Source organism: Pollicipes pollicipes, unplaced genomic scaffold, assembly GCF_011947565.3.
Source record: "Pollicipes pollicipes isolate AB1234 unplaced genomic scaffold, Ppol_2.1 Scaffold_5724;HRSCAF=6776_pilon_pilon_pilon, whole genome shotgun sequence".
NCBI classification, from domain to species: domain Eukaryota; kingdom Metazoa; phylum Arthropoda; class Thecostraca; order Pollicipedomorpha; family Pollicipedidae; genus Pollicipes; species Pollicipes pollicipes.
In genome coordinates, this window is record NW_023596746.1 from 53,627,864 (window position 1) to 53,754,149 (window position 126,286).

General features: G+C 49.6%; 7 protein-coding genes across 9 annotated transcripts; 1 reads left to right on the forward strand and 6 right to left on the reverse strand.

Annotated features, from left to right (window-relative positions):
- Nucleotides 1-89: 89 nt before the first annotated feature.
- LOC119103396 (uncharacterized) lies at nt 90-10,658 on the reverse strand. The gene is made up of 5 exons (XM_037226921.1): nt 10,569-10,658; nt 7,917-8,504; nt 5,270-5,857; nt 2,684-3,271; nt 90-640 (listed from the first exon to the last, which is right to left on the reverse strand). The coding sequence occupies exons 1-5, from the start codon at nt 10,656-10,658 to the stop codon at nt 269-271; spliced, it is 2,226 nt and encodes a 741-aa protein (XP_037082816.1). The 3' UTR covers nt 90-268.
- Nucleotides 10,659-18,421: 7,763 nt separating this feature from the next.
- On the reverse strand, nt 18,422-27,772 carry LOC119103367 (uncharacterized). Its single transcript, XM_037226878.1, has 6 exons — nt 27,691-27,772; nt 26,903-27,120; nt 24,872-25,459; nt 22,548-23,135; nt 20,216-20,803; nt 18,422-18,992 (listed from the first exon to the last, which is right to left on the reverse strand). Exons 1-6 carry the CDS (start codon nt 27,761-27,763, stop codon nt 18,621-18,623), a joined length of 2,427 nt encoding a protein of 808 aa, XP_037082773.1. The 5' UTR covers nt 27,764-27,772; the 3' UTR covers nt 18,422-18,620.
- A 6,022-nt stretch (nt 27,773-33,794) lies between these two features.
- escl (embryonic ectoderm development protein escl) lies at nt 33,795-40,341 on the reverse strand. 2 transcript variants are annotated; one of them, XM_037226803.1, is made up of 7 exons: nt 40,327-40,341; nt 37,829-38,166; nt 36,832-37,008; nt 36,319-36,482; nt 35,724-35,954; nt 34,801-34,953; nt 33,795-34,421 (listed from the first exon to the last, which is right to left on the reverse strand). In XM_037226803.1, the coding sequence occupies exons 2-7, from the start codon at nt 38,154-38,156 to the stop codon at nt 34,224-34,226; spliced, it is 1,251 nt and encodes a 416-aa protein (XP_037082698.1). In that variant the 5' UTR covers nt 38,157-38,166; nt 40,327-40,341; the 3' UTR covers nt 33,795-34,223. The 2 variants fall into 2 exon arrangements, with proteins under 2 accessions (XP_037082698.1, XP_037082697.1); XM_037226802.1 differs by lacking the exon at nt 40,327-40,341 and adding an exon at nt 40,161-40,283.
- Nucleotides 40,342-50,313: 9,972 nt separating this feature from the next.
- Nucleotides 50,314-51,544, forward strand: LOC119103760 (abscisic acid and environmental stress-inducible protein). Its single transcript, XM_037227403.1, has 2 exons — nt 50,314-50,371; nt 50,664-51,544. The coding sequence occupies exons 1-2, from the start codon at nt 50,354-50,356 to the stop codon at nt 51,177-51,179; spliced, it is 534 nt and encodes a 177-aa protein (XP_037083298.1). The 5' UTR covers nt 50,314-50,353; the 3' UTR covers nt 51,180-51,544.
- Nucleotides 51,545-55,941: 4,397 nt separating this feature from the next.
- On the reverse strand, nt 55,942-57,182 carry LOC119103202 (larval cuticle protein 1). Its single transcript, XM_037226647.1, has 3 exons — nt 57,112-57,182; nt 56,224-56,625; nt 55,942-56,031 (listed from the first exon to the last, which is right to left on the reverse strand). Exons 1-3 carry the CDS (start codon nt 57,124-57,126, stop codon nt 55,942-55,944), a joined length of 507 nt encoding a protein of 168 aa, XP_037082542.1. The 5' UTR covers nt 57,127-57,182.
- A 7,601-nt stretch (nt 57,183-64,783) lies between these two features.
- LOC119102644 (lambda-crystallin homolog) lies at nt 64,784-82,463 on the reverse strand. 2 transcript variants are annotated; one of them, XM_037226103.1, is made up of 8 exons: nt 82,309-82,463; nt 81,395-81,476; nt 69,964-70,069; nt 69,236-69,444; nt 68,099-68,256; nt 66,000-66,142; nt 65,607-65,749; nt 64,786-65,231 (listed from the first exon to the last, which is right to left on the reverse strand). In XM_037226103.1, the coding sequence occupies exons 1-8, from the start codon at nt 82,344-82,346 to the stop codon at nt 65,157-65,159; spliced, it is 954 nt and encodes a 317-aa protein (XP_037081998.1). In that variant the 5' UTR covers nt 82,347-82,463; the 3' UTR covers nt 64,786-65,156. The 2 variants fall into 2 exon arrangements, with proteins under 2 accessions (XP_037081999.1, XP_037081998.1); XM_037226104.1 differs by lacking the exons at nt 81,395-81,476; nt 82,309-82,463 and adding an exon at nt 78,911-79,008 and having other exon boundaries at nt 64,784-65,231.
- An 11,644-nt stretch (nt 82,464-94,107) lies between these two features.
- LOC119102645 (lambda-crystallin homolog) lies at nt 94,108-102,962 on the reverse strand. The gene is made up of 8 exons (XM_037226105.1): nt 102,826-102,962; nt 101,347-101,428; nt 99,336-99,441; nt 98,608-98,816; nt 97,456-97,613; nt 95,347-95,489; nt 94,872-95,014; nt 94,108-94,580 (listed from the first exon to the last, which is right to left on the reverse strand). Exons 1-8 carry the CDS (start codon nt 102,852-102,854, stop codon nt 94,506-94,508), a joined length of 945 nt encoding a protein of 314 aa, XP_037082000.1. The 5' UTR covers nt 102,855-102,962; the 3' UTR covers nt 94,108-94,505.
- Nucleotides 102,963-126,286: the final 23,324 nt, after the last annotated feature.

Consider the following 126,286-nt stretch of genomic DNA (forward strand, 5'->3'; position numbering starts at 1 on the left):
CAAAAGTCTTGCACGCGGTATGAGGCTTCGTTCGCATTTGACGTAAATTGATAATGGAGGTGTGGCGATGAGGTGAAAGAAAGGTACAGTTTAACGTTGAATGTGTTTTATTGTACTCCAGCCGCATTTTGGCGTGACCATCATAGCCCACTCACGGGTGAAGAGCTTTACAGTAAATAACAGTCCGTCGCCGATTGATTTCCCCTAACTAAAATAAAGCAGCGGCTTTGATATCCAAGCCATTCAACGCCGCGCCAGCCGCAGTCAGCTAATTCCAGCCGAGGGCGGCCTTGATGGCATCGATGATGGCGTCGATGTCGATGTTGTCGTCGCGCATAAATTGCAACAGCTCCTGGTACTCGGGAGATGTCTCCAGGTAAGCGAAGGTGGCGGCCGCCTCGGGCTTCTCCAGTTCGGCGACCAGGCCCTGCATGTCTGGGTTGCTGGCCAGCTGCTGCAGCGCCCACGCGATCAGACTCTCCTGGTCGACCAGTGCCAGGAACTCGTCCACCAGCGACTTGAAGTCGCCCAGCTGGCGGCCATGCCGGCCGGCCGGCGCCGAGTTCCAGCCCAGCTCTTCGGCCAGCCATTTCTCGAACCCGTCGACGTCCAGACCGCCGGCGCGCAGGTAGTCCAGAAACTGTAACGCAAATACACATGCTTACACATGAGCCAAAACAACAATCACATAACAGCGCGTTCAGCAGAGTCGCAAGTTGCAACCAGTGTCGTGAAATGGCATGCCCACAATGCCTGGTTGGTGACATTTTCCAACAACTCAGCTGTGGGGTGTCCTTGAACCCCAAAAATGAGGCGGGCAGGGAAGCGTTTAGCTGATTTAGCTACTTGCGACCATTTTGCCATCAAGTTGATGGTACGGCAAGGTGAGGTATATATCGATTGAGTATATAATGCAATGGAACACCACATACAACATGCTATGGATCACAGACATCAAGTCTCTGAATAGTGTTTCACAGATGAGGAAGGCCATTTTCGCTATATGTGAGATTATTGGACAATAGTGAATTTCTAATTGTGCTGATTATCTCAAACGCATAAGACTACCTCAACGTAGTTGGGCATACTGTTTAAATGACACCTGTTCCCACTCCATTGACACCTTTGCCGCCCATGCTTTGTCATAATGTATCGCTGATTGTTGGTTTTTGTTCTGTCGGGTGCAATAGCTTGCCTGCAGATCAAATGACTGTGCAGCCTCATTGAAAACACACTACTCAAAGTCAAATATCACGTTTGTCCTGGTAGCTGGGAAAACGGATCCATCAGATTAGTGTTCCGTACACGGTGCTGATGCTACAGCGTTACATTTCCTTAGGTCAGATGTTTACGGCATTATGAGTTATGCAAATCAGTGTAATATCCACAATAATTTTGTTGCAGACTGTGTACCCAGTTTGCATAACCACTTGATGGAATCGCGGACTACATGTCGTTCTAAAAGAAGTTAATTCCAAACTGTTTAGTGAGCACAGTCTCTTACCTTAGTTAAATGGAAGGCACCTGAATGCACTGAAATGATCCAGTGAAAAATAGAATCACGGGTGCAGGTGTAAACCAAAGTGATCCTAACTTGGGTTATGATGCAGCATTGAGCCTGGCCGATCCTCCCGTCCGGCAGTCAAGCATTCTAGGGGATTACAGGTGTGAGTGCTAGTCACAAGCTGGAACAGCTTTCAGCAAATCAGACGCAATGCTTTGGAATTCGTTCTGGCGAATGGCTGTAATGTGCATAGGCGCATTGGTGTATATTTGTATTCTATTTATTTTATTTGATGCATTGGTAATGGTGCATTGGAAGATAAGCTCTGATACGATGCATATTGAAATATCGCCATGGTTTTATCTCACCCACTCGATTGGCATGGAAATGGGAGATTACAAAGGAGCCGAAGGACATGCCTCGCGAGCTGCTCAAAAATATTGCTGGCTTGAACTCCCGGCAGCATGCGGCTGACTCATTTTAGAGGGGAAAATCAGACCATCGTGCTGGAAAAATTGTGCTCACCGACCAGCATTTGCCAGTGTGCACAAACCATGAAACGGGCCGTTCCGAAGTCTTTGAAGGAATGGCGTCAAATTCTCCATTTACAGCAGATAAAAAGGTAATACGAACTGCATTGCGTAAATAAATATATCGTATACACGCATAAGTGCACTAGTTATCAGCCGAAAAGAGGCCTCACTTGTCCTCTCCTAAGCCCTCACCAAATACAAGACACTAGAATCCTAAATGATGGTAAACGCAACCTGCGGAAGGGTATGGTGCCATGCATTGTGACCGATATCCACACAAATATTTGACGACGTGTTGTTTACCATCATGAAAACGTACATCATTGCATACTTACTTTGATTGCTCATTGAACCTACCAACCCCAAACGGCTTTCCCAACCGGACAGTTTTGAAGCCATGTTTTTTTTTTTGTAAATTAGCACACAATTTGCTGTATTAGGGAGCCTCCGGTTTTTTAAGTAACATGCAGGATAGATGGTAAGGCACCATTCAAACCTGTCGACACCCGCTGCCAAAAGGGCTTCTCTTCACGAACTTCTCATCTCTGGCATCATCGACAACATAGCAAGCAACAACTCGCGGTTGTTGAAGCCTCGTTCGAATTCCGACAGCAGTGCAACAGATATTGTCAGCAAGGTATCTTACCACGGGGAAGCTGTTGCGATCGTCGCTGTCATGCAGGAGGTCGTACATGGCCTTGAACTTGTCCGACTTCAGGTAGTCGATGACCTGCATCAGGTCAGCGTCGGCGGCAGCCTCCTTCTCCTTCCACAACGCCACCATGGCGTCAAAGTTGACCTGCACCAGGAAGTCCTGCAGCAGCGACTCCAGGTCACCCAGACCAGTCCGGGCCGCCGACACCGAGTCCCAGCCGAGGAAGGCCTTGATGGCGTCGATGATGGCGTCGATGTCGATGTTGTCGTCGCGCATAAACTGCAGCAGCTCCTGGTACTCGGGAGATGTCTCCAGGTAAGCGAAGGTGGCGGCCGCCTCGGGCTTCTCCAGCTCAGCGACCAGGCCCTGCATGTCCGGGTTGCTGGCCAGCTGCTGCAGCGCCCACGCGATCAGACTCTCCTGGTCGACCAGTGCCAGGAACTCGTCCACCAGCGACTTGAAGTCGCCCAGCTGGCGGCCATGCCGGCCGGCCGGTGCCGAGTTCCAGCCCAGCTCTTCGGCCAGCCATTTCTCGAACCCGTCGACGTCCAGACCACCGGCGCGCAAGTAGTCCAGAAACTGTAACGCAAACACACATGCTCACACATGAGCCAAAACAACAATCACATAACAGCGCGTTCAGCAGAGTCAAAAGTTGCAATCAGTGTCGTGAAATGGTATGCCCACAATGCCTGGTTGGTGACATTTTCCAACAACTAAGCTGTGGGGAGTCCTTGAACCCCAAAAATGAGGCGGGCAGGGAAGCGTTTAGCTGATGTAGCTATTTGCGACCGTTTTGCCATCAAGTTGATGGTACGGCAAGGCGAGGTATATATCGATTGAGTATATAATGCAATGGAACACCACATGCGACATGCTATGGATCACAGACATTATGCCTCTGAACATTGCTTCACAAATGAGGAAGGCCATTTGCGCAATATGTGGGGCTTTTGGACGGATGTGAATTTCTTATCATGCTGATCATCTCAAATGCAAATGACTACCTCAACGCAGTTAGGCATGTTGTTGAAATGACACCTGTAATCACTCCATTGACACCTGTTCCCACTCCAACGACACCTTTGCCGCCCATACTTTGTCATAATGTATCGCTGATTGTAGGTTTTTGTCCTGTCGAGTGCAACAGCTTGCCTGCAGGTCAAATGAAGGTGGAGCCTCATTGATAACATGTTATTCAAAGTCAAATGTCACGTTTATCCTGGTAGCTGGGAAAACGGATCCATCAGATTGTTCTTACGTACACGGTGCTGATGCCACAACGTTACATTTCCTTAGGTCAGATGTTTACGGCATTACCAGTTATGCAAATCAGTGCAATGCCCACAAAAATTTTGCTGCAGGCTGTGTACCCAGTTTGCAAGACCACTCGATGGAAACGCAGGCTACATGTCGTTCTAAAAGAAGTTAATTCCAAACTGTTTAGTGAGCACAGTCTCTTACCTTAGTTAAATGGAAGGCACCTGAATACACTGAAATGGTCCAGTGTAAAATATAATGACGGGTGCAGGTGTAAACCAAAGTGATCCTAACTTGGGTTATGATGCAGCATTGAGCCTGGCCGATCCTCCCGTCCGGCAGTCAAGCATTCTAGAGGATTACAGGTGTGAGTGCTAGTCTCACGCTGGAACAGCTTTCAGCAAAAACAGACGCAATGCTTTGGAAATCGTTCTGTGCAGATGGCTGCTGTTTGGAATATAACCTGTTTGATACAATGCATATTGCAAAATCGCCATGGTTTTATTTCACCTCACTCGATTGGCATGGAAATGGGAGCTTACAGAGGAGCCGAAGGACATATCTCGCGGGCTGCCCAACAATACCGCTGTCTTGAACTCCCGGCAGCACGCGCCTGACTCATTTTAGAGCAGAAAAGGGGACCATCGTGCTGGAAGAACTGTGCTCACCGACCAGCATTTGCCAGCGTGCACAAACCATGAAACGGGCCGTTCCGAAGTCTTTACAAGAATGGCGTCAAATTCTCTATTTATAGCAGATACAAAGGTAACACCAACTGCACAGTGTAGGTGAATATATCGTCTATACGAATATGTGCACTCCAAATTAGCTGAAAAGCGACCTCACTTGTCTTCTCATAAGCCCTCACCAAAAAAAAACAACAATAAAACCCCAAGTGATGGCAATGCAACCTACGGAAGTGTACAGTGCCTTACTTTGTGACCGATATCCACACAAATATTTGACGTCGGGTTGTTCACCATCATGAAAGCGTGCATCATTGCATACTTATTTTGATCGCTTATCGAACCAACCAACCCCAAATGGCTTTCACAGCCGGACAGTTTTGAAGGTATGTTCTTTGTAAATTAGCACACAATCTGCTGTGTTAGAGAGCCCCCGGCATTTCAAGAATCATGCAGGATAGATTGTAAGGGACCATTCAAACCTGTTTACACCCGTTGCCAAAAGGGCTTCTCTTCACGAACTTTTCATTTTTGGCATCACCCACACCATAACAAGCAGTACTCGCGTTTGTTGAAGCCCCGTTCGAATTCCGACAGCAGTGCAACAGATACTGTCAGCAAGGTATCTCACCACGGGGAAGCTGTTGCGATCGTCGCTGTCGTGCAGGAGGTCGTACATGGCCTTGAACTTGTCCGACTTCAGGTAGTCGATGACCTGCATCAGGTCAGCGTCGGCGGCAGCCTCCTTCTCCTTCCACAACGCCACCATGGCGTCAAAGTTGACCTGCACCAGGAAGTCCTGCAGCAGCGACTCCAGGTCACCCAGACCAGTCCGGGCCGCCGACACCGAGTCCCAGCCGAGGAAGGCCTTGATGGCGTCGATGATGGCGTCGATGTCGATGTTGTCGTCGCGCATAAACTGCAGCAGCTCCTGGTACTCGGGAGATGTCTCCAGGTAAGCGAAGGTGGCGGCCGCCTCGGGCTTCTCCAGTTCGGCGACCAGGCCCTGCATGTCCGGGTTGCTGGCCAGCTGCTGCAGCGCCCACGCGATCAGACTCTCCTGGTCGACCAGTGCCAGGAACTCGTCCACCAGCGACTTGAAGTCGCCCAGCTGGCGGCCATGCCGGCCGGCCGGTGCCGAGTTCCATCCCAGCTCTTCGGCCAGCCATTTCTCGAACCCGTCGACGTCCAGACCACCGGCGCGCAAGTAGTCCAGAAACTGTAACGCAAACACACATGCTCACACATGAGCCAAAACAACAATCACATAACAGCGCGTTCAGCAGAGTCAAAAGTTGCAACCAGTGTCGTGAAATGGTATGCCCACAATGCCTGGTTGGTGACATTTTCCAACAACTAAGCTGTGGGGAGTCCTTGGACCCGAAAAATGAGGCAGGCAAGGAAGCGTTTAGCTGATGTAGCTATTTGCGACCGGTTTGCCATCAAGTTGATGGTACGACAAGGTGAGGTATATATCGATTGAGTTTATAATGCAATGGAACACCACATGCAACATGCTATGGATCACAGACATCAAGCCTCTGAATAGTGCTTCACAGATGAGGAAGACCATTTGCGCAATATGTGGGGCTAGTGGACAAATGTGAATTTCGAATTATGCTGATTATCTCAAATGAATATGACTACCACAACGCAGCTAGGCATGTTGTTGAAATGACACCTGTTCTCACTCCATTGACACCTGTTCCCACTCCGTCGACACCTTTGCCGCCCATACTTTGTCATAATGTATCGCTGATTGTGGATTTTTGTCCTGTCGGGTGTAATAGCTTGCCTGCAGGTCAAATGACTGTTGAGCCTCATTGATGACATTCTATTCAAAGTCAAATGTTACGTTTGTCCTGGTAGCTGGGAAAACGGATCCATAAGATTGTTTTTACGTACACGGTGCTGATACTACAGCGTTACATTTCCTTAGGTGAGATGTTTACAGCATTACCAGTTATGCAAGTCAGTGTAATATCTACAATAATTTTTCTGCAGGCTGTGTAACCAGTTTGCAAGACCACTTGATGGAATCGCAGGCTACATGTCGTTCTAAAAGAAGTTAATTCGAAATTGTTTAGTGAGCACAGTCTCTTACCTTAGTTATATGGAAGGCACCTGAATACACTGAAATGGTCCAGTATAAAATATAATGACGGGTGCAGGTGTAAACCAAAGTGATCCTATCTTGGGTTATGATGCAGCATTGAGCCTGGCCGATCCTCCCGTCCGGCAGTCAAGCATTCTAGAGGATTACAGGTGTGAGTGCTAGTTACAGGCTGGAGCAGCTTTCAACAAATACAGGCGTAATTCTTTGAAAGTCCTTCTGGCGAATGGCTATAATGTGCATAGGCGCATTGGTGTATATTTGTATTATATTTATTTTATTTGGTATATTGGTAATGGTGCATTGGAAGATAACCTGTTTGATACAATGCATATTGAAACATGGCCATGGTTTTATCTCACCCACTCGATTGGCATGGCAATGGGAGCTTACAAAGGAGCCGAAGGACATGCCTCGCGAGCTGCCCAAAAATACCGCTGGCTTGAACTCCCGGCAGCATGCGGCTGACTCATTTTAGAGGAGAAAAGGGGACCATCGTGCTGGAAAAACTGTGCTCATCGACCAGAACTTGCCAATGTGCACAAACCATGAAACGGGTCGTTCCGAAGTCTTTAAAGGAATGGCGTCAAATTCTCTATTTATAGCAGATACAAAGGTAATACCAACTGCACAGCGTAGATAAATGTATCGTCTACACGCATAAGTGTACTAATAATCAACCGAAAAAAAGCCTCATTTGTCCTCCTCTCAGCCCTCACGAAATGCAAGACACTAGAATCCTAAGTGATGGCAATGCAACCTACGGAAGTGTACAGTGCCTTACTTTGTGACCGATATCCACACAAATATTTAACGACGGGTTGTTCACCATCATGAAATCTACAACACTGCATACTTACTTTGATTGCTCATTGAACCTACCAACCCCAAACGGCTTTCACAGCCGGACAGTTTTGAAGGTATGGTCTTTGTAAATTAGCACACAATCTGCTGTGTTAGAGAGCCCCCGGCATTTCAAGAATCATGCAGGATAGATTGTAAGGGACCATTCAAACCTGTTAACACCCGTTGCCAAACGGGCTTCTCTTCACGAACTTTCATCTTTGACATCACCCACACCATAACAAGCAGTAACTCGCGTTTGTTGAAGCCTCGTTCGAATTCCGACAGCAGTGCAACAGATATTGTCAGCAAGGTATCTTACCACGGGGAAGCTGTTGCGATCGTCGCTGTCGTGCAGGAGGTCGTACATGGCCTTGAACTTGTCCGACTTCAGGTAGTCGATGACCTGCATCAGGTCAGCGTCGGCGGCAGCCTCCTTCTCCTTCCACAACGCCACCATGGCGTCAAAGTTGACCTGCACCAGGAAGTCCTGCAGCAGCGACTCCAGGTCACCCAGACCAGTCCGGGCCGCCGACACCGAGTCCCAGCCGAAGAAGGCCTTGATGGCGTCGATGATGGCGTCGATGTCGATGTTGTCGTCGCGCATAAACTGCAGCAGCTCCTGGTACTCGGGAGATGTCTCCAGGTAAGCGAAGGTGGCGGCCGCCTCGGGCTTCTCCAGTTCGGCGACCAGGCCCTGCATGTCCGGGTTGCTGGCCAGCTGCTGCAGCGCCCACGCGATCAGACTCTCCTGGTCGACCAGTGCCAGGAACTCGTCCACCAGCGACTTGAAGTCGCCCAGCTGGCGGCCATGCCGGCCGGCCGGTGCCGAGTTCCATCCCAGCTCTTCGGCCAGCCATTTCTCGAACCCGTCGACGTCCAGACCACCGGCGCGCAAGTAGTCCAGAAACTGTAACGCAAACACACATGCTCACACATGAGCCAAAACAACAATCACATAACAGCGCGTTCAGCAGAGTCAAAAGTTGCAACCAGTGTCGTGAAATGGCATGCCCACAATGCCTGGTTGGTGACATTTTCCAACAACTCAGCTGTGGGGTGTCCTTGAACCCCAAAAATGAGGCGGGCAGGGAAGCGTTAAGCTGATGTAGCTATTTGCGACCGGTTGGCCATCAAGTTGATGGTACGGCAAGGTGAGGTATATATTGATTGAGTTTATAATGCAATGGAACACCACATACAACATGCTATGGATCACAGACATCAAGCCTCAGAAACATTGCTTCACAAATGAGGAAGGCCATTTGCGCAATATGTGGGGCTTTTGGACAAACGTGAATTTCGAATTATGCTGATTATCTCAAATGAATGTGATTACCACAACGCAGTTAGGCATGTTGTTTAAATGACACCTGTTCTGACTCCATTTACAGCTGTTCCCACTCCGTCGACACCTTTGCCGCCCATACTTTGTCATAATGTATCGCTGATTGTGGATTTTTGTCCTGTCGGGTGTAATAGCTTGCCTGCAGGTCAAATGAATGTGGAGCATCATTGATGACATGCTATTCAAAGTCAAATGTCACGTTTGTTCTGGTAGCTGGGAAAACGGATCCATCAGATTGTTCTTACGTACACGGTGCTGATGCTACAGCGTTACATTTCCGTAGGTCAGGTAGTTACGGCATTACCAGTTATGCAAATCAGTGTAATATCCACAATAATTTTGCTGCAGACTGTTTACCCAGTTTGCAAAACCACTTGATGGAATCGCAGACTACATGTCGTTCTAAAAGAAGTTAATTCCAAACTGTGTAGTGAGCGCAGTCTCTTACCTTAGTTAAATGGAAGGCACATGAATACACCGAAATCATCCAGTGTAAAATATAATGACGGGTGCAGGTGTAAACCAAAGTGATCCTAACTTGGGTTATGATGCAGCATTGAGCCTGGCCGATTCCTCCCGTCCGGCAGTCAAGCATTCTAGGGGATTACAGCTGTAAGTGCTAGTCACAGGCTGGAGCAGCTTTCAGCAAATACAGGCGTAATTCTTTGGAAGTCCTTCTGGCGAATGGCTAGAATGTGCAAAGGCGCGTTGGTGTATATTTGTATTATATTTATCTTATTTGGTGTATTGGTAATGGTGTATTGGAAAATAACCTGTTTGATACAACGCATATTGAAACATGGCCATGGTTTTATCTCACCCACTCGATTGGCATGGAAATGGCAGCTTGCAAAGGAGCCGAAGTACATACCTCGCGATCTGCCCAAAAATACCGCTGACTGGAACTCCCGTCAGCATGAAGCTGGCTCATTTTAGAAGAGAAAAGGGGACCATCGTGCTGGAAAAATTGTGCTCACCGACCAGCATTTTCCAGTGTTATCAAAGCATGAAACGGGTCGTTTCGAACTCTTTAAAGGAATGGCGTCAAATCCTCCATTTATAGCAGATACAAAGGTAAAACCAATTGCACAGCGTAGATAAATATATCGTCTACGCGCATGAGTGTACTAATAATCAGCCGAAAAAAAGCCTCAGTTGTCCTCCTCTCAGCCCTCATGGAATACAAGACACTAGAATCCTGGGTGATGGCGAATGCAAACTACGGAGGTGTATAGTGCCATGCATTGTGACCGATATCCACACAAGTATTTGACGACGGGTTGTTCGCAATGAAGAAAGAGTACATCATTGCATACTTATTTTGATCGCTCATCGAACCTAGCAAACCCAAACGGCTTTCACATCCGGGCAGTTTTGAGGCGAGGTTTGTTTGTAAACTCGCACACAATTTGCTGTATTGGAGAGCCTCCGGCTTTTCAAGTATCATGCAGGATAGATTGTAAGGGACCATTCAAACCTGTTTACACCCGTTGCCAAAAGGGCTTCTCTTCACGAACTTTTCATTTTTGGCATCACCCACACCATAACAAGCAGTACTCGCGTTTGTTGAAGCCCCGTTCGAATTCCGACAGCAGTGCAACAGATACTGTCAGCAAGGTATCTCACCACGGGGAAGCTGTTGCGATCGTCGCTGTCGTGCAGGAGGTCGTACATGGCCTTGAACTTGTCCGACTTCAGGTAGTCGATGACCTGCATCAAGGTCAGCGTCGGCGGCAGCCTCCTTCTCCTTCCACAACGCCACCATGGCGTCAAAGTTGACCTGCACCAGGAAGTCCTGCAGCAGTGACTCCAGGTCGCCAAGGCTTGGGATGGCATTCTTGCTATCTGCGAAAGGTTCACGCTTTGTAAATACCGCACATTGCCAGCCGTAACATTCCACAAGTCCCGAAGCAGTTAATGGGTGTAATGAGATTCAGACTCGTCACGACTTTTGGCCTCCAGCCTCGGCTACCCAAATCTTCCGAGTAAAATATTTGATTACATTGATAGAAATGAGGAGATGGTGATAGATTTTTCAATCTTTTAAGGCAGCGAAAATGAATCACCCTAGCCAACACCATCGACTGACCACCATTCCGACACATCTCTTCAAGACCGATAAACACGACGATGCCCCGAGGCGGTCCGGACTGGCGATGGCCGCGGCCGGACCCGTCATCGCGGGCCGGGTCGGTGGGGACTCACTGGCTGCCTCCTGGTCGACAGGCAGCGCCTGAGCGGCACTGAGCAGCGCCAGCAGTGCCAGGACAGCGCGCATCTTGACGATGCAGGTGGACCGAGCGTCGAATGAGGCGGGGGTGAATTGGCATGCACTATTTATGCCGCCGGCAGCTGGAGGCTTTTGCAGCTGGGTGAGTCTCCGATACGGGATATCGTGGGGGTTGGTGGAAGCGGCCAACCCGCTGCCTTCCTGTCCCGATGGCGACGGTGCACACCGTGGGACACTGCTCCGCTGCAGTTGTTGAGCATGATGAAAACTGCACCAATCGTGCCCTTAATCTCGGTGGATGAGTCGTGATGGACTCCTGAATCATGCTCATTGTGGACACCTACATTAGTAAAGGGTTAAGAGCCACCAATTCTATGTAGGACGCACTGAAGAAAAACTCTGAGAATGGATGTGATTTGGGTTAGCAGTCTAATACACATAATTTCACCAAGTGAAGAGGCTTTTTGCTTTGGCATTTACCGATGCAGCATGTGTCAAATCACAAGCCTGACTATGTCTGGGTCGTTTTGAATTGACTCAATGTCGTTTGATGTTGGTTTCAAATCACGCTGATACTGCCGTGTGAAATGATACTGATGTGTGATGAAATGACACCACTGATGCGCCGATGTACTTGACGGGCCACGGGTCCATCGTGGATAGTCCAGATATACGTCTATGTCAATGCCTATTATATACTGCATGCTTCCGTATGACTGACGGTGTCAAATCAGACTGCAGCATGACATTATAATGATGATGTAACCTGCGTTTACTATTAAAATGTCAGGCTGGCTTTGATGGGCAATGCTTCTAACAAGATAGGGCCATTTCTATTGCTGCGGGGGAGAGGTGACTCCTAGGAGTGCTGACTCCTAAAAAATCACATAAACACCTACGGACAATCTATAGTTTGTGTGTCATGCATGAACCACATACAGACCATAGGAAGCAGGCGCCACCTGGAAGTCACTTTTTCGTGGAACGACATGAGATACATCGCTTACAACCCTGGCGGAAATCGCTTACAACCTTGGCGGAAATCTGTTACTGGCCGCACGCCCCTCTCCCTACCTCCGGCTGACGCCACTTGGACTTGTCCACGCTGCTGCGATGTATCTATGTTGTCACACTCGGCAGGGATAGCAGTGACGCCAAAATACAGACCGCCAAGCCGCTGGGAATACCGTTTTAACGTGCAAGCTAGCCTCCCGGAACAATAGTTGCATTGCACGAGTCCTTTCGTCGCACCCTTTGGAAATTATTTTCGCGCGATATGTGGGGTTTCTATAACATCTCTCAAGACAAGGGAGTCACGCAATGCACTCGATCGTCACTATGACACCTTCTTCGACGCAACGAGTGAAAAGGACGAAGATCAATGCTAAAATAAATGGGTGATAATTAAAGGCAACAAATAGGTACGTGTGAAATTAAAAGCTTTGCCACTACCCTTGCTCTAGTTTCAAAGGCGCGCTGTACTAGACACCGTTTTTTCCTAAATGACGACGTTGCCAGCTTGTCTTACAGTTACTGGCGCATCCAACAATTACTGGCGCATCCATGCGTCGCACAAATTCGTGTTACTTTTATGAATTGAAGACGGTGCGTTAGTTCACGTTTTGAAACTGGGTTCACCGCTCCACCTCCTTTGGCTGTCGAGATGTGGTGTAAAACTTAAAAAAAACGTCTTAAGTGGACAAACGTATCTTAACTGCCTCTGTGCGCGTGACATGTGGCACGTGCGACCACACGCCTAAAGCCACGTGTTTCCCCGTTGAATTATGCAACAATAGATGCTAATGTTTTGTCGCTGCGACCCTTGGTTAGCGCAATGCGAGCGCGTCTTGCGAGCGGCCGCTTGAACCTTTTCTGCGGCTCACATTTTTACGCCGCCGGTGGAAAACCAAAAGGCCAGAATTCCATCTTGCAACACGTGCCACGCCCTGCACGCCGACCGCACCCCGCGAATCTTGACACTGCGCGTTGTCCCGCACGTGTGCGTATCTTGTCCAAATTTCGCCTTTGCTCGCCTCGCTTTTTGGCCTGTGTAGGACACGAGACACAAAAAAGCAGCCAAACATACGCACCCTAAGTAAATAGTGCATAGATTTAGATACTTCTGAAAGCTAGGCGCAAAATTTCATCGAAGTTCAATGTCATCATGTTCTGCAGACAGGCCGCACAGTGATTTTTATTTGCCATATCTAGGATAGTGAACGCCATGCCGCGAACACCATTCAGCACGCTAGCTGCCACGTTTGCTCAGGCTGGGAACTCCACAGGTGCGCAGGAGTTACCAGAAGTTTCACAATCATGACCCTACCGTGCTGCCACAGTACCAGGAACCGAACAACGTGCAGCGCATCTATCTGATGGAAGGATGGTATGAAATAGGACGGCGCCACCGGGAGATGTCAGGCTTCTGATATCGTGTCGGATGAGTCAATTGCAGGGCGTCGGCAGCTTTTGTGTACTTTTCAGTTTAAGTTAGACCAGACGCATTTTATTCCGTCGGTGACGTCAGTTTCTCGAAATGCTTCTGAGTGAGTCAGATTTTTATTTGAAGCAGCCGGTTCGTTGGGAGAAATGTCATTGAAGTCACTGCTTGCTCAAATGAAATAAAATGATATTTTGCTTTGCATTTTAAGCATGCATGTCATATCATCTTTACTTTACACTATTCGGTCAAAATATGTGCACAATAAAGCCTTTATGACCTCAAAACACCTCACCCAGGGAACAGCATTTACAAATACGGAGCAGTTATCACCAAAACCCAACCAAACTACGCGTCTCAGTGCCGTACATGTTAAGACTTCCATTAACACGCGCTCGGGGGGGGAGTGAAATTGACCCCAAAGGTTTTTTCCGGAATGGTTTCCGAACCGCGCGGCGACCGAAGGGCTAACATCCTCTCGCGTGCTAAGGCTGAGAAATTTTAGGAGCCTTCTGGGAGTGCTTTTGAATATTGGGGCAAAACGTCACTGAAGACAGATGCTTGCATAAAACTTTGATTGTGCACGGGAGCTTAAATGTTGCTCTACACATACGCACATAGTATTGTGCAATATTTTCCAGTGGTTTAAGATGTTCAGACAGGTCAGCGGTTGGCCAGCTCGAATCCCCTCGAGTTAAGACGTTCAGACAGGTCAGCGCTTGGCCAGCTCGAATCCCCTCGAGTTAAGACGTTCAGACAGATCAGCGCTTGGCCAGCTCGAACCCCCTCGAGTTAAGACGTTCAGACAGGTCAGCGGTTGGCCACCTCGAAGAACAGCATGCATGCCCTGCAGCCGTTGGCACGGCGGATGCGGGTGGAGAGGACTCTGGAGTCGCTATGCTCATACCAGACTGCAAAAAGGGATGGCTGCAGTGGGCTGTGGAGTGGCTCGAGTGTACCACGCCAGAATGCCTGGCCACGGTGCACAGTTGCATTTGCAGCCTCCCATTGCAGCAGTATATGGCAACAGCTCCAAACAAATGGCGGAGAAGTCCAGCAGCGGTATTAAGCTTGCCTTTGTATTGATCCTGCTGCAGCGAAAACCGTTTCCAGCGGACACAAAAATGCGTGGGAGCCTCTGATTCAGGAATTTCCTGGAGCACATTTAACGCTTCTGGTGCATTGAGCACGCCGGCGTTTCTTCTCCGTTAAGCATTTCTACCTTTGTAGAAGAGGTCAAAGCAGTCCTACAATCTTGCCTGACCCATCACAGACCGGATCAAACGTGGAAGCGCGGTCACACACCATACAACGCAGCGTGGACTAGAGCTGTTGGATAAACAGGTCAGCGAACTTGAAGCTCCTCAGAAACAGCAAACCCTTCCAGGCCTTCAGCAGCCTTTGCACTGCGTTGGTTGTTGTTGTGGTTCACGTCCTCGTGCAAACCCTCCAGCAGGTATATCAAAAACTCCTATGCGGCTCGTTGCTGGCAGCACGCCAATAGGGGCGCAAACCGCTGGAACCGTATTTTCAATTTAGAGGTGGCCAGCGTCCGGTCCGCCTCATCCGAGGTCATCCATAGGTCTCCCTGCGCCCTACCGTCAGTCTTATCTTAGGCAGAAGTTTGGAGTTCGCGACCTCTCCGTTTGGCAACGCGGCTGGCTGTCGCGACACGCCGTCTTTGTGACGTATGAACTGCGCAGCTTCGCGCGGCTTCTCGTTTTACTTGAGCGACACCACCTCGTTGCAATTAAAGTACCAGACAGTTCGGCCCTCGGCGCTTTTGGCAGGCGCGTGGGTGTGACGCAGTGGTGCGAGGTGTGCTCGCGCACCCCCGATGGCCGCACTGCAGCCACAGTCCATACGCTGTTCGTCAGCTGATCAGGACCCGCCTTCCCTCCGTCTGAAGCGACCGTACAAGCAGACGCATCCTTGTTGGCGCATACACCCATCGGCCAGTCTGCCTTCATCGGGCATGTAATGTCCCCAGATTGACATTCTTGTCCACTTGTTGGTATACTGTTGTATTCTGTAGTATAGGCCGTGCACCGGTGCTTCTTTTTCAGAAATATATAAAATGATAGTCACTGAGACCGCGCTCCTGCGTTCAAGTCGTTTTATGCGCTCGCTAGTTGCCCTGGCTGTCATGGACTGCGGACGGTATCAGCCGGCACGGTAAGGCCCGTTGAAGTGAGGGGTCAGGACGGATAGTGCCGATTGTCGCGGCACGCTAATCCTTTCCCATAATACTCACCGCTGACCCAGAATTTCACGATCAGATGGTGGTGTCAGGGCTCACACAACAACCCCCGAAGCAACATGGGCGCTGCTACCAAAAACCGATGAAACAGAAAGGTGGGGATAAAACGTTCTTTAAACAATCAAGTGTCAAAATCGGTTCCTTGGTTTTCATTTCGTATATCTTGCTGAATTAGTGTTGAATGGCGACGAATGTCTTCCTCCCACTCGCCTGACATGCGAAGAAAACCGAACACGCAGCAGCTTCTTCAGCTTACTTCTGTTCTAGTCAAGGTTCACTAATGCACCGTCGAACGAACGAATTTACATCGGTTCGGCTCCCGTATCGTTCAGGGGCCCACAGTGCCTATCAGGGTATTCTGTGTCAACAAGGGGCCTCGAATCGGTCAGGGGAAGATTTGTTCAACAGGGACGGAGACGAAAGCCCGAATGACGAAGGGTCTCTCGCGTTGGTCGGGGCCCTCTGGCGATTGAAGGAAACAAGAACTTATGATGAGTGCTCACATTGAGGTAGTAGAACAGTCCTGTGCCAGTCAGGGCCCCAGCGCCGAACGGTGGGCCCTCCATCCCCTTTTCAGCCTGGGCCCGTTATGCCCAACTGGAGTCTATGTGCCAATTATTTTATCACCTGCGAAGAGCAGGGATGCTGTTGCGTTAATGACCGCTCATGCGTCAATTCGGGGTCAGGTGCGCGGGTCAGAAGGCCTCCCGCATCAGGGAACGGACCAGTGTAATATGATGTACCCCTCTCAGGGCCTCGACATCGGCTAGAGGATGCCACCCCGTGTCAGCAGAATGACGGCTGGAAAGCACACCGCAGTAGGACAGAATGACCCCTCAGGTCTTGACCGGGAACAACAATGTGCCCCGTAGTGTTGTACTCAAGGGGCTTCTTTACGGGAAACAAGGGGTCTCATTAGTGCCGAATGGAGTGGGTTTACCTAAGTTTAAAACGCACAAGGCCATGCCATCTTTCCCTGAAAACGTACATTACTTTGCAGCTTCGACTAGGAAAACAAATGCCATCAAAATGACTGGGCCTGCGCGCCGGGTGCCGATGGTGCAGTGGTTCACGCGCCTGCGTCAACCGCTGCGCGTCTGGGAAACCAGAGGTACGGGGTTCGATTCGCCGCGGCGCCCGCCCTTCCCGCCAGGGCGAGAGGCTGGCGGCGCCATATAGCCCCAGCAGCTGAGTGCGTCATAAAGCCCCGATGACACGGACGTAATATCGGGTAGCAAGGACAGCAATGGCTTGGGTCGTAGCTTTCGTAAAAACCGAACGGCGTTGGCCACTGCAAGTAACGCCACGTGGCGGGTGCCGAGCGCGCAGCAGCGAGCGTAGTAAAATAATGTTTCCGAATGTCTTTCGAAGTGAATTCGTAAAATTAATATATTTCACTGGGTGACCCTTTTTATTGCTTTGAAGATGACCTCTGAACGGCTGAACAGTTACAACAATATTGCAGATAGGAATGTTAATTTTTTTTCTTCCAGCTCCACAACCAGATTTCAGCACCATTCCGCAGTGCTGTAAAGACCAGTACGTTATTGTTATCAATCGAAAAACCGCACATGTGAAATATACGCCCGGAATGTCTCTGAACGTACGATTCGGAGTCCAAAAGTGTTCAAGATTACTTTTCCAGATCCGTCAGTATTTTCGTCCGCCACTACATTTGGCCATGATCTATTGTAAACTGCGGGGTAGACGCTGCGCGGCCTAATAAGGTTGCAACGCCTGACGTCTAGTTTTTGTTTCTGAGATATGCTAGCGCGCATGCTAAAAATTTCGTTACATAATTTGTACCACTAGTTAATTTTACCTGAATGTTGAAGATGTCCAGGCAAACCATGTTAGTGGTAACATGCTAACCATGCTAGCCATGTTAATACAAATTGTAGAACCATTTTGATCCTCAACCTACATTCGTGGAATCTTTGCTATTTCTGCACAACCCAGATAGAAATTCTGACAAAGTGTTTGAGTTCTGCCGGTTTAAAACAACAATCTACTGGACCATTGTAAAATGAAGAGCGCCGGAAATTATTCACGTGATCATCTAACGCGTATTTTTTCAGTTCATTTACTATAAACATAAAGCAGAATTGATCTTGCGTTGGCCTCTGGCCTCTATTCCAGTTCTACCAGGTTTAATGTGTAATATATATATATATATATATATATATATATATATATATAAAACATGCCCTGAACAACGAACGGGCCATATGCTGCGATTTCTGGGGGACTCCTCTACTTTCAGGGGGCCCTTTGTCAACCCTGTGTCCCACTTGCCAAGGCCCTGGGTACGCCCCTGCACGGACCAGTTATACTTTTGTTGTATAGGATGGTGTAGATCGCTGGGTTAAATGATTGGTATATGCAGTGGGACCTCTGTCGTTTTACCAGTTTGAATTACGCCATTGCCGTGCCCAGAGACTACGGTATACTAGCATCAACAAGCCCTGCAAACAGCATCATATTTCATTCATACTTGGCACAAATTCAACGCAGACATATTGCCATGCTGGCATAAAGTAACTGCAACGTAACACCGACCAGGATTTATTGCATTCATGCCGCACTTCAGTAGGGTCCTCGTAACTTACTCTTACAAGTCGAGGTAGGGGGGATGGAAGTATAGGGATGTTTCATCACGCCAAATAACAGCGTGCTCCAGAGTACTATCCATTAATGAGTAACCTCATCGACATCAAAGACATTCAGCGCCCTGGCAGCTGTAGTCAGCTAATTCCAGCCGAGGGCAGCCCTGATGGCGGCGATGATGGAGTCGATGTCGATGTTGTCGTCGCGCATAAACTGCAGCAGCGCCTGGTACTCGGGAGACTTCTCCAGGTAGTCTGCAGTGGCGGCCGCCTCGGGCTTCTCCAGCTCGGCGACCAGGCCCTGCATGTCCGGGTTGCTGGCCAGCTGCTGCAGCGCCCACGCGATCACACTCTGCTGGTCGACCAGCGCCAGGAACTCGTCCGCCAGCGACTTGAAGTCGCCCAGCTGGCGGCCATGCCGGCCGGCCGGTGCCGAGTTCCAGCCCAGCTCTTCGGCCAGCCATTTCTCGAACCCGTCGATGTCCAGACCGCCGGCGCGCAGGTAGTCCAGAAACTGTAGCGCAAACGCACGTGGGTACACATAAGCGAGCACACATCACATAGGCACATTAGACCTCTTGCACATCAGCGAGCAAAAGTCCAGGAACTGTAGCGCAAACACGCATAGGTACCCATCAGCCAAGCTGACGACAGAGCATCAGAAGATGGTCAGTGGTTTCCCACAACATGACACGGCTGGTGAACGGGGTGTAGAGAGCTACGGACGCATTTTCTTGAGGCATGCAGATTTTTATCCGGGTGGGTTTTTTTGCGCCGGAATGTTTCAGCACCTCAGCACAAAATGAGTGCGACACAAGCACCAGCCGGTGGGCCTTGGCTTAGGATGTGACTTGCATTGCCAGGAATAAGGCAGAAGACATACTCAAACGTGGAAATACACCAGGTGCTCGGTATTTTGTTTTGGGCTAAAAACGCGCATTTTGGCATCAAAATGCCCTGTTTGTTTAATCAACGCCGTAGGCAAAACTACATCTAGTTTTAAGCACGTTTATTTGAGTGCTCAGGCTAGCCAAATACACTTTGCAGAAATGAGATATTGATGCGGATCTTGGCCACCAAAATCTCTCCGTTGATGTTAAAATGGAAAAAAGCTTCAACTTTTTTCGTCGACTAAAAATTACATTCCTCTGGAAAAATGACTTCGCTTTTCAAGTTAATGAGAACTGTCTTTCGCAAAAACCTTCGAATGGATTGTGACTCATAGGAAAACATCTTAGTAAATCTTAGTAAGGGATAACTGAAAATCATTGATGACTACTTCTCTGTGGCGGGTCCTGTCTAACAATTCTTCTAGAGTTCATGGAGTGCGTTACTAGTGAGACAGATGAAGGTAATAGTGAAGATGTTGTTTATCTAGATTGTAGTAAGGCGTTTGGTAATGTCCCACACCAATGTCTGCAAAAACAGTTAAAATTGCATGGCAATGAGAGTTTTTTTTTGGCTGGGTAAGGGTCTGGGCGGTAGACAGGAAGCAAAAAATAACTCTCTATGGTACAAAATCTCAGTGAGGACTAGTAGAGAGTGGTGTTCCACAACGGTCGGTATTGTCCCCTTGCTCTTCATTATTTTAAAAGAAGTCAGGTTCAAAGCCTGTCATTGGGACAGGTCCTTCGGTAAGTTAGACAAAGGCTCGTAGTGCTTTGAATGGCAGCAATATTATCGCCAATGCATACTAATACAGCAGAGATAACGTATTTTGTCATCAGCGTGTCTTACGTCGGGGAAGTTGTTGCCATCGGCGGTGGCGTGCATGTAGTCGTAGAGAGCCTTAAAGTCGTCCGACTTGAGGTAGTCAATGACCTCCATCAGGTCAGCGTCGGCGGCAGCCTCCTTCTGCTTCCACAGCGCCACCATGGCGTCAAAGTTGACCTGCTTCAGGAAGTCCTGCAGCAGCGACTCCAAGTCACCCAGACCAGCCCGGACCGCCGACACCGAGTCCCAGCCGAGGGCGGCCTTGATGGCGGCGATGATGGAGTCGATGTCGATGTTGTCGTCGCGCATAAACTGCAGCAGCGCCTGGTACTCGGGAGACTTCTCCAGGTAGTCTGCAGTGGCGGCCGCCTCGGGCTTCTCCAGCTCGGCGACCAGGCCCTGCATGTCCGGGTTGCTGGCCAGCTGCTGCAGCGCCCACGCGATCACACTCTGCTGGTCGACCAGCGCCAGGAACTCGTCCGCCAGCGACTTGAAGTCGCCCAGCTGGCGGCCATGCCGGCCGGCCGGTGCCGAGTTCCAGCCCAGCTCTTCGGCCAGCCATTTCTCGAACGCGTCGATGTCCAGACCGCCGGCGCGCAGGTAGTCCAGAAACTGTAGCGCAAAAACGCGTGGGTACACATGAGCGAGCCCACACTACCTCATAGACACATTAGACCTCTTGCACATCAGCGAGCAGGAAGTCCAGGGACTGTAGCGCAAACTTACATAGGTACCCATCAGCCAAGCTGACGACAAGCGCATCAGAGCATGGTCAGAGGTGTCCAACAACAGAATGGGCTGTTGAATGGAGCGTGGAGAGCTACGAACACATTGTCTTGAGTCATGCAGTTTTTTTTTTGTCGAGGGGGGCGTTTGCGCTGTAACATTTCATCTCCTCAGCAGAGACCGAAGCAACACAAACACCAGCTGGTGGCCGTTTGATTATGAGATGATTTATATCATCAGCGATACAGCTGAAGACATATTCAAAAATGAAAACTCATCACGTGTTCGGCATTGGGGGGGGGGGGGGCAAAAAAGATATATTTTGAGATCAAAGTGCTTTGCTTTTTCAATCAACACTGTAAGCAAAAATATATCTAGGTCTGAGCACGTTCATTTGAAAGTATAGGCCAACCAAAGCAATTTTGCAGGAAAAAAAACACATTGGAGCAGCATATGCAGTATTCCATCGGTAAGAAATATGAACACATTATCTCTTACGCTAAAAATAGTGTACGAGTGAATAAATGCCAAATATTCGAGCATTTAACTAGCGAGTTCAGATGTATGCAATTCTCTTAGCGCTGCTCAGCATACTTCTACAACCACATCAGTTTAGATAGCAGCGAAGTACATTCAGTGGAGTTTTGGAAGCGCATGTCTTGCCTGGTTGGTTCCTATGCAAAGCCATACATCTGACGACAAATTTGGCCGAAAGCTGGTGCGGAACGACAGCCGTCCCGGGTGGACATAATGCATGTCTAATTGCAAGGTGGCCAGCGATTTAAAGTTAAAGATGTAAAAAGTGATATACCTTACAACTAACTCGTTGAAGAAACACAATCCGAGCTTACGTTACATGCGGGTCGCAATGCTTTGAAAAGAAGGAGCTCACACTTTTCGTGATTCATCAACAATGCCTTCATCCTATGTAAATAAGACAGTAGCAAAAACCCTATTTCTTGGATAAAATGGCCTATTTCGGCACCATGCCTTTATCGAAACGGGTAGCAAAGTAGGGCATTCACTTGCGTTATTCGTTTCGATAAAGGCACGTTGCCAAAATACCATCGCATCTATATCTCCATTTGTCTGGTTTTCTCCGGGGAATAATGCTATTACTACTTCATGCGTAGTAATATATCTACTACATGTTCCATATATGTACTGCATGGAACTGTCTCATCTTAACACATAATGTTCTTCTCAACTGCACCGAACAACTTATATCTGAATTCTCACGAGTGCTACAATATTATGTGTGGTAGCAGTTTGCTCCAGCTACCGCAACGTTCTCCCCATAGCCTAAATTTCGCCCAACGGATGGTGGTAACCCGGCATTAGAACAGCAAGTTCACGGGATTTGCTCCGTTTAAAACATTCCTTCGCCAGCAGGGGAAAAATAGCATGGTGTGCACAATAACACTGTAGTTGTGTATGCCAAGGGTTTGAATGATTTCGTTTCCTACCGATGACAACTGATTCTTCAAGACCCTCAGCTCAAAGCTCGCCATTAGGACAGGTTCTTTTGTAAGTTAGCCAAGGGCTCGTAGTGCTTTGAATGACAGCAATATTATCGCTGATACATATTCATACAGCAGAGATAACGTATTCTGTCATCAGCGTGTCTTACGTCGGGGAAGTTGTTGCCATCGGCGGTGGCGTGCATGTAGTCGTAGAGGGCCTTAAAATCGTCCGACTTGAGATAGTCGATGACCTGCATCAGGTCAGCGTCGGCGGCAGCCTCCTTCTGCTTCCACAGCGCCACCATGGCGTCAAAGTTGACCTGCTTCAGGAAGTCCTGCAGCAGCGACTCCAAGTCACCCAGACCAGCCCGGACCGCCGACACCGAGTCCCAGCCGAGGGCGGCCTTGATGGCGGCGATGATGGAGTCGATGTCGATGTTGTCGTCGCGCATAAACTGCAGCAGCGCCTGGTACTCGGGAGACTTCTCCAGGTAGTCTGCAGTGGCGGCCGCCTCGGGCTTCTCCAGCTCGGCGACCAGGCCCTGCATGTCCGGGTTGCTGGCCAGCTGCTGCAGCGCCCACGCGATCACGCTCTGCTGGTCGACCAGCGCCAGGAACTCGTCCACCAGCGACTTGAAGTCGCCCAGCTGGCGGCCATGCCGGCCGGCCGGTGCCGAGTTCCAGCCCAGCTCTTCGGCCAGCCATTTCTCGAACCCGTCGATGTCCAGACCGCCGGCGCGCAGATAGTCCAGAAACTGTAGCGCAAAAACGCGTGGGTACACATGAGCGAGCCCACACTACCTCATAGACACATTAGACCTCTTGCACATCAGCGAGCAGGAAGTCCAGGGACTGTAGCGCAAACTTACATAGGTACCCATCAGCCAAGCTGACGACAAGCGCATCAGAGCATGGTCAGAGGTGTCCAACAACAGAATGGGCTGTTGAATGGAGCGTGGAGAGCTACGAACACATTGTCTTGAGTCACGCAGTTTTTTTTGTCGAGGGGGGCGTTTGCGCTGGAACATTTTATCCCCTCAGCAGAGACCGAAGCGACACAAACACCAGCTGGTGGCCGTTTGATTATGAGATGATTTATATCACCAGCGGCACAGCTGAAGACATTCAAAAATGAAAACTCATCACGTGTTCGGCATTTGGGGGGGGGGCTAAAAATATATATTTTGCGATCAAAGTGCTTTGCCTGTTCAATCAACACTGTAAGCAAAAATATCTCTAGGTCTGAGCACGTTCATTTGAGGGTATAGGCCAACCAAAGCAATTTTGCAGGAAAAAAACACATTGGAGCAGCATATGCAGTATTCCATCGGTAAGAAATATGAGCACATTATCGCTTACGCCAAAAATAGCGTACGAGTGAATAAATGCCAAATATTCAAGCATTTAACCAGCGAGTTCAGATGTATGCAATTCCCTTAGCGCTGCTCAGCATACTTCTACAACCACATCAGTTTAGACAGCAGCGAAGTACATTCAGTGGAGTTTTGGAAGCGCATGTCTTGCCTGGTTGGTTCCTATGCAAAGCCATACATCTGACGACAAATTTGGCCGAAAGCTGGTGCGGAACGACAGCCGTCCCGGGTGGACATAATGCATGTCTAATTGCAAGGCGGCCAGCGATTTAAAGTTAAAGATGTAAAAAGTGATATACCTTACAACTAACTCGTTGAAGAAACACAATCCGAGCTTACGTTACATGCGGGTCGCAATGCTTTGAAAAGAAGGAGCTCACACTTTTCGTGATTCATCAACAATGTCTTCATCCTATGTAAATAAGACAGTAGCAAAAACCCTATTTCTTGGATAAAATGGCCTATTTCGGCAACATGTCTTTATCGAAATGGGTAGCAAAGTAGGGCATTCACTTGCGTTATTCGTTTCGATAAAGGCACGTTGCCAAAATACCATCGCATCTATATCTCCATTTGTCTGGTTTTCTCCGGGGAATAATGTTATTACTACTACATGCGTAGTAATATATCTACTACATGTTCCATATATGTACTGCATGGAACTGTCTCATCTTAACACATAATGTTCTTCTCAACTGCACCGAACAATTTATATCTGAATTCTCACGAGTGCTACAATATTATGTGTGGTAGCAGTTTGCTCCAGCTACCGCAACGTTCTCCCCATAGCCTAAATTTCGCCCAACGGATGGTGGTAACCCGGCATTAGAACAGCAAGTTCACGGGATTTGCTCCGTTTAAAACATTCCTTCGCCAGCAGGGGAAAAATAGCATGGTGTGCACAATAACACTGTGGTTGTGTATGTCAAGGGTTTGAACGATTTCGTTTCCTACCGATGACAACTGATTCTTCAAGAACCTCAGCTCAAAGCTCGCCATTAGGACAGGTTCTTGGGTAAGTTAGACAAGGGCTCGTGGTGCTTTGAATGACAGCAATATTATCGCTGATACATATTCATACAGCAGAGATAACGTATTCTGTCATCAGCGTGTCTTACGTCGGGGAAGTTGTTGCCATCGGCGGTGGCGTGCATGTAGTCGTAGAGGGCCTTAAAATCGTCCGACTTGAGATAGTCGATGACCTGCATCAGGTCAGCGTCGGCGGCAGCCTCCTTCTGCTTCCACAGCGCCACCATGGCGTCAAAGTTGACCTGCTTCAGGAAGTCCTGCAGCAGCGACTCCAAGTCACCCAGACCAGCCCGGACCGCCGACACCGAGTCCCAGCCGAGGGCGGCCCTGATGGCGGCGATGATGGAGTCGATGTCGATGTTGTCGTCGCGCATAAACTGCAGCAGCGCCTGGTACTCGGGAGACTTCTCCAGGTAGTCTGCAGTGGCGGCCGCCTCGGGCTTCTCCAGCTCGGCGACCAGCGCCTGCATGTCCGGGTTGCTGGCCAGCTGCTGCAGCGCCCACGCGATCACACTCTGCTGGTCGACCAGCGCCAGGAACTCGTCCACCAGCGACTTGAAGTCGCCCAGCTGGCGGCCATGCCGGCCGGCCGGTGCCGAGTTCCAGCCCAGCTCTTCGGCCAGCCATTTCTCGAACGCGTCGATGTCCAGACCGCCGGCGCGCAGATAGTCCAGAAACTGAACGCAAATGCACATGCTTACACATTAGTGAAGCTGGCTACAAATGCGTTATAAGGCGTTCAGTGGTGTCGCACAACATAGCGAAAATTGTGAAAGAATACGCTGGAAAAATATCGTTGCTGGCATTTCATAACAATTCTGGCGTACTGCAAGTCACATGGACCAGATACAAATGCATTTTAATCGCTCATCTGGTGTCATCCGTTTCTCTGGGCGATTTTGCCTTGCAACGGTTCGGCCTAAGACAGATATGGTATTTAAGAGGGAATGTGAAGAAAACTGGAGTAACATTTTCTGGAGTCATGTAACAACTTTGTATTTGACGGAATTTTATATTTTTATGCTGTAATGTTCTAGGACGAACTCACTGTGAAGCTAGCAACTTTTGACATTTTTTTAGTTATTGCATTGTTTGCACTTCCATGGGTACAGGCAAAGCCTATGCGGAGGTGGCAATATGCCAGATGCTGGAGATTTGCGCGGACCAATAACTGCCCAAAGATGAAAACATTCCGGCTTTTTCATGAAATTACGTGGTTATGTGGAGGCACTTTGATTTAATGGAACAGCCCGGGCAGTGCATTTTTTATCAGATGTTATGAAATACTCGATATTTGCAGCATGCATTTTTTAGTGAATATTCCATGATGGCATCACAACCTAGCTATAATATACCCTGGTTTATGTGTTATATTACAACAAACAAGAGATAATTGTAACTGAGATGTAACTATACATCAACACTGCCGTTGATGCTGCCGAAATGAAAACATCATAGATGAAAACGGTGTAATTTCAGTTGGGTCCAATGAATGCCTCGTTATAGCTTGCTTATTTCCCCGCAAGTTTACTGTAGCCAAGTTTGGAACAACCACCAGCCCCGCCGCGTCATTGTGCACATTCTATTCTAAACTGTGAGCATCTTCTAAAGGCAATGATGTGAAACCTATACCTTACTATGGTGCTATGTCGTCGTACTGCAGCTCAAGACTTAAGCACGCCAAAGACGCAACACCTTCAGGGGAGTAATGTGTTCACGTCTCGGTAGCGTGCACTAGATGTTTCATGGTCTTCTGGGTGATTTCATGCCATATTTGGCAACGGTTTTCTCATGGTGGGCTAATCTTTCTTTAAAGTACGCGATAGTTGGCACTACAGCTTTATGAGATCTCCGTTCAAAAAGCTGCGTCCTTGTCATCTACACAGGCAGGCATGAAATGCATAGCAATTCCGTCAATGCGATGTATCGGGTATGAAAGGTTCCCTTTTGGATCATTAATGACAACTCGCCCTAGAAGCAGCCATGTTCAAAACTACCGCTACGTGTAATCACACCAGTACATACATCTTATCACTGATGCATCGCGCATAGCAGGAGTAACTGGCATGATTTTACCACCTGACATACGGCTCGGTGATTTTGTCAGCAGCGTGTCTTACGTCGGGGAAGTTGTTGCCATCGGCGGTGGCGTGCATGTAGTCGTAGAGAGCCTTAAAGTCGTCCGACTTGAGGTAGTCAATGACCTGCATCAGGTCAGCGTCGGCGGCAGCCTCCTTCTGCTTCCACAGCGCCACCATGGCGTCAAAGTTCACCTGCTTCAGGAAGTCCTGCAGCAGCGACTCCAGATCGCCCAAGCTTGATACGACATTTTTGCTCTCTGTGAAAGGTTAACGAAATGTGAAGTTACTCATGGCTAACCAAATTTTTCGACAAGTTTGTGGGCAGTTCAAGGCCACGATAGGACGTAGATTGGAAGCCAAAGCTGTTGGCTTCCAGTTCCGGGTGCTTGAATATTCCAAAATAAAAAAAAACGGTAAAGATCACAACATAAAGCCTGGAGACGTCGAAGCATTTTTGCAGGTTAAGTGCATGCTCTTTTGAGAGCTTTGTTCCTCGTGAATCAAAGGACGGTTTCCACGTAAGTCGCACATATCCATTGCCTTAGGCTCCGTTGGCATGCAGCACTACGAGTTTTCGGAGCAAGCATGCGCATGAATCATCAGCTGCGAGCAAGAACTGAATGATGTTTACCACATTGCGAGTCCCTTGAACTCCGCAGCTGGCCATTTTCACCCAAACTACACCAGCAACTGGCCACTGTGCACACCCTCCCCCAAAGCCGATGAGTCTCATAATGTCCGGAGTCGGCTTGGTCTGGCCGTGACTGCAGCCATAGCCATGGCCGCAGCCGGGCCCGCCATCGCCGGCCGGGTCGGTGGGGACTCACTGGCTGCCTCCTGGTCGACGGGCAGCGCCTCAGCGGCACAGAGCAGCGCCAGCAGTCCCAGCACAGCGCGCATCTTGACGATGCAGATGGACCGAGGGTAGAGTGAGGCGAGGTGCGTTGGCGCACGCTATATACGCCGCAGACAGCTGGCGGCATTCCCACCGCGGCGGACCGTGCGCAGCTGATGGGTGGTACCGAGGGGCCAGAGCGCGTGCGCCCGGCCTTCTAACCTCCTGTTCCTGTGACGACGGTCTGACGCGAGGCGACACTCCTCTGGGCACCGTGAAAACCACGCCACATCTTCATCAAAGGAGATTGGCTGTTTCTGGGCCCCTAAATCATACCCTTTCGCGCGCACTTACCGCAGCGGAAGTACGCGCGAAGGCAGACTAGACGAAGACTACAAGACGCGAAGCATGCCTTTTACTTTGGTATACGCCGGCTGAAAAGCGCGCATGAAAGTGAGGCAGGGTTCATGCAGAAATGCAAAGCAATCAGCCTGCCAACTAACATAGCATGGATTCACTGTAAGTGTCCACCACGCAGCAATTTGTGGAGCATTGACGACACCACCCTATCGAGCAGAGAAAAGGGCGAGGCTACTGTTGGTACCAACGCACAGGTCAACGGTAAGTGGGCTAACACTAATTTCGAGTATACAGCGTGATCTGACTCCCCAAGTGAGAGTTCTGGTACGCTATAAAAAAGCTACCTCTCACAGGAATGGTGTGCGGATAAGGATGACACTTCTACACACTCCTCAAAGGTAAGTAGGCTTAGGTGAGTCAGGAAGCAGCGGACCCGCTTTTTTGGTTTAGTTTTGTTTGGTTTAGATTAGAGCTCCCTCAGCCATAGTAATGACCATCAATGGTGGGGCAAAACGACATGCATCGTGGGGGGTCCGCTTTGAGCCCCCCCCCCCCTCCCCTAAAGACACTTAAGCCCACTTGTGGCTGGGGCATGTAGCTTTCCCTGGTCAGATGGATGGTCTTGGAAGGCGACAGCAGAGGTCATCCTGGTCAGCGGCAAATAGCGAGCGCTAAAAGGGATTCGAACTCACCCTGCCACGGATGGGTGGATCGTGGGGCAGGTGGTCTAACCAACTGCATATATATATATATATATATATATATATATATATACAGATATATATATATATATATATATATATATATATATATATATATATACATCGCTTGAATGGTTGAATGTACACGTCACTACCCCCCCCCCCCCCCCCCCGTAAACGAATGCCACTCAAGAGTGCCATGTTCTTTGAAGACTTTTTCCTTGATGCCTCCGATGACTTCCATGAAAGATATACCGACGCACCGCCGACGATGATAGATGGTGTGCAGGAGTACCGCCGACGACGTGCGGTACAGCGGAGCACACGTCAGTGGTGAGGACAGTGGAATGCCCCATGATGAGGGATGACATGACGTCGCCGGTGCCGGTCCGCGATGACCCTGCGGTTGCTGCAGCGGCAGTCCCCGAAATCACGCGCGAAAAGAATGAATAAGGTCCAGGGAATGATGGCAGCTGTCATTTAGCAGGCGTTATCGCAGACAGTTCAGTCGTGAGCGTCGCCAGGCTTTGGCGCCTGTGAAGTCAAGCCAGTGCTCGAGGGCGGGGAGGGGGGTCAACTGTTGCTTGAGGGGGATATTTTCTAGCTGGGGTTCGAAACTGTGGTGCAATAGGCTTATTGCTGGGACCCGAAAGATTCCAGGCTCTAGAAGAGGCCATAGCCCTATTCATCACGACCCCACACCACCCACTGGCGACGCCTCTGACTGCAAGGTGTCTATCAGGTTGTCGTTGAACTACGACCAACGTAATCATTTCCTGAAAAAGCAGTATAGCACCGAACACCTAGGCGTCGACAAATCATTGGATTCATCGAAGGGCAACACATAAAGAAAGGGCGGTGCAGGGGTGGCAGAACAGGACAATCCGTAGCTAATCATGCCGAACCCATTAATCTGCGAGTTCCAGGGCTATTTCCCTTCCTTTTCCGGCAGCATTTCCGGCAATAACTGTCGAGGGACGAGGCAGGCGAGCCCAGTTTCGGATAGCCTCAGTAAACATCATGACGATTTATGCCAAACTTTGCCCAATATTTGTACAAAATCGTGCAACATATATCTTGGTACAAGTGGCCCTGGCAGCCTCGATGATATCGAGGTGGTGTATTGCATATTGTCGTAGATAACACCTTCGGCCGTCATATTTCTCGTAGTACTGCATCACTCACTGCAATGAGTTCCGGGCGTTGCATAAAGTCATCAGGTGCCATGCGGGTCACCATGGCCTCTTGATGGGTCATCTGAAGTTAATGGTATGCTTTGCTGCTCATGTAATTGCACATGACTGAAGTACGACAATATGAATATCTCCATGCAAACACGATCTACAGGAAAGTTTTTGTGATGAGTTCCAAAGTGGCGCCTATTGTGACACTGCTAGCGCTGGCGGTCATCCGCTTCCTACGACAACCCAAAAATAGCTTTCACCATGATATTCACGTTACCATCATTCCTCCCATGCACTTGTGGCTGGTTCGTTTCTAACATGGCCGCTGCTCTCGGAGTGTTGAGGCGGCCACCATAGCAACGTTAATCACTAGCTATAGCGGGCTCTCCGGTGGAGTATCACAGTGCTGTGGTTACGCAAATTAAATAACAACGCACTTTACCATCGTGCAATTTATGACGAAGGCAACGCTCATAGGAATACCTGTTGCATATACAGATGCCTTATTATAGGTATCTTATAAGACACTGAACACCATTTTGGGAACAGCATTCAGTACACTAGGTCCCAGACTTCCCCAGGTTGATAATGTTGCAGGTGCACAATAGACAGGGAGCTCACGGTTACGAGTTCGCCGCTCTGCCACAGTATCAGGAGCCAAAAATGTCGAGTATTTCATGCCGATGCGCTGTTGGCATACAATGTGATGATTCATCAGAAGGCTATAGACATGCTATTTTTGACGTGCAAACGTTCTTAAAATCGTGCAAACGTTCTTAAAATGGTAGTTCGTCAGGTAACATTTGTCAGGCAAACTTTTTCTGTATGGACAAATATCTGTTAGATAAAGGTTTGTGTTCTGCACAATTTCGTCTCACAGAAGTTTGGGCAAGGCAGAATTCATGCACATGCGAAATTTTGCACGCAAGCCAAGAGCTTTTGGCCGTTTGGACTAGCATGTGTTGCCAGTGACTTTATCCAATCATGTTGTCGTCGATCCCAGCCAACTCCTATCAACCTTTTCACACAGAATCAATCAGAATCCCACGGCCACCAATTTTGACACACAGAAGGCGCAGGTGTTTTAACCCAAGCGTCTGCCGCCGTTTAGGTAATGTCCGGACGGATGCCCTCTGATTTCACCGCGCCAAAGCCGCGTGTTTATTCTGTCCGAGACAAATGGCTTTCCAAACGAACCACCATCCCAGTCAGACATTCGCCATGAAAAGCCCTCGTGCGTCTACAGATTTATGCCCTGCACGAAATTTGTATGGCTGTCGACGTTTTTCAATCATCTATTTCTCAATGTCTTTGTTGACTCGCCCCCGCCTGAGTAAACGAATTCAAACAAAGTCTTGAACATGACGTAAAGTAAGCATTTTAGTTTAAAATAGCCTACAACGATTAAGATCAAAGTGGTCCAGGTCTGAGGAGAAACCGGCATTTAGTCACGCCCCAGCTTGAGCAGCTCAGGGTTGTGTCCAGGGTCCAGGGTCAGTCCAGTGTCACCAAAATTTGTTGCCAGGCCTGAGGCAACAAAGCTGACCTAACGCTACACGCAAACCATGATTTTTCCTCGGATTTCGACCGCTTCCATTTGGGTCCCTGGTATCAACATAAGGTAAAGCGTGTAGTCGGTGTCAAAATCATTTTGATGTTGCGGAATAACCTTCCATTTTAAGCCGATGCGATAGCGGAAACGATAATATATTTTAGTGATTATGTTAATAGTGATGTGCTTAGGCACCCAGTGTACCTCGTTGGCTCAATACTACCTTTTCCCCTCATGCCGTGGGGGCTCAGAAGAGCACTGAGGCGGCTCAAGTCAACATTGGGGGAATCAGGCCCCCGAAAGCACGCAAAGCGGCACCCCTGGCTGAGGCCAACCCAGTAATTTTCACAAACTGCACTCCTGATGAATCGGTGCCAGCGACGCCCACCGTTGTGCCCCGTACGTCACGTGACGTAGGTCAGCCACTCAATCCTCCGCCGCTGTTCGTACCCTTGACGTCACAGTGACGTCACACCCTACGACGAAGACGAGGTGTGCGTTTCTCATCGAGGAAACATACACCAGGATTATGATATGTCGCCGACACTGTTCGCCACGTCCGCCGTTGCCACGCCGATCCAAACGCAGGAAGGTTCCACTCGAAAATAGCTGGCGGCCGGCGGATCGTAACATCAAAAACGATGTCGTCCGTTTTGCCCATACTCAGCCGTGTTTGCTCGTGCTCTCGGCATATGTCTACCTTATCCAGCAGCATCAAGGTTTGCTGCCAGACTCAACATCATGGTTTCAGCGTCGCTGAAGCTCTTGTCTATCAAAGTCATGGCCAGGATTGTCCCGCCAGGCTTTCTCACTGCTGCAAACGTCGCACTTCTTCACTCCACGGACTTTTTTGCTCTTGTTACGCAAGGAGTGACTATGACGACGAACTAGATGGATATGGTCAGTTAGGCAGCAGAAGGGGAGGAGGCGGGGCCCACTCGAGTCAGCCCCAGTTAATGTGCGCTACGTTGAGGCACATGCTTATCGCTGACACAGCGCGCTGATTGGTTATGTTTCGAGAGCACGCACTCCAAATTATCCTCACCGCCTAATGGGGAGGGGGGGGGGGGCGGGGAGGGAGGGGGGACAAAAAGGCCGGCGTCCCACTTGAGCCACCACCTCCACGGTAAAACCAGGCAGCCTGTGCAGACGCAGGGCTGCGGTCCGCCAGAGTCGGCGCCCCGCTTGAGCCACGACCTCCACGGTAAAACCAGGCTGCCTGTGCAGACGCCGGGCTGCGGTCCGCCAGAGCCGGCGGCGCCACGCGGGACGGGAAAGGCCACGACGTGCCCCCCCCCCCCCTCCTACCGATACTGACGCCGGAAGGGCGGTACTTGAGCCCTCCGTTGATGCGTACGGTAGGCTGAGGCCGACAGAATCGTGGAGCGTCTGTGGGGGAGAGACCGTGACAGGTTTCACCACTGCTCATGCCGGCACGTTTAGGTATGTCATATTCTTGATGCACACTTTGCATGCCAGGATGGTGGTGCTTGATGATAGCTTGCGTGGACCGACCACGCGTAATGGTCACATATGCGAGTCTCCTCAGTGGCAGGCGGTTGAATTCTGGACCCCACTCTCGGTCGGCCCTCAGTTTTGCTGTCCGTAAAGGGTTTAACAAGGAAACGGGAATGAAAAGCGAAAAGTAGCAGCAGTGGGACTTTAACGCGGTGTTTTAACGTGGAAAACGCGTAACAGCTGCCGGCTCGGCGGTGTTCCCAGAAAGCGCGTTATACAGGCACTAAACACAATGAGATGACCCAGCCGGCGTTCCCGGAGTAAAGTTCGCTGCTGCGCGCGCTACGCGTCGCGAACCGAACTGGTGCCGGAACAGCCTCGATCAGCTGTTGCGGGCCACGTGACTTGCCACACCTGCGGCCTCAGTGGACGAAAATCCAAGCCGTGCGACGCTGATGACTGGCTGTTCTATTCTTCGAATTCGGCAGGCCTCAATTTTAAACTGCTCCCAGCACTTTCGGAGCTTCCAAAGGAGCTAAAGCGCAGCCAAATGTCTTTAAGATCGGACCTGTTTGCGCAACGTAATATGTAGCACCGTCGGAGAAATCTTCCGATTATCTCGCAGCGCTCGGCGCATGACTACCGGATTTAAGCATCCGTCAACTTTTCGAGCTTCTTCGGGGCAACCGCCCGGCTGAAGAAACACTCGGACCCAGCACAGGGTTGGTCGCGGAGACCACTGGGCGTCGTTGGTGGCGACTGATGACGCAATACCGTCTGTCCCTGTCTCCCGGCCGGACGCGTTGCACCAGTCCTCTTTCGTGCTATCGAGAGTCCAGAGTCACATTCTCAAATGTATATTGTGGCTAAGCACTACGTGCAATGGCGACAAGAGAGAACATCGTTACCTTACAGATGAACGGTAGGGCCTCAATTGCTCGCACGCATCTCGCCACAAACGATACGGAAAAGCGATTACAAAAGATCTTAATTGATTCGCATGTGCTTTCCCGATCGATAGGAGCCCATCGATCACTTCACTAGCAGGACCACAAAACGTTTTGACTGTCAACAACCAATTTTCAAAAAAAAAAAACGGGAGATGAAGTGACAGAACATGGATGAGCTCACTTTTACCAACATGAGGATGCCCCTGCCATACACTCACATGAGTTCAATGCAATGAAGTACGCAGCAGTCACATCAATGCGCACACCAGCTATCATCTGTACACGCCCCAATCCCGCGCATCTCGCGGAGGTGGCGCCGCCTATACGCGATCCCAGCGCCATACGGTGGCGTCGTCGCAGACGCAGATAATGGTGGCGCCGTCTGGCGACACCGAGGTCTGCCGCACGGCAGACGTGCACTTGGGGTGGCTGAGGACGGTGCAGCGCGAGTGCGTGGGGTCCGTGACGGCCAGGTCCCAGACGTATGTCCGGCCCACCTGGTTACCCAGCGCCAGGATCTGGCCACGCACATCAGGGTCAGACGCCGTGAATGGCAGAGACTGGCACGGTCACGGCGCACGGAGAGATCAATGAACCGAGTTCTGACATGCCTTCCATGATAACACGAAAGCTTACTCCAGCTATTAAAAACCTGCCTTACAGCCCAAAGTTGAACATGAATGATAGCAGTCCACCAGCAAATGAATGGCATGAAAGAAGCAGATGTTCTGAGTAGGGGATTTCTTTTTGACAATCCCGTCAATTGTCCCCCAGCGCTGACCAAAACACTAAGCCTTACAATGTGGCCTTCAGCAACGTTACCACGCATCCTAAGCAGCTTTAGGCCGTCACCGCGTCATGACGCCACCGGCCGCAACACCCGCCCCGTGAGCTCACCCGCTGCCAGAAGTCCATGGAGAAGCGCATGAACCAGATGTCGCAGTCCTTGTAGTCGAACATGTGGATGACCGTGACGTTTGTGTCTGTGTGCTTGACGCCGGCCTGGGTGAGCAGGCCCGGCTTCCAGCAGACGATGGAGTTCTCGCATGACTGACGGCCGGTGGAGATTGCGTCAGAGCGGGCGGCACCGCCACGCCTGGTCGGCGGGACCGGCGCACGGCAGCACTCACCAGCTACTCAAACCATCACGCTGCGTGGTGATACTGCGAATGTGAGCATCGCCACGGACGCCTGCTGCCGTTCTCAGCAGTCTGGGGACGCGCTGCGGCAAAGCTGGCGGCTCGGTGGCGACTGGCGACGCAGCAAAGGACGACCCAACTCCGCCCGCGGGGAGGGGGAGGGGCGGGGCAGGCGCGCATGACAAACGGCCAGAGCATAAATTGAAGGCTTGTGATTGGACGGCTCCGTTCAACGGCACTGCCCCGGTCACCCCGCCAGACATCAGAGGAGGGAGAAGCGTCCCCTCGGTCAGCAGGCATCTGAACAGGCCAGTGCACCTCGCCAGTGCACCTCGCTAGTGCACCTCTTTCGACAGGCCAGTGCACCTTGGTCTTTTCACTGACCTTATCGAAAACGGCATATCTCAATGTTTTCAGACTCTGAAAGAAGCCACATCTGGCGTCCCAACGGCTGGCCCCAGCCGGCACGACCCGACACGATACCTGACTCCGCGCCGGCTGACGGAGCAGCGAGCAGACCAGCCATCCCCCGCCTCCCACAGGGTCTCCCGCCCCCCGCCTCCCGCAGGGTCTCCCGTCCCCCGCCTCCCGCAGATCTGCCGTCCTCGCCTCCCGCAGATCTGCCATCCCCGCCTCCCACAGGGTCTCCCGTCTCCGTCCCCCGCCTTCCGCAGCACGCACCTTGGACAGGACGAACTTGCCGAACCAGCGCACGCAGTCGACGTAATTCCTGTGGATGTCGCGCGTGGAGAACTCGGGGAAGTGCACTTCGGCCGTGACGCCGCCGCGGCTCGGCTCGTACGAGTAGGACGCCTCGGCGGCGCGCACCACCTCCGGGTCGGAGAGGTTCCACAGCTTCAGCGAGTGGTCCATGCCGCAGGAGATCACCTGGTCGCCCGCCAAGTTGAAGTCCTGCGGGGCCAGAAGGCGTGGAGGTCGGGTCACGTGACGGGACCGGGGGGTAGGGGGGGGGGATCGCTGACTCCGGACCCGCAGCGTGTGGAGCGGGCGACGCCGCGTTGATGGCGGGTCCTTGTTGGACTGACACACCAGAGTCGAGCGCGGCATAACCACACTTACCAGACACTCCCATCAACAGGTTACCCCCGCCGTACCACGTGCGGCGTCAAACGATGGTCCACAGCTAAAGCTAACGTCAACCACTACAAACGACCCACGCCGCCCCTTCGTAACACAGCTGTTCCGAGGCGCAGTGACCCATGAATAACCGGGGTCATTCGCAGACCGACGGAGCAGCCAGCCTGCCGGCACGTACCGCGCTGAGCGCCTCGTCTCTGTGGCCGTCCACGCCGCCCAGTATCGCGACGCAAGCGCCCGTGGCCACGTTCCACAGCCGCAGCGTGTGGTCCTTGCTGACCGAGAGCAGCAGCGCCGGCTGCTGCGGGTGGAACTTGACCTCGTTCACGGCGTGGCCGTGACCTGGCGGCCGAGGACGCGACAGGTGAGCGGGTGGGGGGGGGGGGGGGAGGGGACACCGCGCGGCGCAGGCGGGCTCGCGTCCCAGCGTCGCCCCAGCGGCGACGCGAGTCGAATCCTCTCGGTGAAGACGGCCACAAAGCATATGCCAGGCTGCAGTGACATGGACCGCATTCAGAAGAAGCAAAGCGACTGACAGGTAACGCGAAAGCAGCAGCACAACTCTCTTTTCCAGCTGGTGACCGCCAGCCTCAACTAAGCCCCGCGCCCTTCCACACGCTCGCCGCCGGTGTGCGGATATCCTGCCACTCTCCCCCCGCGGGCACACGTGCACCCGTCAGGCGCCGCTCACCGATGAAGTGGCGGACGCAGCTCATGGTGACGGTGCTGATGACGCGGATGAGGCCGCGCGCGCCGGCCGCCGCAAGCAGCGGCCGCCCGCTCGCCTCCTCGTAGCTCCAGGCGCACGTGTAGAAGTTCTCCTCCGGGTCCGGGTCGGCGTAGCACTGGACCAGCTTCAGGGACGAGTCTGGCGGCGGCGGCGGCGGCGGCGCCGGTCAGGGAGTGGGCCGTATTGTGCCGGCGGAGTAAGGACAGCGGGCTCACTCGCTCACCTGCGATGTCCCAGCGGAATCCACCGCATGGAACGCACGCGCACTGGTTGGTCCGTAATACGGGAGCTTCCCACTCCCCCTCCCACACCTTTTTTAAGAAATTTGACCCGAACCCTTTGAATGGATGGACTTCTGGGATCAGTGCTCACGCCAAGCAGTGCTTGTTGTGTGAGCCCTGACCCCTACCATCCAATCGCGCAATTCCAGGCAACGGCAGAATTTAGTGGCGAAAGCTTAACGTGCCGCAATGCTCGGCACGGTCCGTCCTGCCCTCTGAAGTCAACTGACCTTAAGTACGACCGCTGCCACCGGCCGCAGGCCATAGCTGTCAAGGACAAATAGCGAGCGCCTAAAGCGACTCGAACCCACCCCGCCACGGGTGGGTGAATCGGGAGTCAGGCGCACTAACCAACTGAGCCACCGGCACGGACTGACCGGGACACCTGACAGCCAGTTTGTAAAACAGAGGTTTTCAGCCTCTTTCAGTGCACACGCACAACTTTCACTCGACTGCCTCGTAACACAGACCTCCCAAGCACCCGGCCGTAACAAAAGCACTTCCCTGACGAGACCTTTTGAATGGCCTGGGATCTGGAACGGTAGTAGCCAGCAGCCCGTCTTGTCACATGGCAGAGTAATCAATCGTCAGTGCCGCCAGAGCACGCAGTTCCGCGAGAACGAACTGCTCCGTAAGCACCCTCACTTCGAAATAAAACACGAAGACGTGCCACCCACCGGCCAGCTCGTAGACTGATACGCGTGGGCCGCCGCACGTGGCCACGGCCTGCGTGGCGGAGGCGCGGAGGTGCGGGTTGAACTGCACGCCGAACAGCGGCTGGCCGTGCTCCTCGCGCGCGTGGCTCGAGTAGCGGTACTCGACCTTGCAGTGGGCCGGCGCCGGCTTGCGGCCGCGCCGCCGCCGCCGCCGCTGTGTCGGCGTGTCGCCACGCGACGAGACGTCGGCCGTCGAGGTGCTGCACACGCTGGACGAGTCGTCCTGCGGCTCGTCCGACTCGTCCACCTCAGCCGGCCGACTGGCCGGCGGCTCCTTCATGTCGGACATACACGGACGGCTGCCGGCGAGGCGCGGGTCTGCGGTCAGACGGGGCGTGGGTTAACTGCGAGACAGGGCGCGGGTCAGCTGTGAGATGGGGCGCGGGTCGGCGGTCAGACGGGGCACGGATCGGCGGTCAGATGGGGCGTGGGTCAGCTGTGAGACGGGACGCGGGACAGCTGTGAGACGGGGCGTGGGTCAGCGGTCAGACGGGACGCGGGTCGGCTGTGAGACAGGGCGTGGGTCGGCGGTCACACGGGACGTGGGTCAGCTGTGAGATGGGGCGTGGGTCGGCCGTCAGGCGGGGCGCGGAGGCCGCAGGGGTGCTAGCAAGAATCCCTGGTGTTACAGGTAGCTGTCTTTTGGGGGCATCAACAAATTCAGAAATTCAAGTGAACATGCATGTATGAGCAAGCTATAGGTTTGCTAGTGTGTTGGTATGCAACATTGTTTAAGGAATTGCTCATTCCTGGTGCAAGAGATGCCAACATTGGTTTTGCACAATAATGGTAGGGATTTTGGCTACATCTCAATTCCATCAATCACCATCAATCAGGTCACTAGTGAGCACTTACCTAGGGAATAAATCCACTAAATAGTGTAAGATGTGTTTGGATCTGAGTTGTAATTGGGGAGGATTTATATCTTTTGGATTACATGGTGTGTGAAATTAATTTTTGTTTAAAAACAGACTGCCAAAATCTTGTAAATGCTGGACTATGAAGTGGCTTCCATTTGGCATCAAGTTGATTTGGAAGATTTTTATCTTTGGCTGGTTTATGTTTATGTAACACTGCTTGAAATTGTTATGTTGCAAGATCCAGCTTCATAGTCACATATCGCTACCAGTGCTTGCTCATGACCTTGCAAATTTTTAAGTGACAGATTTTGGGTATGAAATGCTTGGCTTACTTCCTCCCTAACCAATTTCTCAGACCTAAATAAGCTTTGCAAACCAAAATAGGGGAAGGTCTTTACAGTAGCCTCAGACCAGAAATGTGTTGTACCGTACCAGAAACAATGTGTGGTTTACCTCAATAAATTGAGCAACTATCATATGTCATTCATGCATATTTAAGCCACAGCATGGCTCATGGAATCATAGTAAGTTAAAGGGTATTGCAATGTGCTAGGGGCAGTAATTTTACTTGATCATTTTGAAGGCTGAGCCAAGTGTCAGATGCCTGAGCTTACCCCTCAACATGCATTTTTCAATATGTTTGGCCCACTTCATTTTGATGATAAGCACTTTTAACCCTTGATTTTAGCACTGTTTATTCAATAGTCCCAAGTTTGAGCAGCATGATCATGTTGCAAGCAAACAATATGTCAAGAAGACATACTTTGAGTGATTGCCAACTTCTTCCTAATTTTTAATATTCTCATTAAACATATTAGAGAAAAGGCAATAAAGCATTGAATCATAATTCATCATTGGAATGGGTGGAAAGCCTTTCACATGGTTGATTACAACTTGACATCCCTGCTCTGCACCATGACATGTGTACCATGACATAGGAGAGTTATCAGTTTAAAATTTGAATTATATTCTACAAACAGAGTATGATATATATATATATATATATATATATATATATATATATATATATATATATATATATATATATATTAACCCCAGAAAAGACAATACAGCAGACTACCCCTTTTTAATCCATCTTTTAAAATGCTTAGTCCCTTAGCAGGCAAACAATTTATAACATTTTGCACCACTCTGCCACAGCAATTCCAGACAGCAAATAAAGAAGCCAGAGACACCAGTAAATCCATCCACAAGTACCGAAATAGGTTCATTTAATGGAATGCTAACACAGAAAGATGACTAAAATTGCAACATACAACATAAAAAATACTTAGTCTGTATGCAGCCTATGAATGGAGTGTCCATCTGTTAACTGTGATTACAGCTGCCAGAGTACATCACTTTTGCCACAAACAGTGCCGCAAGGACACATGTAACTTGCTCCACGCATAATTTCGAGCTACATACAATACCTGGAGCTAATGATCAGTTAAACATAGTTGAGACAACGTTAAAAGGTACGGTTTCCCTCCCATATACTCGTATACATTGAACACAGCAAACGAACACAGGGGCAAAAGACTGCAACAACCCAATGGAGGTATCTACTCAAAACCAAAGCAACTATTACCAACGTACCAACCGAACCACAGATCAAACCGACCTCCCCACGCGCGCGTAACTCCTTGTCCGTGATGGCGTCGTCAGTGCGCCACAAGTACGTCATAAATGTCTCAGCTCATCCAAGCCCTGTAAAATACTGTCTATTTTTACGCACGTCACACAAAGAGTATGTCTCCTAAAACTGAAGTGAAGCTTTCTTCAAACCTGTTAATTTTCATCCTATCCTATAGAATTTGCGTGAGATGATTTACCCTTTTGTTTAAGTGAAGGTAATTTTAAATTTTAAGTGTTTTAGGTAGTGCATCATGTTCCAAAATTAATTTGGAGACCGATCAAGGTGATATAACCTACCCCAACCCATGGTTTCCTCCAGTCTAGCCACTTTAATTTCCGTCCAGAATGCCAGCATTAATACGCTTTTCTAGTATTTTTAAATTCCAAAATTGTCTTGATGCAGAGAAAAGGCTTCCTGATATCAAGGCTGTTTAAAGCTTGAAATATGTACAATTCAGAGAAGAACAATATATATAAATCGACCAGCTTTGATCAACGAAAACAAGAATCTTTTTCAAGATTTAATCCGACCCTTTTGATATGTGTATTACGTGGGGGAATTTTCATTAGTCATGATATCGTCGTCGTTTCCTTCAACTTTTTTGTCGTCAGTGTAACTTTGGATACTGGTTCCTAATTTTTTATCAGCAATTTTGTCATGCTTATCCGACAGATTTTTCACTGACACCAAACGGCAATCAGGAAATTGCCTAAGCCCAATTTGCATAAAAGCAACAAGCGCCGTGACTGACTTAATTCATATGAAGTTCCCAAATGTTTTTTTTTTTTTGGAAGTTGCTTTCCCACACATGTCGTGGTGCATGCATAATGTTATGAATACTCCTGTCGAGATAGCAGCCGTGCTCATAAATAATCAGCCTCAGAAAATAAAGAAGCCCTTCGGGAGTGATATACCTATCGGCAATAATAATATTTCCTCACATTGAATATAAATGTCATAGTTAATGACGGCTGTTGTCTAGATGACCCACTGCATTGATCAGCAGGTAATTACCACTTAGGCAATTCCCCGTCATGAGCCGACTAACAGGAGGCGACTGCAAATTGTGGCGAATACATTGACGCACCAGCATTACATGGGCTTTCACAAAACAGATGATTACGGCCTAGTATGGGCAGCAAACGTCATTTGACTGGGATTCCGCGACTAGCATTCATATATTCACACCGTCTCGTGCATGCTTGTCACTGGTTATATTAAAGGGAGGCCTATAGTATGGCCTCTAGACAATATCTGCAGCTTATGTGCAACGACCAAACCCCAACAATTATGAGCGGAACCGTACAGCCATGTATCACGCATACCTCGGACTTAATCCCCAGTAAATAGCAGCCACCTGGTACAAGGCTCCCCGCGGCATCACCGGGTAGTCTCCACCCCCTCTCGTCACAGAATAATGCCGGAATCCTCATCGGCACGCCGCAATCCCTGTGATCGGGTCATATGTGCGAACCTCGTCTTCTGGAGCCGCTGCATTAGTTCCAACAACGGTACCCTTAGTGAGCGACTTCTCTGCCGCTGCTCAGGGTCAGTTATTCATGGCCATTTTAGCAGACCCCTTTCTGTGGCCGCCTGTCAATCCACCAACAGAAAAATCAACCAACTTTTCCGACAGACCAACGCCCTTTTCCGGGTTCCACCTTCTGGGAGTGGCAAGAGAGCAGCTGAAAAGCGACTCTCGCGTTCTGCGAGTCGCGAATCCATCAACGGCATCCTAAACGTGCTGCTGCTACTCTCGTTAGCGGCCAGTGACGTGCAAAAATGCGTCCCACCTCATCTTTGAGTCGCGGAGTGATCGACCAACAGCCTACTCCCTAATGTCTGAAGGTTAGGGGGACCTTTGAACCCACGGCTAGACAACTGCCTACGTGTCGCGTAGGACTTTCTGCACCGCCCCCCGCGAGGAGTCATAACACAAAGCATCTGTGACGAGGAGTCATAACACAAAGCATCTGTGACGAGGAGTCATAATACAAAGCACCTGTGACGCATTCAGCCCGTGGTGACAAAAATCATTTCATTTTGGTGACACAAATCACTTTCACTCGTGGAAAATCCACAGTCGCTCCAAGCTGGACGCAGTATATGAGCTACGCGAGATTATTAGTCTGACGTGTCATGTGGACCTGACTGCTGTGCGTCATATCTCCTGGCACAGAATTCAACCCACACCTTATTCATTGATCTACTGTTTCTCTACGCACTGTTTATGGAAACAAATAGAGTAGTACCAGGCAGGGCTTGGAAGGCCATATAACGACACACATTAGCGACGGATTTGTACACAAGGCTTGCTAATTACCGCGATACGATGCAAGCCAAAAGGAGCGCACGACATATAACAAACCAAAATTAATGTGCGAGCGCGTAATCTCAAAGGACGCACAGAACGCACCTCCTTAACTGTCCAAAAAAAGCGGGAAAAGGCCGGGAATCTCAGAATCACCGAGGGGTCGGCGACTCCTCCGCTGGGCTTACATTCTGGCGGGGCGAAGGCGCCGAGTGTCCAGCCGTCGACACGCCAGGCTGACAGGGACCCCGCACCGTGCCCGTCTCACTGTCTGAACGTTACCATGTACTGTTTGAACGTGCCCCCGTGCTCCAACGAGGCCGGCGTTTTTAAGGCGCTGTCCCCAATTGATCGTCCTGGTGCGCATGGTCGGCACGAGCACTCGGGCCAAACGTAACAAACAAAAACTGTACTCACACCTTGATAAACAGCATGTGGCCCGCGTCGGGTAGATACGCCACGCGCCGCAGATGGTTCTCTGGAAGCCCAGCTCGCACTCAGCAGTACTTGTGTGCGGCCTGTCCCCCCACCATCCGATCGCACAATTCCAGGTCAACGGCAGCATTAGGTGGCGGATGTTTAACGTACCTGATGCTCGGCTTGACTGGACGCCATTTTTGGTAGTACAGCCAGATGGAAGATATACTGCCAAATTGTTTTTAATCGGTCTTCTATCAAAATGTTAGCAACTGGTCCCTTAGATCAGTTGAATGGCGCGCCTGCCTCTCATTCACCCACCAGCGGCCGGGGCGGGTCCGGATCGTTCCAGGCGTTCGCTGTTTGACCCTGAGTGGAACAGCCTGCCGCCGGCGGCAGCGGCCACGCTGGCGGTCAGGAGACGTCAGAGAACGGGTGACGTCAGAGAGCAGGGTGGGCTATGCCAAGTTTTGCGTCACGTTAAGCTATCGCAGGAAAATGCTGCCGTTGATTGGGGATTTTACGATCGAATGGTGGTGTAAGGGCTCACGCAACAAGCAGTGCTGAGCGGGAGCACTCGCCTGGAAATACATCCAACCAAATTGTTTCCCAATATTGTATATTTAATTATAAATTGTATACCAACCAACCAATATTTGTGGCGTACGGCTAGTGTCACTTTTTGGACCAAGTCCCAGCTCCATTTGCAGCGCCTGCGCACTGCGAACGGACTGAGGGCAATACAAACACGAAAAGATATAGTATCTGACGTATCAATGGCCTATCAATGCTGGTCTCCCTGACGACGAAAACAATTATCTCAGTGGCGTACCATGCTTCCACACTTTGCCATGTACTGACCTTGTCACTAAATTGCTGATGTTGGGCGTGATGTTTCACTGCTTGTGGTAATCAATTAGACATAAGGCCAAAATGAGTCTTTCGACCACCAGATTACGGCATTGCATTCCGGAGTGTCGAGGTGCAAACTACGATCAATCATGAAGGGAAGAGGAGAAAGGTTCCTGTGAACCTCCCTGGCTGCACCGTTGGGCCTTTGCAACTTTTTGCCAACTCCCAGTACGGTTCATGCCACGAGGTACGAATGAATGAGGCATCTCGCAGCACGACTCATGCTGCAGCTATGTGCAGGTACGAATGAATGAGGCATCTCGCAGCACGACTCATGCTGCAGCTATGTGCAGGTACGAATGAATGAGGCATCTCGCAGCACGACTCATACTGCAGCTATGTGCAGGTACGAATGAATGAGGCATCTCGCAGCACGACTCATGCTGCAGCTATGTGCAGGTACGAATGAATGAGGCATCTCCCAGCACGACTCATACTGCAGCTATGTGCAGGTACGAATGAATGAGGCATCTCGCAGCACGACTCATGCTGCAGCTATGTGCAGGTACGATTGAATGAAGCATCTCGAAGCACGACTCATGCCGCACAGGCACGAAACACTCAGAGCATGGATTTTAGGGTACGCGGCTAATTTGTACCTTTGTGATTAAAACAGCCTTTATTCGCCGTGTTGCTTTGGCCGATTTCTGGCTTGTTTGCATCTCTTCCGGACCTGATGCACTGCATATATCGACACATTGAGCTGAGTTCTCCGTCCACATCACCTGTTGACTTTTGTTCTCGTCGTCAGGCTCGGTGCGTTCCACTAGAGCGTGTCGGCTGGCACTGCCCGCTTGATTAGTCGGCCGTACACCCGCGACGGTGGCTGTTGTCCACTGACCTTGGCGGGTCGCACGAGGACGGCACCCTGGACTGGGGGGGGGGGGGGCGCGGTCTGGTCCGGCGAGGACATGGTTCGGCTGGGGCCGACGGCCGTTTGATGGATGGTGACATGATGGCATGTCAGTGCAGTGCACTTAACTTGTGAATGCTGTTTATTGTTGACTTGGCTGCAGCCGTCGCGGTGGGGGAGAAATGTTTTGAATTCGGCAGTGAGCCATGCCTGAGTTCACTGAAAAAGCAGTGCCGTTGATTTCATATGGCATACACCAAACACCGTAAATAAACGGCTTTGTGAAAATTTTAGGGCCACGCAAGAAAGATGCCACCTGGATCTAATTTCATCCCCTAAAATTCAGTTGCACTTACCTTTTTACCCACTCTCAGATGGTACTAAACATAGTCATGTGCAAACGACTGAATACGCAGTTATCATTGCAATGAAAGTCCAGCAGTGACGTAGAACTTAAGATCCGCTTTTTTCCTTCACACAGCTCACAGCACGCCACAGCATGAATTCTGTAAAATCCAGCGACTTAATCCATGCATAGCCTCATAGCTGCCCGGATCGAGAAGATTATAAACGTAAAGTTGCAAAACTCTGTGGCAGCCGCTATGTTTGAGAAATCGAGCCTTCCAATTTCGTTTTCTTTGAGAACGACGCGAACATTGTTATTCTAGAAATTAGGTACGTGTTCAACCTCAACATTTACAGAACAACAAGCAATATTTTTTAATACGAGTTTCACGGTGCTATATGACCAAATATATCATTGCATTTGGTAATATGCTTATGGAATCCCATACGGTCTATGTTTCCGTTGAATATTCGCACACTTATTGCATGGTTACCGCCTAACAAGTAGCCTTCCGTTCAAACCGGAAGAATGTCACAACTTGCTGTTTTTAACTTGGTTTGCAATCAACATCCTTGTTAGAAAAAGGGCCTATATTATGCGCAAAAAAAGTTTTCAAAACAGCTGGGCAATCAGATCTTTATATGGCGAAGTTCTCTTGCATTCAAGACATGTAACTACATTTGACATTACAGTTTAAAATCTAACTGAATGATTTTATCGTCCAAGGGCTTAAAGTTGCCACCAGAGCCTCTCTTTTTTCTCCATATGCTCTCTTTTGAATACCTAAAAGTGATCTGATTTGGGAATGCTGTGACCAGAAGAAAAATCGCATTCTAACACATCTTTTTATCACTCACCTTCACCAATTTTGTAATACTGCGTGTTTAGTGGATCTAGGCAGGAGGTTACATGGATCATTGACTCAATCATTCACCGAAAGCATTAACCAATGCGTTATGCCCGCGTCCATTTACGACTTGTATTCGACAGAGCCCCAAGCATGGCTGACCGACCGGCCCATGTGAGACCCGGTGGGGCCCTCACGTCACGTGACCGCAACCTCTGACGTCACACTGCCGAACCGGACACCACGCGATGCATGTACACACTTTTTGTGTCCGTGACAGACCCACGAACAGTTCACATCTGGCTCTTTTCTGTCAAGCTGTCTATTTGACCTGCTTTGCCTGTGGTGATGGTTACAGTTGTCGGACGCACCACATAGTCATAAAACATTATTTTAACACAAAATAATAGTTTTTGAAATGCTAAAGTGTTTTTGGGGAGAATTATGTATGCTAGTAAATACAGAAATAGGCTTGAGGACAAGTCACTTCGTTCTGCTATTTGGGTAGCGAGCAAAGCTACGCTGAAAAATAAACATTGTTGAAACATATCGCTAAACTGTTCGCCAGTGCACAGGCGTGGATGCTAAACATGAACCACTTTGATTACCACGCGAGGCCTCCTGTCATAACACATTATTCCGGTGTACGCAAATCAGCTGCCAGATTGGCATGCATGAAGGTCCTTTTTCTGATGCCTGCTCTGCCCCTGTTATGATTTGTTAGTTGCTCGCAGCACGGCTTTGTAATGATGGACAGGTCATTGCAGCAGACACCAAAAGAAGCCGTACCAGCTTGATGGCTAAAGGTTTGCCTCTATATTGATGGGTGTGCCGCTTGATTATATCTACCCCTATGCATCTCGGGATCTCACGTGATGAATGGGAAACTCTATCGTTTGTCCTCTAATAACCCCAGAACCGTCGGTGGTAGACCCCAAAACTTCATACGTTCTGATTCAGCGAGGCGAGAGGAAGGCTTATGTTGCCCTTAATCCAGATCAGACCAACTTGCGCGCGGCACGAGCAGGCGCGCTCCGCAGAGTTGGGGCATTGGTGGGTGTCGACTCCACACCTTTTGGAGGCTGTCTGAAGAGTGGGGAATATCGGCTGACGCGTGCTAATCAATTGTTTACCTGCCAGTTGTGAGGAGACAGAAACGGTGAAAACCAGGACATAACGATCCGCGGAGGCTGGCCACGAGGCCGTCGACAAGTTCCAGTTCTCGCTCGAGGGATGCCTGATTTGGAAAAAAAATCAACACATGTGGAGCCAGATATTCAGCTATCAAGCTGGTATGAGTATTTTGTTGTCTGCGGCAATGATCTGTCCATCAAAACAACGTCATGCTGCAGCGACTAGCGAATCATAAACAAATTTGAAAACGTGGGAAGAGCTTATCAACACAAAGTGAGGAACGGATCCAAGAACAGTTTCCTAGGTGACTGTCTGTCCGCGCCGTTACATAATTTGCAACGGGACGAATAGTAAGTGACGAACAGAGCCGTGCCAAGCCATATCAAGCATTCCTCGAGCGAAAAATTTGTCGACGACCTCCTGGTCAAGGTCTTCCCGATCTCGAAGAGTGGTACCAACACCCAGCCTGGCTCAGTGAGCAGGTCATGCTCAGGTCATTCAAGGACGACTTCGGACAACTTCGCTGCCGATGATAAGAGCTACAAGCTTCTGGAGAAGCAGCGTGGAGAGACAAGGACCAGCCAGTAGAGGAGACTGTGAACTACCAACTGGTGCCTATTAGAAGACAGGAGCCGCCATGACTGCTATCACGAAACTCGGTGTTAAGGCAAGGCGCCCAGCAGGCTCATACCAAACATGGATCCATCAAGCTCCGGAGTGGCGAACACGATGGCAGACGAGGCCCAGGGAGCAAACGTCTCCATCTCCAGAATGTAGCTCATTCCATTTGGCATGCCCTTCGAGTTCAAACTGATCAAATTTCCTCTCAAGCAGAGCTCCACCGAGACAAGACTACGTGACGATGGGCAAGGGTCAAGGCTGCTCTCTGAAGGTGAGGGTCTCAACCTAGCTGCGCCCGTGCTCTCCCGGGTTGGCGGTACATCGGCTGCTACAGAGTGAGCAACAGACCAGTTCGTTCCGCCGCGGGAGAGCAAGACCAAGAATGAAGTGTGCAGGAGAGCTCTGCAATCGTAATATTTCTTGGACAAAGTCAGTTGCAGCAGGATTGCAACGCACGCCGGTATCCAGCCTGCACCACCCCATCGACAGATGGCGTTGTGTGCAGCCTCGATTACTCAATGCTCGACCCGTCCTGCCAGGACTGCCCGTGGCCTGCATCGGGCCGTATTGCTGTACCTCGGAGAGCTACATGATCCCTATGAGTGGCCAGCCGGTTAAAAACGATTCAGTAGAACATAGCGACCTCTTTCGTGCCAGAGACACTCAGGGGTCGCCCGAGACTCGCGTGTAACGTTTTCAGACTGTAGATTACCGTAACGTTTTCAGATTGTACGTATTGAACGCGTGTAACGTTTTCAGACTGTAGATTACCGTAACGTTTTCAGATTGTACGTATTGAACGCGTGTAACGTTTTCAGATTGTAAGCTACCGCTGCACTTGGTCGATTCGATGTTGAACGTCTGGTTATGGTGGTTTAGCAGCTTCACTGTCACAAGTGATTTGAGACGGGCAATTTTGTTGCAGCATATCCCCCTATTTAACACAAATGCAATCTGAATACCCACGTCACAAGTAAGATCGATTTTCGGCCATAAACCAAATACCACTGTGTCAAGTCATCCCCTTTCAGTATATCTTGCTTCATTACCCGGGCATCGCCGGGCATCCCAGGTAAACTCAGTCATTTTAAAGTACCCGATACCAGCGGCCAATCGAGGCAATAGCATACGCATATTGCTCAGCTGCTGGTCCCGAACACATGATCAAAACACAGGCCAGCACATGATCTGAGACACCTGTTGCAACTTTAATCTAAGGCCTGGAGTTGTGTCTGAACAGACAGTTTTGTGGGTAAATATATGGTGCCTGAACGAATGTCATCAACTGAAGTTTTCTGCAACCGCTACCAGCAAGATTACACTGTTTTCCGTACGTAATTAGTCCGGATATTGTAGACTAGAAAGTACTCAAACACCTGCCTCCATTGCTTCTGAATCCAGCCTTGACAATTCTCTAAAACAGCACAACACTTAAATGTGATGAGCCTTTTGCAGTACACCATGCTATACCTAAATTCAGTCAAATATCAGCCGTGTGTAATAAACAGTGGACGGAACATTCGTCTTATCAAGGGATCGATTTGTATTCATATGTCTCCCTATAGACCTCGCCATAGCAAATTCATCATATAATTGCCGTTATAGAGGGCGCTTGGAGGCCATAGGCTTCCCAAGAAAATCAGAAGCGGTTCCTAGAACCGCCACTGAGTGATGCAAATATCTCATATTTAGACAGGCCACGTGACATTTATTTTTAGAATATATGAACGTGCTTCAGACACCAAGATTCCAGCTTTTGGAATGCCTCTTTATAAATGCACCGTGGGTCATAAAAACCACCGCATGAGGATAGAGTTGAAGAACTCAGGGGCATTCAATTAGGAGAGAAATTCCTATTCAGCATCAGCCGCACGAACAAGGCGGCACTCTCCTCTTTGCCTCGCTCTCCGCCTTAATGTGCGAGATAACGGATTTTATCTATGCCAACGACATGGGCCGAATACTCCTTTAGCGAAGCCAACACTGAAGTTTTCTTTTTTTCATAGAAACGGTTGATATTCATATTTCAACGACGATCGTTGTAAACGTGCACATGGATCGTCCTTAAGTGGCTCGAGACGGCGGTGAAATTCGTCGCGGCTCATCAGTCGTCTCACGCACCTGCGTGTGATCACGGTGATCACGCGCGTCATCATCATCATCATCAGCGGTAGCCGTCCGGCCCAGGCCGAGCGGATGACGTCGTCCTGGGACGGGCCGGCAGCGACACCCGAGCGGGTCGTCAGGCGGCGGCGCGGCGCGAGGTGCTTCACCCGGAGCTTGTGCGTGAGAGCCGCGTGCGTGCGCGTGCGGCCGGCGCGGGGCGACGCCCTGTCCGCTCCGGCGGACAGGGCGGGTCCGTGACCCCCGTGGTCCATGACCCTCGGCGTGCGGTCAGCGCCGGCGCCGGGGCGGATGTGAAGACCATGGCTCCACAGCCGACGGGCAGCGAGCCGAAGCCGACCTACCGACGGTGGCTGCGCCTGTATAAATAGCCAGACACGGCGCAAGGACCACACACGTGCTCTGGGAGTTCGGCATACAAGATGGCTCGTGCGATTTGGGTAAGATCATCTGATACAGCTGGGTCTGTTTGCTGAATTTTGTGCGATATTTGGTTTCGACTCTTGAACCTGTTGCACCCGCTTTTCGGGCAAATGCGTGTGGAATATGCTTCCCCATGCCTGTGATCGTTACTCGTCAGCTCTAAGTTTCGCCATCAGATCCGACCCGTAAGTCATGTTCACATTTCGTTGTGCCCATATTTCTCTACGGACACCCCAAGCTCCTGTTTTCCCTACAATCGCTGTTCCCGTCTACGGGTGGCCGTCTCCTCGCACCAGCCCTGCATTCCAGTCGACGTTGGCGATGGCGGTGCTCTCGGCGGTGGCGGCGGCAGATATGACCGCGGAGGAGACCGAGGACATGGCGCCGAAGCCGTTCGCCTACGACTACGGCGTCGTGCAGCCATACCAGCAGGCGACCCACGCGTACGGCAGCTCCGGCTACGCCGCCCACGGCAAGCACGGCTACTTCGCGCTTCCCTACGGCTACGGCTTTCCAGGCTACGGTCACGCCGTCTACGCTGGTCACCCTTACGGCCACCACGGCTCTGGCCACTTCGTAGGTCTCGGCCGCCCATACGGCCACGCGGGCCACGGATACCACCACCAGGCGCCGTACAGCTACACCCGCTACCACGGCTACCCGAGCGGCTACGCGGTGCACGTGAAGCACCCGCACGGGTACATAAAGCACCCGCACGGCTACAGCTACCGCCCGGTGGCCCGGTTCGGCTACGGATCGACGGTGGTGCACCCTGCCGGCGGCGCGAGCTACCACATGGAGGAGAAGGCAGAGGACGCCGAGTGAGCGTCTTTCGACAGGCTCGTCAGGCAAGCTGCTCGACGGTGAAGCCCTCAGAAGCGCTGGTGCGGACGACGACGATTGGTCGACTGGGAGCGGCCGGGCCCAGCACTGAGAGATGGACGGCAGAGATTGGCAGCACAATGGCGTGAAAATGCTGGCCCAACCCATGCGAATAATGGTCTTCTCAGCGGTCATGACGTCGCATTGGCTGCTTTTGGCGAAGAAATTATCACTGCTGCTAATAAGGCACATATTCGGGAACGAGCAAGTGCTGATTGGGCATTATTCGCAGTGTATACACTCGCTGTCATAGAGTGCTTGATGTCCTCTCATTTCATTGTTCAAAACCAATACAAAAGCAAATGTAAGGCAATCGTTCTCAATCCGTGTCATGATGGAACGGGTAACCTCGGTGTGATAAGGAGCAGGGAGAGGGAAGCTATAAGATCCTATCGCACCGCGCTGAACGCATCATTAGCGCCATACATCAATTACATTCCCTGAGACCGCTGAAACAGCGTATATTCGGACCGACCATGTGTGATGGGACGATCAGGGCTCGAACGTAACATTGGATGTTCGGACGGTCGAACAACACCAAGCATATTGGTGTGAGGTATCGTGGTGTGGCCAGTAACAATACCGGGGACCCCCCCCCCCTCCCCGGTCCGCCATTGACGACGAGATAACACCCTCCTCATTATGGTGTTTGTATGAAGGACAACCACAGTGAGTTGTCCGCCGCCGGCGAGGTCGAGGGGAGCCTGTCGCAACACCGAGGCTCATATCACCACTGATATTTTCGCTTGTATTCAGGCTTATATCTGCTTATGTTATCTGCTATCTATATTTTCTGCTTACATAGGCTTATATTATCTGCTGTATTTAACAGAGCATGCAATCATCTTAAATTACATTCCCTTTTATAATATGTGGATCTGGTACGAACCGTTTGCTGTTTTGGTTTTTGACTCACCTTGGATTGGTGTTACTGCGGGAAGTGCATAAAGAGCTGCGAGAGCTACCAGCTACGAAATATACGGACACGGGGTGTGGCCCTCAATGGCATTTGTCACCGGCCTGATAACACGCGCTCGGGTTGGGGGTCAAATTGACCACAGAGGTTTTTCAGGAATGGTTTTCGAACGACGCAGCGTAGCCGCGCCAAATTTTGCTGAGCTGTAGACAATTGAATAGCGCATCGTCTGGCGTCACAAAATTTGGATGAACTTCGTAAGGTCACTGACCTATGGCAGATCAAAGTCAAGCCATGGTTTCAGCGAAGGCAATTTCTAGGGAATCGTTCAATCTGATCTAACAACGGAATGTTAGACGAAGCCATACATTTCTGAGATGCTTTCTTAGGCGCCACAGCAATAAAATTAACAAATTAAATTGACCTAAGATCAGGCATGAAGGTCAGACCAAGATCAAAATGAACCTGTTTTATTACTCTAGCGCTTGCTGTATGGGATAGTTCCTGGTGCTCATTTCAAATTTATTGATAACAAGAACCGCATTATACATCTTTCATAGATTATTAAAGGCCAGAACAGGTCATTGACCTAAAATGACCCAGGTCAGCATCTTGTTTTTAGGAACATGCTGCTTAGCGTAACCTTTCACGCTTATCCAAATGCAAAACTCAAAGCGGTCTTGTATGATTCTGGTTATCATGACCGTCAAAAGGTCAAGCAAGGTCACTGACCTCAGATGAGCGTGTGACCTTTGCTTATAACATATATCTAGGTTTTAGGGACCTTTGGAGACCACCCCCGAATTTGGCCTTGTTTGACTTTATTTGACCCGAAGATCATGAGCTAGGAACCTCAAACCTTAACCTAAGTGAGTTCATACACAGATCAACGCGCTCTGTGAATCTGGTGTCTCTAGCTCCCTTAGTTCCTGAGACCTCAGGGGTCAAATTCACCCCCGCCCGAGCGAAAGATATCCGACCGGCCGCCAGGGAGCGGAAGAGAGTGTTCTACATGTGTATGGGGTTTTGAGCTGAAATGCCCATCTTGAAGGCTTTTCGGCACTGCTTACGTCTCGTCATTCAAATCCTACCATTCCATAAGCCATGCGACAACCAAGGCCAAGAAGAATACAATTGTCGAGGCGTTCATATTTGGCGGTCGTGGACGCGACTTCCAGATATAACGGACGTCAATCGGCTTTCAATCAACGTTGTGTACGGTACGATGACGTGGTCAAACCATGACACATTGAGGAAAGTATTTACTAAGCAGAGAACCGTGCTGTCTAGAGCAGTGTTTTCCATTTAAAAGTACGCCACTGGCTATAAGTGAGCTTGTTTTATGATATCTGATGCTTGCTTCAATATTTTCCAACGTGAAGCACTCCCTTTAAGTACAAATACTAAGTAGTGGGGACCACTGTTTCTGCCGTATAAAGTGGGCTGGTAGCGAGACTTTTGCGAGTGTTCAAGCGTGAGGCGTGAGGCGACCTGCCTCATCAGATAAACACAACAATATGGCTTTTTAGACATGTTACAACTCGGGCGTCTTCAGAGTAATAACGGAGGGATTATCTAGATGAACTTCAAGGACGTTTGCAGTAGCTGAACCACATTCCGACCCGAGCACTGTGTTTTGATGCGGTCCAGTTCGGCCCTCAAAACAGGTCGAAGGGGTATCTCTTCGTTGCATATGTAACGGCGCCATCCAACAACGTTTTGCTAGGCCATCTGTCGTTTGAAGCGTTGGTATCACACCACCAAAAGGCCTATCTGTTTATGTCAAGGACGGCGTCGTATGGAATGAAGCGCGTGCAGAGGGCTTGGACATCCCTCATGGGTCAGCAGGATGCTCCAATATTGTTTCCTCGTGACCGTCTGAAGTAATCAGCTGCAGTCAGAAAGAGTAGTCAGCAAGATGTACATTTAATTAAATGTCATATTTTGACCACTAGCCTTCTTCATACAGTGTGAAAGCTTTAACCGTTTGGGGAAGACTGGTGGTCCAAGTATAGTATCCAGCTGATGGTCAATATTTTCATTTTTAACACAGTCACGAGAAGTCCGCGGTCACATGATCACCAATATTCAAATTTTCATCAGGTACCTCTTAACAGCACTAAGACAAGTAAGCATACATCATAGTCAATGATCTCAACATGTCCAATAGTGCATAAAGGGAATGCTTCATATCTAAATATGCTTAAGCAAGCGTCAGACACGTCCAAATAAGCTCACTTATAACCATTGATTAACTGTTGAGTGGAAAAGGCTACCGCAAACAACACAATTTTTCGGATTAGTAAACATGCTCCTCGATAAGTCATTATTTGATTACGTCATCGTACCTTACACAACATTGGCTCAGAGTCCATTGACAGCTGCTATGTTTGGAAATCGTGCTCACGAACGTCAGACATGAACGATTCGACGGCTAATTTTTTTGGCTTTAGTCGCGGTATAGCCAACGAAACGGTAGGATTTGAAGAACGTTAATATTGCGTCATGAATGCCTTTAGTAAACTTGGAGAAGTCTCCTCGAAATAGTCTGCACAGCTTTGGGGGCGTGAATTTAAGAAGCTAGAAGGGCTAAGTTTTAAGAAGGGCAGGGCTGTGAACTACACCAAAAATATTTAAGAGCGCTATTTCAACTCAAAACTCCACACAAATAAGGAAAACCCTCTAAAATGCATAGGTGACCTAGCAGGTGAGCATGAAGAGGGGAAACAGTCAGCATGACATCTCACTGGCTTCGGTTCACCCGGTGCGTCGGTTTGTACTGGAGCGTGGCGCCTCGCGCCTCACCGTCTCATCGGCATGCACCGCACAGCACCCGAAGCAAGGCCAGACGCCCACCCGTGCAGATCATACCCACGTACGCCTGCCGGTGCATGTGGCTCCAGCTGGCTCCGAAAACAGCTGAACGCGGCGAGACGGCTCGACACCTGCGGCCGCAGTGACGTCATCTGCACGTGACGTCACGTCCGTACCGTCCGCGCCCCCGCCCCAGGGCCCGACCAAGGCCGCCTGTCGGCCGAAGAGTCGGCGGGGGCGCGGAGAGGCCCTCGGAAGGTGGTGTCGAGTGGTAATGCGGGCGATGGGGCGATGAACGACGCACGTCGTCTAGTGAATTTCGTGATCACTGCTGCGAGGTAGTACCGTATTATGTCAATATTTGGAGATGTTCGGCGAGGTAGATGTGTTCGTGCACGGTTTTGCGCGATGTGACGTACAACCGTGCATGGGGTCAATGGACAAGACAGAGCGTGGTTTTCAATCTCCGTGAGTTAGATGATTATATTCGTGTGCGGGATTATAAATTGTCTCGTGCACCATCACAATAAATTTCGAGGCAGGGTTACCGGTGGCGTACAACACATGTTTTCAGAAAGAAAAGGGAGGCAAGGAGTCCATGCATGTGCATCACTATGATTTTTAAAAAAAATTGTCAAACCGAAATATACCAGGAGGCATCGAGAAACGAAGACATCAAGCAGTTTTTGGGCATATGTTAGGGCGAAAAGCAAATAGATTGCGTTCTATGTGAGACGTGTTTGGCTTCGCATGGACGCGACATTCAAAGGCTTAACTTTCACGTTCTATATTTGCGCACCCGAACGTAAACAAACAAATAAACCATGGAAGGCGTTAACAGCCAGCCGGCGCCGGTAGGTGAGAATGAACCGCTGGCTCGAAAGAAAATCGCACCTACACAAACTCGCGGCACATTGTAAAAGAGTCCACGCACATACGGACAATACCAGCACACAACACAAAACCAACACGCCCCTACTTCTTCCCGACATAATTCAGCCGATAGGAGCCCGTCTCAAGGTCCACGTTGTCCGGAAGATTCGCCCCGACCTGCGCGCCCTGCTGCTGGTACGTGCGGGCGTAGAAGGTCGTGGCGGGCGCAGGGGCGGGCGCCGGAGCCGGGGCCGGGTACCGGCGAGGCGTCGGGCGCGCGCTCGCGTCGAAGAGCCGCGAGATCCGGCGGTCGAACTCGGCGAACTGGCGCTGGAAGTCGGCGGCGGCGATGGGCGCCGGCGGCGGCGCCGGCGCCGCCGGTGCGCCGCGGCGGTACCCGCCGTTGTCGTAGTAGCGTCGGTACTGGCCGTCGTCGTAGCGTCGGTTCTCGCCGTCGTCGCGGTAGCGGCGGGTCTCGTCGACGAGCGTGGGCGGCGCGACGGTGATGCCTGCGCCGGAGGGCTGGAAGCCCAGCCGGTTGGCGCCGTACTCGACGGTGCGCAGCTCACCGCTGCCGTCGATGTAGCCGTACTTGCCAAACACCTCACCGTCGGCGCGCCGCGTCTCCAGCTTGAACGAGCCGTCGCCGGCCTCGTAGCCGTACGTGTAGGAGCCGTCGTCGTGCGAAGTGCTGACCTGTCGCAGGATGGGCACGGGCGGGCTGCTGCGACGGGAGGCGGCGTACTGGCTGGCCGACGGCCCCAGCAGCAGGCACGCCAACACCGTCTGACGAGCGCGGGAAGACTGAGGTGACATGACAAGGATTGCCTGCATAGGCGACAGCGATCATTTCCCTTGCATGTTCCATCCCGAAAGCCTACGCTGGAGTTTGCCTGTCAATGCTGCCCGGAGATTTGACGGAGCACGCTCTTAGCGGTACTAAAACTGCCGTCTTGTTGTCATCTAAATTACTGTATAGGAGGTTGTGAATTCAGCTCAGAGTCTCAACAGAATCACGATGCACATTTTGGATGTGGGGCTTAATCCATAATCGTGGGATTATTGCCAGCTTGACGCAAGCTGTTATGTATGTCTGAAGGCAATAACAGCTGAGGCGACACGAGGGTTACTTCATTAAATAATGCTCAGCGGAAGACGCATTTCTGAATGTCAGAGCTGGCCTCCTGAGTTCCGACGGGACCTCAGACATTTCTCCCAACAGCACATATCGGACCGCATCAGACATGAAACAACAACACGGCACTGACTCACCAACACTCTGAGCATCTTCGCACTCTTTGAGACCTTCGCAGCGACTGCGTTCAATGTCAACCAGTGGGCCTTAAATAGAAGCACCTCGCCTCGGGGGCAGACTGGAGTCTCAGCCGCCGGAGAAGACTCACACCAAGGCCGCCAGCCAGGCAAACCGTCCAGTCCTGAGGCCCGCGCCGGCCTCCGGGGGAGGAGCCCCGCTGTCGGGGGGGGGGGGGGGGGGGGATGCTCAGCACCGCTGCGCATCTCAAGGTGGCCCGGTCCGTCCAGCCCGCCTGCAGGCACCCGCCGCGATTGCAGGGCGGAGGACGGCCAAGCGCAGCCGTCGGCTCTCAGCAGCAGAACATCGCTGTAGGACCCAGCGCTCGATGGGGCTGACTTATCGCGGAGCGTGTCAGTCAAGGCCTAACTCCTGCAGAGCGCCGACTGGGGGTTGCGTTGGAACAGTTCGCTGGGGCGGGGATACGTTCACGGGAACCTGGAATGGAGTTCTCCTCTCGGTACATCAACAGATGGCCACACGAACTGAAAACCCTACAAATCATTGAGCCTCACTGAAACGTAAAATGAATTCCAACTATTCCAGACAGCCGGCAGCGGTGCCAGAAGTTTGTAGCGTCACTGTTAAAACTCAAACTTCCCTGAAATGTTGCGCCACAAGGATAAAGCAGGACGGCATCTGGAATGATGACTTGCTCACTGTCCGCATTAAGCGGACACCGCAGGCCAGCTGCTGAAGCACGCGGAGGCACCGACCTTCCTTCCGCCCGCGCCTTCAAATCAGGAGTCCCTCACGAAGCTGCCATATGACCGGAAATTCGTAGGCATATGACGTCATCTGGTACCTTGACAATGCTGTCCCTCATGGTCTGTCGTGGGTTTGATGGATGTCCGTGTGAGTTGGTTGGCAAAACGCGTGTCATGAATTGGGATTTCATAACTCGGCATGACTTAGCCAGGTAAACTGTGCTTCTGTCACTAATGAATCTATATCCACCGCAAGTAAAACTGGATCTTTTTTCTCTGCGGAAAGCGTAGTTTGGGTTAGGTGCGTAAATCTAAGAAACTCACGGTCCATATAAATATGCTTCCACTTTTCGTGCAAATAGCAGGAAATTTTTGCTTCATAAAAACAGTTATAACCATTGTAAACGGAACGGTAGTCTCAAGTAGCAAGGTTTATACTAAAATGGACCGAAAACAGGACAAGAGTTTCACCGAAACGGCTTAAGCCTTGAGAGTCTTGAAATTTGAAAATGTGTTACAAAGTTGCGAAATTCAATAAAATTTGTTTCCTGTCAAAAACAAGGCCATTCGAAAGAGGTTTCGGCCCTAAACAATCTTTGCCTACGCTACAGAAACGACATGCGCATGAAAACAGATGGCATATGATGAGAACACGCTAGAGGAGTAACCTCCGGAAGGAATATAGCACAAAAGTGGACACCAGTGTGGTGGGGGGCACCAGCTGCCGCAATGCAGCACATGTGTTCAGGTCTAGTTTGGGTGACGAGTGCTCAATGATTCGGCAATTTTTAGAGCAGCCACATATTTGGACAGTGTCCTAGAATTGCCGAATTTGGGTGTAAAGCAACAGCCTATGAGGATGAATTTTGCACTCCTTTTCCCCATATTTTATGTGATTTTTTCAATCCTGCCTGACATTGTATAATCGCACATGCCAAACCCCTATTTACCTTCCTGAGGTTTTCAGATGCCATTCAAAACCAAGCTCACTTGAAGCCACCAAACATAAACGAGACTCCACAGAACCTGAACACCTATGGCTATGTCCTGCCTCACCTACATCTGAATCATGTCTATGAATGCACAGAGCAATGGCGCCAGGTATCTCCAAGCCCAAGAACCCCAGCGGCGCCAGCCGCTTGCACGCATTAAGTTTGGTTTGTTTACAAAATGCATCACAATCGGCAGCTGTGTGCCAAGTGCAAGGTTTTCACGCATCCCCTATTCTTTCGGTCTCACCACCACACAACGAAAGCAGAGCCTGGTGCAAATACCGGCAAGGCCTCGTAGATAATTTTTCTCCGCGTATTTCTTTTTCCCGAGGGGACTTGACCACTACATTGCATCACTCCCCAAATGCAGGAGTGAAACATTCAAGAAATGTCTCCTAAATTAAATTTACCTAATAATCCTGTGATACAAACAGGTTGGACAGGATGAGATGAAGTAAGGCCTCTTCATGCTAGACATAGTTAGGCTACGTTCATGGAAATAAGCATTGGTATCTTGTGAGAAACAGTGACAAAATGTTTGTTTTCCCTGATCCCATCTTAACAAAAGCCAGAGGCATGTCTATTGTGTTTGGCGTGGTGATGGGCTGATGTGTATGAGTCCAAGGTTTTTTTGTTTGAGTGTTTTGTGCTTGTTTAATTTTCTTTTCATATTTTGCTCTTGACTTCCTTTGCTTTGTTTTGTGTTAAAAGTGCTGTGGAAGGGAAGTGCACAGTGCAGCATCAAATTATTGGTGTTGATAGTTTTTATGCTGATTACACTGTCATGAAATAACTATGCTTTGATGAATTCTGTTTCACTTAAGTGGCCTAACATGTTAAGAAAAAAGTTTTGCCAAGTTTCCGATACTACGGCCATGCCAACTTGAAATAAATGTCTTTGTTTGCTGAAACATCAGTCACGAGCTTATAAGTTCCATATTCTGTTAATTGATTTTTTCACCCCTGCACGGTCTTTTTGCCTTGAAATTTTTCACTCCCACCCTAGTTCAAAAGCGATTCTAGCTCCCTGTGTTTGGAAATATATAAAATTTTGAGAGAGGGTTATGTTGTTGGCACAAAACGTGTGATCTCACCAATGTATTCAGACTCGGAACCCATCACCAAAAATCAGACGCAGCACATGTGTTTCAATGTAAGAGCTGATGCAACCCTCACCAGGCGATTGCCTTTTTGTGATTTATTTGTCCGGAAGGTCATTCATGTAACCTGTTTTCATTGCATTCCATCTGCTATCGTTCGCGAGTCACTTCTGTAGAGCAAGGTAAACATTGCTAGGACCTAAAACTCATTTCCTTTGAAATTTTCCTGGACGGTGAAAACATGTTTGAAATTTTGCCAGTTTGTAAATTGTTTTTATGTTGAAAACTGTCGTTGAGGAAGTCACGAAGATGGGGTGTTTGTTGTTTAGTCCATTTTAATGTGCACCATGACACTTATGGTCATTATCCCTTTAGGAATCAAGATCTCTAGTTTGAGCTTTACGTTCAATCGAATGACAACAGTTTTCAGTTCCCACAAATCCCTGTACTCATTATGAGGTTAAACGATGCTCTAAAATGCTGAAGTTTATAAATAAATATATTTATATTTACCAGGCCACGTCTCGCATCGAAACGAAATCCAAACAAGTGTGCTCTTAGTTTAATTCCTACTAAGTTGGCACATAGTCTTGTGTGTTTTGACTATATGTTCATGATGTATGGCTCCATTAGCGCAATGATGTCGGCTCTCAGCCCGCGCCGGCCATAGATCGCCGCGCAGTGTTCCTAAAAAATCGCCGCCACTCCGAAACCAGAGATGATAGAAGCATTTTTGGTGTCAAAAATGCGCAATGAATGTCTCATAGGCTACTGAAAGTGTTGGCACGATTGTGCAGCATACCGGCATAGGGGTTCGCATCGAACTCCCTTCCCTTTTTGGGCAAGGGTTAAAAACAGGCCTTCTAAGCACGTACCACGCACCAGCCGAGGGCCGTATCGTACCTGATTACCGGTACTGGGCTGGCAGCGCCAGAGCCCGCTCAAACGGCGCGACCCGCTGGGAAGTAGGTCTCACCGTCCGGTAAGTATGCGCCGAAAAACAACCAAACAAGCAAGCGAACAAACGGACGCGAAGGAAATAGTATGGGGTCGTCAATCATTTACGTTACGCGCTGTTGACAATTGTTCAGCCCTCCCTAACCCTTGGTTGCACACTCGCTATGCTGGGTGAACCCCCGTCACTCCGGACACGCTGTAACATTTTAAAGAAATCTCACCCAATTGACCCCTAATTGAGCTAGACATGCCCGTGCATTACTTTATGATATGTTACTTTATGAGGGTGAGCCCACGGTATCTACATTTAAGGCTATAAATTGTCTCCAAGATTTTAGCCGCATTCGCCACCACAACTGAGAATAACATAACGCTGCCAACATCCTCTCCCTCTCCCTCTGTTGCGTTTCCGTTAAGTCCCCTCCCCCTCCGCTCCCTCAATGCGTAATATTATTCATGGGCGGCCCCCCATATCGTTCCGCATGTGTGGAAACTACTCACGACCGTTGACATCATTATGGGAAGCGTCCCGAGCGGGCGCGACCATAGCGATCGGCGCGAGCCAAATGGGGCGGCGTTGCTGGCGGGTCGTGAGGAAAGGAGAGACGGTACCAGCGAACTACAAGGAAGAGTGGGCGACGGCGCCGAATGGGTGGTGGGAGGGCGACACTGCGTGCACGATCAGGAACACGATGTGCTATCTGGTGATTGAGGGGGTCCATTAGCGGTGGAACGCTTGCCGATGATGCATTGAACCCAGCAACACGCAGGCATACATCAGCAGAGAGATGTATGGGCCAAGGAGAGGTTTGGCTCAGTGCCAATCACAAAAACGCCTAGATAGCGACAGCGCGGCCATTTACCATGCAACGACTGCATCGCGTCGAGCACGTTTTAGCTCGCGCGTCCTGGCTTCGCCGAGTGATGACCGTGTGACCGCGTGACGGCATTACCTGAAGCCTCACTTGTTCGTGCCGACACGGTCGTTTCTACACGAGAAGGGCCACTGACCACCGGTGGGAGACGGAATGTTACCGCACGAAGCCGAGCAACACCTCGCCAAAGGGGCCGACAGCTCGCGCCCCAAAAACGCAGCGAGGCAGCATGTGGGGTCGTCATGCTGCTCATCCACGTCCTCCAGATTATTCAGCAGCTCAAGAAGTAACAGCCATAAAAAGTCGTGACCTTCCATCGGCCTGACGAACGCGCAATTTTCTGTGATACGGAGTTTTTCGTCATTTGGCCTCGAAGAGAGACCACATGGGGTCAATTTTTGATGAGCGATAGTTCACGTGCTAAGTATTATTTTCGTGCCTAAAAATGTAATATGGGGTTCGGATGTTATGGCGATCTAATATACATCTGATGTGATCTGATGAAATGAAATGACGTGAATGTAAAGAAAGACAAAAAATGGTGTGAAAGGAGGGTGATTTGAATGAAATCTAATGTTTTGGCAATCTAAGTTATCAATCCCGTGGGCCTGTGTTTGACTTGGAAGGGTAACCTTGAGAGGTAAGGGGTTTTGACGCTCCCTAGTTCTTACGCTGGTGAATATTTGACATGTGAAAAGGTGAATCTGGTTGGTAATTTTTGGTGATTTGAAGATTCCTGTTAAATGAGCGCAACTTTGAGAATGAAACGAAACCCTGAGCTTTCAGGACTTTTTGACGAATGCTGGTTCTCGGGCTGGTGAACATTCTGATGTTTTCAAAGTTAAAATCGGCCGGTAAGGTTTTGGTGACATGAAGGTTCCGTGCTTTGAACGAGGCTTTGATCTCGAAAGGTAACTATGAGCATTCTAGGCGTTTTGACGGACGTTGCTTCTTACACTGGTGAATATTCTGATGGTTCAAAAGCTAAAATAGTTTTTTTGACGCTATGGAGATTCTCGTCATTCCAACCTAAGCTTAACTTCAACGGGGGACTTTAAGCGGTCGGGAGTTTTTCAGCTACGCTAGTTCTTGTGCTGGTGAATATTTTGGCGCAAGAGAAGTTGAAACTGGCTGATGTTTCTCGATGCCATGGAGTTGTTATGGAGATGATATGATGTGGTATGATATCATATATGATATATGATATATATCGTATGATACATCATATCATATATATATATATATATATATATATATATATATATATATATATCATCTCTGTATCATATCATCTCCATATCATATCATCTCCATATCATATCATCTGCATATCGTATCACATATGATATGATATGGAGATGATCTATATATAGGAGATGATATGGAGATTCTCGTCATTCCAACCTGGGTTTAACTTCAACGAGGGACTTTGAGCGGTCAGGAGTTTTTCAGGGACGCTAGTTCTTGTGCTGGTGAATATTTTGGCGCTTGAAAAGCTGAAATTGGCTGATGTTTCTCGATGATATGGAGTTTCCAGTCATTTGTGTCATGTGATGTCCCATGTTAAATGTACAGCGTCCCCAATATGGGAGCCAGCTCTCACGCATCGCTATTGTACCGCCTGCGCCACCGTGTACATTGACGCAATCCCGTTGGACTCCGGTGGGGCAGTTCAAATACAGACGCCAACTGTGAAACGTCGTGTGTGTGATCCGGGACTGCGAAGGCGCGAACGAACACATAACAAGACAATTTGAACCTGAATGTGACCTTGAGAGGTAAGAACTTTTTGAGAGATGCCATTTCACACGCTAGTGATATTTCGAATGCTTAAAAATCTGAGTTTGGTCGGTAATGATTCGATGATATGAAATTCCCAGTCATATGAGGTCGAATTTGATCTTGAAAGGGGCTTTGACTGGCGGGGATCATTTTACGAACGCTTAGTCTTGCACTGATAAGTATTCTGGTGCTTGAAATGCTAAAATCGCCAACAACTTTTCATGATACGGATTTCCCTCTCACTTGAGCTTGAACTGGAACTGGAAGGGTGGCCTAGAGAGGTCAGAATGTTTTGACGGACGCTGGTTATTGTGCTGTGAATATTCCCTCGCTTGCAAAGCTGAAATCAACGCGTTATTTTGGTGGTATGGAGTTCCCCAGTTCCCCAGTTCACCCATTATCGGTTAAAAATGTTTTAATGTGAATGACAACGTACATAGGACCACGTGGTGTCCAGCAACCACGAATGCGAGTAAAAAAAAAACACTGTTCATCCATTCGTGCAAACCATAGCTTTTAACCGGTGTCAAATGACGGAAGCATATTGGAGTCGTATAAGACTACATCATTGTATAACATGTATACAGCCGATCAACCGCGATTTCTGAGATATTTGGTCAGTGAGACGTTCAACTACGGTGCCAAAACCGTCACCCCTGCAAGTTAAGCGGGGGTGACGGCTGGTAAGCTGGCCCTGTTAACCGTTCAAATGCACATCAACCAGGGTGCTGGACGCTCACGGATGCATGCAATTTTTCCTAAGTCAATTTGCCAGAAAGTCAATCCAAACCATTTCGGGTGAATACATTTCTGGGATCGGATCTCACACCAAGCCGTGTTGACCAATCAGGAAATTCCGGTTCGACAGCAGAATTTGGTGTCAAAATTCTGCCATGCCGCAGCACTCGGCGCAGTCGGCTCCGCCCGCTGACCTGATCTGAACCCGAGCGGCTGCTGCCGCCGGCCGCAGGCCATCCCGGCCGGTGGCAAACACCGTGATCGTTTGTAGTGACTTGAATCATCACCTCTCCACGGGTGAGATAGGATGCAGGCTCTCTAACATGTTGAGCTACGGGGCTGAAGTTTTGGCATTGATGCTCAATGTGAACAGACTATGCCACGTCTGTAAAAACAGTGTGTGAGTTTAGCCTCTTGATTCTGTCTCTTCGGGCTTCCGTAAACAACACACATTGAATCCCTTGCATGTATTGTATGAAAGCTTCGCCGCAAAACACATCCAGACACAACTGTGCTCGTTCCATCACTGGTTTCACTCAACTCCCGTATCATTTTCGGCCATCAGTTGGGGTTTGTCCCGGGGTGGTACATATGCCTAACATACATGTGGGACTGCTCAGCGGTTTACTGGCCTGGCTGAGTCTGGCACGGGTTGCAGACAGCTGGCCACGAATAAGAGCAGTTGAAACCAACAAATGAATGCACACATGTTTGGAGCACGATGGGTCCCAAGTAATACAGTCTGTTTCAGACTGATGAGCAGAGGTAGCGGGTCAGCGTTGGTGTCCACTGTTGGCGGCGAGTCGAGCTCGGTCGACAGAGGCATGTGCGGGACTCAGAGGGAGAGCGGTCGTTTACTTGCCACTGTCCATGTCCTTCTTCAGCCTGGCCAGGGCTGCCAGGCGGGCATCTCTCCAGGCTCGGCGCTCCTGAAACAGCGTCAAGGAACACGTGCCAACGTGGTCCGCGTCCACGGAGACCCGGGTCAACACATGAAGTCCGTAACCATGTCATGTTCGTCCCGAAAGCATAGACGTACGACCTCAAAAATCATCCCCGAAACAACCACCTCCGGTGCGGGCACAGAGCTGCAGCCCGTGCGATACAATGTGACCGCTGCCTTACATCGTTCACTCCAGCAGCGGCAGGTGCGCGCACGCACCTGCAGCCTTTCCAGTTGCACCACCACCACTGCCTGCACCAGTACCCGCTCCAGCAGCGAATGCTACAGACCTGCAGCATTTCCAGTTGCACCACCACCACTGCCTGCACCAGTACACGCTCCAGCAGCGTGCGCTACAGACCTGCAGCTTCTCCAGTGGCACAATTCGGGTCATCTGGGTGTCCACCTCTTCCGCCAGCTTCCCCTCCATCCTCGGCACCGGACCGAATGTCTCCGACACCGAGAAGACCGTTTTGCTGTAGCGATCGCAGTAGTTGGCCATGCCTGCAGCGACGCGAAGGATAAATCAGCTCCACCTCACGGGTAACACACGCGCCCTAGAGGTCCTAGCCGTCGGCACGTTAGTGCACAACAGGCCTCACTTGGGGGGGGGGGGGGGGGCGGGAACGGGGCGACACGTCACCAGAAGCTTACTGTAACCAGACAGTAGGGCAGAGCATCGGAGCTCAGGGAGAGTGCTCCCGACTCCTCCCAGAGCGCGGGCTCGGTGCAGCTCGTCCAGGGCGTCCGTCACCTTCAGCGTTGAGGTGGGCTGTCTCCAGTGGTCCCATGAAGGCGTAGCGCGGCCCCAGGCCACTCTTCATCAACGAATCCACGTCTTGTACATCTAGTACGCCGTCGGCTATCAGACGCCAGCACTCGTTCAGGATGGCGTACCTGCGCCGGCAGAGGACGCGCTGATCACGACGGCAGGTGGCGCCTGGGTCAACGACGATGAAATGTCGGCGCTCTGCGTTACTCTGTCGCAAGATAACAAAGGACAGGTTCGTAAAAAACCATGACATTAACCTGACTGTAATACAGTCGCTCTACCAAAAGAAATCTTGTGCTACAACTTCAGGTGTTACTAAAATTCGGCTGCCGGTATATGCAGGCAGCATGAAGCAGACGGTACGACTGTGACCGTATTTCGAGATCAAGTAGGGGTCATTTCCAGAACGTTTGCAAGAGATCATCAACAACATTAATTTTGTATCACTTTGACAGAATGTACCAATTTTTACCCAATAACTCATCACAGTCCATTGGGGCTGTTAGAAAGCCCTTGGACCACTCCGGGTTCGAACACGAATGCATTTAATAACTATTGGAACAGGCATGCCATGGAGCGGTTTTGCTCAGTAGTACAGGCAGAGGTGCGGCGGGGATAGGTACGAGGTGCAGCGGTAGGGGTACGAAGGCCATGTACTTCCCCTAGGTTCCGAGGCGTCCGAAGGGTCCCTCAGCCCGAAGGGCGGTTCGGGAACTATGATTAAGGGTCCGATTTGAAAATCAGACGGTCCCAAAATGCCGACCGGAGGTCGTATTCAGGGACCCGGACCGCGGGGTCGGGATCTCCAATGCCTTCAATGCGTTTCAAACAACTAAGCGCACCATCGATGACGTACAGTCGGCTCCGTGGCGGCATGGGCCCGAGAGCCCATTTCCCAAGCAGGGACAAAACCAAAGCCAGCTATTTACATCGGTCGGAGCCCAGTGCCTGTCAGGGCCCCACAGCGCCTTCCAGGAGGCCCTGTGTTGGCGAGGGGCTCCGAGTCGGCCAGAAGCAGTGTTTCAGGAGGCCCGAAGAGCCCGGAGGGCCCAACGGGACCGACGTTTAAGAGCACGATTGGAGAGCTTAATAGCACGAAGGACTGGTCGGATTCTTATTCGGTGGCCTCGGCCTGCGGGGACTGGCCCTCAAATTATAGTTGGGGCCTGTTGCGCCTTTCAGGGGCCCCGGAGACGAACTGGGCCTTCACGCTGGTCAGGTACTACTTATACCGCACAGTCGGCTCCTTGCCGGTACGTGCCTGAGGGCCCGCTTCCCAATCTGGTCATGTTAATACATCCGGTTGACACATCTTGATCTACATTCTACATTCACTGGGCCCTTCATATCTCTGTAGAGCCGGGATAAAATTTTTGTAAAAGCTTCTGAATGGGCTCACCGGACCATAGTAACATAACCAGCACCGACGATTTATTTCATACAGTCGTCGAGCGCGTGATGTTGTCGGTTTATTCGCTAAAAAATTCAGGCAAAATCACACCGCGGTAGCCTCTGGCCTCTAGCACACGTAAAGATGGAAAACATGAAAAAATACCAAAAAAGCATGCCCTCATTGTCAAATGGACCATATACAGCTACCTAATTTTGTTTAGGGGAATGAGTGCTTTAACTCTCAGTCCCTTTTGTCAATCCTGTGCCCCCCCCCCCTTTGCCAGGGGTTTGACTGCGCGCCTGGTTGCAGTATGTTTGCTTTTTCGTGATGAGCCGTGCGCGAGTCCCTTTTGCCCGAGGTTTACAAACATTGCGGGGAAGTTCGGCCCTGGTGTCATTTGACCATTGGGTTCAAAATTCGAACTGATTGTATTCACCAATAACTGTTTTTTTTCGACGAGTGTTAGGATGTTGCCGACTTTTTAAATAATTAATTTGGATACTCGCATATTCTCCGGCACCCTATTATTTAGTTGAGTATTCGAACGGTCCAAATAAGAGCGATGGCATCTAGTGGAGGTATATGGTCCAATTTCATATAAAAGCAATACGTCTGAGGTTGTGCAGGAGCTCGAAACCCGAAGAATCTGCGGAAGCGCCCTGCTTGATCCTGTTGATGCCGCACTTACTGGATCCGGTTGAGGGCAAAGCCCGGCATCTCCTTGCCGAGTGTGACGGGGTCTTGACCGATCTCAAGCATCAGCTCTCGTGTGCGCCTCACCACCTCCGGGTCAGTCCAGGGGGCCGGCACCAGCTCCACCAGAGGCACGTAAAAGGGTGGGTTCACCTGGGGGAAGCACCACCAAAGTCGGGTCAGATATCGTCGACACCAGTTCCACCAGAGATGTGTAATAGGGCGGGTCACATGTCACCAGTGGGGAGACGTCTGTACCTCCCGGCCAAAAGCTGTCGGGCACTCGGCCTAACTTAACCCCTTACATTCAATGATGCGGTTAAACTTCTTTCGCCATCCTAATATAGCTCCAAAAGCCACGCGGCCAATTATGACGCAGCATTGTGCCATCAGTGCTATTAGTGTACCTTCAGGCTGGTTAATCCAGAGTCGCGGAAGATATATGACATGAATATGTGGTGGCATAGTCTATAGTAGTTAAAGGATGTCCGATTCTGCGGTCTGTATCAGCCACAATCACACGAAAATTTCATAATATCAAAAGAGAGAAGCCGTCAGATCCAAAGCAGGGACATAATAAGGTCGGGGCCTTCGCTGACAGATCCGGCCTGAGTTTGGCCCGCCATAGGTCAGCTACCTCTCAAGGCACGCCCAATTTTTCATACAAAAAACTGGCATCCAATGTCTTACAGCTATGCAGAGTTTGGCGCGCCTACGCTGCACTGTACGGAAATAATCATGTAAAACCTTTGTGTAGGTTGTGGTCCAATTGACCCCCACCCGGGCGTGTGCTTAAGATCGGCGGCAGGCCACATGCCATGGACTTGCCGTTTGTTGACAAAACTCATCAACCTCACCGCGCCATAAACAAAGCGGTACGTTATTTCGTACTTCACCGACCCCAGTGACGACTGTGTTTATTGCAACGACTGGAACTCGTCACAGCTGTATAGAGCAGTAGCCGACACTCGCATGCCTTGTTGTTAACGCAGCCCATAAACATATGCCGAGCTGCACAGGCTGAGGTGTAAGCCGCTCACCAGTCAGATCCGTGTCGTCCCGCGCGGGAAAACCGTCGGCGGTCACTGTACCCCAGACGGGGACGCATCTAAGCGCACCCACCCCCACTGACCGGGTGGGCCACCAAACAGCTGCTGCGGTGCTGCAGCGTCTGCGTGAACTTGGAGGACCCAAGGCACGAGGTGGAAGAGCTGAGCACCGTACTGCCATCTGTAAGCCGGTCCAGCTGCTCGAAGACCTGCTGCTTCAGCTCCAGCCGCTCCGGCACGCACTCCTGCACGTGCACCGCCCCCGACACACACTCAGCCAAGTCCTTGGCGCCTGCAGCACCGGTCGCATCAGTCATTGCAGGCCTGATCACGCTGTTTGTGACGTCGCTGGCGTGCTCACAACGGTCACAGCCATCAGAGATCACGAGCGGCGTGTCACGGCGGTCGCCTCCGGACCAGAGGGCGGTCTGACCGCGTTAAGTACAAACGGTCTAACGTGCACTAGTGCCAGACTGCGAGACCAGTCAGCGACGCGTCACACGCGCCGATCGCAGCGATGACGATAAAACACCAGTCTGACAGACGGAGCTTGAGACCCTGATACAGAAGATGATCGCCACCGCATGCTGCACCCTCGGAGCGGCGCAGCCCCCTCACCAGGTGACTCCCTGGCAGGCACCTCCACAAAGAAAGCGATACAACAAAGCTGACATGAATTGGAATAAGAAGCAAACACGAAATATCTTCGCAAATATCAGCATTAGTTATTAGTCCATTTTAGCATAACTACAAAAACATGCATAAAACGAGTCCGCCAATAGTAACTGGAGGAGGCAGGCTGAAGTCTGACCTGTGATAAGCTGAAGCTGCTGGTCGGCAGTCAGGTCGCCTCTCAACATTCCGTGCCTCTCCATCTGGTCAAGCTGACTGCGGATATCGTCCAGAGCTCCAGGGATCTGAAGATTAAATAGAAATACGACATGCCTATCATGCCGGTCGGAATGTTTCGCCACATTGCGAAATAGGACAGGTAAGACCACCCAGCCTGACATTTTATCAGTTCGCATGAATTTTAAGGTTTGATGTCTAATCCGTGGGACCATGCGAAATGAGCTTGCCAATTTCGCTCTGAAAACACATTCCTCGCAGTGCGACAGGAGCGCCAGGGTTTCAAGGTCGGGCCTGGTCCCAGGTGGCCGAGATGGGTTTTTCATGGTCTATCTCGTGGAGCCCCAGGCACTCTGAGAGACTACTACAGCCTTTGGACTCAAGGACAAGGTTCGTGTCAGTCATCCGAGCATGCTCGATGCACTGGTGACTGGGAGCTGGCGGCGTCCGTGACAATCATTACGCCTTTAGTCCAATACTCTCGTGGTTATCATTTTGGCGTGTAACGCTTCGTTCATGTGGGTTGTGTTCTTCTTCTCACCAACGTCCATCAGAGAACGGGCGTGAAAAGGTAACTGTATTCGGTCGAGGTGCCCTTGCAAAGTGCAGCGTCGCAACACTGGTCGCTGGGTCGCGTCCGCCTCCCCCTGACCGTCGCTGCCCGTCTGACGCTGCGCAGGATGCGTCAGGTTATAAACGGCGGGGCCGCTGGGCGGCGCCGGCGGGCGGCCTCCAAACGCTGGTGATGGGGCGTTCTTGAACCTTCGACGTTGTGCAATTCTAATGCACGTGTGAGCCCACGTAAAGCAGAAGCATAGGCGCGCTATGTCGCAACTCTTGCACAAAGCAACTACGGCTATGGGTAACCACATCCGGCTTATCTAATAATTAGCATACAAAGTAAACAAGGCAATGCATCTGCGTCAAACGAGTCAGTCTAAGTGCGTTGTTTTCGTTAGCGAGCCGAGCGTCCTGCTGACGCGTTGGCAACGGTGCAGCATGGACACGTATTCGGTTACGCGTTACGATAGCCCCCCCTCCCCTAACAACAAAAGAATGATAGCAGGGCAACAACTATCATTAGTTGGCAGCAGTGCTGTCAGCCAAGTACGTAGGGGCTCGGGAATAACGGCTGACACGTCACGAACTTTGTGAACACGCACTGAGACGCAGCGCAACCTAATCAGCGCACAACGCTAGACCTACAAGCCCAAAAACATGTACCATTATCTAATCGAGCATGAAGCCAGTACCAAACAACGCGGGGCACAGAGCTTGCGCTACAATGCAAAACATACATACATATACCAAACCAGGTCACACACGCTCGGGCGACATATATATGTGTATATATATATATATATATATATATATATATATATATATATACATACATACATATGCATATATATATATATATATATATATATATATATATATACGTCAAATACCTGCATTACACAGGATACCAGATGGTGCGCAGCGCTGAATAGTTGCGGCGGTTCACATAAACATTGCATAGCTCGCGGCGGAATATACATTAAGAGCACATCTGGCACGAGAGACATGCCAGGGAACGGGGGCGATATACAAGCCTGTAGACCTCACATCTCGGGTCGAACAGATCGCGACGTGGCACGCGGTTGCGCGGGGCGACGAGCCACGGCGGCCGGGACATGATCTGGCGAACCACTCGAGCGGGGAGAAGCAGCGCCGACGATGATCACTGCAGACTCAGGCACGGTAGACTGGGATGCTGCGTGTTCCGGTGCAACAGGAGCCAGGGGTATTTCTTCAGCCGGTGCTGACTGGGTCTCGGTCATCTCATCGGTCTGGGCAGCAGGGAAGTAGGAATGACGGCGGCGTGAGCGGCAGCTAAGGTGCGGGATCAAGGTCCGAATAACTGGGCAAGTATAGCGCATAGCTAGCAGCCAATGACGACAAAACCAGTGCTAATTACCAAAACGTACATGCTATATTTGAAGGACGTCGGACTGTCACTGCTCAGCGCGACAGCTGAAGGCAAATCGAAATATTTGACAGCAGGTAGGCCATAGACTGTGAGTCCAGGCAATGCGGAAATGGTAGCGGTCGTACGATTCAGCGAGGCGTTCCAAGGTGAGCGCCAGATAGGTATCGGCTGTTAAGTGAGTATAGCTTTGACGTAAAACTGAGGAAGCTGAAGCTAAGATTCGCCAGAGTAACATGAGGCAGGAAAAGTGTATCACTATAGGCTGAACATCCCGCGGCGAGTTCCAGGATGTTGATTTTATCCTGAACCACGAGGATTTGACTCGATTGGTTTGCGGCGCAAGCCGTAGCTAGCCTAAAAGGGTTGATAGATACCAGAAGCCACTGACCACTGTCCAAGATTATAACCTTTTGGATCGTGGTTGCTAGGGTGTACCATTGAGGAGCATAATTTATGGATAAAAGCCTCTTCTTTCCGAAACAGAACGACCAGACATGATACAGCAGATGCCATGGGGTACGCATGTTTATGTCATTGGCAGAATGACAATTTAGCAAGCAAACACGTTTCGATCTCGCTGTCCTCAGGAAGGACGTGCTGTTGCCGGTTTTCAGATGCCATGAGGAATAAAGACGTTCCCACGGTACATTCCAGTGAGATATTATGTACGTCGTGTGGCACGCGATATTTAAAGAATTTGTAAACGTTGCATGCATGTGTTACATGTAGCAACGGGATATAGAAAAGCACACGAAAGACCGAGTCTTTCTGCACCACTTTAGGTCGAATAAAACAGATGTACTGACCGAGTTTCTGTCGTAGAAACGGTAGAGCGAGAGTCGTGGGAAGTTCTTTTTTGGTTGTCCGCAGGATTGTTCGGAAATTTCTTGTTGACATCAAGCTAGTATGTAAAATTCCAACTTTTGCGGGAGCCAGCTTATTATCCCAACTGTTCAGTCGATAGTGAAGCCTACGCAAAACTTGACATAGTCCAAGAATGGGATCTGACACCTATTCGATATACGTGGCAGTGGTTATGACGTCCATTGCCTGGTCCACATGATAAATTACGTCATCGCGAGTCTTTGCAATTTTCGGTAAAGCATGTGTTATTTCATTTAGCTGTATGCGGTTGGTTCGAACAGCAATTTGTGTCGAACGCAAAACAGCAAGGGTTCCGTTGAGACTGTGCGCTATAATTTTTTCTTCTTTGCTTAAGACTGAGACTTGGGCTTGGAGATGATTTATCTCCTGTTCGGTGGCAGTGCCAAAGAGGTAGGACATGACGTTTCCTATACCGTTTATCAATCCTCGACGGGGTCGTCGGGTAAATGGTCTCTGTAATGTCTGAAGAAAAGCATCATGAAGATAGACAGTTTCATCATATATTCCTTGGATAACATCTACAAGGCGTGCTATCGTTTGATTTACCTGCAGTGTGGCCTCGCAAGATAGTTATTGGTCAACGTGGTCCGCGAAGCCCTTAAGGTTATACGTTGCCTTTTCCACTGAATGTAGCTGTCGTTTTATCAACGAGGTGTTGACCGAAAGAGCATTGTCCACGAATTGTAGCTTGGATTAATTTTGCCCATTGGTATAAATGCATCACCGGGATCGCCTGAGGTAAGGGTCAAGGGGTAGGAGGAGGTGATGCGTAGCATCAGAATGACTGCTGGCTGCCAGAACACCCTGTAGAAGTCAAAACTTTCTCAGGATATTGCGATGAACATCATTATCAGAGATATGGCGGTTACGTCAGCACTTTCCAGTTTACGCCAGCTAAGAATTTGTGCCGGAGCATTGGCCTCAGCATGACTAATGTCTGGGTCGTCTTTCGACTGAACGGCATAAATTCGTGGCGACTTGTCCTCATGTGGATTATCATCCGGTAAAGGACTGTTCATATCTCGTCGTTTGTGACCAGCTAGACGGGTCCAGAAACCATTCTCATGTCGTCGCGCGGGGATTTACGATCGCAATGCGGAGTCATGTGAGAGCACAGGATTGCTGTTTTCTCTGTCCGGTAACAGTGTAGCCGTCCTATCAGAAGTCTGTTCCTCATAGGGTGGTTCTCTGTCATTAATCATTTCCTGATCCACATCGATGTCGTCAGCACCATCATCATCTACTGGTGGTACGTCTGCAACGGGTGTGTCCTGCTCGTGAGCGGTTACCAAAGAACCGTCGTTGCGAAAAGCTAACTTTGCTAGTCTGGGGGGTTGGCCACGAAGCGATTCTTATGCAGGTCTCATATGAATTTAAATGTGACGTTTCATGGTGTCGTAATTTCTATTCCAAACGTCATTGATATCCTTATTTCGGAGATTTTCTGAATAAACCAGCTTGGTTTTGTGGGTTGACATGTTTTTGATGACATAGTTTTCTTCTCCGATTTTTGCTACAATGCGAAAGTAAGGCTTCCAGTGCAGGGTGAAGTTCGAAGAATTCCCTGTTTTGATCTTAGGATCGCAGTAATAAGCTGATCGCCAGTTTCAAATGAGGATGCTTGCGCACCTTTGTCAACCAGCCTTTTGCTGTGATCCCGTCTTTGTTGAATATTTTCTGTGACATGCTTTAATGCGTGATGGAGATTTTCGAGCATTTGGGTAACATACTCGTCACCAGAGTACTGGTAACGGGGTTGCACCAAAGCATCTACAGGTAAAATCGGATCCCGGCCGTACAGGAGAAAATAGGGCGAGCATTTGGTTGTTTACTTTTTGCTAACCCTGTGAGCGGCTAAGCATGGCTGTGGTATTTGTTCCCACTTCGTGTGATCCTCACTAACCTTTTTGACAATCATCTCATTCAAGACCTTATGGAATCTTTCTGTCTTTCCGTTTGTCTGAGTATGGTAGCTACTCGTGCGTGTCCTTGCTATTCCTAAGTCTTTGTTGACAGTATCTATAAACGCGTTGCAAAGCTGCGTTCCCTGATCGCTCAAAATTGATCGAGGGCATCCATGACGGGGTATGATTTCATCCAAAAGTATTTGAGCTATTGTATCCACATTTTTGTTAGGAATGGGGTAAGCTTCCGGCCATCCAGAGAATAAATCTACTACCTTAGAGATGTACACGTTTCCTTTAGACGTGATCGGGTGGGGTCCTGTCAAATCAATGCCGAGTTCAGTCATCGGAGCACTGGGCATTGGCATTTCTTGTAATGGACGTCTTTCCTTTTTAAGCTTTTTCATATTACACCTTTCGCAGGTTTGGACGTATATGTTAAGCTCTTTTAACATGTCCGGCCAAAAGGATGACTTCATGACCTTGTCAGTGGTCTTTTCGATGCCTAAATGACCTCCAAAGTATCCATCATACGTCTCTCGAAGGATGGTATATTTGAATTTTTCAGGAACAACTAGTTGAGCGCGGGTCAAAAGACGTGTTTTAGTACCCGACGCTAAATGATAAAGGAAATCATCATCGATGTAATATCCTTACACTTTATCATCGTCTCCCTCTAGTAATTAGAGGATGCTTTTTTCTAACAAAGGATCTTCTTTTTGAGCATTCCTGCACTCGGCATCTGTCCAAGCCATAGCAACGCGTTCGGTATACGAAACGTCCTTTATTTCCTTGTTTTGTATCTGGGAATTGTCAATTACATTAATTTCTTAAGTATCACCTTGTTGATGATGCCACTCTATCTGTTCGCCATCTAACAAAGTCTCTACTTGTTCCGAATTCGGAAGTCTAAAGAGGAGATCTGCAGTAACATTTTTAGCACCACTGATATACTCGATATCGCAGCCGTATTCACTCATTATGATAGTCCATCTTTGTATTCGAGGATTCTGGATTTCGCTTGTGAAGATATGTTTCAGCGGTTTATGGTCCGTGTAGATTGTGAAATTGGTTCCTAAGATGATAGGGAGTAGTTTTTGTAGGCTGTACACGATACCAAACACTTCGTGTTCTATAGTCGGCCATTTCTTTTGTGCATCAGTAAACTGATGAGATGCGTATTGTATCACTCTCTTTTGATCCTCTTGTTTTTGTATCAACACCGCGTCTAAAGCGTATTGCGAGGCGTCTGTAAATATTAAAAATGGTTGGGTGACGTCTGTAAATGCCAATATTGGAGCTTTTACTGACCGAGTCTTGAGGGTATCAAATGCGCGTTGCGTTTGACCACTCAATTCGAATCTCGCGTTCTCTCGAGGGAGTGCTATCAAGGGTCTTGCAATTTCGCTGAGCTGTGGCACGTACTTTCTGTAAAAGGATGCCATTCAGATAAACCCACGGCCTTCTCTAAGATTTCCATCGGTCGAACACTGTCTCAAGATGCTGCAAATGTTCCTCGAAAGTGGTGCTATGAACGATAATGTCGTCGATGACGGCAACTGCAAATTGTTTGACATCGCTCAAAACGACGTTTATCAGATTTTGGAATACTGCTGGGCAGCCTGCTAACCCAAAACCCATGTATTTGTATCCGAAAACACCTGCATCTGTCCCAAAAGGACTTTTTTCTGCATTTTCCTCTTTGAAGGGGACATGCCAGAATTCTGCTTTTAAATCCAAACAGGTGCGGAATTTAGATTTTCCTAAAGAATGAAGACAGGTCAAAGAAGAAATGTAAAGAAAACAGAAGAAAAGGAAGACTGCCTTCGGCGCTAGGCATGCTGGCGGCGGGTACCACGGAAATGGCGTTTAGATTTTCTGAAATATACACGAATTAGATGTGAACCATCTTCTTTTAGTACTACAATCACAGGTGACAGCGATGGGGAGTTGCTTCCGCGAATGATGCCTGCTTTTAGCATATCATCTACGTGTTTATCCATAACTGCCTTTTGAGTCAGAGGAATCTTATAGGGCTTTTGTCTAGTGGGTGGTTCGTTTTGAGTGTTTATTACTATTTCGGTAGCATGCGTAGTTGTTAACTCTAAATCTTTCACCACAAAAATTTAATGTTTCTTCCTTAAAGCTGTTCAAGAACTATGCGCCGTTCTTCCGAAATGTGTCCTAAGTTGAACATTTTCAATTTAGTCGTTTGATTCCATGGATATCGTTTGTTATTCTGCTTCTACATGATTGACTTCATTCTGCTCTTCGGTTTTAGAATTTAACGCTTTACCTAAAACTTAACCTTTCCAAAACTAAAAATGTTTGCCTGTCTCATTCACAATAGCCCAGGGGACGTGCTTGCTCTTAGACATTTGAACCAGTGCATTAGGTAAAGAATTCTAGGCTCATCTTCAAAGCATGGGGAAGACGTAAGTTGCGTCAGAATAAACTATTTTCCAGCAGTTTCACTTTCCGGTGGTTGACATTTTATTTGAGCTAATGATCTAGGATACGTATGGACGCTTTCTGACAGTCTTATTAAGTTATTTTCTTCTTGCTGACAGCTGTGTTTTTCCTTTAAGGGAAACAACGCTTTTCCAATTTTCAGTAACTGATTATCGAAATCAATGATAGTTTTTCTTTCATTGAGAAAGTCCACGCCTAAACTCATGTCGTGGCGTACTCCCGTAACCACACAACATGAATGATACATTCGGGTTTTGCCCAATGTAATTTGAATTTTTACCATTTTTGTGACTTCAAATCGGTGGGCTGCGGCAGATATTAAAGGTACCTTTTCCTGGCATGTCTCCTTTATCAAAGCGTCGTCACATAATTGTAAGAATTCGTCGCTCACCAGCGAGAACTGGGCTCCACTATCCAAAAGAGTACAAAACCCGTTTTTGCCTATGTAAACGTCTATGAAAGGACATTTCTTGTTCACATCTATGTTGCAAATTTCACCTGCTCGACTGGATGGAGGTCCTACTAGTTTTCCGAACGTTCCCGTTCATCTGCTTGAGAGGTCTCTTTACGTAGCTGTGCGGCATATTTGAGACACACACGTTGGATGTGGCCTGGAATGTGGCAAAAATGACAAATGGGCTATGGTCTTCAGTAAACTGATACCTAGGTCGTGCCGGGTCCTCTCTATAGAGCCTGGGTCTAGTCCGAGATGGGTTTGCGTCCTGTGAAGATTTCCTTGCGGTGGTGGGTATGGTTTAACTTGTCCAGAAGGGTTGGGCGGCATGAAACATTTTTGGTTTTGGTACTGCTTTTGAGGCGTGTACCTATAATGGTTCGCTTGTTACGGTTGCACTCCCTGGGGTGTTTTCGTTTGGTTTCCTTCCTCCATTCTGACTGCTAGCACATTGACTGTCTCCGTACGTTGTTCAATTTTTTTCTGAAAGGGGTCTGTGGCTAGTTTGACTAAATCGATTTCCATGGGCTTCTCTCTGTCCCGCATTTCTATTTGCCTGTAAAATTTATCCTCCATGAGTGCAACATCTAGGGCGGCGTTCAGAGTCAAAGGCCATTGGGGAAGCAGTTTGTTGGCAATCTGCTTGTCCACATGTCCGTTCATGAATAATTTGGCCAAGCTTCTTGTTCGCCTGGGGTGTTTATATCGTTTCCGTACGCTTCGGCGGCTAATTGGTTCAAGCGCTCATAAAAGACTGCGCAGGGTCGCGCGGTTTTTGAGTGGTACGGCTCAGTTTTTCTTCCAGGATGTCGGGGTCACGCAGGTTGGAATAAAAACGTATGAACAAGACGTTCATTTGGAGCCACGTGCAGTTGTGGTCTCGGTTGCGCAAAAAGAAGAAGAACATTTTGCTGTACCGGTTATGAGACGTCCTGCCGCGGAGAGCGTGATTTCATCGTTGCCATTGCAGTCCTGATGAATGCGGTCCATGTCAGCCATCCATTGGTACAAATTTCCAGCATTTAAGCCGTCAAAATGTGCACAACCGGTTTTGATGGAATTTATGTTCAAAAGATTGTACAGATTTGCCAAGCCTTTTAACACCTTATGCGACAGCTCTGTCGAATGCAAGAGTTCCTCTGGCAGGGGAATTTCCTGAGGTGCATGCGCTATGGTGTTTGAGAGGATTGCGAAATGGAACACAGGATAGTCAGCGTCGTACCTTATTGATGAAGTAACCTGATGTACCGGATATCACCAGTCCTGTGCCTCGTGCTCGTAGATGAGAGAGATGGAAGGCTGCACGTCGAGCTCGGTTTCAGCGCCTTCGAGCTGCGTCGTCCTTCCGGTCGTGCTCTCCGGAGTTGCAGCGCTTGCCTGGTTGGCAGGGGCGGAGATGTTCGTGGTATTGTAGGTAGCGAGGAGTCGGCGGCTGCGCTCGCTTCTTGTTTCGTTTACGGGTGGGTAGATCGTGTGGTTTGGGGACCGTCCAGCCCCCGGTTCAATAAAGACGGGTGTTCCTCTTCCGATAGCGATGCTTCCGTTTTCCCAGTTTTCTTCACCAAGTAACGAGACTTCAGGAGCTTTATAGTCTGGATGAGAAAGGACAGGATTTTGGAGCTGTCTGATATATTTCGTGCATCGACGTTGGGCTTTTTGATAAGGTTTTTCAATCAGCTCATCAAGGTCTGCTGCGGAAGGATTTGCGGAGGAGAAACCACAACAGCGCTCGAGGCAAGGGAGGCAGGAACAACGATGGTAGGCGTAACAGGAGGTAGTGATATGGTCACAATGACACACATGACAAATGCCACACAGTTGGCAAAACTCCCGCCTGTTGGGATTGTGGCAAGAGTAGAAATGCTTCCTTTTCTTTCGACGGTTTTCTTAACATGTGCAATGATACGCACACAGCTTGTCCAAAGTATTGGTCTGGTCAGTTGCGAAACTGTCTTGTAATAATTTCCAGTAAGTACAGGTACCAGAGGCCAGAAAATCCAAGTCTTTATCCGTTATCCAGCGACTCGAATAGCTTGCGTGGATTGATTCCTGAACTTCGATAGCGGTACCTAGTTGTGATACGAGGGGACGATTGGACATTGATAATCCGCAGGTTCTTGATCCGGGTCACGGCACCAATGTAAAGCTTTATTCTTGTGGGTAGTGTTCTTCTTCTCACCAACGTTCATCAGAGAACAGACGTGAAAAGGCAACTATATTCAGTCCAGGTTCGCTTGCGAAATGTAACGTCGCGACGATGCTCGTCGGGTCGCGTCCGCCTCTCTCTGACCGTCGCTGCCCGTCTGACGCTACGCAGGATGCGTCAGGTTATAAACGGCGGGGCCGCTGGGCGGCGCCGGCGTGCGGCCTCCAAACACTGGTGATGGGGCGTTCTCAAACCTTCGGCTTTGTGCAATTATAATGCGCGTGTGAGCCCACGTAAAGCAGAAGGAGAGGCGCGCTATGTCGCCACCCTTGCATAAGTCAACTGCGTCTACGGGTAACCACATCCGGCTTATCTAATAATTAGCATACAATGTAAACAAGGCAATGCATCTGCGTCAAACGAGTCAGTCTAAGTGCGTTGTTTTCGTTAGCGAGCCGAGCGTCCCGCTGACGCGTTGACAACGGCGCAGCACGGACGCGTATCCGGTTACGCGTTACAGGCGAAAAAAACGAGTCAGAGAGAGAGAGAGAGAGAGAGAGAGAGAGAGAGAGAGAGAGAGAGAGAGAGAGAGAGAGAGAGAGAGAGAGAGAGAGAGAGAGAGAGAGCGAGTGTGTGTGTGTGTGTGTGTGTGTGTGGAGACAGCTTCCCGTCCGCAAGGAAATTGTTCGAGACCACTGCCCGTCGACTCGCCTACGGTGGTGCGCATCCACTTTTCACCAACACCATTTAGTAAAAAGAGAACAAAAAGTAAAAACAGAGCAACACGTGTTGTAGATGTGTGTGGAGTTGTGGAGATACGTGCGCAACTAGGGCTTGCTTTGGTGGCAATGTTGCCCATAATTGGCCAATTTGGCGAAGGAAGCTTTCTTTCATTCATCAGCCCATTCAGTGTTCAGCATCATCCTAAAATGTTTCATCCACGCATCTTTTCCAACAGAGGTGCACAATTTTTCATCCTTTAAAACTCAAAACTTTTTCTTGTGCCATTTAGTCTTCTTCGACGACGAGATGGAATCTCGAAACGTTAGAATGGAAGGAGCGATGAATATATGAGTAATTTTGTGCGAACCATCTTTAATCTAAGCGGTGATGCCAAGTCAAAGGTCCGGAAACTAGAGAGATGCATCAAAAATCTCGTCAATGCTGAGTCAGCAGTTAATTTTAATCAAACATGCATCAAAGACAGGATTCTGCCAAAATATTTCAATACATGTATATATATATATATATATGTATTATATATATATATATATATATATATATATATATCTATATATCTATATATCTATATATATACATATATATATATATATATATCTCTCTCTCTCTCTCTCTCTCTCTCTCTCTTTCTCTCTCTCTCTCTCTCTCTCTCTCTCTCCTCTCTCTCTCTCTTCTCTCTCTCCTCCTCTCCTCTCTCTCTCTCCTCTCTCTCTCTCTCTCTCTCTCTGTCAGAACTCACACTTAACATTTGAGCCAGCAACTAACGAGAACGGAGACGGAAAGGGCCAATACGCAGCCGTGCAGACGGTGCGTGCTAACCTGCGAGTCGACGGCATCGAACAGACTGACTTGGTAGCCAGCCCCGGCGAACAGCATCGCCCAGCTGCGACCAATCAGCCCACTGCAACGTAGACGTGGGGTCACAGAAAGCCCTGGGTCAGACATGGGAAGACGGAGCCTGATTAATCTGCCCATTGTCTGACGGAAGAGACATCAGGTCAGATGTGCGCAAACACAATTTAACTAGCTAACGCAGGTGTGAGATCGGAGAAAGCCGGACTACGGAAGCTGTGACTATGCAATAATAAGCAGCCCACAGTGTTTCTACAAGAGGGAGCTGGGAAGTTCAGAGATGACCCCGGCACAAACCGACCACTACAACATACCAATCACGTCAGATAGCCGGATTCAAGTAAGCCTTCACCGCCCAGTTTGCGTACCGTGGGCATGACGGGGGCCTATAACTTACATAAATCAGTCTACTGCAGCCCCAGGCGGGTCAGAGGGGCTTTGGTCAACAGGAACGATGGTCAGCAGTCAGTGCTCAGAACACATCCCTCATTAAGAGGTCCACAGCAGGTGTAGGGTGTGCCCTTTAGCGTTCATTATCGTTGTATTAAATATATCCGCCTGAAGTTGACGAGACTACTTGCACTGCCACGCCATGGCAAAAATATGCCGGTGACAGCTTCCCGATGCAGGAGTCGAACCCAGATCTCGTGATACCCAACAGGCGCACAAGCCTCTCAGCCACTTAGATCTTGTCGTACTGACGTGGTAGCCCATCTCCGTTCCAACCGCTCCACGCAAGCGCATGTAGACTCAAAGCCCTACGTTCCAAACCCCTGCGCAACATGACCCTTAGACCTTCAGCGTACCACAGAGCCAACCTGCCCCCCCCCCCCTCTCCAGAGCTTCACAGCACCGCACCTCCAGACGTGCCTCCCCCTCACCTGCCCACGATGCCGACCTTCTTGCCATTGCCGGTCATGGCTGTTGCCGCTGCCGTCCCCACCGAGCTTGACTGGTCGTCCGCGCTGCTGCTGCCGGACCACGCGCGGCCCCTCCTCGTCGGGTCGATCTCGGCCGACTGGCAGCCGGCCGGGTCGGGCGGCCGCGCGCAGGCGCGCCGGGCGCCGCCGGCCTGCCCCCCACAGGTCATCGTGTCTCAAATCTGTCTCCACGGGGGGGGGGGGAGTGCCTCTCGGTTGACGGTATGCCTCCACAGCAAAAAGGCTGGTCTTATCTGTCGTCATGTGGTAGGGTGGCTCTCATCTGGTGGAATGTCTCCACGGGGCACCTCTGGGTGTCGGCTAATTGATGGACTGTCTCGTCAGGCTCTCATCTGCCGGTATATCTTCAGGGACAGAAGCGGCTGGTATCCAACGGGCTGTCTCCACAGGACGAGGGTAGCTTTCACGTGATGCACTGTTCCCACAGGGCAGGGATCGTGTTCACCTAGAGGACTATCTCCGGAGGAAATAATGTCTCTCATCTTTGATGATTTTCTCCAGACGGGAGGTGTGGCTTCTCACCTGGAGGACTGTCTCCAGAGGGAAGGGATGGCTGTCATCTGGAGGACTGTGTCCGAAGGAGATATGTGTCTCTCACCTGGAGGACTGTCTTCAGAGGGAAAGATGGCTCTCACCTAGAGGACCGTTTCCAGAGCAGATATGTGGCTATCACCTGGAGGACTGTCTTCAGAGGTAGGGATGGCTCTCGTCAGGAACATTGTCTCTAATGGGAAGAGGCGGTTCCTGTCTGTCCGAGTGTCTCCATCCAAAAGGAGCACTTTCTCACCCGACGTCTTCACAGGGCTGCACAGGGCAGTTCTCACCAGAACACTACACGGAAGGGACGTTTCTCACCGGCCGGACCGTCGATCAGGTCCGGGGTGGTCAGGTCAGGTCAGGTCAGGTGGCGGGGGGGGGCAAAGATCACCTCCCAGATTGTCCATACGGTGTGGGGTGGCTCTCACATGTTGAACCGAAGGGCGGAGATAACGCTCACCTGACGCAGCACGAACAGTTTATACGTTCATATACGGGCAATGTACCGTTTCTTCGGTTGCACGGCTAGCGTAGTACAGCACGGTTTTGTTATGCTCTGTTGCTGCTACTGGAAATGTGCATCTCTGCAAAAGCTATAAAAAACAACCTCCGAGAACAAGGACAGGAAATCGCAGATGAGACAAAAACTTGTCTGTAATCCGTCAAAAGAACGAGCAGCGGAAACATAGGTCTCTCCCTGGTGTCAGTATTCCACCCGGTGGTTGGCAAACCGAACGCAGCGCCATCTGAAGTGCGTTCTTCACCCCGCTTTGTCTCCGACATACTGCATGCACCACCGTTATGCACACCACACCATCGTTCACCGTTTACCCTGCACCGAAACGTTGGTTGCTTAAAATCCCATGGCTATCCCCCTTGCACCTCCCTTGCACATCTTGAGGGTATTCTTAAGTACTAGCCGCTTTGCTTCATTGGCACCGCTCTGATAGGTCTTAGGTTCTGTGGTCATTTCCGGGCCTTTGCCTACTGAGACGTTGTTGGCAAATTGAAAGCCCCTGAATGTCTGACAATTCTTGAATGCCTTATGGCCAGAGGACATCAATTTTCGGTTTTCGTATCTCCTTTACTGTCCTGAGTTCTTAAAGAAATGCAGCTCACGACTAGCTCAAGAAGATAACTGTCCCAGCGTATCCTCTTCGCTGATTTCTGATATCTGCTTTTCCAAAATTTATCACTTAACAGTGAAGTTCTTCAGCGGAAATTTTAGCTTCAGTTGAGTCTCAACGGAGCAGACATATATATATATATATATATATATATATATATATATATATATATATATATATATACACACATATATATATATATATATGTGTATATATATCCACTATATATATATATGCACTATATATGTATAGTTTTTAGATATCATGTGATTATCACAATATTAGATATAATATATATATATATTATATTATATATATATAGATATAAGTATATATATAATATATAATTATTAAAGGTCATGCACGGCGGGTGAGTTATTACATCGGTGTAATTCGCAAGGGTGCTTGAATTGAAGCGTGAGTTTAAAAAGCGCAAGTAATAATGCCAAAAAAGCCACAGACACGCTATCTGGCTATCCAGTGAAGCTAACAGACATTTATAACGGGGTCTTGCATACAACCGCTGTAGTGTGTGAACTATAGATGCAGCCCTCGGCGGCTAAACACGCTATTGGCAAGACACTCGCAGTTGTGGTACATCCTAGCAGTTGGAAAAGTGCGTTCGTGTTCTAGACGCTGACCTGGAAACTTTGTACTTGGCGTGAACACTGGCTATAAAAACAAAAACAAATTGTTCCAAGGGTTCATGTATATGTAATGCAAAAATATATCAATGCATATGTTTTATTTAAGCGCAACATTTTTAACATAAACGCCTGAAAGTGAAACATCCTGCATAAGGACCATGCCATATTAGAACCATTGGATCAATGTACCGAGAATTGATTTCCACCAACAACTGGATCTAAGTGTGCCCAGAGTCATCACTTTATATGCATACTTTTGGGAAAGCCTGAGTCCCCTCCCCCCCCCCCCCCCCAATGGTGACTTGAGCCCCCTCCCAACGATGCTACACTGAGCCCTACCCTCATGCGAGCAAAACCGGGAATACTGGGCCGGAGAAGTACAGCAAATCTTTCTGCACTGTTGCTTCACCAGGTAACTAAACACAACGCTGTCAATATCATGCTCGTTTTGTGCCAAATAAAAATTCCTGTAGAAACATACGTCATGCTTTTGCTATACAAACTGTCTCATACGCGGTGCCCGCTTGAAAATGTCGGTAGGTCTTCCGCTAATAGCACAGGTGGAGGGGCAAGAACGGAAATGAACTGCAACATGCCGCAGCTTTAAGCGTGTAGGCTGACCCAAGAAAAGGCTAACCAACGTTTTCCTTAACAATAGCTGACGTTTTTTTTCGCAAAACCAGGTAGCGTTCCTCATAAAGGCAGCTTGTTGTAGATTATCATTGCAGTTCGTAAATCTGTAGGTGTGTTTGTAAAAATTGTTTCATAAAACAGAATCCTACAAACAACGACTACATATTAGTAATCTACAAAACCCCACACAAAGCGTTACAAATCGCCCGAAAATTTCTACAACCGTACCTTGGTACGTTACATAAAGGCCAGCTGAATTTCCAGCCGCGGTGCATTTGTAAGATTAAAAGTACAAATCAATACTATAAATCAACGATGGACCCGCCCAATTGTAGAAAAAGCGATCGCAAGCTTACGGCAATGCCAGCAGCGAAATGGATTCTGGACTCGAAGCTCGCGGAAGGAGGCTTGCAAGAATCTCCCGGGGCAAATAACCAAGTTCTCAGAGGAAGTGGGAGGATAAAATAGCTCGCAGAACACAACGTTCAGAGTAAGCAGCCCAGTGACGGCGTTGATGGATTTAATCATCTCTAGTTCCGCGTATGGCCCGTGCAACCAAGCGTGCAGCAAATTTATTCCTTTGCGTTTTCAACCATCACTATAAATGACCTTGGCAGCCGCACCGATCCGATCGAAATTCTGCGTTGTCTTGTGCTCTCGTGTTATGGGGTGGGGAGATAATGATACGTAGGTGATCATTCTCCTTGATTAGGCCAACTGGCATCCAAGTGACTGCCAGGATGAAATGGCTATATCAATAGCTTCTGAAATGAACTTGACATGACATGTTCTGCGACCCAGCGCTCGATTTTGCTCGACGCAGTCCTGCAGACTGTGCGGCGCTGCGGCACGACGCTGTCCCAGATATCGCTGGTACGGGTGATTATCCCTTGCGGTCTTCGGAAGACGACCGGCGAACACACGCTACCGTCCACGAAGTGGACAGGCTTTCCGCCTCTCCGGTCGGGGGACAGGGCGGCCACGCTTTTCCCTAACCTAGTTCACGTGGCGCATAGCTGGCTCTGACAGGGGGGGGGGGGGGGGGGGCGACAGAGGACGTGGCGGCGCACCAGTCAGTCATGAATGCCGACAGCACCTTGTCCCATGTCGGGATTATGCTTAGGGTCATCGTCCAGATACTGCACGGCTACGCGGTGCACGTGAAGCACCCGCACGGGTACCTACAGCACCCGCACGGGTACATCAAGCACCCGCACGGGTACAGCCACCGTCCGGTGGCCCGGTTCGGCTACGGATCGACGGCGCTGCACCCTGCCGGCGGCGCGAGCTACCACATGGAGGAGAAGGCAAAGGACGCCGAGTGAGCGGCAGGCGAGCTGCGCGACGGTGGTGCCCCCAGAAGCCCTGTTGCGGACGACGGCGATTTGTCAGGCTTGGAGCGGCCGGGCCCAGCACTGAAGGATGGACGACAGAGATTGGCAGCACATTGGCGTGAAAATGCTGGCCCAACCCATGCGAATAATAGTCTTCTCGGCAGTCATGATGTTGCATTGGCTGCGTTTGGTGAAGAAAATTATCACTGCTGCTAATAAGGCACATATTCGGGAACGATCAAGCGCTGATTGAGCAATATTCTCAGTGTACACACTCGATGTCATAGAATGCGTCATGTTCCTTTCATTTCATTGTTTAAAACTAATGCAAAAGCAAATGTAAGACAGATCGTTTTGAATCCGTGTCATGATGGAACGGGTAACCTCGGTGTGATACGGAGCAGAGAGAGGGAAGCTATAAGATCCTATCTCACCGCGTTGGACTGCATCATTAGCGCCATACATCAATTCCCTTCCCTGAGATCGCTGAAACAGCGTATATTCGGAACCGACCATGTGTGATTCAGAACTCGAATGTACCATCGGATGTTCGGATGGTCGAACAACACGAAGCATATTGGTGTGAGGTATCGTAGTGTGGCCTGTAACAACGCCGGGGAACACCCCCCCCCCCCTCCCCTCCGGTCCGTCATTGACGACAAGATAACGCACTCCTCATTATGGTGTTTGTATGAAGGACAACCACAGTGAGTTGTTCGCCGCCGGCGTGGTCGAGGGGAGCCCGTTACACCACCGGCGCTCACATCACCACTGGGACGTAACACGCTCCCTCCCCCCCGTAACACGACATCCGTTCCTGGGATGCTCGCGGTGTGACCGGTACATGTCCACGCCGGTCTGGATGGAGACGGCTTTACTGTCATCAGCCATATAGCTGAGCAGGAATATTCTGATTATAGCAGCTTTCGTGCATTGTAAGTAGCAATGTGCATAAATCTCGTACTTTGTTATGAAAATTCTATGCTGGCTAGCTTGATTCGGGTCCTTTAAACGCATTTCATATTTGCAACTGCTGTCACTGTAAATATAATGAATATTTTTGTCTTGTATTTAGGCTTTATCTGCTATGTTTAATGGACCATGCCATCATCGTAAATTACCTTCAGCACGTGGCTTAACCAGTGACAGGATTTGAATGACGTCATTTAAGCGCCTTGGATGCTCGGTTGACCTTGAATAAAGGATGGTATGTCATGTATTTATGTACATAGAATACATTACATACCATCATGCTATTCTACATCATACTATATATAATATATATTCACGAATGCTGGTCCTCGGGCTGGTGAGCATTCTGGTGTTTTCAAAGTTAAAATCGGCTGGTAATGTTTTGGTGATGTGAAGTTTTCCATGCTTTGAACGAGGCTTTGACCTCGAAAGGCAACTATGAGTATTCTAGACGTTTTGATGGACGTTGCTTCTTACGCTGGCGAATATTCTGCTAGTTCAAAAGCTAAAATAGGTTTTTTTGACGCTATGGAGATTCTCGTCATTCCATCCTAAGCTTAACTTGAACGGGGGACATCAAGCGGTCAGGAGTTTTTCAGCAACGCTAGTTCTTGTGCTGATGAATATTTTGGCGTAAGAGAAGTTGAAACTGGCTGATGTTTCTCGATGCTATGGAGTTGATATGGAGATGATATGATATGGTATGATATCATATATGATATATGATATATATCGTATGATGCATCATATGATATAGATAGATAGAGAGAGATAGAGAGAGAGAGAGTGAGAGAGAGAGAGAGAGAGGTATACATATATATATATATATATATATATATATATATATATATATATATATAATCTCAGTATCATATCATCTCCATATCACATCATCTTAATATCATGTCACAGATGATATGATATGGAGATTATCCATATGTAGGAGATGATATGGAGATTCTCGTCTGTCGAACCTGCGCTTAACTTCAACGAGGGACTTTGAGCGGTCAGGAGTTTTTTAGGGACGCCAATTCTTGTGCTGGTGAATATTTTGGCGCTTGAAAAGCTGAAATTGGCTGATGTTTCTCGATGACATGGAGTTTCCAGCCATTTGTGTCATGTTTTGTGCCATGTTAAATGCATAGCGTCCCCAATTTGGGAGCCGGTTCCCCCACATCGCTATTGTGCCTCTTGCGCCACCGTGTACCTTGGCGCGATTCTATTGGACTCCGGTGGGGTAGTTCAAACTACAGACGCCAAATGTGTAACGTCGTGTGTGTGATCCGGGACCGCGAAGGCGCGAACGAACACATAACAAGACAATTTGAACCTGAATGTGACCTTGAGAGGTAAGAACTTTTTGACAGATGCCATTTGACACGCTAGTGATATTTCGAATGCTTAAAAATCTGAGTTTGGTCGGTAATGATTCGATGATATGAAATTCTCCATCATATGAGGTTGAATTTGATCTTGAAAGGGACTTTGACTGGCGGGGATCATTTTACGAACGCTTAGTCTTGCACTGATAAGTATTCTGGTGCTTGATAAGGCTAAAATCGCCAACAACTCTTTATGATACGGATTTCCCTGTCACTTGAGCTTGAACTGGACCTGGAAGGGTGACCTAGAGAGGTCAGAATATTTTGACGGACGCTGATTATTGTGCTGTGAATATTCTCTCGCTTGCAAAGTTGAAATCAACCAGTTATTTTGGTGGTATGGAGTTCCCCATCCCTTGAGCCTAAATTGAACCTTGAAAGGTGACCTTGAATTTTCGAGAACTTTTCACCTACGTTATTTACTGCTCTGGTAAATATTATCGACCCTTGAGTGTTTAAAATCACTTGGGAACTTTTGGATGGCACGGAGTCCACATGCTTTGCCCTTGAATATGACATTGAAAATCACATGGTATCGTAAAAAAACCGTCAGTTTCGATTCTTTCATGTCAATATGGATAACACAACACGTTGTCAGTGAAATCGAAAATAGTCGCTAAATAAATTCCGAATAAATCGCCAACTTCACAGATATGGCGAATCCGGGACTTGACAGCCACTGGTCTCCATGGAGCAGTAGCCGTGCATGAATTCAGAGAATACTGTCTCTTTGTCGTCCCAAAGTCGAAGCAGGCGTTACTGGACGGAGATAAACCGAGCAAGCTGACGCCAGATGGCTGACGTCAATGCACTGGTTTGCGTAGGTGCTATGACGTTACGCATTCTTTTTTGGAGCTGGGCATTTTACCCAGCATTGGTTCAAAACGTTTTAATGTGAATGACAACGTACATAGGACCACGTGGTGTCCAGTAACCACGAATGCAAGTAAAACAAACAACAACTGTTCATTCGGGCAAATCATAGCTTTTAACCGGTGTCAAATTACGGAAGAATATTGGAGTCGTATGAGACTAGATTATTATATAACATGCATACAGCCGATCAACCACGATTTTTGAGACATTTGGTCAGTGAGGCGTTCAGCTATGGTGCCAAAACCGTCACCCCTGCAACGTAAGCAGGGGTGATGGCTGGTAAGCTGGCCGTGTTAACCGTTCAAATGCACATCAACCATGGTGCTAGACGCTCACGGATGCATGTAATATTTTCTAAGTTGATTTGTCAGAAAGTCAGTCCAAACCTTTTCGGGTGAATACATTTCTGGGATCGGATCTCACACCAAGCCGTGCTTGTCCGATCAGCAAATTCCGGTTCAACAGCAGAATTTGGTGTCAAAATTCTGCCATGCCGCAGCACTCGGCGCAGTCGGCTCCGCCCACTGACCTGACCTGAACCTGAGCGGCTGCTGCCGCCGGCCGCAGGCCAACCCGGCCGGTGGCAAACACCTGTGATCGTTTGTGGTAACTTTAACCCAGTGTCCTAGATTTGCCGACTTTGGGTTAAAGCAACACCCTATGAGGAGAAATTTTTCACTCCTTTTCCTCATATTTTATTTGAATTTTTCACTCCTGCCTGACACTGTGTAATTGCACAGGCCAAACTCCTATTTCCTTTTATGAGGTTTTCAGATGTCATCCAAAGCCGAGCTCACTTGAAACCACCAAACATAAACGAGGCTCCGCTGAACCTGGACACCTATGGCTATGTCCTGCCTCACCTACATCTGAATCATGTCCATGTATCCACAGAGCAAGAGCGCCAGGTACCTCCAAGCCCAATAACCCGAGCAACCACAGCCGCTTGCACACATTAAGTTTGGTTTGCTTACAAAATGCATCACAATCTGCAGCTGTGCGCCAAATGCAAGGTTTTCACGCATCCCCTATTTTTTTTATCTCACCACCACACCACGAAAGAAGAGGCTGGTGCAAACACCCGCAAGTCCTCGTAGATAATTTTACTCAACATACTAATTTTTTCCCGAGGAAACTTGACTACCAAATTGCATCGCCCCCGAAATGCGGGAGAGAAAAGTTCAAAAAATGTCTTTTAGTTTAAACTTACGAGATGAATATCGCCATTTGAACACTTATATTAACAGATTTTAAATCAAACCAGCCGATTACAAAAATTTTACGGGGAAAGTATCAGTCTGTATATTTATTTAGCTACTTTTGTATTTCTTGGTATCATACCAGTGTGACACCACTTTATTCTTCCTTCCTTTTTGATTGCCTTTAGAGGTACCATCTGCTACTTAAAATGTTGAACAGTATCTCTGCAAGATGCTCCAACTGCAAGTTTGTACGTATTTCATAGATAAATGGGATAAATTCGCCAGCCGCCCAAACATGTTTGATAGGCACCCAAGCGTGAACAACTCACAGGGAATGAGGGAGACAATTTGAAGCACGGGACTTCTTTTTAACGCCATTTTTGCCCTCTTAAACCTTCGGTTAACCGTTTTCTTGGTTCATGGCGGTGCTCAATGAGGATAAATCCAAGCTCTTCGAGTTTCTGACTTACCATGCTACCTGACAAGGCTTAAAATAGCCTTGCCTAATGCTGCCTCTGAATGGCATCATTAGAATATGCTGCCATATGGAGCCTTAGGACAGACATGACGCAGCTAATATGGAAGTGTTTGATTGCGAAATTCTGCCCTGTAGAGATGTTAGCCATTTTCTGTTTTAATGCATCGAGTTTTGCCATAAGACAAATTATGATGCCTCAAGGCATGCAATTGGCTTACTTTGTTACATATTCTTGGTTATTTGTCCCAAATTTCTTAAAGTGGTCCCTCATGGCTGCTTTAACCAGGTGTTTTCTATAGTTGTCATGGTTTGCTGACTGGCAAATGACTGTACTGTATGTATGCACTATATTTTTAACACAGAGATACCCTAAGCTGCATACAATTATAATATGAGTTAAACATTGCTATGCTAGAAATAGTCAGACCATCCCATTTAAGATGTGAAGCCAACATCTCAAACTTCGTCATTAAATATGAATAAACCGGCCCAAATGGATGCATTTGCTGCAGCTGAAAAAGCCAGCAGCAATACTGGCATGATCACCTAAAGGCTATGTTATTTTTGGAGAAGAGAGATTGTTTTGTGGAGCACACCCATTATTGTCCGTGGCACAGGCTAACCATGACAATCAAAATAAGTTGTTCAGTGATTTAAAGTGTTTTAATTTGCATGTTGTCAACTTTGTCTGATATCAACAAGCATGCAAAAGTGAACTGAACAAAAATGCAAGTTGGAACCAGCCAAAAACTAGCTTTAAGTATCAGGTTTTTATCACAAGTGCTGCTGTCAACAGATAGGTGAGTTGAGATGATGTTCATCATATGGGCTACTCTTAGTTAGGTTAAGTTGGTCAAGTGCATGGCAAGTGGCAATAGTAATTGTGCAAGAATCATTAAGTCATAACTGCTGCTGTGATACAAACAGGTTTTACAGGATGAGATGATGTAAGGTCTCCTTAGGTTAGGAATAGGCTACTTTCATTGAAATAAGCATTGGTATTTTGTAAGAAACAGTGACAAAATGTTTGTTTTCCCCGACTCCACCTTAACAGAAGCCAGAAGTATGTCTGTTGTGTTTGACTTGGTGCTGGGCTGATGTGTACGAGTCCAATGTTTTTTGGTTGAGTATTTTGCGCTTGTTGAATTTTTTTGTCGTTGCATTGTTACTGAATTTGCTTTGCTTTGCTTTGTTCTGTTTTAAAAGTGCTTTGGAAGGGAATTGAAAAGTGCGGCATCAAATTATTGATGTTAATAATTTTTCATGCTCATAATGCTGTCATGAAAACATTATACTTTAACACGCGCCCGGTTGGCCGGCGACGTACCCTTCGCTCGGGCGTGGGGGTGGGAGGGGGGTTAATTTGAAACCCCCGCTGAGATCTCGGGAACTAAGAAAGCTAGAGACACCAAATTTACTGGGTGTCTTAACCTATACGTGAACTCTATTAGGTTAGAGTTCCAGCCACCTAGGTCATGACCTTCATCTCGAATAAGGTCAATTAAGGTCGAATTCCGGGTTGGTCTCCAAAGCGACCCCAGAACTTAGACAACTGTCTCTAAGCAAAAGGTCACAAGCCCATTTGAGGTCATTGACCTTGTTTGACCCTTTGAAGGTCATAGTGACCAAAATGATACAAGGCTGCTCTGCGTTTTCATTTGAATAAGCGACAAAAATTACGTTGGGCGGTATGTTCCTAAAACAAAACGTTCGACCCGCGTCCTCTTAGCTCAATGGCCTGTTCTGACCTCTAAGAAGTCAACCAAAAATGTATAATGCCGTTCCTGCCGTCAATGAATTCGAAGTGAGCACCAGCAACTATCCCATACAGCAACCCCTAGAGTAATAAATCAGGTTGGTTTTGACCTTGGTCTGACCATCATACCTGACTACCGTAGTCAAACACTCCGTAGTTTATCCGATTGAACGATTTCCTAGAAATTGCCTTCGCTGAAACCATGGGCTGACTTTGACCTGTCATAGGTCAGCGACGTTACAAGGTACATCTAAAATTGGTGTGCCAAGCGATCTGCTATGCAAGTTTCTACAACTATGTAAAATGTGCCGCGGCCACGCCGCGCTGTTCAAAAACCATTCGGGAAAGCCCTCGGGAGGGGGGGTCAATTTGCCCCCCACCCGAGCGCGTGTTAATGTATTCTGTTTCGCCTTAATGGCATAAGATGTTAAAAAGAAAAATGTTTTTGTCAGGTTTCTGATATTACGTCCATGCCAAGTTGAGATAAATGTCTTTGTTTGCTGAAGCATCCGTCACGAGCTTATAAATTCCGTTTTTTTTAATTCATTTTTTCACAACCACACAGTCTTTTTGGATGGTAATTTTTCACTCCCACCCTAGTTTAAAAGCGATTCTAGCTCCCTGCTTGAACCGTCACTCCTTCACGGGTGAGATGGGATGCAGGCTCTCTAACAGGTTAAGCTACATCGTAAGTATGGCATCGATGTTTAATGTGAACACACTGAGCCACGTCTGCAAAAATAGCATGTGAATTCAGTCCCAGCCTATTCGAGCTTCCGTAAACAACACACAGAATCGCTTGCATGCATTGTATGCAGGTTTCGCCGCAAAACACATCCAACCACGGCTGTGCTCGGTCCATCACTGGTTTCACTCAACTCCCGTATCATATTCGGCCCATCAGTTGGCGTTTGTCCCGGGGTGGTACATATGCCTAACATACATGTGGGACTGCTCAGCGGTTTACTGGCCTGGCTTAGTCTGGCACGGGTTACAGACAGCTGGCCACGAATAAGAGCAGTTGGAACCAACAAATGAATGCACACATGTCTGGAGCACGATGGGTCCCAAGTAATACAGTCTGTTTCAGACTGATGAGCAGAGGTAGCGGGTCAGCGTTGGTGTCCACTGTTGGCGGCGAGTCGAGCTCGGTCGACAGAGGCATGTGCGGGACTCAGAGGGAGAGCGGTCGTTTACTTGCCACTGTCCATGTCCTTCTTCAGCCTGGCCAGGGCTGCCAGGCGGGCATCTCTCCAGGCTCGGCGCTCCTGAAACAGCGTCAAGGAACACGTGCCAACGTGGTCCGCGTCCACGGAGACCCGGGTCAACACATGAAGTCCGTAACCATGTCATGTTCGTCCATCCAGACAAAGGACCTCAAAAACCAGCCCCAAAACAATCATCTCCAGTGCGGGCACAGAGCTGCAGCCATTGCGATACAATGCGACTGCTGCCCTATATCATTCACTCCACCAGCGCACGCCAGACCTGCAGCCTTTCCAGTTGCACCACCACCACTGCCTGCACCAGTACTCGCTCCTGCAGCGTGCGCTACAGACCTGCAGCTTCTCCAGTGGCACAATTCGGGTCATCTGGGTGTGCATCTCCTCCGCCAGCTTCCCTTCCATCCTCGGCACCGGACCAAACGTCTCCGACACCGAGAAGATCCCTTTGGCGTAGCGATCGCAGTAGTTGGCCATGCCTGCAGGGACGCGAACGATAAATCAGCCCCACCTCACGGGTAACACACACGCCCTAGAGGTCCTAGCCGTCGCCACGTTAGTGTACAACAGGCCTCACTCGCAGCGGCACGCACAGGGCGGCACATCACCAGAAGTTGACGCGCCCTAGAGGTCCTAGCCGTCGCCACGTTAGTGCACAACAGGTCTCACTTGCAGCGGCAGGCACAGGGCGACACGTCGCCAGAAGCTGACTGTAACCACACAGTATGGCAGAGCATCGGAGCTCAGAGAGAGTGCTCCCGACTCCTCCCAGAGCGCGGGCTCGGTGCAGCTCGTCCAGGGCGTCCGTCACCTTCAGCGTTGAGGTGGGCTGTCTCCAGTGGTCCCATGAAGGCGTAGCGCGGCCCCAGGCCACTCTTCATCACCGTGTCCATGTCTTGTACATCTAACACGCCGTCGGCTATCAGACGCCAGCACTCGTTCAGGATGGCGTACCTGCGCCGGCAGAGGACGCACTAATCACGACGGCAGGTGGCGCCTTGGTCAACGACGATGAAATATCGGCGCTCTTCGTTACTCTGTCGCAAGATAACAAAGAACGGGTCGGAAAAAAATCCATGATCTTAACCTAAATGTAACACTGTCATTTCACCAAAAGAAATCTTGTGCTAGAATTTAAGGTGTCACTAAAATTCGGCTACCGGTAATTGCAGGCAGCATGAAGCAGATGGTACGACTGTGACCGTATTTCGAGATTGAGTGAGTTCATGTCCAGAACGCTTGCAAAAGATCATCAACAACATTAATTTTGTATCACTTTGACAGAATGCACCAATTTTCACCCAACAACTCATCATAGTCCATTGGAGCTGTTAAAAAGCCCTTGGGCCACTCCGGGTTCTAACACGAATGCGTTTAATAACTTTTGGTACAGGCATGCCATAGAGCGGTTTTGCTCAGTAGTGCAGACAGCAGTGCGGTAGGAGTAGGGGTGCGAAAGCCACGTGCTCCCCTAGGTTCCGAGGCGTCCAAAGGGTCCCTCAGCCCGAAGGGTCACTCGGCCCAAAGGGCCGTTCGGGAACTATGATTAAGGGTCCAATTTGAAGGCCAGACGGGCCCAAAATACTGACCGGAGGTCGTCGCCCAAAATACTGACCCGGCCCGCGGAGTCGAGCACTCCAATGCCTTTAATGCATTTCAAACAGCTAAGCACACCATCGATGACGTACAGTCGACTCCGTGGCGACATGGGCCCGAGAGCCCATTTCCCAAGCAGGGACAAAACCAAAGCCAGCTATTTACATTGGTCGGAGCCCAGTGTCTGTCAGGGCCCCACAGCGCCTTCCAGGAGGCCCTGTGTTGGCGAGGGGCCCCGAGTCAGCCAGAAGCAGTGTTTAAGGAAGCCCGAAGAGCCCGGAGGGCCCAACGGGACCGACGTTTAAGGGCACGATTGGAGACCTTAAGGGCACGAAGGGCTGGTCGTAGTCTTATTCAGGGGCCTCGGCTTGCGGGGACTGGCTCTCAAATTATAGTCAGAGGGCCTTTTGCGCCTTTCGCGAACCCGCGGAGATGATATGGGCCTTTACGTTGGTCAGGTACTACTTGTACCGCACAGTCGGCTCCTTGCCGGTACGTGCCTGAGGGCCCGCTTCCCAATCTGGCCATGTTAACACATCTGGTTGACAGATCTCTATCTACGTTTTATATTTACTGGGCCCTTCATATCACTGTAGAGCCCAGACAAAAATTTTGGAAACAGCTTCTGAAGAAGTTCACTGGACCAAAGTAACATAACTAGCACCGACGATTTATTTCATACAGTCGTTGAACGCGTGATGTTGTCAGTTTAATAGCTATAAAATTCAGGCAAAATCATCACGCGGTAGCTTCTGGCCGCTATCACACAAACATGGCAAACATGAAAAAATGGCAAAGAAAAGCGTGCCCTCATTGACAAACGGACCATATACAGCTACCTAATTTTTGTTTAGGGGAATGAGTGCATTAACTCTCATGCCCTTTTGTCAGTCCTGTGCCCCCCCCCCCCCTCTTTGCCGGGGGTTTGACTGCGCTCCTGGTTGCAGTATGTTTGCTTTTTCGTGATGGGCCGTGCGAGAGTCCCTTTTGCCCGAGGTTTACAAACACTACGGGGCAGTTCGGTCCTGGTGTCATTTCACCATTGGGTTCAAAACTGGCACTGATTGCATTCACCAATAGCAGTTTTTTCGACGAGTGTTGGCATGCTGCCGACTATTTAAAGACTTGATTTGGATACTCTCATATTCTTCGGCATCCTATTAGTTAGTTGAGTGTTCGAACAGTCGAAATAAAAAATATGACATCTAGTGGAGGTATGTGGTCCAATTTTATATAAAAGCAATTCGTCTGAGGTTGCGCAGGAGCTCGAAATCCGAATAGTCTGCGGAAGCGCTCTGCTTGATCCTGTTGATGCCGCTCTTACTGGATCCGGTTGAGGGCAAAGCCCGGCATCTCCTTGCCGAGTGTGACGGGGTCTTGACCGATCTCAAGCATCAGCTCTCGTGTGCGCCTCACCACCTCCGGGTCAGTCCAGGGCGCCGGCACCAGCTCCACCAGAGGCACGTAAAAGGGTGGGTTCACCTGGGGGAAGCACCACCAAAGTCGGGTCAGATGCCGTCGACACCAGCTCTACCAGAGATGTGTAATAGGGCGGGTCACATGTCACCAGTGGGGAGACGTCTGTACCTCCCGGCCAAAAGCTGTCGGCACTCGGCCTAACTTAACCTCTTACATTCCACAACGCGGTAAAATTTCTTTCGCCACCCTAATGTTGCTCCAAAAGCCATGCGGCCACTTATAACGCATCAATGTGCCCTGCTACCAAAAACTTTATGCCCCAGGTCAGGCCTTCAGGCTGGTTAATCCAGAGTCGCGGAAGGCATATGACATGAATATGTGGTAGCATAGTGTATAGCAATTCCAGGATGTCCAATTCTCCGGTCTGTATGAACCACAATAGCACGACAATTCCGTAAGATCAAAAGACAGAGGACCGTCAGATCCAAAGCAGGGACGTAATAAGTTCGGGGCCTTCGCTGACAGATCCAGCCTGATTTTGGCCCGCCATAGGTCAGCTACCTCACAAGGCGCGCCCAATTTTTCATACAAAAAACCGGGCATTCCATTTCTTATAGCTATGCAAAGTTCTGCGCGGCTACGCTACGCTGTACGAAAATAATCATGTAAAACCTTCGTGTAGGTTGTGGTCTAATCGACCCTCACCCGGGCGTGTGCTTAAGATTGGCGGCAGGCCACATGCGACGGACGTGCAGTTTGTTGACATAACTCATCAACCTCGCCGCGCCATAAACGCAGCAGTGCGTGATTTCGTACTCAACCGACCTCAGTAACGACTGTGTTTATTGCAATGACTGGAACTCGTCAGAGCTGTATGGAGCAGTAACCGACACTGAAATGCGTCGTTGCTAACGCAGCTCATCTGCATATGCCGAGCTGCGCAGGCTGAGGTGCAACCCATTCACCAGTCGGCTCCGTGCCGTCCCGCGCGGGGAGGCCGTCGGCGGTCACTGTACCCCAGTCGCGGGCGCATGTAAGCGCACCCACCCCGACTGACCGGGTGGGCCACCAGACAGCTGCTGCGGTGCTGCAGCGTCTGCGTGAACTTGGAGGGCGCCAGGCACGAGGTGGAAGAGCTGAGCACCGTACTGCCATCTGTAAGCTGATCCAGCTGCTCGAAGACCTGCTGCTTCAGCTCCAGCCGCTCCGGCACGCACTCCTGCACGTGCACCGCCCCCGACACACACTCAGCCAGGTCCTTGGTTCCTGCAGCACCGGTCGCATCAGTCATTGCAGGCCTGAGCACGCTGTTTGTGACGTCGCTGGCGTGCTTACAACGGTCGCAGCCATCAGAGATCACGAGCGGCGTGTCACGGCCGTCGCCTCCGGACCAGAGGGCGGTCTGACCGCGTTAAGTACAAACGGTCTAACGTGCGCTGGTGCCAGACTGCGAGACCAGTCAGCGACGCGTCTCTAACGCCGATCGCAGCGGGGTCGATAAAACGCCAGTCTGACAGCCGGAGGTTGAGACCCTGACACGGATGATGGTCGCCACCGCATGCTCCACCATCTGAGCGACGGAGCCCCCACGCCAGGCGACTCCCTGGCTGGCACTTCCACATAGAAAACGATGCAACAAGTCGACATGAATCGAAATAGGAAGCGAACATGAAACATCTTCGCAAATAGCAGCGTCAGTTATTAGTCCATTTTAGGATAACTATAAAAAATATGCACAAAACGAGTCAGCCAGCAGAAATTGGAGCAGGCAGGCTGAAGTCTGACCGGTGATGAGCTGAAGCTGCTGGTCGGCAGTCAGGTCGCCTCTCAACACTCCGTCCTTCTCCATCCGGCCAAGCTGGCTACGGATATCATCGAGAGCTCCAGGAATCTGACGATTAAATAGAAATACGACATGCCCATCATGCGGGTCGGAATGTTTGGCAACATTGCGCAATAGGACAGGTAAGACCACCCAGCCTGAGATTTTATCAGTTCGCATAAAATTAAAGTTTTGGTGCCTAATCCGTGGGACTATGCGAAACGAACCCGCCAACTTCGCCCTGAGAACACATTCCTCGCAGTGCGACAGGGGCGTCAGGGATTCAAGGTGAAGCCTGGTCCCAGATTGCCGCGATAGGTTTTTCAGAGTCTGTCTCGTGGAGCCCCAGGCACTCTGAGAGACGACGACAGCCTTGGGACTCAAGGACAAGGTTCGTCTCAGCCATCCGGGCATGCTCGGTGCACTGGTGACTGGGAGCTGGCGGCGTCCGTGACAGTGATTACGCCTTTAGTCCAATACTGTCGTGGTTATTATTTTAGCGAAATGGCGAGTCTATAATGTTGTGTTAATGGTAGGCCTTATGCCAGGTAATATTCCGTTCAACGAGTTAAATGGATACACCCTGTGCTAGCTTGTCCACATCCAACACACACACAACACCACACACACACACCAGCACGACCACACACACACACACACACGGCACGCACGCCAACGCAAGCCGCAACGCAACGCCACGCACGCACGCACGCAACGCCACCACGCACGCACGCACACGCACGCAAACACACACACACACACACACCACACACACACCACCACCCACACACACACACACACACACACACACACACACCACACACACACCACACACACACACACACAACACACCCACACCCACACACACACACACACACACACACACACACAAACACACACACACACACACACACACACACACACACACACACACACACACACACACACACACACACCACACCAACACACACACACACACACCACACACACACAACACACACACACCCACACCACACCACAACACACCACACACACCACACACACACACCACACACACACACACACCACCACACACACACACACACACACACACACACACACACACACACACACACACAACACACACACACACACACACACACACACACACACACACACACACACAAACACACCCACACCCACACACACACACACACACACACACACACGCACACGCGCACGCGCACGCGCACGCGCACGCGCCACGCGCACGCGCACGCGCAACGCGCACGCGCACGCCACGCGCACGCGCACGCGCACGCGCACGCGCACGCGCACGCGCACGCGCACGCGCACGCGCACGCGCACGCGCACGCGCACGCGCCGCGCACGCGCACGCGCACGCGCACGCGCACGCGCACGCGCACGCGCACGCGCACGCGCACGCGCACGCGCACGCGCACGCGCACGCGCACGCGCACGCGCACTCGCACGCGCACGCGCACGCGCACGCGCACGCGCACGCGCACGCGCACGCGCACGCGCACGCGCACGCGCACGCCACGCGCACGCGCACGCGCACGCGCACGCGCACGCGCACGCGCACCGCACGCGCACGCGCACGCGCACGCGCACGCGCACGCGCACGCGCACGCGCACGCGCACGCGCACGCGCACGCGCACGCGCACGCGCACGCGCACGCGCACGCGCACGCGCACGCGCACGCGCACGCGCACGCGCACGCGCACGCGCACGCGCACGCGAACGCACGCAGCGCACCCACGCCACACACACACACACACACACACACGCACACGCACACGCACACGCACACGCATACATATATATATATATATATATATATATATATATATATATATATATACATATATGTTTCTATATAAAGACCCTCATATATAACATTTGAGCCAGCAACTAACGAGAACGGAGATGGAAAGAGCCAATACGCAGTCGTGCAGACGGCGCGTGCTAACCTGCGAGTCGACGGCATCGAACAGACTGACTTGGTAGCCGGCCCCGGCGAACAGCATCGCCCAGCTGCGACCAATCAGGCCACTGTAACGTAGACGTGGGGTCACAGAAAGCCCTGGGCCAGGCATGGGAAGACGGAGCGCGATTCATCTGTAGCGGCACGAGGTCAACACTTAGTCGCGTGGGTCACCAATAGGTGGCGCCAACGAGTGCTGTTGTGTGTGTTATTGTGCGTCGGGTGGGAACTGTGTGCGTCCCTAAAGCTTCGCTGCTCTGTTAATATGAAGTTAAGATATTAGTGATATGCCTACCACAGAACGATTGACAGAATGACCATTGTTTGGTCGCTATTGGCATACTGACTGCCGGAACTAGGCAGGTGTTTGCTGCTGTCAAGAGTGGTAGTCGAACCGAGCCGTATCGCTAATATACTTTTAGTGCAGCCTGACAGCGCAGTGTCCTTGGCTCTTCGTGATCCGTCCCTCTCTGGACGCGCTTCCCTGTCTGTCAGCCGGGCCGACACCACCCCGATGCCGGCACCGAAGTTTCAAACCGGACCAGCACGACCAACGCAGAAGTGCTAGTCCCGGCCACTCGGCCGCAGCCAGCCGGTTGGCAGCCCGAGTCCTGAGGTGCGGGTGATTACGCTTGTGTCGCAACTGCTGCCACCTTTTCTATTTCGTCGCAGCAGACAGTGACGTACGCGACACATCTGCCCATTGTGCGGCGGAAAAGACATCAGGTCAGATGTGTGCGGACACAATTCAATCAGCTAACGCAGATGTGAGATCGGAGAAAGCCGGACTACGGAAGCTGTGACTATGCAACAATAAGCAGCCCACAGTGTTACTACAAGAGGGAGCTGGGAAGTTCAGAGATGACCCCGGCACAAACCGACCACTACAACATACCAATCACGTCAGATAGCCCGATTCAAGTAAGCCTTCACCACTCAGTTTGGGTATCGTGGGCATGACGGAGGCCTATAACACACATAAATCAGTTTACTGCAGCCCCAGGCGGGTCAGAGGGGCTTTGGTCAACGGGTACGATGGTCAGCAGTCAATGCTCAGACACATCCCTCATTAAGAGGTCCACAGCAGATGTAGGGTGTGCCCTTTAGCGTTCATTATCATTGTATTGAATATATCCGCTTGAAATTGACGAGACTATTTGCGCTGCCACGCCATGGCAAAAATATGCCGGTGACAGGTTCCCGATGCAGGAGTCGAACCCAGCTCTCGCGATACCCAAACAGGCGCACAAACCTCTCAGCCACTTACGATCTTGTCGTACTGACGTGGTAGCCCATCTCCGTTCCAACCGCTCCACGCAGGCGCAGGTAGACTCAACGCCCTACGTTCCAAACCTCGCGCAACATGACCCCCAGACCTTCAGCGTACCACAGAGCCAACCTGCCCCCCCCCCCCTCTCCAGAGCTTCACAGCACCGCACCTCCAGACGTGCCCCCCTCCGCTCACCTGCCCACGATGCCGAACCTTCTTGCCATTGCCGGTCATGGCTGCTGCCGCTGCCGTCCCCACCGAGCTTGCCTGGTCGTCCGCGCTGCTGCTGCCGGACCACGCGCGGCCCCTCCTCGTCGGGTCGATCTCGGCCGACTGGCAGCCGGCCGGGTCGGGCGGCCGCGCGCAGGCGCGCCGGGCGCCGCCGGCCTGCGCATCAGCAGGCGGGGCACGTGTGGGACGTGGCCAGGGGGGCCGGGCCGGACGGGGAGTCGCCAGGACCACACCATCGCCCTCCCAGGGTTGTTGACTTGTCCCCACAGGGCATAGTGTCTCATATCTGTCTCCACGGGGGAGAGTGCCACTCGTTTGACGGTATGCCTCGACAGCGCAAAGGTGGGTCTTATCTGTCGTCATATGGTAGGGTGGCTCTCATCTGGTGGAATGTGTCCACGGGGCGGGGCACCTCTGGGTGTCGGCTAATTGATGGGCTGTCTCGTCAGGCTCTCACCTGCCGGTGTATCTTCAGGGGCAGAAGCGGCTGGTATCTAGCGGGCTGTCTCCACAGGACGAGGGTAGCTTTCACGTGATGCACTGTCCCCAGAGGGCGGGAATCGCTTTCATCTAGAGGACTATTTCCAGAGGAAAGAGCGTCTCACCTGGAGGACTTTCTCCGGAGGAGAAGTATGGCTCTCACCTGGAGGACTGACTCCATAGAAGATATGTGGCTCTCACTTGGAAGGCTGTCTCTAGGGGGAGGGATGGCTTTCACCTGGAGGACTGTCTCCAGAGGGAAGGGATGGCTGTCTTCTGGAGGACTGTCTCCGAAGGAGATATGTCTCTCACCTGGAGGACTGTCTTCGGAGGGAGAGATGGCTATCACCTGGAGGACCGTTTCCAGGGGAGATATGTAGCTATCACCTGGAAGACTGTCTCCAGAGGTTGGGATGGCTCTCGTCAGGATCATTACATATGGACCATGGGCACTAACATGTGGACCATGCCATATTAGAACCACTGGACCAATGTGTCAAGAATTGATTTCCACCAACAACTAGATCTAGGTGTGCCCAGGGGCATCACTTCGTATGCATACTTTTGGGAAAGCCTGGGCCCCCCCCCCCCCCCCCCCCAATGGTGACTTGAGCCCCCCTCCCTACGATCCTACACTGAGCCCTACCCTCATGCGAGCAAAACCGGGAATACCGGCAGGAGAAGTACAGCAAGTCCTTTTGCACTGTAGTTACACCACGTAACTAAACACATCACCTGTCAATATCATGCTCGTTTTGTACCAAATAAAAGTTCCTGTAGAAACAGACGTCATGTTTTTGCTATGCCAACTGTCTCATATGCGATGCCCGCTTGTAAATGTCGGTACGTCCTCCGCTTATAGCACAGGTGGAGGTGCAACAACAGAAATGAACTGCAACATGGCGCAGCTGTAATCGCGTAGGCTGACCCAGGAAAAGGCTAGCCAACGTTTCCCTTAACAATAGCTGACGTTTTTTGTCCCACAACCGGTAGGCTTTCTCATAAGGGCAGTTTGTTGTAAATTATCATTGCAGTTTGTAAATTTTGAGGCGTGTGTAAAAATCGTTCCATAAAGCAGAAACCTATAAACAACAACTACAAATTACTAATCTACAAAACCAAGCACAAAAAGTTGCAAATCTCCCGAAAATTTCTACAACCCTACTTTGGTACGTTTCATAACGGCCAGCTGATTGTCCAGCCGCGGTGCATTTGTAAGATTAAAAGTACAAATCGCAACTACAAATCAACGATGGCCTACCCCATTGTAGAAAAAGCGATCGCAAGCTTAAGGTAACGCCAGCAGCGAAAATGGATTCTGGACTCGAAGCCCGCCGAAAGAGCCTTGCAAGAATCTTCCTGGGCAAATAGGCAAGTTCTCAGAGGATGTGGGAGGATAAACAAGCTCGCATAATACAACGTTCAGAGGAAGCAGCTCAGTGAGTGTTAGTGGATTTAATCATCTCTAATTCCGCGTATGGCCCGTGCAACCAAGCGTGCAGCAAATTTATTCCTTTGCGTTATCACCCATCACTATAAGCGACCCTGGCAGCCGCAGCGATCCGATCGAAATCCTGCGTTGTCTTGGGCTCGCGTGTTGAGGGGGTGAGGAGATAATGATACGAAGGTGACCATTTTCCGTGATTAGGCCCACTGGCATCCAAGTCAATGCCGGGATGAAATGGCTGTATTAACAGGTTATGAAGTGTCTTAATTTTAAGTGTAGTTACTGCTCATACAAGTGAAAACAGGGATGTTCATCCTATCAAACTGCGGGCATGCGACGGCATTCACCTTGACGCCAAACAAGGACAGATATCGCCGGGTGTGAACGATGCATGAATCCCATGTCTGTGAGTAGAATGTGGGTGCCTATCATGGTAATAGAACACTAGTATTACGCTAGTTCACTGGGTCACCGTTTCACTGGCTGCCGTGACAGCGCCAATATTCTGTTTGTTTACTTCTGTTTAAAATTGCTGTAAGACGCGCACATGTTTTTTCGTACATGCGTATCCTAGCAACCGCCAACAGCGGTGTTAGAATAGTGCTGAGCAAAATGGCCCAGGCATCAATGTTGCGGCAAAAATGTTTTGTCTTACCAAATATCGGAGGTGGTGAGAAATATATTTATAATATCATTTTGTAAATACATTTATATTTACTGTAGCTCAACAACTAGCTTTCAATAACAACGAGAAACAAGGCTTTGGAGCAGGAAGGCTGAGGCCACTAAAACCTACATTGGCGAGCAAATATTGGATGAAAGCGATGGAAGTGCAGCGAAACTTCCCCAACTACTTTGCGTTTGCTTCTTTCTACTATTGATATGCATTCTTTTTTGTAAGCAGTTTAGATGTCAACAGAGCCGTCCAATGGTCAAAGATCGGCACGTAGTAAAGGGTCTTAAGATCGCATTTCGTTGAGGGTCTCGACTTCTCGGGCCGTGGACAAATCGCATCTGTGCTAGCGATCTTATGCCCGGCCCCTTCTCTTTCTCTCACTTCCACCTTACTCTGCCGTAAAGACGTGGATTCCTACAAAATAGCACGTCATGCTGATGAAAATCCCGCTGAATGCAGTCCTCCCTGAAGGATTTTGGACGATGCAATATCTTCGATCTCATATCAATTTCTGACTCGCTTTTGCCGCTCAATCCTCAAATACCAAAGGAAAACATAAATGCGTAGGAACCTAAATGTACTCTTATAAATGCACCTAACGCACCCACATAAGGATGGAATGGGCATGTAAAATAACGATTGAGGGAATGGACATTTAGACCCAGACCTAGACTCAATTGCATTCATTTAGTACATTCAAACCTCATGTTTACCGTACCCCAGGTCGGTCAATCCTGTGCTCAATGTTTTCCTCAACAAATTCAGCAAGACCAGAGCTCTGATGGGAATCTATGACCACTAAACATCATTAGTTATTGCACACGCTCTTGGACATCCGTTCTGAAATCAACGGGACCTAAACCATGTAAATTATACAGGTGCCTAGATTGCTAGTTTATTCCATGTCGCAACTTGTATAAAGAACGAGGTAAAACCGGAATCCCGGATGATCCCGCGAGGATACCCAATGCACGGAATCCGAATTGGAGCAGACAGGTCTCGCGCTACGTCAACTGACACCTCCCATCATTTCTTGGAACACCGCCGGCTGTACTCGTTTCATGGCATAGCCTTTAAATGAGATGGTACACTGTACCGGACGTCATTGACTTGTTATGGCAATGGTACAGTGGTCCTCATACAATAATCCCGGCTAAGCACTCGAAGACCTACACATCGTGGACGGTGATATGAGCGAGATCATCAGCTTCAACATGCCGTGCAAGTGTATTCAGATCGACGGAACACACCTTAGCAGACAGGAAACGACGACAGTTTAGACGCATTCCGCCTAAACCAGACATGACACATTCCGTCGAAAGGACTTCTCACAAACACAGTAAAACAACATTCACAAACTGTCCAAGTGGCTTATGCAGCCAAAAAGGAGACTGCACCTAGCACAGCGTACAGTTCCCGTCCACAGGCAACCGCATCGTCATCATAAAACCATCAAATACACCATCACATACCATCGTCACACATAACCGTATCAAGCCACCTCCTCTTCCATAGCCATAACGAAGACGGATACTAATCAAGGTTAAATCGGACTCCTTCCCAGCCCTACGCACAGCAGCGGCCTGAGCCGGCCGGCACCCGGTACAGGCATGCAGGGAGCGGCTGGGCGCCCCAAGATAAACATTGTAGGTTCCTGTGCGCACCTCCTCTATTCCTCAATACATGCACACACCAGATATCTTGCACACTTACCCAAACACATTTAGACTTAAATGCGTACCATCGCCTCAAACTCTGCGTTTGGAACGACTAGAAAAGGCCTGAGATAGTAAAGCCCCACTAAACCCAAGCTTGTAGCTATAGGTATTTGCTGAAAGGCCGGGATATTTCCAGGACAAGGCATCTGATGAACATGCAATGATCATAACAATGAAATGAGAGAAAATAGCCTGCATGAGAACATTTCTATGGTGCGTTGTCTGTTTAACTGCCGAAGTCGCCCTTCCATGACCTCAACTTGACATGACATGTTCTGCGACCCAGCGCTCGATTTTGCTCGACAAAGTCGTGCAGATTGTGCGGCGCTGCGGCACGACGCGGTCCCAGACACCGCTGGTACGGGTGATTATCCCTTCCGGTCTTCGGAGGACGACCAGCGAGCACACGCTACCGCTCACGAAGTGGACAGGCTTTCCGCCTCTCCGGCCGGGGGACAGGGATGTGGCGGCCACGCTTTTCCGCTAACCTAGCTGACGTTGCGCATAGAGTTGGCTCTGACAGGGGGGGGGGGGGGGGCGACGGAGGACGTGGCGGCGCACCAGTTAGTCATGAATGCCGACAGCGCCTTGTGCCATTCGGGTCATGCTTAGGGTGATCGTCCAGATCTTGAAGAATGGACTTCTGCATCTTGCCTACGAGATCCGACATGTTGTTGTGCGCACCGGCCGTCGGGTTAGCCACAAGCGGTGGGGGATGGGGGGGGGGGGGACGCTGCGGACCACCGCGGGCGCCGACAGGGCAAACGATCTGACGTGACGGGGGATCCACAAAGCCATCGCCATCGCTGTCGTCATCGACTCGGTCCCTTGGGTTCTCCGTGAAGGGCTGGAGGGCTAGCGTCTCGGTGGTCTTCCTGGACGGCCCTGGCGTCGGCTCTATGGCAGGGCTGGCCTCCACCATCAGGGTGGCAAACCACCCAGATGGTGTATCACGTCGTCCTGCCAAGAAAGAACAGTCCAGTGATCCTTTGAAAACCGGGGCTGATGTCATTGGAAGAACAGAATGTTCGTCCCGCCAAAATTATATGCAATCTACACAGATGACTGACTTTATCATGGCTGACTTGGTGTCTGACCACCTATTTCAGCATGATCCTGTTTGTAAGCTATGTCATCTTTTAAAATTTCAATGCCCTGAAAACGATTAAGTCTCCCACAGTTTCTCAAGATGTTTTGGCCTATCATAAACGCCTGCTGCAAGTATTCCTGGCAAAACATAGTGCAGCTTATGTGAGGCGCATGGACAGTGGAACAATGACCAGAGTGCTGACGTCCTGTAGCAAATCACCTAGAAACCTCACACTCTGCACAGAGCTTCAAAACCTTTCATCCTAGTCATCATACTTTTGGCAACCCTTTCCACTCATGGGGTATCTGGTGCTAGGATGTAGTGGCGAGATGTACTACTATCCTGATGCTCCTGGGACATGTATTTCTAACCCTATGCTTGGTTGTGGTCATCAAGATCTTTTGGCTTAGCCATCTGTATCTCCTGTAGCCATAACCTTTAGTACCAGGCATCAGGTATTAGAATGTGGGAGCTGGAATAATTGTTTATTTTTGGTGTCTATTGTCAGGGTCTGCACAGAGTTGGAAAGTTTCCTATTTTCCTGCCTACAAGTCAATGGTTACATCTAAGTTGTAGATAGGCATGCAAGACCACAAGTATTCCTTTGAAAGCATGTTAAAAGCATGCTGGAGCCATGAGCATGTTAAACTTAAGTTTTTGAGAACCAAAGCCAGAACACTATTTTATAGCAGTCGGTGATATTTGATTATTCAAGTACATGGGTTAAAATTATCAAATATAGATGTCATCACTGCTTGCATTCACTTAAAATGATCAGCAAAAATTCAATGCACTACGCTTCTTGAAAAATATAGATGTTGGAAAATAGTCATATGTTCTATCTTATTGTACATGTTTCAGCTAGTTATTTCTGAGAAAAAAATCAATCAAATATAACAGAGGATAACATCAATATAAGCTCAGATTGCACAAAACACACATGTTTGACATGTCTGGGGTAAGGGTAGATTATGTACAGCAAAGCAGTGACATCATGGGAAAAATTTCAGTGCATACCCTCTAAATCCAAGAGCTCATATTTAAGCACACAGGTGCCACCAACTGCAATGGTAAGAGAGCCAATGTTTCAAGGAATCATGATATCAAGGTAGTTTCAGAGACAAATGCCAAAAAATCTCTTCACATGCCAATAATGTGTATTCAGTGTGATTTGGCCTGGCTCAAGTTTCAAATTCCAAGGTGAAGATCCAAGCATGAATGTCCTGTAGGTGCCCAGTGAAACAGACTATTTTTTCTGACTGGATGCAGACATTTTGTGTTATGATGGTTTCAGTTGGAAAACCTATGCATCACTTCCTATCACTGTACACCCTGTACTTTGTCACTTTGTACACTTCTTTGCTAAATTCACTACCAGATTAATTAAAATATTCAATGTTCCATCAAAACAGCAGTATGTCAAGCAAAAGGAATACTACTGTATATCACAACACAATGTACCATCTGGAACAAGGAAAACTACTGGATAGGCACTTAGAATTTCGGGCAGTTACACATGTGGCCAATTCAAATGTTATGACACACAATAACTGTTCAAAACCAGACCCAATCTACCCGATTACACCCAAAACTTACTTCTCTGAGCACGACCAGACTGCAATGCCTGCCCCACGCACGGATGATCAGACAGTAGCAGCACAACTGAATCCAAGGTTATAGAAACGCGTTTTCAATACGTCACTTGTGCGCCGGAAATGTGGTGAAATATGACGGAGCAGTCGGAATCGTTCAGCACTGCTCCTCACGTTGTTTACATGGGTTGCCTAGAAACGCATGTACGAAAAAATATATGCATACCGCACCATCAAAGTTAAAACAGACGGTAAGTAGACATAACTTTTATGAAGTTCTGGGAATGTTTGGGGGGCCAAAACATACTCTCAGATTTTTTTTTTTGGGGGGGGGGGGCCAAGGCCCGTGCCCTCCAGGATCCGCCTATGATTATAATGTACGGTAGTTTTTTAAGTTGGTGACACGGTTAAGTCCTTTATTTTAGTGGGGCGGTTATCAACTGCAGGTAATGTCCGCAGGAGGTCCCTGCGATATTTTTATTTTTCTAAGATTTTGTAGCACTGGGGACGGACAATTTGTGAGGGGGAGGGGGAATCAAATATGGTGGACGGGTGTCACATGAGGGCTCTCACAAAGGGAACAAACCGACCCCTGCCTACAATGTCGCGGTCTTTAAGCCCTGCTGTCACTGCTGTTTGATTGTCTTGCAAGAGCACAGTCAAGGGGCCCTATTCGGCCCACAGGCCTTCATTTTTACTAAGGCGCTCTTAAAAGAAAATTAAAATTTGGCGTGATACGTTCTCGCCGAGGTCTGCCGCACCCTCTTAAGAAAATCGTGATCGCCCCTGCTGTTGGTACGACCTGAAAGCGAGTGGGCGCGGAGGCCAGCTAAGCACAGATGAGAAGGAGTCACTGTGTCTTATCATGGGATTACAGTGCCTGACAAGGGATTCTGTGTAAGCAAAGGAATCCGAGTCGGCAGCGGGCCCGTTTACTAGAAAGGGACAATGACCGCACCTGGGATGTTAGCAGGCCTCTCGCGTTGTTCGGGCCCCGACAAGAAAGGGAGATAGGAAAGCGGGCAATAAAAGGGCCCGCATTGATTGAGACAGTGGAATGGTAACGTGTCGGACAGCGGGCCCAATAACCAACAAACGACCTTGCTCCGTTTTGCCCAGCGACCTGATTTCGTTAAGAGCGATCCCTGTGTCGTTTAGTAGACCACTTGTACCTGTATGAAATTATTGTACGCCACTGAAAGCCTCTACTCTGAGTCGGACTAACTTGCTCCCGTCAGAGGACGGCCGGCATCATAAAGGAGACCAGTCTATCCTCAGGGGGCCTCTGAATCGATCATGAGGCCCGGCGCCCGCGTCACTAGAATGTCGCAACACAAGTATTCTTTGGTTTCCAGTGTTTCACTGACGGCACCGCCTGAACGAAACAAGTCTGTGGTGTCCATCGCCAGCATCATCTGATCATTTCAAGTATGTCAGTACAGTTTCCATCGATGCAATCACCAGTGGATGCATTTTTGAAAGTGTTCATAAGCAATTAAAATGTGCACTCCTCGGCAGATTAGTACTGCACATCACCACGGACTATGTGGCACATACACGCAGCGTACATTGAGGACGACACAGGTATCGCCTGTGAGCATGGACGATTGTTATTTTGCAGCTATATGCATATACCTCCCATGAAGCGTGTTTATCTGAAAAATGAAGGACGATGATTGCACATGACGAAGCATAGGGATTAAGATATCCTATAGAAATGTGCTTATGGCTTCTATGCGGAGGAAGGAATCTGGAATCGCCAATTGCACTGCATGGCTGCATTTGAAAAGTGCTGCAGGGTGTTCCAAATGATTCCTGAACATAATGCCACTAACGTGACTTGGCCTCTGGGATCCATTTTAAAAATAGGGATATAGCTGGGGCTTGCAGTTACATTGACTGGGGCCCCTTGAGTCAACTAGGGGCTTACTGTGTCGGCCAGGCACTCACCGTGACGTACAGTGAAACACCGTTTCATGGTTTATGCATGAAGCCGCAAACACACATTGTTGCAGGCTCGCACGCGGTTAGGTTTATTGCATCGGCCCAAATACACGCTGTCGCATTGTGTCTTATAAGCAGTGGTGATCCCCAGCAATAATCGGCCGAGGCTAAAATGCTGTTATTGCCCTGACCACGGTGCTCGAACTTCACATCAGCACATGTTTCATGGTGTCTGCACATAGCCACATACACAGCTTGTTTCAGTCTCGTATACGGTTACATATGACGTCGGCTTTAACGCACGTTGTTGCGGTGTGCCCAGTAGGTCGTGATGCTCCCCGGGCACGACCTGCTAATGATGGATATTTCAGCTGGCCTATCAACAAACATGGTTTCCGGTTGTGATCGCGCCGATAAAAACTATACTGCAGCGTTTGATATTGACAGACCATGCTGGCGGCCGAAACGTAAAGGGCTGTGTTTTAAGCCTATCACCGGCCATATTGATAACTCTCGTTCTATTGTGTGCTTGTTGGGATGTGTACCGCTTTTCCGCGTGTTGCATATGACCGTTGGATTTGATTTTTCAGCTAGACCCACCTTTCATAGTATACACATTTAGCCACATGCACACCGTGTTTCACGCTCGAAGGCGTATGGGTATTACGGAGGCCTTAACACACGCTCTGGCCATGTGCTCCAGTGGCCGTGGTGCTGCCCGTGAAAAGCTAACCGGAGCTAGAATATTTCAGATGTCGTATAAACAGCCCAGTGCCCAGTTATTCGAAATTCTAACATCCCGCCTGCCGAAACTCGCTTGTTTTCTCTATGCAATGTACCATAGAACGTGTGTTGATCTGAACGTTCATGTATCATTGTCGGGACCCTGAAAGCGTTGTAGCCTCGAGAGATTATTTTCCGGGGCCCACCATGGCCTATTGGACACAACGCCACAGCGTGCATTAAGGCCAACACAGTACCCAACCGCCCGCGAGCCTGATACAAGATTTGTATGTGGTTACTCATATATGCCATTACAAAACAGAGAAAACACTACATCAGTGCAGGAAAAGGAATTAGAAAGTCCACTTCTGGCTGGTAGCGCCGGTCGCCAAATCACCACTTCGAACCAATACTCATTTCCATTACGACCGCTTCCATGAAATGTTCAATTTAACTCCATGACCTAACCTTGCTACATTTGGAAAGTGCTGGAGGTCCAAAGGATTCATGAGTAAACTTGCGTTTAAATCAGCCCAATCGATGCTACCAATAGGGGCCGTTGGTAGACATAAGCAGACTCTTTACGTTTCGGCCGCCACCATTATCTGTCCATTTCAAACGTGTCAGTATAGTTTAAATCGATGATATCACTAGCAGCACCATTTTATTACTATGCATACAATTTCGCTATCATCATGGAGACAGTGGACTCATCCTTCCTGAACAACACGTCATTCGGTTGCGCCCACTCGGAGTTACCAAAAGGGCCGATGATTGGCGTAAAGCGAATTCTACGTTTCGGCCGCCAGCATCATTTGTCGATTTCAAACGTTTCAGTATAGTTTCCGTCGGTGCAACGGCTAACGGACATCATTCTGAAGCTGTTTAAACCAGATCTGAAATATTCTAGCCCCCCGTTAGCTTTTCACGGGCAGCATCACGGCATATTGGGCACATAGCCAGAGCGTGCGTTAAGGCCTTCGCAATACCCACACGCCTTCGAGCGTGAAACACGGTGTGCATGTGGCTAAATGTGTATACTATGAAAGGTGTGTCTACCTGAAAAATCAAATCCAACGGTCATATGCAACACGCGGAAAAGCGGTACACATCCAATCAAGCACGCAATAGAACGGGAGTTACCAATATGGCCGGTGATAGGCTTAAAACACAGCCCTTTACGTTTCGGCCGCCAGCATGGTCTGCCCATATCAAACGCTGCAGTATAGTTTTCATCGGAGCGGTCATAACCGGAGACCATTTTTGTTTAAAAGAGCAACTGAAATATCCCATCATTAGCAGGTCGTGCCCGGGGAGCATCACGACCTACTGGGCACACCGCAACAACGTGCGTTAAAGCCGACGTCATATGTAACCGTGAACGATACTGAAACAAGCTGTGTATGTGGCTATGTGCAGATACCATGAAACATGTGCTGATGTGAAATTCGAGCGTCGTGGTCAGGGCCATAACAGCACTCTAGCCTCAGCCGATTATTGCCGCGGAGCACCACGACTTATAGGACACGAAACGACAGCGTGTGTTTGGGCCGGTGCAATACCTGACCGCACGCGAGTCTGCAACAATGTGTGTATGCGGCTTCATGCATATACCATGAAACGGTGTTTCACTGTACGTCACGGTGAGTGCCTGGCCGACACAGTAAGCCGCTAGTTGACTCAAGGGGCCCCAATCAATGTTAATCGCAGGCCCCAGCCATATCCCTATTTTTTAAAATGGATCCCAGAGGCCAAGTCACGTTAGTGGCATCACGTTCAGGAATTATTTGGGACACCTTGCACCATTTTCCAAATGCAGCAAAGCTATGCCATGCGATGCAATCGGATATTTTAAAGCAGGTGGCCGTAAGGTAAGTTGAAGAGCTTGGCTGCCAAGGTGATAAAAGGTCTGCCGCTGGCACCCGCAGCATACGCGGATGAACGGTTCATTAACGGAGGGTGCCCATAGTCATATTATTGGCGATTCTTCCCATCAAATTCCATAAGTTTCATGCTCTACATTCTCAGAAAGTGGAAATACCATCGCACTCGAACCTTCCTCCGAATAGAAGCCATAGGCAAATCACCGTAAGATGTTTAATCCCTCTGCTTTGCCATGTGTAACCATTGTCCTTCATTTGTCAGATAGACACACTTCATGGGAGGTATATGCCTATGGCTGCAAAATAACAATTGTTCATTTCGCAGGCGGCTAGGTGCTGCGTCGGCTTCAATGCACGCTGTATGTGCTCGTAGGCCGTGGTCGTGTGCAGACCTGATCAGATGATGCTAGCGGCCGAAATGTAAAGAGTCCGCTTATGCCTATGAACGACTCTTTTGGTAAGCCGGGATTGGCTTAGTGGAATGACACCTTGTTCAGAAATGATAAGGCTCTTTTCTCCATGACATGAGGGAAATTAGCTGCATATTCTTAAAATTGTGTTATTGGTTGCATCGACTGAAACGATATCGACACGCTTAAAATAAGTAGATAAGGCTGACGGCCGAAAGATAAAAACTGTGATTATGTCCTTCAACGGCCATGTTATTAACTCGAGGTGAACTCACCCAAAAGCCGTTTTGTTCGGGAATGATTTTTAACACCCCGCAGTCGTTTCCAAACGCAGAAAAGCAACTGTCACGCATTGAAATTGGAGAGTTCATAGCAGGCGGCCTGGAAGGTAAATGGAAGAAGTTGAGCTGCAAATGTAAGACAAGGTGCGGTGTTGGCACCGGATACATAGTACGGAGGAACGTCTCAGAAAATGAGGGTGCTCATAGCCATATTGCAGTCGGTTCTCCCCATCCATTGCCATAACGCTCATGCTCTACATTCTCAGAAAGTGGCTAATGGTGGGGATGCCATGACACTCACGGAACCCGCGTTTCAAGTCCAGGAGAAACCATTGCTATCTAAATTGTGTCAAAATGGTGTCCGCCAGTGGTTGCACCGATGGACACTATTTTGGAATGTTTGTTAGAGACAGATAATGCCGGTAACCGAAAACGTTAAGTCAGTTCATGCCTTTCTCCGGTCCCATTGCCAACTCAGTGTAGACATGCCTGAATGCGGTTTGTTCATGGATCACGTGGCACTTCTTGCAGCAGTTTCTTGAGGAAGCCTGCTGGGAAAGGTGGTTTTCCGACATTATCAGATTCCCTTTTTGATACGAAACGAAGACCATAACTCGTGTCACGTAACGTCACAAGTAGCAGGTAAAACGCAGCGTATTTTTTAATTCATTTGTTTTTCAAATGGCACCACCACAAGAATGTTAACCACGAGTACGTAGGTAGATGCACGTACACCGTAACAGTTCCCCGGAACGTCGTGAGCAGCGGGAAAACACAGCCGAAAAACGTGTCCCATTGGAAGTTTTCAACTGATGATTGATTCGTCCGTCCCAGTGGCGCCATCAGTAGGATGTAGGACACGTGCCATTACGAATACCTGCTTGGCTTTTAATGTTGTCACCATAAATAGCTTGTGAGTCCTCGTGATGTGAGAAGTAAAAAAGTCCAATTTTCACATTTCTACCGATGGCGTCATGAGGACCACAAAACCTGTCGTTGGCGTGATTTGCCCTGCCTGGCAGAGACGTTTCGTCAGCTGATTAGCCGGTCCTCATTACAGACCTAAGCCGACGCTCTTCCCTCCGCCAAGCATCGTCGGCGGAAAGGCAAAAAACACTTAGAAGTTGTACATCCGTGCCACACCCGTCAAATCGTGACCAAAACATTGGTTCAGACGGGTCGTCTGGCGGCCAGGATGCGCAAGAGCTGAACCTGCTACAGTAATCGATCATGTCGACGGTGGTGCGTCCCCGCTCAAGTCTGAAGGCGGCCTTGAGCTCTTGAGGGTTCGCTGGCTCGTCCACGTATATGTGATTCCTGAAGTTATCCCACAGCATGGCGTCCAGGGCCGAGAGGTGGGACGAGTGAGAGGCACAGCATGACGTCCAGGGCCGAGAGGTCGGACGAATGAGAGGCACAGCACGGCAGTCCAGGGCCGAGAGGTCTGGAGAGTGAGAGGCACAGCATGACGTCTAGGGCCGAGACGCCTGGACAAGTGAGAGGCGCAGCACGGCAGTCCAGGGTCGAGAGGTGGGGCGAGTAAGAGGCACAGCATGACGTCCAGGGCCGAGAGGTCTGACGAGTGAGAGTCACAGCACGGCCGTCTGTAGGCGGCTCGGCTGATGGGCTTTACAGCGAAATGCTCCTTCAGCCAAGCCAGTGAAGCCCGTGCCGTGTGCGGAGTCACGCCGGCCTGCTTGAGTCACCCCAGCCTGCTGGACTCATCCCGTCCTGCTGGTCTCATCCCGTCCTGCTTGAGTCATCCCGTCCTGGTGGAGTCACCCGTCCTGCTGGAGTCACCCCATCCTACTGGAGTCACCCCGTCTTGGTGGAGGCACCCAGTCCTGCTTGAGTCATCCTGTCCTGCTGGAGTCACCCCGACCTGGAGGAGTCACCCCGTTCCGCTGGAGTCACCCCGTTCTGCTGGAGTCACCCCGTCCTACTGGGGTCGCTCTGGCCGATGGATCTCGTAGAGTCAAGCCAAGGCCGCCCCGTAGGGTATCAAAGCCGTGGCGATGAGATGCTTTGTGTGGTGTTGGCATGACCGTCGTTATTGTCCTCAAAGGGGAATCTGCTGTAGGGTAGCGATCTGATGAACTGACCGTTTATTGGCGTGGGTAGCGATTTGACGAGTTTGACTGCTAATGATGAATTTTAATCATGTTTTATGATTGAATAATCATTGAAATGTCACCATAGCTTTGATTGTACAGGGCATACGATTATCACTCTTGAATAAAGTGCGGGTTAGCTTTTATCTGACCCACACAGTATAAACCTGATTTTGCGTACGTACAGCCAGTTTGTTTTGCCTTACTATGACTGACTTGCAAACTTGTCACAGCTGTATTGTTAAAACGAGAACTTACGGCACAATTGAGAGGCTTCGCTCTATTCTCGATAGCCATTGTAATGAAAAAGAATGAATATTTTAGCACTGATATGTTCACACGCCTTGAGGTGAACAGATCAAGGCTCCCCGCATTCGTGATATAATGACTGCTTCCGTAGTAGTCATGTCACATGTCAAACCACAATGCGCGCGAATGGTGGAGGTCATAAGATTTTTAACACGCGGCCGGGTGACCGGTTAGATACCCTTCGCTCGAGTGGGGGTCAATTTGACCCTCCTGAGATCTTAAGAACTAAGAGAGCTAAAGACGCCAATTTTGCAGGGTGCATTGGGTTGTACGCAAACTCACTTAGTTTAAGGTTTTGGGTTCCTAAGTCGTGGTATTTGGGTCAAATAAGGTCAAACAAGTTCAAACCTCGGGTTGTTTTCCAAAGTGTCTCCAGAACCTATATACTTGTGCTAAGCAAAATGTCCCAGGCTCATTTAAGGTCAGTGGCCTCGTTTAACCCTTAGAAGGTTATGATCAAAGACATGCAAGACTGTTTTGAGTTTTGCATTTGTTTAAGTGACAAAGATTACGCTAGGCTGTTTCTAAAAATAAAAATGCTGACCTAAACCATTTTAGGTCAGTGACCTAGTGTGGCCTTTAATAAGCCCATGAAAGATGTGTATGTAATGCGGCTCCTGTTATCGATAAACTAGAAATGAGCAGCAGAATCTACCTCACACAGCAAACCCTAGAGTAATAAAACAGGTTGGCTTGACCTTGGACTGGCCTTCATATCTGACCCCAGGTCAATGGAATTTGGTTGTTCGATTGTGTGTTGCCTAGGAAACTATCTCAGAGATGTATGGGTTTGTTTAACACTCCGTTGTTCCTTCAGATTGAATGATTCCCTAGAAATTGACTTCGCTGAATCTGTAGCCTGACTTTGACTTGCCGTATGTCAGCGACTTTACAATGTAAATATAATGATTTAATACCACACGATTTTCTATTAGATTTTCTACAGCTATGCAAAATTTGGCGCGTTTGTCCCGCGTCGTTCGGAAACGATTTCATTAAAACCCTCGGGGGGGGGGGGGGACGGCAATTTGACCCCTCGCTCGAGGGCGTGTAAAAGAACCATTCCGAATCTTTTGTTTGAAAGTACTATAGGATGGTCGTCCAAGATATGCAGTGCTGGTTGGGTGGGCCCTGGATCAACCATCCAATCGTAAAATTCCGGGTCAACGACATAGTTTTGCAGCGAAAGGTTACCGTGCCGTGATGCTCGGCACGGTCCGCTTGCCCTCGGGCGTTACTTGACCGTTAGCGTGGTCGCTGCCACCGGCCGCAGGAATCCCTGTCAGGAACAAACATCGAACGCCTGGAGCGATATGACCAGCACAGCTTTGAAACGCCGATGTTTCTCACGATGATCAGTTATTTCTTGATAGCGTCACCGCATACTCTCTCTTGGTATGCTGGTTATCTATTGTTTCAAAACGAACACTTCCATCACATGACGCCGAAACACCAGGACCTCAACGCCTTTCTTGCTGAGCATCAACTTCCAACACGTGTCAAAGCGTTCACCGAGCCATTTGTTAACGCAGTCACCTCGGTGACCTGTCCGGTTACCAACCTGATATGTCCTGTCTGGTCAGTGGTGGACATACCTGTCGAGGAGGTTGTACAGGGTCAAAACCACCTTTATATAAAATAGTTCAGACGGCGTACACGAACAATTTTCCGCATGGGTGAGGCAACGGAATTCTGAATAAAATCGTATTTTAACGCCTCGGGCTGCTCTTCATTAATCAAAACGGTTTTCCTCGATTACAACTACTCTATTTAAAGGGATGCTTTGTTCCCAGTTATAAGCTTCTCACAAGAATGCGACTTTACATTGGCGTGAAATGGAAAGTTCCTCAGCATCAAAATAAGTTGGGAATCGTCAAAATTATTAAAGGAATTGTTCCACATTTGTATGGTCTTCTGACCTGAACCAGCCATATCAAAGGTAATTCAGCACAGTTCACAGCCCTCTCCTTGAGACCTAGAGGAAGTTGCCATTTCAAGGTTACCTAGGAATCCATGGTGTCATAACAGCATTATGAAATCCTACAATTCCACTGGTTTTGTAACGTTCCAAGTCAATACATATAATTGTCGAATCGCTCTTATCCGGCGTGCGTGATCACGATTTTTCCAGTTAAAACGGACGCCAGTTGGCTCTCACTTTGAAACGCAACTTAGAGAGGTTAAAATCCAGGAAGCAGTCAGGTTTTGGGGCCAGCTTAGGTCGACGTCATTTGCTCAGCCTCCCTCCCATCACATTAAAGAAAACAATGCCCACTTACCTGCAGGACCAAAAATAAGTCATGATTGAATGCCAACATGCCTTTCATAAAACTCACATTTTTCTCTATCGTTTTTGAGCGGTAGCTTTGAACGCGTCCATTTTTCTTCAAGTTATCCAAAAAATAGAAAACACGTCCGGCCGCGCAGTACCACATGTGCAGCAACATAGCGGCACCCTTACGCGCTAGTCAAGTACAATATCTGGGTTTCGCGAAACTTTCATCTCGAAGGCAATTTGGACGGCTGTGAAGACCGCTCAGAGTGCTACGCACAGTAATGATGTATGCAAGCTTTTCGAGAAACCCGGTCTCTGCAGGTCTTTCATGCGTTTTAACTGTTCAAAATCGGTCAGTCCGAACAGGAACATGATGGTGGCCTCGATTTGGGTCCCTGTGGAGGTACAATGTTGTCAGTTCATATCGCACATGAAGTTCAGCTTAGTCATAGGAAAACTCTGGATGTGAAAGGCTCTTGCACGACAACGCTAGACTGGTACATTCTGCAGAATGACGGTTGGAGATTTAAGGGATAAACAGGGCGTGTATTCCTTGTTGTAAGGCATGGCCCGGTTCAACTGCGGAAGGAGGGGGGAGGGGGGGGGGGTATTTTGGGCGCACATCGTTTAGGCTGACAGTAATGCACAATGTCATATTCAACATAGCGTAGCTATAACTTTATATCAAGTTCACTGAACCGAGCCCAATAGCTGCTTTGTTTGAACGATCGTTTTGATACGCACGCGAAAAGCGTGACGTTTTGCAGTCATCCTAAAGAGACGTGCTTGTGGAGTTACGCCAGTGTCCTCCAGTGTGTGGGGTTCATCTGAAAAAATGACCCACGAGAATGGCGAAGGGCAAAGCGATGGTTTTACAGGAAAAATGACCTCCTGTAGTACAAACACCTTCAAATAACAATGGATAGGTAGGATCATGAAAAATAATGACAGAAAAACAACTTGCTGCAGTCACTCCTTAAAAAAAAAACATTCGAAGCCTATTGGTACCTAGTCTATGGATGAATTTTGAAGACAAGCCTGGTTCACAACTGGCACGAAACGTGGAGATAAACACCGAGCTCAGTTATTTCGCACGCGGCGTGTTCTAACGCCACCCCTGACAGCCAGCATATCTCTCGATCTCTGCCTCAACCACACCCGGCTGTCGTGCTCATACCAGCCCACGACGTTCCATGCACGGACAGCCACTGTGCGAACGGGGCTAGTTCTGGCGCCGGCCGCCAGTCACCGCTAGTGTCGGGGCGCGGCGGCGGCCGGCGCTGCACAGCACGGCCGGCGCTGCACTGCTCTGCACGATGCCGTTGCGGTGGGTGCTGTGTCTGACGCTGCTGGCGGCCGCCGCCGCCCAGCTGGCGGATGTCGACGGCGCTGCCGAGGGCGGCGCGGCCCCGGCGCCGGCCGACGGGCCGCCGTACACGGTGGAGGCGGGCCCCTCCGCCGAGGAGACCCTGCTGAAAGTGCAGACCCTGCTGACCGTGCTGGAGCCGCAGAATACCGAGCGGTGTAACCTGCTCGCCACCGCCGAGTGGAACTACGCCGCCAACATCACCCAACTCACCGAGCAGATGCTGGTAAGAGTGTTGGGTGGGTGGGTGCGGACTGCACCGGTCCGGTGCGGCAGAGTGGTCTGCCGTGTCGTGCTGCGCCCGGCGGAGGGGGGAGGGAGGGGCTGGTGGCGGCGGCGGCGGTGGGTGTTCATCACCACCACCTCGTTTTCCCACCCGTGGGATGGGCCGTGGGATTATCGGGCACCGTTGTGGTTGGTTTGTGCTGGCACGATAAGATAAATGACTGTTGGAACATTTTACCCAGCAAATTTTTTGCCTGGTGACAGCCACGACACGTGGCGTAATCATCGTGGTCGCAACCATCAGTGACACAGGGCTTTCGTAATGCGGGGCACGACCTCGAGGGAACCCAGAAGTACACACAAGAAGCAACGGCTTCAGACGCACTTTCCTATATTTTGTTACACCTTCTGATAATGCACTGATGAAACCCTGAAGCATTGAAATGGGCTTCCCTGCTGACGTTTTGTCCGTTTGTGGGTTCTGCCATTCCGGCAAGCTTCGGTGAGCGACGTGAAATTGGATACCCCGATGGTGTCTCTACTTCACGTATTCTCAATATCTTCCCATTTGCTGCCGTACTTCCGCATCTGCTCAAGAAGGGACGCGGGCCTATCAGCCTCCTTTTCTGTGCGGCGCTGATTGTGGCCGGTCGGCGCATGGCGGCCCTCCTTTCAAACAGGCGAAACTACATAACCGTGACGTCATTGCGGACTGCAGCTCGCACCAAGATTGCACATGATAACTGACCCTGTCACGAAACCTGTCCAAAACGTTGACCTTGAAAACACGTACGCCTTGCGGACCCAAAATTTGTCCCGCGAGGTCTGGCTTTGTTCACGATACCTGTACGCGGCTCGTGTTGAAGGCAAGCACATTTCGAAAGGAATAGCATATGATTCTGAAAGGTGGAAAGATGACGATAGAGCACGCAGTTATCCTGAGTCGTGCGATGGAAGTGTGTCTGATATAAATATTGTTAGAATACGCCACGTGTGTTCTTGGAGGCACTCGATGCAGTGTTTCAACCCCAGCTCTCTGGTGATGGCATCATATTTGCTACTTGAAGATACCATTTCTGATAGCTGACGGCCACCCCCCAGGAACAGTCAAAGTACTTCTGAAATTTATCAACTAATGACGCAACTTCTCCATTAAGCCATGGCACGTTCGACGCATGAGACCATATTTGGACATGGGCTGGATGACGACCGACCATTCCAGTAGTGCCCGCAGTGTGAGGCCGGTGTGTGGTGCGATGTCCGCGTTCGCGCACACCGCGTCTCGCCTCAGGGAACGGCAGCGCGCACGAGAGAACAACGGAGGGTACGGCGCATCGCGTGCCGCGGCGCCATTTTCCTCCTGTAGGCCACGCCGCCTGGAACTGTGACGGGGAAAGCGTCCCAGCATGTCCGCCGCAGCGGTGGCCCACTGGACTCGTCGCCCTGAGTGCTACGTGCACAGAATCGAAGCTTGTCTCAATGTGTTTAGGTTTAACAGAAAGCATAATGTCTTACTTTTCGCCCATAGAGGGCGAATATCCCAGCGACCTGTGTGCGGGTCACAGTCAAATGCTCAGACTCTTAATTGCTATGAGGAAAGAATATTCAAATATTACGGCTGTAAAATCAAGCTTTGGGGGTCTTGTGCCAGGAAATACCTCTACTTTTATCAGGTTGGCGATATGGCATATCACCTATGTAGGCTTTCAAAAACAATGTGAATGCCGTTCTTCGCGTCTCTTTTTTTGTGCACAGCATTGGTTTTCCTCAGCACGCTGCAGTGCTATCCAACAAATGGCGTCCAAATGCGATTTTTACATGTCCACGGATAATCCAAGTCCCCACGTGAAAACAGATAATAACCAATCTGTGTTCACCACTTTCTCCATGAATCGGTGGGATATTGGGAGTGGCGGACAAGTTACTGGCGGGCTAGTGTGTTACGTGATCTGACATATGGAACGTGCCTTATTTGCTACGCATGGCCACTTCTAGCTGAAGAAGCAAAAAGGATAGCCAGTTGCCTTGCAATGGTCTTATGGACCCCACTAACAGGTCATTGGTTGTTCATCGTTTCGTGGGTTCAGTCCGCTTAGGAGCCGAAAGGCGAGATATGTCACCTGAACGTGCCGGTGCGTGAGAACTCTACAGCCCGCTCGCACATGTGTGACTGAAATGCTCCAGTTAGGCGGCAGCACAATTTTTGCACTTCATAAATAGCAAAATTGATACCGTCCCTGTATGGCGAAAGTATGGCGAACTGGTACAACATCAGGCGTCGCATGCGGCTGGCAGCGTGACTGCTACAATCGTGAATCGTTCTCACTACCAGCTTCCAAAAAGAGGCATACTGTGAATGTGTAAGACATTCCTTTGCCTATACGGTCTCCTGCTTTTGCTTTGCACATTCCTTTGTAGCGGTGTAGTGATGTGCAGTTTTTGTGTAAGAGCCAAGCAGCTAGAGCGCCACTCCACCAGTAGCAAGAGAATTTTGGAGGCCGCGATTGCCTCTCAATAAGCGGCATGGAGTTGAAAAAGTTGATGTTTTTCATCTGCCCGAGGAGAGCTGAAGCTTAAGATCACGAGACACTCACGTGGCGGCCGGTGTAAACTGGAGACAACTGAAGAGGGCCGCGGCGCTCAGCAGGCAAATGTCCCGGCGAAAAGGAGCTTACAGATGACGTCTTGCAGTGCGTCTTGTATGCTTCAAAATATACCTTATATCTGCCGCCTAGTCTGGTGAATAAGACGTTCATGTGTGGATGGTCATCTAATTCGCTGGCTTCCGGGCGTACGCCTGTCTGTTAATCATTCTGTCCATTCGTCCGCCTGTGCCCCACCTCTTTAGCCAGCTGCGCAGCACCAATGGCCTCACGAATCGCCGTGATATTTGCACACGCGATGGGTTCAACGGCTGTGACGATGACGGGCATAAATTTGCGCTCGTCCGGTACCGGTGTCGGTCACAGCGTGCGCAAGAGGCGGACGTGAGTGGGTATTTACCACAAGGACGGTTTTCATGCGCGCTGGAGATACAAGTTGTGAAAGCCCTGACCCGTTGAAAGCACGTCGCAAAGCTTGAGTAGTGATGGATATAACGTTCCCAGTGCAGTGTACACTGTGCAATTAGTTGACGCAGGTACTGAAACATTCAAAAGAACCGTAAGACACGTGCATGATTGAGATGCTAACCAATATATGTGGTTGACGGCGGTGCCATGCCGATGCCAACAGTGCCGTCTTTTCGCGCAGCCAAGCAGGCGATCCACAACTGAATGGTGCATCTTTGGTATCATGATTGCATGGAACAGTGTTGCGCTAAATATATATATATATATATATATATATATATATATATATATATGTATGTGTATATATACATATGCAATGTTTTGATAGCCATTTTGCAGTTCATTCAGTGCAATTCACAACCATGCCTTTCTAAGGCTTCACTCTCGCCCTCATAGGGGGGTCGTTGCGGTCCCCCCCCCCTAGGGTCTGCTGAGGATATCCAGTGGCGGCTCCAAAAGGAGAGGGGTATGGGGCCATTGCCCCCATTTGAGCCAAAGGTGATATTAATATTCACATGACGGGTGCACATAACCTATATTTAATGCCTGCCACAATTCAGGGGGCACCACAACAGGCTCCAATTAATCAAAGTCAACATAAAGCAATAAAAATGAATGAACCTCCCGAAATAAGCGAACTAAATCCGGGACCATCCGGCGGAATATATTTTACCTATTTCAAAACATGAGTCTGAGCATTTAGTGGCCGAAGTGTAGAGGCTTGTTTGTGAAGGGGAGGGGCACCGGGCACCAAGTTCCAGTGACGCCTCAAGGAAGCGTGTCCCTTCCCCGAAAAAATCCTGGATCCGCCCTTGGCGGATAGCCTCTGCCCGTCAGTGGCAATCTCGCTCAGATTGTCAGCAGGCTATGTGGCATGCATTCGCACCTGTCTTGACACTTCATCACGTGTACCTGTCTTGTCTGGTTCGGAGCGGTGGATGGTGTTTGAGAACTGACACGGCATTCTACGACAGCACCGGCGCGTCGGCAGGCGGCAACCGTTCATACCGCGCGGCAAGCCAACATTGTTTCATTCACACGCGCCCGGGTGAACGGTTAGATACCCTCCGCTCGGGTGGGGGTCAATTTGACCCGCCTGAGATCTCGGGAACTAAGAAAGTTAGAGACACCAAATTTACGGGGCGTCTTGATCTGTACGTGAACTTACTTAGGTTTAAGTTTGAGTTCCCAAGGCCATTATCTTTGTGTCAAATGAGGTCAAACAAGGTCAAATTCCTGGCTGCTCTCCAAAATACCCCAAAACTCAGATAACTGTTTCCAAGTAAAAGGTCACATGCTCATTTATGGTCAGGTACCTCTTCGACCTTTTGAAGGTCATTGTGACCAAAATGCGACAAGACTGCTCTGAGTTTTGCATTTAAATAAGCGACAAAGATTACGCCAGGCAGTGCGCTTCCAAAAAATGCGGACCTGGGTCAGTTTAAGTCAATAACCTATTCTGACCTCGTAGAAGTCCATGGGACATGTATAACGCAGTTCCAGCTACCAACAGATTCGAAATAAGCGCCAGAAACTATATCATACAGCAAGCCCTAGAGCAAAAAAAACAGGCTGGTTGGCCTTGACCTTTGGTCTGACCTTCATACTCAACCTTAGGTCACCACAATTTCCTCATTCAATATTTGTGTTGCCCAAGAAAGCGTCTCAAAAATGTATGGCACCGTCTAACACTCCGTTGTTGCACCAGATTGAGCGATTCCTTGAAATTGACTTCGCTGAAAGCACGGCCTGACTTTGGCCTGCCATAGATCCGCGATCTTACATGGTACATCCAAATTTTTGATACCAAACGACCCTCTATCC

Coding starts and splice junctions, on each gene's coding strand:
- LOC119102644 (XM_037226103.1), bottom strand. CDS start 82,346: ATGACCGGCAATGGCAAGAAGGTCGGCATCGTGGGCAG. Junction 69,445..69,963: donor GCAGCTTCAGCTTATCACAG/GTCAGACTTCAG, acceptor CCGGTGCTGCAG/GCGCCAAGGACTTGGCTGAG. Junction 65,750..65,999: donor AGCCCACCTCAACGCTGAAG/GTGACGGACGCC, acceptor GCGTCGCTGCAG/GCATGGCCAACTACTGCGAT.
- LOC119103396 (XM_037226921.1), bottom strand. CDS start 10,658: ATGCAGGTCATCGACTACCTGAAGTCGGACAAGTTCAAGGCCATGTAC. Junction 5,858..7,916: donor ATCGCAACAGCTTCCCCGTG/GTAAGATACCTT, acceptor TTTGCGTTACAG/TTTCTGGACTACTTGCGCGC. Junction 3,272..5,269: donor ATCGCAACAGCTTCCCCGTG/GTGAGATACCTT, acceptor TTTGCGTTACAG/TTTCTGGACTACTTGCGCGC.
- LOC119103202 (XM_037226647.1), bottom strand. Junction 56,032..56,223: donor ACGGCGGGTACCGCCGCGGC/GCACCGGCGGCG, acceptor CGCACGTACCAG/CAGCAGGGCGCGCAGGTCGG.
- LOC119102645 (XM_037226105.1), bottom strand. CDS start 102,854: ATGGCAAGAAGGTTCGGCATCGTGGGCAG. Junction 101,429..102,825: donor AGGTTCGGCATCGTGGGCAG/GTGAGCGGAGGG, acceptor TCTACGTTACAG/TGGCCTGATTGGTCGCAGCT. Junction 95,015..95,346: donor AGCCCACCTCAACGCTGAAG/GTGACGGACGCC, acceptor GCGTCCCTGCAG/GCATGGCCAACTACTGCGAT.
- escl (XM_037226803.1), bottom strand. CDS start 38,156: ATGTCCGACATGAAGGAGCCGCCGGCCAGTCGGCCGGCTGAGGTGGAC. Junction 34,954..35,723: donor GCAAGTTCGTCCTGTCCAAG/GTGCGTGCTGCG, acceptor ACCGGCCGTCAG/TCATGCGAGAACTCCATCGT. Junction 34,422..34,800: donor CCATGGACTTCTGGCAGCGG/GTGAGCTCACGG, acceptor GTGCGTGGCCAG/ATCCTGGCGCTGGGTAACCA.
- LOC119103367 (XM_037226878.1), bottom strand. CDS start 27,763: ATGCGCGCTGTGCTGGGACTGCTGGCGCTGCTCTGTGCCGCTGAGGCG. Junction 27,121..27,690: donor CGTCGACCAGGAGGCAGCCA/GTGAGTCCCCAC, acceptor AACCTTTCACAG/AGAGCAAAAATGTCGTATCA. Junction 23,136..24,871: donor ATGGCAACAACTTCCCCGAC/GTAAGACACGCT, acceptor TTTGCGCTACAG/TTTCTGGACTATCTGCGCGC.